General features: G+C 39.0%; 17 protein-coding genes, 7 non-coding genes and 1 pseudogene across 29 annotated transcripts in view; 18 read left to right on the forward strand and 7 right to left on the reverse strand.

Annotated features, from left to right (window-relative positions):
• Positions 1-2,892: 2,892 nt before the first annotated feature.
• Positions 2,893-6,871, forward strand: LOC147867773 (EH domain-containing protein 1-like). The gene is made up of 16 exons (XM_087315584.1): positions 2,893-3,025; positions 3,651-3,730; positions 3,927-3,995; positions 4,143-4,200; positions 4,299-4,351; positions 4,455-4,494; positions 4,578-4,645; positions 4,743-4,856; positions 4,969-5,071; positions 5,156-5,205; positions 5,310-5,438; positions 5,514-5,765; positions 5,847-5,926; positions 6,013-6,139; positions 6,237-6,380; positions 6,521-6,871. Exons 1-16 carry the CDS (start codon positions 2,938-2,940, stop codon positions 6,707-6,709), a joined length of 1,644 nt encoding a protein of 547 aa, XP_087171710.1. The 5' UTR covers positions 2,893-2,937; the 3' UTR covers positions 6,710-6,871.
• A 1,654-nt stretch (positions 6,872-8,525) lies between these two features.
• LOC147867774 (pentatricopeptide repeat-containing protein At2g39620-like) lies at positions 8,526-13,662 on the forward strand. The gene is made up of 2 exons (XM_087315585.1): positions 8,526-8,809; positions 8,877-13,662. The coding sequence occupies exon 2, from the start codon at positions 8,911-8,913 to the stop codon at positions 13,465-13,467; it is 4,557 nt and encodes a 1,518-aa protein (XP_087171711.1). The 5' UTR covers positions 8,526-8,809; positions 8,877-8,910; the 3' UTR covers positions 13,468-13,662.
• Positions 13,663-14,581: 919 nt separating this feature from the next.
• LOC147867775 (pentatricopeptide repeat-containing protein At4g39530-like) lies at positions 14,582-17,574 on the forward strand. Its single transcript, XM_087315586.1, has 2 exons — positions 14,582-14,691; positions 14,777-17,574. The coding sequence occupies exons 1-2, from the start codon at positions 14,636-14,638 to the stop codon at positions 17,460-17,462; spliced, it is 2,742 nt and encodes a 913-aa protein (XP_087171712.1). The 5' UTR covers positions 14,582-14,635; the 3' UTR covers positions 17,463-17,574.
• A 2,459-nt stretch (positions 17,575-20,033) lies between these two features.
• Positions 20,034-24,502, forward strand: LOC147867776 (casein kinase 1-like protein HD16). 3 transcript variants are annotated; one of them, XM_087315588.1, is made up of 16 exons: positions 20,035-20,188; positions 20,929-21,054; positions 21,192-21,265; positions 21,352-21,421; positions 21,499-21,554; positions 21,631-21,702; positions 21,901-21,995; positions 22,060-22,126; positions 22,199-22,328; positions 22,413-22,631; positions 22,750-22,880; positions 22,978-23,152; positions 23,249-23,339; positions 23,409-23,566; positions 23,661-23,849; positions 23,930-24,502. In XM_087315588.1, exons 1-16 carry the CDS (start codon positions 20,108-20,110, stop codon positions 23,987-23,989), a joined length of 1,794 nt encoding a protein of 597 aa, XP_087171714.1. In that variant the 5' UTR covers positions 20,035-20,107; the 3' UTR covers positions 23,990-24,502. The 3 variants fall into 3 exon arrangements, with proteins under 3 accessions (XP_087171713.1, XP_087171714.1, XP_087171715.1); XM_087315587.1 differs by having other exon boundaries at positions 20,034-20,188; positions 23,249-23,566; XM_087315589.1 differs by lacking the exons at positions 20,035-20,188; positions 20,929-21,054 and having other exon boundaries at positions 21,205-21,265; positions 21,490-21,554; positions 23,249-23,566.
• Positions 24,503-26,557: 2,055 nt separating this feature from the next.
• Positions 26,558-30,847, reverse strand: LOC147867777 (uncharacterized). Its single transcript, XM_087315590.1, has 2 exons — positions 30,549-30,847; positions 26,558-26,991 (listed from the first exon to the last, which is right to left on the reverse strand). The coding sequence occupies exon 1, from the start codon at positions 30,757-30,759 to the stop codon at positions 30,586-30,588; it is 174 nt and encodes a 57-aa protein (XP_087171716.1). The 5' UTR covers positions 30,760-30,847; the 3' UTR covers positions 26,558-26,991; positions 30,549-30,585.
• A 5,081-nt stretch (positions 30,848-35,928) lies between these two features.
• LOC147867778 (uncharacterized) lies at positions 35,929-41,800 on the forward strand. Its single transcript, XM_087315592.1, has 4 exons — positions 35,929-36,678; positions 37,389-38,950; positions 39,159-39,230; positions 40,058-41,800. The coding sequence occupies exons 1-4, from the start codon at positions 36,491-36,493 to the stop codon at positions 41,158-41,160; spliced, it is 2,925 nt and encodes a 974-aa protein (XP_087171718.1). The 5' UTR covers positions 35,929-36,490; the 3' UTR covers positions 41,161-41,800.
• A 421-nt stretch (positions 41,801-42,221) lies between these two features.
• Positions 42,222-47,328, reverse strand: LOC147867779 (nudix hydrolase 25-like). Its single transcript, XM_087315604.1, has 6 exons — positions 46,978-47,328; positions 46,788-46,838; positions 44,477-44,569; positions 44,305-44,399; positions 43,072-43,186; positions 42,222-42,974 (listed from the first exon to the last, which is right to left on the reverse strand). The coding sequence occupies exons 1-6, from the start codon at positions 47,281-47,283 to the stop codon at positions 42,909-42,911; spliced, it is 726 nt and encodes a 241-aa protein (XP_087171730.1). The 5' UTR covers positions 47,284-47,328; the 3' UTR covers positions 42,222-42,908.
• A 9,466-nt stretch (positions 47,329-56,794) lies between these two features.
• On the forward strand, positions 56,795-56,878 carry TRNAF-AAA (transfer RNA phenylalanine (anticodon AAA)). Its single transcript has one exon. It is a non-coding gene; the product is annotated as a tRNA-Phe (tRNA).
• A 415-nt stretch (positions 56,879-57,293) lies between these two features.
• TRNAL-CAA (transfer RNA leucine (anticodon CAA)) lies at positions 57,294-57,377 on the forward strand. Its single transcript has one exon. It is a non-coding gene; the product is annotated as a tRNA-Leu (tRNA).
• Positions 57,378-57,654: 277 nt separating this feature from the next.
• On the forward strand, positions 57,655-57,738 carry TRNAL-CAA (transfer RNA leucine (anticodon CAA)). Its single transcript has one exon. It is a non-coding gene; the product is annotated as a tRNA-Leu (tRNA).
• A 1,610-nt stretch (positions 57,739-59,348) lies between these two features.
• On the forward strand, positions 59,349-59,432 carry TRNAL-CAA (transfer RNA leucine (anticodon CAA)). The gene has a single exon. It is a non-coding gene; the product is annotated as a tRNA-Leu (tRNA).
• Positions 59,433-59,498: 66 nt separating this feature from the next.
• TRNAL-CAA (transfer RNA leucine (anticodon CAA)) lies at positions 59,499-59,582 on the forward strand. Its single transcript has one exon. It is a non-coding gene; the product is annotated as a tRNA-Leu (tRNA).
• A 66-nt stretch (positions 59,583-59,648) lies between these two features.
• Positions 59,649-59,903, forward strand: TRNAL-CAA (transfer RNA leucine (anticodon CAA)). Its single transcript has 2 exons — positions 59,649-59,686; positions 59,858-59,903. It is a non-coding gene; the product is annotated as a tRNA-Leu (tRNA).
• A 32-nt stretch (positions 59,904-59,935) lies between these two features.
• TRNAL-CAA (transfer RNA leucine (anticodon CAA)) lies at positions 59,936-60,019 on the forward strand. The gene has a single exon. It is a non-coding gene; the product is annotated as a tRNA-Leu (tRNA).
• A 4,494-nt stretch (positions 60,020-64,513) lies between these two features.
• Positions 64,514-67,745, forward strand: LOC147867787 (ATP-dependent Clp protease adapter protein CLPS2, chloroplastic-like). The gene is made up of 4 exons (XM_087315593.1): positions 64,514-64,881; positions 66,175-66,273; positions 67,244-67,353; positions 67,444-67,745. Exons 1-4 carry the CDS (start codon positions 64,572-64,574, stop codon positions 67,522-67,524), a joined length of 600 nt encoding a protein of 199 aa, XP_087171719.1. The 5' UTR covers positions 64,514-64,571; the 3' UTR covers positions 67,525-67,745.
• Positions 67,746-69,199: 1,454 nt separating this feature from the next.
• Positions 69,200-70,243, forward strand: LOC147867788 (uncharacterized). Its single transcript, XM_087339627.1, has 2 exons — positions 69,200-69,379; positions 69,829-70,243. Exons 1-2 carry the CDS (start codon positions 69,293-69,295, stop codon positions 70,180-70,182), a joined length of 441 nt encoding a protein of 146 aa, XP_087195753.1. The 5' UTR covers positions 69,200-69,292; the 3' UTR covers positions 70,183-70,243.
• Positions 70,244-72,225: 1,982 nt separating this feature from the next.
• LOC147867789 (acyl-CoA) lies at positions 72,226-78,262 on the forward strand. The gene is made up of 12 exons (XM_087315594.1): positions 72,226-72,349; positions 72,439-72,561; positions 72,834-73,016; positions 73,313-73,395; positions 73,818-74,016; positions 74,098-74,219; positions 74,453-74,519; positions 74,615-74,665; positions 75,930-75,982; positions 77,407-77,617; positions 77,706-77,876; positions 77,959-78,262. Exons 1-12 carry the CDS (start codon positions 72,251-72,253, stop codon positions 78,028-78,030), a joined length of 1,434 nt encoding a protein of 477 aa, XP_087171720.1. The 5' UTR covers positions 72,226-72,250; the 3' UTR covers positions 78,031-78,262.
• Positions 78,263-84,703: 6,441 nt separating this feature from the next.
• On the reverse strand, positions 84,704-85,329 carry LOC147867790 (uncharacterized; annotated as a pseudogene).
• Positions 85,330-86,150: 821 nt separating this feature from the next.
• LOC147867791 (uncharacterized) lies at positions 86,151-90,806 on the forward strand. 3 transcript variants are annotated; one of them, XM_087315597.1, is made up of 8 exons: positions 86,151-86,308; positions 86,617-86,657; positions 86,742-86,820; positions 87,302-87,345; positions 87,703-87,753; positions 87,906-88,018; positions 90,432-90,535; positions 90,658-90,806. In XM_087315597.1, exons 1-7 carry the CDS (start codon positions 86,221-86,223, stop codon positions 90,508-90,510), a joined length of 495 nt encoding a protein of 164 aa, XP_087171723.1. In that variant the 5' UTR covers positions 86,151-86,220; the 3' UTR covers positions 90,511-90,535; positions 90,658-90,806. The 3 variants fall into 3 exon arrangements, with proteins under 3 accessions (XP_087171723.1, XP_087171721.1, XP_087171722.1); XM_087315595.1 differs by having other exon boundaries at positions 90,432-90,527; positions 90,560-90,806; XM_087315596.1 differs by having other exon boundaries at positions 90,432-90,525; positions 90,585-90,806.
• A 3,170-nt stretch (positions 90,807-93,976) lies between these two features.
• LOC147867792 (uncharacterized) lies at positions 93,977-96,549 on the forward strand. The gene has a single exon (XM_087315598.1). It carries the CDS (start codon positions 94,054-94,056, stop codon positions 96,451-96,453), a length of 2,400 nt encoding a protein of 799 aa, XP_087171724.1. The 5' UTR covers positions 93,977-94,053; the 3' UTR covers positions 96,454-96,549.
• A 946-nt stretch (positions 96,550-97,495) lies between these two features.
• LOC147867793 (uncharacterized) lies at positions 97,496-101,878 on the reverse strand. The gene is made up of 4 exons (XM_087315600.1): positions 101,535-101,878; positions 98,486-98,608; positions 97,998-98,117; positions 97,496-97,912 (listed from the first exon to the last, which is right to left on the reverse strand). Exons 1-4 carry the CDS (start codon positions 101,569-101,571, stop codon positions 97,842-97,844), a joined length of 351 nt encoding a protein of 116 aa, XP_087171726.1. The 5' UTR covers positions 101,572-101,878; the 3' UTR covers positions 97,496-97,841.
• Positions 101,879-105,862: 3,984 nt separating this feature from the next.
• LOC147867794 (uncharacterized) lies at positions 105,863-109,410 on the forward strand. The gene is made up of 6 exons (XM_087315601.1): positions 105,863-106,558; positions 106,987-107,214; positions 107,448-107,802; positions 108,188-108,318; positions 108,441-108,576; positions 108,978-109,410. Exons 1-6 carry the CDS (start codon positions 106,215-106,217, stop codon positions 109,215-109,217), a joined length of 1,434 nt encoding a protein of 477 aa, XP_087171727.1. The 5' UTR covers positions 105,863-106,214; the 3' UTR covers positions 109,218-109,410.
• Positions 109,411-112,166: 2,756 nt separating this feature from the next.
• Positions 112,167-114,599, reverse strand: LOC147867795 (uncharacterized). Its single transcript, XM_087315603.1, has one exon. The coding sequence runs from the start codon at positions 114,550-114,552 to the stop codon at positions 112,327-112,329; it is 2,226 nt and encodes a 741-aa protein (XP_087171729.1). The 5' UTR covers positions 114,553-114,599; the 3' UTR covers positions 112,167-112,326.
• A 7,869-nt stretch (positions 114,600-122,468) lies between these two features.
• On the reverse strand, positions 122,469-126,014 carry LOC147867796 (putative sugar phosphate/phosphate translocator At3g11320). Its single transcript, XM_087315602.1, has 6 exons — positions 125,884-126,014; positions 125,287-125,442; positions 124,603-125,171; positions 124,124-124,227; positions 123,796-124,024; positions 122,469-123,004 (listed from the first exon to the last, which is right to left on the reverse strand). Exons 1-6 carry the CDS (start codon positions 125,906-125,908, stop codon positions 122,858-122,860), a joined length of 1,230 nt encoding a protein of 409 aa, XP_087171728.1. The 5' UTR covers positions 125,909-126,014; the 3' UTR covers positions 122,469-122,857.
• A 13,358-nt stretch (positions 126,015-139,372) lies between these two features.
• Positions 139,373-139,805, reverse strand: part of LOC147867797 (uncharacterized) — a 4,005-nt gene continuing 3,572 nt past the window's right edge. For both annotated transcript variants that reach the window (XM_087315605.1, XM_087315606.1), the window contains exon 4: positions 139,373-139,805. This exon is cut by the window's right edge. The gene's annotated coding sequence lies outside the window, so the exon portion shown is untranslated.

A 139,805-nucleotide genomic window follows, 5' to 3' on the forward strand; every position in this document is an offset into this window, starting at 1 on the left:
TATCCGGACAAACCCGGTCCGCAAGTAGCGCTGACTCGTTCCACTCGTCGTCTTTAAGGGGGAGATAGTGTCATGAGATGGCAAGACTCGAACCCATGACCTTATGGTATATGGGTCGAGCTCTTAACCATCTCACCATCTATTGTAATTCATAGAATATTATTTTCATTTATGTTTTATTATAAGAAAGTAATGTATATTCCAGATTTCTCTGGAACATTCTAGAAGCTTCAGGATTATTCCTGAGAACACTATAAAAGAAGGCACTAAGCATTATGTTGAACCAAATTGGTTCAACACCAGTCTTAAGCCTCTTAGTCGATTTGTACTTATCTTTCATATAATATAAGAGCTGCTGTCATCATCCTATTTCTCTCTCTCTCTCCTCTTCTCACTTCCTCTCTCTCGGGAATCTTACGCAGTCCCGTCCTCTTAGTACTAATAGTACTACTCTTCTTAGTACTAATTCCATCTCTGTTTTAGTACTATAAGAGCTGCTGTCATCATCCTATTTCTCTCTCTCTCTCCTCTTCTCACTTCCTCTCTCTCGGGAATCTTACGCAGTCCCGTCCTCTTAGTACTAATAGTACTACTCTTCTTAGTACTAATTCCATCTCTGTTTTAGTACTATTCCTGACACAAGCTACCCTCCCTTCATTGATCTTTCAATCTTTTCAGTATTGATTGAGAATATTGATCCACTTACCCTTCCTCTTCCTTGACCATTACACTTGGTTGCTAAAAAACGAGCCTTAAAGCTCAATAATTAGGGTCTTTAATGTAGTTACGAGGCATAATCTAGGTTGTAGGCTCTTAATTTGTCATTATCATAATGGGTAAAGTGAAGTTCATTGCCAACTTTCAAATCGACTCTTGAATTTCTCATATTTCCATTCGGTTAAGTTCACACTTTGAATGCATGGGTGAAGTGCGCACTTGACCGAGCTGCACATTTATGGGTTTTTTGAAAATTTTTGGGGTTTTTTGAATTTTTTTAGGGTTTCTTGGAATTTTTTCCTTTTGTGCTCTACCATATGTTTATTGATTAGAAAAGTGATCGATTAATGTGATATAATTGACCTGAAATGTTTGTGGTTACAACATACTCTTGTTGGATATCACATTTTCCCGATTCCATTTTACCTTGCCTTTTTGCTAGCTAATCAACTTCCTTGGATATGATAAGATTTTTCCTTGCATTCTTTTCCTAGTGGCGGGAGGTTTGAGGAATCGTAGTACAGATGGAGATGGAGGAGACAGGAAAAGAGAGAGGAGGAGCAATGGAGAAAGCATAGGCTAGAACAGAAAGAAAGAAGGAGAAAATTAAGAATGAACGAAGGCAGTGGCGGTGGCAGTGGCTGGAGGAAAGATGGAGAGAAAGAAAGAAAATTAAGAAAGTGAGGGAGGGAGAGAAAGAAAGAAACAGAATTAAGAATAAATGAATACGGAAAAGGAAAAGGATAATTGGGTTAAGTAGGAAAGTTTATTTCTTTAACGAGAATCAAAATTACCGACTCACAGAAACACATACACACATACAACACGTAACACGCACACAGACGCTACGACTGGAGAGACCAATTCTGAAATTTGGTTCTTTTTTTCCTTGCATTTCTCGTTGTGCATTTCCAGGAGACCCCACCCACCATCACATAACAAATTTAAAATTTTTTTTTTTCTTGGTCAGAAATTCCTTTCTTTTATTGTTTTTGAATGTTTGGAACCATAGTTTTTATTTCTTTTGATGTAATTTCATCATGAACAATGTAATTTTTTTGATCTAGATTTTGACCTCTATAAAAAGCGCACTTAACCGAATGGTTACTGTACATATGCGTACAACTCAACAACATTTTAGGTCTCTTTTTCTTATTTGATTAGTATTCTACTAAGCAAAGGAAACATTTTTGTCAACTTGTTCAAGAGAACGAGATAATGGTGTTTTATTTAACTCTTGAAATATATACATTTATGTGTACACGAATGCGAGCAATAAAAGCATGCCTAGTGTAGATGCTAACAACGAGGACTCTAGCAATGCTACAATTTACACTACAATCCAGATAAGTTGTACAAGCACAACTATGTATACTCACCCAAAATGTTGACACAATTTCACGTTTTTCAACAGGACTAGATGTTGTGGTAACTTCATCGCAAGTCAATGTTGGCAGTACAAACCCTTTTTTGGGCAACCTAACCATCGAAGACAAATACTCGTATAATTTTGTCCAGGTTGGCTAGCTTGGTGCCACACATGCACAACATTTTGATGGTGGACCGAGGTGTCACAAGTGGGATGCAAGATGATGGTTTGCAAACTCAGTGTCAAGTGAACATGGATTTCTAGTGATACCTATTGGTGCGTGGGTGGATGCGGGTAAATTCTATACATACATACATCCATCCATCTATCCATATATATTCATACATATATACTATAGTCTATACTGGTATACATATATCGATCCATCCATCCATGCATACAAGACATATGTATAATACACAAGCATCTATACATACACACACTGTACGCATATACATTCATGCATGTACATATACACACATACACACATTAATGCATGCATAAACACATACACACGCCGCATACACACACATACATACGTACATACATACATACATACATACATACATACATACATACAATACATGCATGCACGGATACATATACATACATATACATATATAGATAGGGTTTTCGCACTCATTACATTTGAAAGTCTGATCGTGTTGTGAGTTGTGTTTCCCGCTCATTGCCGTTGCCTTTAAAATCCCCCACCCCCCCTCTCTCTGTGTCTGTCTGTCTGTCTTCAATCATTGTCATCCTCCATTGATCCTTTCTTCTACAGATCGATTTGCAGACTCAACGCATATACTCACATAATCGACGGATCCGACAGACCTAGAGAAGTAAGGATGGACAATATCCTCACTGTTCGTGATCCCAACTTCTCTAAGCAAGACGATCTCTTGTACAAACAGTGGTTCCAATACGCTGACCCCGGTAAGCTTACCCCCCTCCTTCTCTTTCCGTTTTATTTTCATCCGTTCTTTTGCTTGCGGGCGGTTTGCGGTAGATTTAAGACGCATTTTCATTAGGGGCCTACGTATCAGGGGTTTTCTCTCTGTTCACGGCAGTAGACGTACAGTTATCTCTGATCCGTCTTCTCTAATGATATTGATAAACTCGTGAATTGATTCGCTAAAAGATGCCTTTTTTTCTGCAAGAAATATGTACATTTTCATAATCTGTTTGATATTCCAATGTGCACATCGATTGAGGTTTGATCGGATCCGTCCAATCATATGCTTTTGATCAACTCCTGACATTAATGGCTGAACCATGTCTTACATGGTCGTTTTATATGCTAGAAATATGATCCTTAATTTATTTGATCGCATTTTCACCGTTTCAAAATGCGCATAGATTGTTTTCCAGCAGAGCTTTCTTCCACATGTTTCATCCGTGAAAAAATCTTCATTTTCGTTTTCATCTCAGTTTCCCTTCCAAATTCTCTTTTTGTGTTCAAATTTCTAGTTAAATCTTTCTTTTTTCGATGCAATGACATATTTCTTTTAAAATGTAGTAATCTGCTTGATCTCTTTTCTATCTTTCTGAATATGTGCAGATGGTGATGGTAGAGTCAGCGGAGCTGATGCGGTAGATTTCTTTTCTCATTCGAAATTGTCCAAGGACGATCTTAAGCAAGTAAGGATTTAAATCACCCAATTTATGCTCATGGATTGTTCATGCGCGTGTTTGTTTGTATATGTGTAACTCTCTTTATCTTCCTGTAATATTCGTTTTGAAGTAGTTATTAACTGTGGAGAGCTTCCAATTTCGTTGTTAATTGGGAAGACAGATGCCTGTGTTCGCCGCTGATGCGAAGTTTCTTTTTACATAGGTATGGTCAGTTGCAGATTGTAAACGTCAAGGATATCTTGGTTACCATGAATTTGTTACAGCTATGCAGGTTATGATTTAATCTCATCAAATACAAACATACACACTTACATATATGTACACATACATTTTTGATGAATCTTATGAGTTTCCTCTCTTGATTGATTGTTATCATTTTCATTTTGTCTTTCCAACTATTTTCTTCGTTATTTATCAGGTTATTTCTCTCATCCAGACTGGAAATAGTTTATCGGCTGATACATTGTTGAATTCAGGTAAAAAGAGGAAAGCTTGAAAGGAAGGAATGTGGAATTTAAATTATGTAATGCTTCAGTAGCTTTCGTTTTATAATCCTTGTTTTTATCTCTCACAGAAGCTGAGAACATAAGCCCCCCTATGATGGAAGGGTTGGACGAGCTGCTAGCTGTATGGTTATAAACAAATTGAATGTGGTTTCATTAACAAACAAATCATACACAATTGTTTATGCTTACCATTCTAGTTAACGCTGTGTGTTTTGTTATTTCAGGCTAGACAGAATTCGAAGATGTTAGATGTGGATACAAAGCGTATGTAAAATACTTGTTTCTCCCATACCATTTTCAATTTAGGGAACTTTCGTCTAATAAGAGACAATTTTGGAATTATGCAGTAAATGTTCCTCCTCCAGAACTTCCGACACTGTTTTCAAGGCTATTTTCACAAAAGTCAGTGAAAAAGGTGGGGTTTCTTGCGCAATTTTGATACATTGGGAAACACTTATATGCATGTTGACATACATAGACGCATAAGTGCTGTAACTCGTTAATTTGTGCAGATTGAACCATCCCATGTTACATCCATTTTTGACGGACTGAAGAAGTTGTATATGGAGAAACTACGACCTCTTGAAGTTGCTTATCAATTCAATGATTTTGCACTGCCCCTCTTGGTGATAACTATAACCCATTTGAACTTAACTTGTGTATCACAGTTTCTGTTTCTTTTATTCAAGCAGTTGTTTCTTATATATAGGGTTTCTGTGTTGGCTTGATTTTTTGTAGACTGACAGTGATTTTGATGCGAAGCCAATGGTCACACTTCTTGGCCAGTACTCTACTGGGAAAACTACTTTCATCAAGCATTTATTAAGAACGGATTATCCAGGTTTGTTGTTTCCCATATCCAGAAGCCAATACTATTCTCAAATAGAAAAGTAAAAGCTAAAATTTCTGGTTGTCATTGATAAAGGAGCTCATATTGGACCAGAGCCTACTACCGACCGATTTATTGTTGTTATGGTAATAATAAGTTTAAGCTTTAGGTTTGTTTGACCATTATCATGATGTTTTGTTCCGCTTCTTTTATAATTTCATGTGGTTTTTGTTTATTTTTATCAATGAAGGGAGGTCCCGATGGTCGGACAATACCTGGAAATACTATAGCTGTACAAACAAACATGCCCTATACTGGGCTTACGCGATTTGGAGCTGCTTTTCTCTCCAAGTTTGAATGCTCACAGTTGAATAATCCGGTATACTTCATTTATCTTCCTTACTAAATCTAAATGTAAGAGTTGTATGGAGCGCTCATCTACTTCTTGTTGTAGCTATTGGAGCATATATCGTTTGTGGATACCCCTGGAGTCTTATCTGGAGAGAAGCAAAGGACTCACAGGAGTTATGATTTCACCGGTGTCACTGAATGGTTTGCGGCCAAGAGTGATCTTATTTTACTACTGTTTGATCCTCACAAGCTGGATATCAGCGATGAATTCAAACGTGTGATTTCTTCACTCCGGGGACATGAAGACAAAATAAGAGTCGTTCTGAATAAGGCTGATCAAGTAAGCACACAACAGGTAAAAGAACTCACCTATATAATTTTGATCATTATTTAGGCTTTTTGATGTTCATGGTTTGATAATCCACTTCTCTATCAGCTGATGAGAGTGTATGGAGCTCTTATGTGGTCTCTGGGTAAAGTCTTGAACACTCCAGAGGTGGTTCGAGTCTATGTTGGGTATGCCTTCAGTAAAATAACCCATTGCTGCTGTCTTTCATTCAATGTAATTAACCTACCAAATTTCATTGTGATCCAACTACCAGATCCTTTAATGATAAACCAATAAATGAGAGTTCAGGAAGCACCATTGCGAAGGACCTTCTTGAGCCAGAGCAAGCTAGCTTGCTTGCAGATTTGAAGGACATACCGAGAAAATCATGTGATCGGAAGGTAGAGTCTCTCTCTAAATATCGTTAATGTTCCATTACTTAAAAGATTTCTCTATTTACTTCTATTTATGTTCTCATAATCTTCCTGAATATGAAAGATAAATGAGTTTGTGAAACGAGCTCGGGCTGCAAAGATCCATGCCTATCTCATTGGCCATTTGAAAAAGGAGATGCCAGCTATGATGGGCAAGATCAAGGCACAACAACGTTTGATTGAAAGCTTGGAGGAGGAGTTCACCAAGGTTATTTAATCAGCCAATGGCTTCCTTTCTTCTTCTTAAAGTCTCACAACCAATCAATGGGTTTGGGGTTTATTTGCAAAGATATTTTTTGGTGCAATGATAATATTTGAAATTCTAAGGCCTTACTCTTTTGGTAATAGGTACAAAAGGAATACCATCTTCCTGTTGGAGACTTCCCTAATGTGGATCATTTCAGAGAGATATTGTCAACATACAACATAGACAAATTTGAAAAGCTGAAACCCAAGATGATCCAAACTGTAGATGACATGCTCAGTAATGATCTGCCTGAGTTAATCAGGAAGTTCCGTAATCCTTATGAAGAGTAACAACAGATAGTTGGTCGTGCTCTCGCTTGGTCACTAGCTGATGTGACGCATTTGTGAGCCACTGTAAAGGGATAGTGAATGAATGGATTTCCAGTTGTATTTGATGCTTATGGTTTTTCTCTTAAGCAAGTGAAATTAAAGTGTTGGCTTATAATTGTCGTCTGAATGACTGGTTCTTGAGTCTTCTATATGTTTGTGGTAGTGTGTATATGTGGATTCATGGGGTGATAACTGAAAATTTAAAGTCGAATTTTCGTTAGTGTCATGTTTTTCTCCATTTTAACGTTTTCTCTTTTAGTGACATTGTGTCGACCCGGTTTGATTGTGCTATGGAATGTCAAGCTGCCTGCTTTTAGTGTAATACTACGCATGCTTGGTGTTAGAAAGTAAGCTGAGGATTCTGACATATTTTTAAGTACTGAGATTAAGCTTCTAGATGTAGACCTTATACCTGTCACCAATTTCCATATCTTTGCAAGTAAACGATGTGTTATTTTGTTTGGGGTTTCCTTCAAGTATGTGTCTCCATCTGTTCCTCTTCTTGTTGTTGGAACCTTACGTTTCTAGTTATAATCAAGTCCATGTGGTTTTGTCTCCTCGTTCACTTCCAACTTTTTGATAAACTAAAGTTCTAGACTAAGGTTGTTTTGGTCTCTGTTATCATGTAACAAGTTATGCTTTCTTGAAACGAGTTATACTTCCTCATTCATAGGTTAGGTTATATGTCTAGTACTTACGGAGAATCTTGTTAGCAAATTTTAGCTAGGTGGCAAGCATGAATGATATTCAGCCATCCAAGTTAAAAATAGGAGTGCTATTTTATATATAAGATATTGGTGTTAGTTAAAGCATTGTAGTTCAATGCTGGTGTTTGCAATAATTTGTAGTCATTCTTGTCTCTACTAAAATCCATTTCCTTTTTGTTTCTTGATCTAATACCATTTTTCATTTTGGTCCTTTAGAGATGATTCCACAAATCCTTTAGCATGTTCATGACTCCCTTCGTATTTGCTCCTCAAGTTGAAGTGGTACATAATGAAATCTCTTGATCAATTTGCTTTTCCACGGAAGTATTCAAGTATACACTTGGAAAAAAGGGTCAAGAATAGACATGAGTTGGTTATAGAGTGTCATAATAGTAACAAATCCTATTGAATTTAGGAGAGCATATGGTTACTTGAAGTTTCAACCTCTTAATAGTTATATCAAGGAAAATGGGGATTGAACAAGGTAGAACCTATTATGGCTCGTCCCTAAATGCTCTTGATTAGTTCTCGAAAGGCATCAGGTCTCAAAAGGCTTGAGCCCCCCAAAAAGATCCATTCCTCGATTTAAGGTTTGTTGATTGTTCTTAGAGAGGACCAACAAGAACATGCAATTGGTCAAGACTCTACTATGGATGTATGTCAATGAGTATGGTTCAATGTTTGCCATGTTCGTAGAGAGAGATAAGGAGCCTTGACCGAATGCTGAAAAGTCCAAAGAAAATACAAGATGGATGGCAAATATGTTTCTCATTGCTTGTTCATTTTGCTCTCTGCAGAATGTCGAGGTTGAGGCAACTCAAAGTGGGTGTGTGCAAGCAATTCCAAGGCCCCGGAAAGCTAGGGTTTAGGGTTTAAGATTCAAACGGGCAGACACATATGTGACCGAAGCTTACGGAATGAATGGACACCTTAAGGAAGCATTCTTAGAGTCCCTCATTATCTCCGACGCAATTGTGAAGGAACTTACCTGAAGAGTGTGCCATAGGCCCATAGATTCCCTTGGGTCATTCACACTTGGACTTAACATCTTCCACCCTTCCTTCCTTCTTCTTCTTCTTCTTCTTCTTCCTGACAGGCGATCCATGTATATGTCGATTCTCTGGGCTTAATTCCCCGAATGGCTGGATGTGCGTGCTGCTCCAGAGGAGGAGCTCCGTCTTCAGACGCGACCTTCCCATCCCACCCACGTGGCCTGCTACCGCCGTATGCAGGAAAGGAAATGATGAGCTCTCCGTCCCCCACATCACACAAGAGACACAGAAAGAGGAAGAGGAAGAGGAAGAGGGAGAGGGAGAGGGAGAGAGAGAAATAAAATCTGGCCTTGGTAATTCAGGTATGCCAATGTTCATTGTTCCCCATCCTTCCATTGAGGAAATCACAGATATTATTTGCTCCTGCAGAAGAGGGAAGAGAAATAGGCTATATACTACTATTATGAGTCTTCACGCCTACCTGTCCAGAATTGGCTTGTGCACACATAGATCAGTGGGAAATGACTTGGTCTCCTTATTGCTGGAGGTTGGGAATGTGGATGAGGCTCAACGCCTTTTCGACAAGTTGGTCTACGGGAACTCGTCTTCGTGGAATTCTCTTATCACAGTCTACTCCAATTGTGGAGAGTTAAGCCGTGCCTTCAACCTCTTCCAAAAAGTACAATGTGATGGAACTATTGACGTTACTCCTACAACTTTTGTGGCCTTGCTAAAGGCTTGTGCTAAAGCACAAGACTTAATCAAAGGCATGGAAGTACATACCAGTGTTTCGAGCAGTCAATTGCCTGAAACTGATGTTTTTGTTGGCAGTATGATTGTTGACATGTATGCCAAATGTGGTGCACTTCACTTAGCACAAAAAGCATTCAACAACATTCAAGGTAGAGATGTGGTCTCATGGACAGCATTGATAGGAGGGTATGTTAATCATGGGAAGAGTGAGAAAGCATTACAATGCTTTGAAGATATGCAAAGTGAGGGTATTTTCCCAAATGAAGTTACATTCACTTGTGCATTGAAAGCTTGTGTAGATGAACGAGACTTAGGAAAAGGCATAGAAATGCATGGTCAGATAGAGAAACAGGGATTTTCAGAAACACACCTTATCATTGGCAATACCTTGTTGAACATGTATGCGAAACTTGACTTGTTATGTGAGGCTCAGAAAGTGTTTGACAAACTTCCAAATCATGATGTAATCACATGGACAACCCTGCTTTCAGCATATGTTGCACATGGGCATGGTGAGGAGGCATTGAAATGCCTTGAAGAAATGAGACATCAGAACATACTGCCAAATGCTATTACGTACATTTGGATCGTGAAAGCTTGTGCCAGCATAGGAACCATTGAAGAAAGCCAGAAAATTCATGCCAATATTGAAAAACACGGCTTAGGAAATGACAACCTCGTTGGCAACACCTTGATTGATATGTATGCAAAATTTGGCTTTCTTCAAACAGCAGAAACTATGTTTGAAAAACTTGAAAAACGAGGTGTTGTGTCTTGGACCACACTAATTGCAGGATATACTGAACATAGTCAATACGAAAATGCAATGAAATGTTTTCAACAAATGTTAATTGAGGGCATCTTGCCAGATGCTGTTGCGTTAGGTTTCTATTTGAAAGCCTGTGGCAACGTTGGAGCTGCAAACAAATGTGAAGCTCTGCATGCTTGGATTGAAGCCATGAGTTTTTCAAAAGAAAGTCATTTTATTTTCAGCACTTTGATTGAGATATATTGCAACCTGGGCATGATTGTTAAGGCACAAGGTGTTCTGGATAAGCTTGAGATTCGAGATGAAATCAGTTTAACCCCATTAATGACAGGATACCTGGAACATGGATATTGTGAAGAGGCATTCACATATTTTAAGCAGATACAACTTGAGGGAGCCACTCTTGATAGTTCCTTATATGTATGTGGCTTAAAAGCTTGTGGTAGTTTAAAAGCCAGAGACAAAGGTGAAGAAATACATGCCGAAATTGAAAAGAAAGGATGGCTAGAGCTTAAACATGTTGGCAATGCATTGGTTGATATGTATGTCAAATGTGGCTCAGTTGTCATAGCTCGACAAGTCTTTGACAGGCTGAGAATTAAAGACGTAGTTTCATGGAGTACACTAATTTCAGGATATGTTGAGGATGGATGCCATCAAGAAGCATTGAGATATTTTGAACTAATGCAAGAACAAAGTGTATTTCCAAATGCAATCACTTTTGTTTCTGCTGTAAAATCTTGTGGAATTGGACGGAATATGGATCAGGGTTGTGAAATACATTCCCAGATTGAGAAAATGGGCTTGCGAGAAACAGACCTTGTGGTTGGGACTGTGCTTGTTGATATGTATGCTAAATTTGGTTGGCTTTGTGAAGCACATCAAGTATTCGAGGAATTGACAAATGCAGATACCGTTTCATGGACAGCCCTTATTATGGGATATATTGAACATGGAGACAGTGAGAAAGCACTGATGTGTTTGCAGCAGATGCAACAAATAGGCATCCCTTTTAGTTCTGTTACGTTAATTTGTGGCTTGAAAGCTTGTGGAATTTTAAAAATTAAAGGAAAGGGCTTGGAGATACATGCTGAGATTAAAAGGAGAGGCTTGTTGGAAAAGGATGCTCTGATTGGAAACACTATGGTTGATATGTATGCTAAATGTGGCTGTCTTCCCAAAGCATGTCAAGTTTTTGATGAACTCTTGGTTCAAGAAGTTACTACATGGAATTGCCTAATTATGGGATATATTGACCATGATTGTAACCAAGAAGCACTGAAATGTTATGAGCAAATGCAAACCAAATGTGTTATCCCAAATACTGTTACATTTATCTGTTGCTTGAAAGCTTGTGGAAGATTAGGTGCATTAAGCAAAGGCTTACAAGTGCATGCTGTTATAGAAAAATGTGGGTTACTCAAGGCAGATATTATTATTGGTAACACATTGATAGATATGTATGTTAAATGTACTTCACTCATGAAATCAGAAGATGTCTTTCATAGGCTGCCATTTCGAGATGTTGTTACATGGAATGTACTAATGAAAGTCTATATTGAACATGGTCTTTGTGAGGAAGCGTTGAAGTGTCTCAAACTAATGGAACTTGAAGGTGTACACCCAGATTCTGTAACATATGTTTACAGCTTAAAAGCTTGTGGCAGCACTGCAGATGTACATAATGCACAAAAGTTACATGCAGAGATCAATAAAAATATATTGACTGAAAATTATGCTTCTGTTGGAAGTGCTTTGGTGGATATATATGCAAAATTTGGCTCACTCTCAGAACTGCAGCAAGTAGTTCATGAGCTTCCGCTTCAGAACATTGCCATGTGGAACTCGTTGATATTCAGATATGCTGAACATGGGTATTTTGAGCAAGCACTTCAGTGCTCTCAGCAGATGCAGCTGCAAGGTGTTCTACCAAATGCTATTACACTTTCCTACAGCTTGAAAGCTTGTGGCAGCATCAGGGCCATAAATAAAGGCAGGGAAATTCATAGTGAAATTGAAAGGAAGGGTTTATTGCAGACTGATCTTGTTCTTGGAAATGGTTTGGTTGACATGTATGCCAAATGTGGCTCACTTAGTATGGCACATCAAGTGTTTGATTTACTTCCAGTTAGAGATGTAATCTCATGGACTGCATTGATGGCAGGATATGCCGAGCATGGATATATCAACGTGGCATTTGAATGCTTTGAACATATGCAACTGGAAGGTGTGTCCCCTAATTTTATCACTTTTCTTTCAAGTCTCAAAGCCTCTAGTACTGTAGGAGTTGAAGCCAAAAGTTTAGAAATGCACACTGATATGGAGAAGATGGGCCTTTTAGAAGAAAGCCTCGTTGGCAATATTCTTGTTAGTATGTATGTCAAAAGTGGCTACCTTGCTATTGCACAGGAAACGTTTCGAAAGCTTGCAATCAAGGATGTTGTGTCATGGACTGCGCTTATAACAGGATTGGCTGAGCAAGGGAAGGGTGAGGAGGCTCTCCAATGTTTTGAGCAGATGCATGTTAAAGGATTTCTACCAAATACTGGCACATTGCTTGGCATATTGAAAGCTTGTGGCATTGTAGGAGATTCCAACATGTGCCATGAAATACATGCTGAGATTGAAAGAATGGGGTTATTGAAAAAGGATATTGTTGTTGGAACTGCAGTGATTGATATGTATGCCAAACGTGGATTGCTTAACAAAGCACAGCAGGTGTTCAACAAACTTCCAGTCAGAGATGTTATCTCATGGAATGCATTAATTGGAGGATATGCTGAACATGGGTATGGTGAGAAGGCACTAGAATTGTTTGAAGAAATGCAACACAAAGGTGTATCCCCAAGCCCGGTGACATTTGTTTGCTGCTTGAAGGCTTGTGGTAGTATTGGTGCCAAACACAAAGGGCAAGAAATACATGCTGATATTGAAAGGAAAGGTTTGTTGGAAAACGACCTTTTCATTGGCAACATTCTGGTGGACATGTATGGTCGATGTGGCCTGCTTTCTGTAGCACAACAGGTGTCAGACAAGCTCTTGGTTCGAGATGTAATTACATGGAATTCACTTCTTACAGGATATGCTCAACTTGGTGCAATTGAGGACGTCTTTTACACGTTCAACCAAATGGTTAGAGCAGGTATAAGGCCTGATTGTGTTAGTTTTCTTATTGTTCTTAGTGCATGCAGTCGCACTGGTTTTGGTTTCTTTGAGAAATTTGGGAGCATGTACATGGAGAGCATGAGCAGAGATTTTGGCATCACAGCCACTCCACAGCTCCACAATGCCATGGTTAGTCTGCATTGCCGTGCAGGCCAGTTAGATATGGCTGTGTCGATGCTTGCCAAAATGCCCTTCTCTCCTGATGTGGTAGCCTTGCATGCTGTGTTGGATTCTTGCAGAAGTTGTGGAAATGCAGAAGTTGGTAAACAAGCCTTCGAACAAGTGAAACGCTTCCAAGAAGGTTGCCAGAGTACTTGGCTACTTTCAGACTAAGTGGCAAGGCAATAACATTAACATACATTGTGTGTCTTCATTGACTCAGGAAAACAGGATACACATACTTTTGAACATGTGGATCATTTCTGAAAGAGATGATAAGAGCCTGGCTGTTGTCTTTAGCAGTTGTGGTACGAATGCAATAATTTGGCCGACAGATTTTTGTTTGCAGTCATCATGTGAGATTTAACTCTGATGCCACCAGTAACATAAACACTAGGCTCTTAATGTGAGAGTGAAAAGTAGCCTACATTATCCTTTTGTATCTATGATAAAAATCCATTATTTATATCATGACGATCACCTACACGCTCATTATTCTATGTAGGGGTTATCTTGCACATGCCCATTGAGGGGTTATGTTTAACATTATAAGTTATGGTTGGAGTTACAAGTTGCATTTTTCTATTATTTCAAAATGACCTATAACATTGAACGATTGTTGATATATAATTCGAAGGGCTGTAACTTAGCATTTGGAAAGACCAAGGTTAGCAGCATGAGCAATGAAAATTCTCAAAGCATCCTTCAAAGCGTGTGCACACACACACAAACTAGATTCTTTAAAGTATAATTAAGTTTTGGGAATGTGAATTTTGAGTCATTCATGAAATCATGATGTTTTAATATCTTTATAATATGTAATCTTTTCTATCCCACATATGAAAGCTGACTTCCAACTCTTTATCCAGAAATGATGGAAATCATTTGCACCACATGAAGTTATGTATACTCAAATGCGAGCTGGTTACTTAGTTGAATACGAGAAGCAACCTTTCAACTTTTATCTTACTATGGTCCCACTCTTCCTTGGTAAACTCTTTGGCAGGAGAAAACGGAACGTGCGTAGAAAGTGAGTAGGCCCAATGAAACATTACTTGGCATTGGCACTTCAGAAATGAAATCGAAAAAATAGTCTATCTTGCATTCTGTCCACCGGCACCTCCTCAGGAACGTATACATTCATTAGCATTTATTTTTTTGACCACCGTTAAGAGACAGGCATTCCAAGGCGTAGTGCCAAGTGCTACTAATGAGAAGAACCGGCGAATATATGTACATTGTATATAAGTGTTATCGCAACCACGAAGAAAGTCAGCGGAAGAGCAGCAGCAACAGCAGAGAAGAGGTTTTATTTCCTTCAAAGACACGACGTTTTTATGAGATGAACTCTTCAGGTATCCCTCGAAGTACAGGAACCAGCGACTTAATAAACACAGGGTACGCGTGAAGTAGTAACTCTTACGACTCTCTAGTTTTTTTTGGGTCCGGATTGATCGGTCGTTGCTTTCTTTCCTTTGCGCAGAAGCTCCAAATGCACCCATTTCGGCCATAAACAAGCGGGCAAAGCATTATACGTCAACAATATATTTTCTCACATTAAAAAAGAGCAGCTAATTGATGATGATAGTGGTGGTGGTCTCCCTGTAGCGCACTGTCGTGATCGAACGAGGCTTTTGAATCTCATAAAAATATGCGGCAAAGAAAAGGACATCTGGAATGCGCGAAGGATACATGCTGATGCCATTCAGAAAAACTTGATTGTGAAGGATGCTTATATTGCCACTGCCTTTATTTCTACATATGCCAAATGTGGCGCATTAGACGAGGCACGAAAAGTGTTTGAGAAGATTCCTATGCCTAGTGTTGTGCCTTGGAGCGCCCTAATTTCTGGATATGCCCAAAACCAGCTCAGTCATGAAGCTTTGAATTGCTTCCGGCTGATGCAGATTGCGGGAGTCTCTCCAGATGCAATAACCTATGTCAGCATTTTGAAAGCTTGTGGCAATGTGGGATCTCTAGAGATTGGGGAAGGTATATATGCCACGGTCAGACAGAAAGGGCTATTGGATAAAGATGTTGTGCTTGGTACGTCATTGGTCGACATGTATTCCAAATGTGGTGCACTAGATAAAGCACGAGAAGTGTTTGAGGAGCTTCCGGAGAGGAATATTGTGTCTTGGAGTGCTTTAATCTCTGGATATGCCCGAAATGGGCTTGGTCATGAAGCATTGAAATGCTTTGGGCGGATGCAAAAGGAGGGAATCCATCCAGATTCAGTAACTTATGCTTGTGTTTTGAAAGCCTGTAGCATCGTGGGCTCTCTGGAGGTTGGAGAAGTTATAGATGGAGAGGTTAGAAAGCAGGGTTTATTAAAAAAAGATTTTAAACTCGGGACTGCATTGGTGAACATGTATTCCAAGTGTGGAGCACCAGAGAAAGCACAGGAAGTATTTGAACTGCTTTCATTGCGTAATGTTGTTACTTGGAGTACCCTAATTGCCGGATATGCGCAAAATGGGCTTGGTCATAAGGCATTGAAGTGCTTCATGCAAATGAAACATGCAGCAGTCAGTCCAAATGTGGTAACTTATGTGTCCGTCTTGAAAGCTTGTGGCATTGTGGGGTCTCTGGAGCTTGGGAAAGAGATAGATGCAGAGGTCAGAAAGCAAGGTTTATTACAGAAAGATGTGTTGCTTGGGAATGCGTTGGTGGACATGTATTCCAAGTGTGGTGCAGTTGAGAGAGCACAAAAAGTGTTTGAGCAGCTTCCAGAACGGAACGTTGTGACGTGGAATGTCCTAATTTCTGGATATGCCCACAATGGACTTGGCCATGAAGCGTTGAAATACTTCAGACAAATGAAAGATGTAGGAATCTGTCCAGATGAGGTAACTTATGTTTGCATTTTGAAAGCTTGCAGTATTTTGAAGTCTTTAGAAATTGGAGAAGATATAGTAGCTGAAATTAGACAAAAAGGATTTTTGCAAAAAGACCCCATGCTTCACAATGCATTGGTGGACATGTATTCCAAATGTGGTGCTCTTAAGAAGGCACAAGAAATTTTTGAAAAGCTTCAAGAACGGAATGTTGTATCCTGGAGTACCCTGATTGCAGGATATGCGGAAACTGGGCTGGGTCATGAAGCTTTGAAATGTTTCAAACAGATGAAAAATGAGGGTGTCTGTCCGAATGCTGTAACTTATGTTGCCACTCTTAAAGCTTGTGGCATCGTGGGGTCTCTAGATATCGGGAAAGATATAGACACCAAGGTCAGGAAGCAAGGTTTACTGGAGAAAGATGTCATGCTGGGCACTGCGTTGGTGGATATGTACTCCAAATGTGGTGCAGTGGATAAAGCACGTGAAAGTTTTGATCAGCTTCCTGAGCAGAATGTCATGACTTGGAGCACCATGATTTCTGGGTATGTGCAAAATGGACTTGGGGATGAAGCATTGACATGCTTCAAAGAAATGAAAAATGGAGGAGTCTGTCCAAATGTCGTAACCTATCTCTGTGTTTTGCAAGCTTGTGGTATTTTTGGGTCTCTAGATGTTGGGGAAGCTATAGCTGCCGAGATTAAAAATAGAGAACTATTACATAAAGACATCATGCTTGGCAATGCATTGGTGGACATGTATTCCAAGTGTGGGGCATTGGAGAAAGCGCGAGAAGTGTTTGAACAGCTTCCAGAATGGAATGTTGTGTCCTGGACTGCCCTGATAACTGGATATTGTCAGTTGGGTCAAGTTAATGTGGTTTTGGATCTGTATAGCAAAATGGGGGCAGCAGATGTTGTGCCGAATTCAGTTACCTTTACTGTTTTGCTGAATGCATGTTGTCATGCAGGTTTGGTGAAAGAGGGAGAAAAGCTGCTTGATGAAATGCGTGTTTATTGTCTCACTCCAACCCTAGAACACTACACATGTATGATTGATCTGTTTGGCCGTGCCGGGCAGTTTGACAAGGTGAATGCATTGCTTGATAACGTTCCCCATTCTGGCCATCTTCCACTGCTGCGAAGCATTTTGGCTGCATGTAGAAAATGGAGGAATGTGAAGCTTGGGAAATGGGTGTTTGAACAAGTATTACAGTCGGATGAGAAAAATGCTGCTGCATATGTCAGCATGGCCAATATATATGCATCAGCTGGAATACAGATGGAGGTAGGTAGGATCCAGGATTTGAGAGTGGTGAATAAGGCAAGGTGATTGGTGGTGGTGGTGGTGGATTGATGCCAATGGGAATATGCACCCATTTGTTGTGGCCGGTCAGAGCCATCCTTGAACTTACATGTTGGTATGCCTACATTTATATTCAAACCTGGAAGATTTGCATCAGAACTTATGACAGCAAAGCTGCTCACAGGGATATCCGAAGGCATTTGTGATTGCTGGATATTGCATGTGGCCGGATTAACTTACATGTTGGTATGCCTATATAGGCTATAAAGAACAAATGGATTTGTGATGAATGTCTTTTTCTCCTACCTCTCTTTTCTCTATGACAGAAACCTAGGATTCAGATGAAACATGCAACCCATTTTTGAGGATCAAAGATGTATTTGTGACAATTACAATCGATGCAAATTTGTGCGTAGCATGACATAGTCCCATTGCATTTCCAAAGCTTGCTCCATATTAATCTAGCTTGCACAAACATGATGCAAATTTGTGTGTAGCACGACATAGTCCCATTGCCCCTTATTAATCTAGCTAATAAGACCACCTTGAGCAATGATTTACACAAACACTTGGTACATTGTCCATAATATGCCATCATCGTACCAAACAAGATGCAAATGTGTATATTATACCCTCTATTCTATTCAATTGTAATTGTGGCAGACTTCTAATGCTAGACATGAAGGGAATTTATGCATAAATAAAAATAACATTAAAGTGATGGAACTTGCTTGAACAAATGCTTCAGTAATCTCATGTTGTGTAACTATGATATAAGGGATATCTTATGCCATTGATTTACAAATATGTTGTGTTGATTGTTGTAATGTGCTTAGCACCAACATAAAACAATGAGATCAGTATTGCCAAGCTTTGCAAGCTACCCCACCCTACACGACAACTTGTCTTTGTCCAAGTAGGGTTTGTAAGTGGCATGTTTTGGTACCCCCTACTTCTCAGAAGAGTTAGGAACTAGTTTAGGGTGGGAGATACCATTAATCTTGCCTAATCATTTAGTCGCCCAAGCCATCTATGTGACGAAAGTCCTTGTGTTTCATTACCAGAACAAGTGTCATTTCCAATTTTGGTACGTCTTAAGGTTGTTCTTTTTTCTTTGTACATCCTCTTTTGTAATGAGGGATTCAATCTCTTCAAGTTGGTGATAGTCAATTTTTTCCTTGACCTTGATGTCACGGCTCCCCACCAATGATTCTTGTTGGAGTCTATCTAGGTTGTTGAAATAATTTTCCAATAGGTTTCATGCAATCATACACTCAACGACTTAGCACCAAACATGCCTTGGAACACAAGCTTCAATCCTTGGTAGTAAAAGAGAAGCCTTCAACATCTTGGAATAGAGCATGATCCTTTGTAGTTGGAGAAAGGATAATCTATTAAGGTTAAAGCATATGATGGTTTAAGGTTGTAGCCATGGTAATTGTAAGTATAATGAATTGTTTGTTGTGTGACCTTTTTGTCTAGTAGCTAGCGAGAGAGATTTTATGTTGTGAGTGTGGGAGTGTCACGACATGCTATAACATCAACGCCCATCACAATAGTACAAAATACTTCATAATAGAGACAATCTTGTAACCTATAATTATACATTTATAATATAGCATAATAATAGCATTGGGGAAGTATATTGTGATATTGCATCATAATTAGGAAAATTAGGGAATCAGATGTTATCTTTGTATCTCCAATACAACTTTTGTACCTCTTTCTTGTGATTTTATAATACCAAGGTGTATCTTTAATTTTACAAAAAATTAGAAAAATTAGAAGGAACAGGAAACCTATAATAGAACTCTATAACATATATTTCATTTATATGCATGGCTTTAAACTTCTTCAAAGTTAACTTTTCAAGTGATTCTTACCAAGATTCATTATTGTTGAAGTTGTTTTAGAGTTCGAACTATTTCTCGAACGAATGAGTTCCAAGGATCATGTTATCTCCTTATCACATAACAAAGATTTCAAAGATCCAAGCCTTGATGGGTTAAACATTCTGTAAGAAACATTCAACAATCCTTCTATGATTGTCTGAGGCGACTTGTCATTGCACTGCACAACTTTTAAAAGATGTTCCATCCACTCTATCACCACAATTTGAGGTTTCCCGTATGGAATAATACAAGCAAGCCTTCGTTGTCACTGCAGGTTTGGAGGGCCACCCACTCGACATAGCTTCAAGTGTACATGGAGGGGGGGGGGGGGGGGGTTTGTATGAGAGACAATCGGTTCCAGTGAGCAGTCAGAGATGGCTCTCGGTGCACTATTGGTATGATGAGGCAAATGTTGCGGGTGCTTTTGTCAAGGCACGAGGCGTGAGCGAGAAGACATAACAAACCTCTCTGGGAGCCCAAGGATAGTTTTTTTTTGTCCAAAGCATGTACTGTCCTTCTCTCATTTGATTTATGTAAGAAAGAACAGAGTTTCCTTCTCTCATTTGATTTATGTAAGAAAAAACAGAGTTTCCTTCTCTCATTTGATTTATGAAAGAAAAAACAGAGTATATATGAAAACAGAGTGTATCGCCCATCTACATATACATACATATACATACATACATACATACATACATATACATATACATACACTGCTTCCATAGATCGTCGCCTTGCCCGATCCCCTCTGAGCAACCCAGAACGCCCAACACCATAACCATGGAGGTGGACACGACCGCTGCCAAGAATTTGGTCAAGCCCCCTTCAACAGAAGAAGAGCTAGCTCCCATTCCTGATCGAGTAAGTGCGATTCCATTTTCCCTTCTTCATCATCTTCTTGTCCTTTTAGTGTCTCTCATGCATGATCTGTCCATTTAAACCTAACTCTTGCGCAGCGAGATTGTTGGAGAAATGATTGTCGAATCTGCTAATATCACCACATCTGTCTTAAACCTGTTACCTTGAGCTTATGATTAAGACCATTTCAATACTTCGGAGGCATGTTTCTTTTCCAAAAGTTACCATACACCTTATTGCTGAGACCATGGCAAGATGCTCATACATGTTCAGGCTTCAAATTCATATAGCTTCACATAACCCCCTCGCACATGTTCAAAACTTCGAACTTGACATCATATTGCTTCAGTAGTTCCTCAAAGTCGTGTGAAATGTAGCCAATAGGCTAGGGCCTAAACTTATGGATGAGTTCATTGCAATATGGTCGACCTTAAAATTTCTGTGTCATGTCTAAACTTCACATTGATATAACTTTCTTCTTTCCAACTTCACATTCATACAACTTTTTTCTTTCCAAAAGTCTGCTAAATAGGCTGGTTATCATGACCATTGTAAGATTTCTGAATGCCACCAAATCTGCTTCAGTGCTTTCTTAAGGTCATGTAAAAAGTTGGTCTTCGTAATAGCTGTAGGCTTTGTTTCCTCAGACTTATGACAGAGATCATTGTAGTGATGCTACCAATGGTGCTCATAACATGTTCAATGTTCACACGTTAATCATGTAAGAAGGTGATGTTTCTCAGGTTCAAGTTGGAGGCTCCCCTATTTATAAGACTGAGAGGAAGCTTGGCAAGGGGGGTTTTGGGCAAGTTTATTTGGGGCGAAAAATTGGTGGAGGTACAGACAGGACAGGCCCTATGGCAACGGAGGTAAAATGCATATTGTGGTCTATTAAAGTATTATAATGTTCGAATGTCTTTTGTTTGCAGGTAGAAATCTGACCAGGGCCTGGAAATGGAGTTTAGGTCACAGTTCGACTACTTATTGTGAATTGTGTATGTTGCAGGTTGCATTAAAATTTGAGCATAAAAATAGTAAAGGCTGTAACCATGGTCCGCCACATGAGTGGCAGGTCTATATGTAAGTATATAAACAAGATAAGACTTTTGCATTTCAGAGCTTCATGTAAACTGATTCTTATTTGCTATGTTCGTGCTGGACCACAGGAATCTAGGTCCTACCCATGGCGTTCCTAACATGCATTTTAAAGGGAGGCAAGGGGATTACTATGTGATGGTATATATTCATCATTCTACACAGATGTATTTGATTTTATCTAGTTACAAATTTTGAATTTCCATTAGTCTCTATAGGTCATGGATATACTAGGGCCCAGTTTATGGGATGTGTGGAACAACTCTGGACAAGGGTAAATATGTTCACATGTCAGTTAGTTTTATGATAATAGCTTTTGTATACTCTGTGAATCTTGACTTTTCTTACAGGATGTCAACAGAGATGGTCGCTTGCTTCACTGTGGAAGCCATATCGATATTAGAGAAAATACATGCTAAGGGGTATACGTTATGTTAAATTTTGCTTGGTTTCGTGAAACTGTATGCTTAAAATAAAAAATCTGTCTGTTTCATATAGGTTAGTAAATAAATGACAATAATTTATGGTTATATCTGGAAAGTTTACATTGCAAATTTCTGCATATTTAATCACTGTTGGTATATCAACACAGAAGCTCTAATAAAAAATGTGCTCTTTAGATATGTACATGGAGATGTCAAACCTGAAAATTTTCTGCTTGGCCAACCTGGAACAGTTGATGATCATAAACTTTTTTTGATTGATCTTGGTCTAGGTTAGTATTTACTGTTTTTACTCTTCAACCTTCTGTTGCTTATCCTGACAAATCTTTCTCGCAGCAACAAGGTGGAGAGATGGAACCAATGGCCAGCATGTTAAATATGACCAAAAACCTGATGTCTTCAGGTATGGGGATCATTTGTTTATTTGCAAAGTGCATTTGATAATGTTGTTAATGATTTTTTTCCGTGGCCACAGAGGTACTTTACGATATGCTAGTGTGCATGCTCATCTTGGTCGAACAGGGAGTCGGCGAGATGATCTTGAGTCTTTGGCATATACTCTTATCTTTTTGCTCAGAGGTCGCTTGCCTTGGCAAGGATACCAAGTACGAACAGGATGAGGACTTCTACTGTTTATTCTAATTAAAAGTTTCATAATAACAGTACTCATGAGCTATTTCTTGCTGCAGGGTGACAATAAAAGTTTTCTTGTGTGCAAGAAAAAAATGGGAACATCACCCGAAACACTCTGCTGTTTCTTTCCTCCTGCTTTCTGGCTCTTTCTTGAAACTGTAGCAAATCTGAAGTTTGATGAAGAGCCCAATTATGGGAAGCTGATTTCTCTTTTTGATGGCTTATTGGGACCAAATCCAGCACAGAGACCTATAAATACAGATGGCGCGCAAAGGGTATGCAATGTTCAGTCTTAATGTTTATTTGTTTATAGCTGTTCAGAATTTTGTAGTTTATAGATAAATACGTTAAGTGTAAGACTGATGCTATGCTAGAGCTCTTTTTTGGAATTAGGTTGGTCAGAAGAGAACGAGGTTAACTAGTGAAGAGGATGAAGATAATCAGCCCAGGAAGAAAGTACGGCTTGGAATGCCCGCCACGCAATGGATAACTGTTTATAGTGCTCGTCTGCCAATGAAGCAAAGGTACACTGGCTATTAAAAAGTAAATTAGGATGACCTGTCTTATGAATGCAGAAATGGTGGGGTATAGACTTCAGAAAGGTGAACTATGCATATGCAGGTATCACTATAATGTTGCTGATAATAGATTGGCACAACATGTAGAGAAAGGGATTGAAGATGGCTTGTATATTAGTAGTATTGCTTCCTCAAACAACCTGTGGGCATTGATCATGGATGCTGGTACAGGCTTCACTGATCAAGCATATGAACTATCACCCATTTTCCTGCATAAGGTTGTCATCTCCAAAATCCTTCAGTGTAGTATTTTGCCATTCTGTGGGATCTGATAACAGATGAGAGAATATGAAGCAATTTTAATGTATTTACAGGAATGGATCATCGAGCAATGGGAGCGGAATTACTACATAAGTGCTATTGCGGGTGCCAGTAATGGGAGCTCTTTGGTAGTCATGTCAAAAGGTCAGGCATCAGGCAATTGTTTCATCACCGAACATGTCCTTCATCTTACGCCTTTGTTTTCTTCTCCAGGAACACAGTACACTCAGCAGTCTTACAAATTTAGTGATTCGTTCCCTTTTAAATGGATAAGCAAGAAGTGGAAGGAGGGATTTTATGTAACCTCGATGGCCACTGCTGGGAGTCGTTGGGGTGTGGTTATGTCCCGAAATGCTGGATATTCTAACCAAGTAAGCTTCTTGGAATTCCTTCAACCAGTCTTTCCTACGTTAAAGTGCTGTTAAGTTTATTCTTGCCCAGAATTAATGCTTATCAAATACATAGGTAGTAGAGCTGGATTTTTTATATCCAAGTGAAGGCATCCACCGCAGATGGGACTACGGATATCGCATAACAGCCACTGCTGCGACATTGGATCAGGCTGCATTCATTTTTAGTGTGCCAAAAAAGAAACCTGTAGATGAAACCCAAGAAACACTTCGCACATCAGCCTTTCCTAGCGGACATATAAAGGTTGCTTATTTACTCCATCTCCTATTCAGCATTCTCACATCCTGTCAGAAGTAAATTTGCATATCCTTTTATTTTTCCAGGAGAAGTGGTCCAAAAACCTGTACATAGCCGTTGTAAGTTATGGACGCACTGTTTCATAGGAGCATGATGACTGTGTTTGCTAGCAAACTTCTCAATCAGAGGTTAGTGGCTTGAGGCATCCGTTTTTCTATAGGTGATGCTGTACTAGAAGGGGAAGTTCTCCACTGTATTCAATATATTCATTCATATATTGGGAACAACAGTTCATAAAACCATCTCAAGGTGTGATGCTGGTTTATGAAATTACATTGTCCAAACTCCATAGATAAAGCTTTCTTGACTTAGGAGCACAAAGCTGGAGTGGTGGGCCAGAACTTCATCTCCAGGTTGCTGCTCAATGTGAGTTCTTTTGCTGTGAAACGTGAGTTTGCTTGTATTATATATGGGTGGATGTGTCCATGCCTTCAGAAAAGGATGTTGCTGATTTTTTCCACTCTGCAGATATCTGAACTTTATTTGTATCTGCCTCTGGACAAAGGATATTATACCTTTTGCCCATTTTATTGGCAATCTATAGAATGTATGATGTAGCTAATGTAGTCTCTCATATATATCAGGCTAAACCTCTCAAAGGTATATTCATCGGTGTCTTTCCTCTACTCACTCACTTTCTGTGTCATTTTCATTGAGTGTGGACATCTTGTGAAATGGAATGAAATACAATGTTCTCTATTCTAATAGCATCCCCAAGTATAAATGTGCATACATCCTCCATAAGGGTAGATATCTTGTAAACTATTCAGACAACAATAAGTGCTTTATTCCTAGTGAGAAAGAAACATTCTGGAAGCACCAACAAAGAATACCTCATTACCCAGAAAGAATGAACCTTATTTCTATAACCCAAAACCCTAAACTGAGTACCTTCAAGACAAAGTGAATAAGCTTTTATTTGAAACCTTTGACATATAGGAGGATGCAAAGGTTTTCTAGGTGAAGGGTGTGCATAGAGCTTTAAAACCAAATACATTACCTATGAAGGATGTAAACATGTCTAGGTTCACCACATAAAATTCGTGCACCAAATCTGATGAATTTCCTTCCTGATGGGTTTCTAGAAAGAGTCTTGTTTTTCAATTTTTTTGAAACGGCATCTACTTGGAATCCAAATATATTAAATAGACGAACTAGGGCTTTTTCTTGCATTAAATCATCAACGCTAATAATTGATCTCAAACAAGTTTAAAATTCGCCTCTAGCCAAAATATCAATTGATATAAAAGTGTGGTAAGGCTTCTACTTAGGTGGATACAAAATTTCAATATCCTATCCATCCCACTTTCAACTAGCAACTCGGAAACTTAATTTGCAAGTATTCCTTGTTTCCATTAACTTTGGCACTATTTTAGAAGTAGAACCTTTGCGTTGAACTCAATGATATGCACACATAGATTCCACATGATTTTTACAACATAATTCTCATAGCATCGGGCCCCATATATGGTCTTACAATCAATTTTCTTGTACCAAGTGAATCACTTGTTTTCAAGCTAGAGACACATAAGGGAGTATATGTTGGGGTAATCTCGTCATTAGAGATCCAAATTCCACAAAAAGGTTAGAATAAGTGGGTTCTTGCATGGAAGAACCACCTTTTGATTTATCTGTCATCAAGGATTGAGCCACTAGAAACCAATCAATATAGGATGAAGGAAGAAAGAAAGAGAAATAAGAGAACGGAATCACCTCTCTCTTCGAGAGGACGGAATTACCGAGTGAATTGCACAAACTCACATATAGATTAGTATAAAGACCCTATCTCTTCTTTCCATTGCAGTTGATTATTGAATCAAGGATCAAGCTTTTCTCATATTTCAGCCTTTGGTATATACAAAGATTAAACATCAGATCCCATCCCCCAACACTATGGTTCATAGCCATGTGCTCTAATCCATTGAGCTACAAGCTCCACCTTTGTTTCATGGAGTCAACGTTAACAAATTTATGATCCATTGTTGCATGTGTAAACCTGCCTGTATTACACTAAGATCATTGGTGAAGCCTAAGAACCTGCACAACGGTTGTGCAAGGTTTTGGCAAATGTTATTTGGTGGTACTAGGAAAACAAAATAGCTAGACCTCACTTGTGCAACTAACTTGTCATGGATTCATGCCCTAAGATTCTCGCCATATACAAAATAAGGTGACAGGTTCCTTACATATATGAAAGGAGATTCAAAAATCTACATTCAGCATTGATAATGGCACATCACCATTGAGCTTTTGCAACAAAGAGGGAGAGGGAGCAAGGCTCAAAGAAGAACTATTGTAATCATAACAAGTTCTGGCGATGCCAGAAATATTCCCAACCATTCAAAGGCTAACTTAGTAATTGAGGTATCACATCATGGAACTTCATTGGATAGTACATATTTAATTTCAAGATAAGAATATAATTGATATCCCATTTTATAGTATCAAAAAACAAGAAAATCCACATTTCTAAAAGAGTGAACGATGAACTGCACATGATCTGAAATCTGATTTTTATGTTAGTGAAACATCAAACTTTCATGTAAGATTTCTAAACCAGACTAGAAATCACTACTACATATAAGGCTGCAATAAATGTGTAGCTAAAAATCTAAATCCAGATTGTAAAATTATTATAAGTCTCCATTCTCATATCAATGAAACAAGATACACATCTGTTTCTGCCCAGAAATATCTAAAGAACCATACATTAGTTAGGGTTCTCACAGGCTACTTGCCTCTTTAGAGACATTAATATAACCTTTTTCTGCCTTTAATCCTCTTATCAGGGCCTATCGATGAACTCGACTTTGTTCTCCAGATTATATTCTCGCAGAACAATTATACATAAACCATCACCTAAGTACAAAACATTCAAACTGATAGTATGAAGTCAGATGGACAGAAACATAACATACGACACTGTCATCAATATAACTCTTCATTGTCAATAAATTATCCAAAGAGTTGTGTTGTTAGCATCCTAAATATAATGTCCAAAATATTGATGAAATGTAACTCCTCCCTGATCGGAGGACAAGGTAATCATGGGCTTTGCAGTTGAATGATCCATAATGAAATTCTAGACCTGCAAACAAACCACAATATCATTGACACTTGAAATTAGACAACTAAAAAGTACTCTCCATTCTCGAATATATTCTATTTGTAGCTAAATACTGAAATCAAAGTTACTAGTACACCATAATCGCTGCCTCAAAGCAGTCAGTCAAAGAGACAGATAGCATGATATCATGATTTTCACATTTGATGGGTCATATAAGCTATTTGCCACTCACGTTGTCCCAGACTTATAGCTCTCAAGAACTACACCTACATGGCTCTCCGTTAAGAGCAAGAACTAATCCTTGACCTCTTCCAAGGTATATCGCCTGTTCTTTACACAACTCTCCCCTTCACTTGATTTAGTGAAGGAACCAGAGTACCTACATATATTCTCCCTTTAGATCGGCATCGTCTTTGATTGATCAAAGAAAAGCAATCACAAGAATATGGACAAAACTCCAGCATCAGAGGAACAAACAGCCATTCTTGATAAGGTAAGTTTGATTCCATTACTTATTATTTTTGTTCATTCAGTGCCTTACATGTACAAGGTGGCTATCACCAGATATGGATTACACCCGAACATGTACATAACATTATGTTTCGAACTGCTTTGGTCTCTAGGAATTTCATGTAATGTCCTTTGGACTTTTAAATGCCTTTGTCAGACATAGAAATGTTCTTGTTGCTTTCAATAAGATGATGGATAGGATTTTTGGTTCATATGGGGCCATTGTTGACATGTTCTTTGATGATGTGGTAGAGCACAAGAACCATTTGACACTGATTTTCTCTAAGAATTAGAAAATGAGCTCATACAAAATACATTTTCTTGGACGCAATGTTTCAAAACAATGGTGCAAATGGATTGTTCCAGGGTAAAAGCAATCAATTCATGGACAGGTCTAAAAACGTTTCATGTTGTTCACATTTTTTTATGTCTATGACCTTATTACACGAGGTTTAAATGCCATTTTGCAGAGATTGCTTCACACCTATATGCTGCAAGAAAAAGGAGGTACCTTTAGGTGGACTAATATAAAAATTAAAGATTTCAAATATTCTAATGTAGCATGGTCAAGTAGTGGCATATGAGAGTAGAGAAGCAGCTACTGGCTGTGATCCATGCTCTCTCCAGAAGGAAACATAATCTTCTACATGACGGATTATCAACACGTGTGTTATGTTCTCACAAGCAAAGTTGTCCAAAGAGTATCCTGGGTGAGCGAATTTCTCGTCAACATTTCAATTTCCAAGTGTGCCTGTTGAAGGCAAAACAAATGTACTAATTTCATCCATTCTCACAAAAACAAGTGTCAACAAGATCTTTTGTCTACCGTCATGAGTCTGATGAATTGCTATATGCTGGGGATGATGATTTCACAAGGGTAATAGATCAGCTAGCTGCTGATGAATGAATGAATGAAAGCATGAGCTTCAGAACCTCAGAGGTAGGCCTCTTGTTGTGCAAGAAAAATAATTTATTGCAAAGAAGTTATGGCCTAAAGTTTCAGCTGAAATCATGATCCACCAATTGGGGGCATCACGTTATTGATTCCAGTCAAACCAGTTGAGACTTCCATTTATTGTCCAGCTTTGCAATGAGACATTGGAAACATTAGTTAATGGTACCAATGTTAAATTTGAAAGGCAAAAGGCACCAAGATGCAGCCCTTCCCAAACACAGGTAAACTGTGGGAAGGTATGGTTCTACACTTCATGTATTATCTCCCCATATCACAAACTACAAACAATGGATATGGACTATCATATGTAGATTCAGTAAGCAGTGGGTCATCATTGTCATGAATTTATAGCACCACTCGGTGATTAACCATTCTTGAACTTTGACGGCAAGGGCATGGAACATTTGTTATGCACCTTCTAAAATTTCAATCAAAATTATTGATGCACCTTCTAGCATGTATTATTATGCACCTTCTAAAATTTCAATGAAATTTATTGATGCAGTTTGTATTGTTATGGACCTTTAAGTCTAGCTAAAGGTTGGAAGATACATAAAGCATTCCATGTGCGCCTTCTGGAGAATTTTATAGATGGTGTACCTGACAATGTGACACTTTAGAAATAACTTCGATATAATTCAAATCAAACTGGAGTTGCATCAGCGTTGACAGTGCTCAAAAACAAGTTATGTGATGGCACAAATAGTGTGTTACCAATTAGCATGTATTGTTAGACCTGCAATGGAGACTGCTTGCATTGCTCCAAAAGGACAGCATGTCACAAGGAGGTTATTTTCATTCTTCTTTTACAACATTATCTAAGGGTTGTTTTCTGTTTCTTTTTTCTTCCTTTTCCTTCTTTTTACTTCTTTTATTTAATTACTTATCGAATTCTTCCCCCTGAAATCTTGAACACCTGAAATAGCCAAAGACAATGGTTCCAAATTTGACTTTGAGGCAAATGGAAAGAGTATATCGGAAGCTCCACATGTATGTTTTCGTTTCTAAAATATGCTTAAACTGATGGCTGTGTTTCTAGGTTTTGGGTTCTACCTTATTATATCCTATTCTATCAATTATCAATAAACAAATATTGAAAGGGGCATTAGTTTTTGTAGCCAATAGGGTGTCAATTTTATTATTCACCATAAGCTTTAATACCATGTGATATTAGTTGGACAAATTAAATGAAATGCCCATTTCCCAAACAATCAATGGAAAGTTTCATTACAAAACCTATAGACGGTAAGCTTAAGCACGATTAAACTTTTAGATACCCCAAGTTTAGAGACAAGGGGTTTGGAGGACACTTGCCCTTTGTGTAAAGATAGAGTTCAAACACAATCTCAATTGTAGCAAGATGTTATAAACAACAGTTATCGTGCTTTTATGGGGCTCCTCTTTGTTTAGACCAGAAACTCACTTACAAGGCCAATTCTTAAGAGTACATTTGCATTTTGTGTGTTCTTGATTCTTTAGTTCTGCTTGTGGAAATTGGAGCAGGCAATTTAGTTTCACTCATGTTAGACATCATGTTCATCACAATATATTCACTGTCTTGGTATCTTTCATAAAACTGGCTGTTTGATTTTAGCAAATGAGTATATAATTACAATTATTTGGTTACCATGGTATTTGTGGGCAATAACAAATAATGAGATAACGTACTTTATTGCTTATGCATATAATATATGGATTATCTCTAATATCTATTCACTCTTGCCTATAGGAATGGAGTTCCACTGGTATCTCTTGAATAGAAAGCTCATCGCTTTCCTTAATGGACAGGTATTCCTTTCATTAGAAGAAAATAAAAGCAAACAATACCCACAATGACATGTCTAAAATACGTGCATAGAGAGTGTGCATGACCTGCACATAACTATATCGTGGACTAGTACATGCTATGGTTCATTATTCATACCATACGAAGTAGCGGCAGGTAAAAGATTGCACATTACTAAATAATCCTAAACTCATAAGCCAATGCAGAATGTATTTCTACAGAAACATAACCAGAGTATACCATGAAGAAGTTGCAATCTCGTATTTTTCATCTTATCTATAATCGGAACATCTGTCTTCTCAAGCACAAGTTTTGGCAAGCACTGACCTGGTGTGCTTGGGGGTGGGTTGTGATCTGGCATGACCTATTTCATCTTCTGCTCGGTGAAGAGGACGTGCTTCTTGACAAAGGGGTCATACTTCCGGAACTCGAGCTTGTAGGCGATCCTTCGAGGGTTCTTGGGCTTTACATAGAAGTAGCCAGTACCTGCAGTCGAAACCAGGCGTATCAAAACTGACGCACTCTTGGCTTTCCCCATACGAGAACCCTAAAGAGATGATCCCGCTCTCTTCTCTGGGGTCTTCTCTTTCTCCGGACCGGCTCTGTACTCGGCTCGGCTCGGCTCGGCTCTGCTCTGTTCCAAATTCCAATTACTCACTAATTACCTCCTCTGTCTGGATGGCCCAAGGAGCCCTAAAATGTGAATGTTTTCTTATCTTTATATATATGTACATATATGTACATAATATCTCTATTGGATTATAATGTTTTTATGCTGCCATGACAATGAGAGGCACCTACCTTTTGACTCTCTTTCTCATCACATGAGTGAAAACACTCACCCCTCGGATCGGGTCCATCGGCAAAGAGAAGCACTTATGTGTCAGAACCATAGCGTCGTGTAGCTTAAATACAAAATGTTAGCTATAGTCTCATTGTTGTCGTCTTACAAAGAGAGAGAGAGAGAGAAAGAGAAAAAAGTCTCGATTCGATTACGATTACCGTTGGCCATTATTGCGTTTTCACGATCAGACGGACCTATCTTGCCCGTAACAAACTTTTTGTACATACAAAAATGTTCACCTCTCTCTCTCTCTCTCTCTCTCTCTCTCTCTTTAACATCATTCAGCTACTTTTTGCCCCACCTCTATGTCATTCCCCTTTTGAAACTTGCCCACCGAGCCACAAATCGAGGCTATAATTGAGCACGTTTAGGTATATGGACTCTGTTGCTGCAAAAAAATTATTGAACTGAAGAGACACTTCTGAATAATCCAATATTCATATCTTTAGCACATGGAACGTGAGTTGTTACACCTCTTGGGGTGGAGCTGATAAAGACAAGCCATGGGTTCAAATGTATTGGACCCACAACAAGGACCCGTATGTTGTTGTCCTCCTACACATGAATTTGCGAGTTAAAGTGGAGCAAAGAGGAAAAACAAAACATATCCTAGCCTTGGAAAAATCATAAGCACTATAACACCATGTAAGCCAAGTTAGACCACAAGAAAACAAGGTAGTGCCTACTTGGAGGCCAATATTAGGTGACATGAATTGGAAAAACATGCCCTTAAGAAAGAGGTTCAAGCCAAGCCCAAAATATTGGAGAGACTTCACACAAAACGGGATAATATGAAGTATTTGTATACATGCTTCAATAAATACATTAAAGTAAAAATGGCATTATTAAGCAACCTTGCACAACAAAGGGGTGAATTAAGCGAGATAGATACAATTTTTTAAGGATGAGATTGAGGGCATTGATAGCCAAATAGCAAGGGATAAGTTGGGAAATTAACCATTGGTGGCCTCCCATGAGTTCTTATTAAAGAACAATGGCATCCAATCATCACTCAATCGACACAAATGAGTAGGCAAACTATCACGAAAGTGTAGTTTGGCATCTTTAATAATATCACATAAAAACCTATGCCCTCAACAATGATCTCATCAAAGATGGCAATGGCATCCATAAATACTACAATGAGAGAAGTAGGATTTGTGGAATTATTCTGGAAGGAACCCCTCCCCTTAGCCATAAGTATGCCCCAAAAGTTGGTAGACTCTTCTCAAAATGGCTAGTAAATTCAGAACATGGGAGGCAGGTTGCTACATCTTGTGTAAATGGAAGGCATGTATGTTGGTACAGCAAGCATGCTCTTAAGTGGTGATGGTAGTGGAAATTTATAAAAGCCAGCAAAGTCTTTGACTCAATGTAACATCATTGTTGCTTGAGAACCATTGGATGTGCCTAGAATTGCAGGTACATATTTAAGGAATCAACATTGGCATGTGAGCCAAGGACAATGAAGGGAATGCATGTTTTGGGGATGCCAACAACATTGAAGACCCCACGATACATGGAGGTCTACATTGATCTCCGAAACTTGATCTCAAATTTATCTATGTTACTTAAATACAAGTATATATACTGACACAATGTATAACCATTCATAAGAATAGCATTCTTGCACATACACATATATGTGTATCTTATGATCAAATTTTGATTCCGGCTAGAATTGCATGTATATTGCAAATAGACATTACTGTTAGCTATATTGTTCATATACTCTGATGTTCCAATTACCGTTACACTGCACTACACAATTTATGTATTCTCTAGTATTTACATCATTATCCAGTTAGTGGATAATACACTAATCTACTAGGCTAAAACCTTGGCCACACCCAATGGTACAAACATCCAAACAAATGTTTCAAAATTTTGCCTTACTCTTTCAAGTTGAGTTTTCTATTATTGAGAAGTGTCACAAAAGTCATCAAAGTAGATTTTGATATGATCCACTTGTCAACTCTGTCTCTGGCCCTTGTAGAATTTTCTTCAAGCGGTCTATAATTTGAGTCAATCCAATTTGGATTGTAATCCAGTGTTGCCTCTGGATTGTGTCTTCTAATGAATTCCAATAGCATAAATTCTACCCCGAAAAACATGGTTCTCTAATGCTTGCGTTGTCATTTTCTCCATTTCTTATACTGTGTTCCTCAACTTATGCAGGTTCTTCTTCAGATGCATCACAGTTCCACATCATGTGACCATTTTCTTCATCAAAATATATCATCAGTTTCCGCAAGCTTCAAGCAGATGTGAACTAAAATACTTCAATCATTACGTATATAAATTAGACGTTTGATTGGATTATTCAGCCACGCCGTGAGCAATTGGTAGTACAGTCAGAAATTCCTACACATATGTTGACCTACTATCGCTTTGGTCCCATGGAATTATGGCTTCCTCAAAGCTCAGCTTGTTTGGCCATATATCGAAATAACTGATGTTGGTCCTCAGTGGCTTTAATCCCCATTATGTACATGATGTATTGTGTATTGCCAAGTGACAATAATTCCTACATTGTTCTTCAACCTCCATGGTGGAAACGCTATCTTTATTTTTTTGATGAAAGTCTTATTCTTTTTGGTTGTTGGGAGCTGCGTGGGTGACATGAAACCCTCGTCAAATGTATAAAACTTCCATAATCACTTATTTTTCAGCTCTGATGCTTAGTTCCTGCATATAATTTTCTGTTGTTGTTGCTTTGGACTGGACAAATAATAGCATTTGATCAATTTGTTTCCACCTCTACTCCCTGGGCACTGAAAGTTGTTATTCTGTCCCCATTCTGCCTTATCTTGCATGATAGTGTCCTTGTTTGTCTTCATTGCTGGATCTGCAATGCACCTTACCAAATCGTTAAACATCCTAAATGTTATAACTCCGTTCTACTCCATCGTTGATAATGGTAAGGATAACAGATCATCCTCTACCCTCTAATTAGCACACAACCAATGTATACAAACAAATGGAGGACTCACACAACAAACCAACCAACCATCTAATCCTTCCTATTTCCATCTCCTTTCGGTCTTTGACCCCTTCCACTTTCTTTTAAAGCGGTAACATAGATCAGGATCTCTCGAGACCTTCCTCGACAACCTGTCTGTGGGGGTCATGTCACTCCCATTCTGACTGGCCCCTTTTTCACTACCGCTTCAATGGAAACTGCTGCTTCTCTTGCGTTGGCCGGGAGGGATCCGCTATCAGAGCTGCTTGTCCGTCTATGTTTCGTTCACCTTGTGGGAGATGGAACCTGCAGCCATTTCTGAGAGGAGTTTGGAGATGTGTTTCCTGCATGTGGTAGAAAAGACCATCCTATAATATATATATACATACATGTATGTATGTATGTATGTATGTATGTATGTATGTATGTATGTATGTATGTATGTATGTATGTATGTATATATTACTATATACATATGTATGTACATATGTATTTCTATACATACATATATGATATGGGTGGCCCAAAGCCACCCCCATCTAGTTCTACTTGAGTTCTCTATGTCCTCTAGAGGCACACTTAGTTATTGGGGTATGGGCGGGGTAGGGTTGTTCTTGATTATTGTCTTCTTGGGGCGGTGGTTCTAAGTGTGCCATTCCCTCTTATCACTTTGATTATCGATCACGAGTCCGGTTTCACACTATGGCCATCGCATTTGTCCGGCCGGAAACTCGTAGGCAAGTCAAAACCCCTACCCTTACACGTTTAAGATTTGAATCGTGCGACGCGCCATTCCCGATCTGCTCCTCGCTTCCTTTTTCTTTTTGGCTATTTAATGCCCTTTACATACAGTCTCGGGCTACGTCACTCCTCGTTTTGGTTGGCCACTTATACATGTCCAAATTTATCTAGCATGCCAAGTTTCACATAACAATGGCTAATTGGCATACTCATGTGTCTTTATTTTACATATATCCTAACAATGGGAAGCATGTTCTTGTGTTCCCCATGTCCATTCACTCTTCGGCGGATTTCTCCCTTGAGCGAATGAAAAATTGCTTAGCATAAATTCATACGCAATGTGGATAGTTTGGATAGTACGAGTGTAGTGGCATAAATGTGTGTGGAGGGGGGGGGGAGGGGAGGGAATCATCACATCACACACATGGACATGTGCTCATAGGAAGTGTTTACGAGTAATGTGAAGCATGTGGCAATATACATGCTCTGTTGGCGCAAATAGAGCCTTTGGATTCTCTCACCAATGCCAACCTTGTTGCTCGAATCAACATTCTCACAGTCGGCTTTGCTAGTGATGGTGGTGCTTGCTTTCTACACGGGTAAAAGGGGCGAGACGGTCATAGAGCCTTTGGATTCTCTCACCAATGCCAAGCTTGTTGCTCGAGTCAGCATTCTCACTTTCGGCATTGCTACTTGATGGTGGTGCTTGCTTTCTACACATGTAAAAGGGACGAGACGATCACCTTACATTGGGAGAGATGCATTTCAACATCCCACGAAGTTCGACAGAATGTATGACAGGGGGGGTCAGGGCACCAAGGAGCTGCTCGAATCCTCCAAATTGGTGGTACATACTAGTACTGCTACTACCATAATAAGCAAGGAGCACCAGCCACTACACCCCAGGCCCCCATAGAGAGAGAGAGAGAGAGAGAGAGAGAGAGAGAGCATGTTGATGTGTATAGAGAGTAAAATATTATACATACATATATGTATAGTTTTTAGTGTCTTTTGTGGGCTGAAAGTCGCCCTCCTGCTCTGAGTAAATATATTTTTAATCTGCTTCTTCTCTGTCTCTCTGTCTCTCTATTGCTCGATGCCACATCCTCTCTCTTCACCACATCCTCTCTCTTCCGCGCCCCTCTGCTACAGGACGAAGATCTAGAAGCCCTTCTTCCCTCCCACTCCCTCTCTCCTCCCTGGGCTCGTCCTGCTCCCATCGATTCCCACTGTAAACCCTAATTTTGCAATCTCTGTGACATTTTAACCTAACACACCCTCCCCCCTCTTCTGCTCTGAGGCTTCCTATGATCAGTTGCGCACAGAGTACCTCTCCCTCTCCCTCGCCATCGCCATCGCCCTCGCCCACACCCACATCCACGCCCACGCCCACGCCCACACCCAGACAGTCCTGCCAGGTACCCGTACGAGTTGTCTCTTCTCTCAGGAAAGAAGATACTCTGTACCGTTATGGGCATGGAAACCCTAGAATGACAGAACATTGGATGCAACAGAGCAGGCACAAGGTTAGGGTTTCGCATCATCGGAAACGGAAGAAGTGCAAAGGTTGTAGGTCAGTGTTGCGGCGCTATTGTACAGGGTAAAAAGCAAACAGAAAACAGAGATGGGTAAGATGCTTGCATAGTCCTTCAAGTGTGTGTGAAGAAGTAGTATATGTAGTGTAGTATTAGCTCGTATTGCGAAAAGAGAGAAGTGTAGAGGATGGAGGGATCAAGTGAAATGAATCCATATATTGATAGCTCGGTTGGGGGACTAGTTTGGGTGAGAAGACGGAATGGGTCATGGTGGCCTGGTCGCATTCTCGGAGCAGAAGAGCTACCTGGTTCTCATCTCTTATCCCCAAGAACAGGTACCCCGGTGAAGCTACTGGGCAGAGAAGATGGCAGTGTGTAAGTTCACTATGCTCTTCTTTGCTTTCAGATACTTTTCTGAAAATTCTAGACTGCTAGTCTATGCCTTCATTGTCAGCGTTTCAAGTTTCTGATTTGCCTACGTGATGGTTGATACGATGTTTTTCGAAACCTGCAGTGCTTGTGGTCACCTCAAATTTTCTTTGTGCGTATATTTTCTGTTTTTGATTGGTTGATTGATGTGTGTGTTGATTTGTTTTTTAAGTGTAGTTGATGTTTTATATATGATCACGTTCTAGGAATTTCATGTTTCTGGTATGTTTTCTTGATGTTTGGATACCATTGTGCTTATGTACGTGTGAAATGGCTTCTTTACTCAGAATACTGCTATTAAGGTGATTGTTGCTTTACTATGTACATGTTTTTTTATCTTATTGTGCAGGAGAGCCATAAGAAGTCTAAAGTATGTTTGTGTAGTATCTGCACTGTAACATTCGTTCAATTACTGCTATATTAATGTGAAATCTGAACGCTCGTTTGGTTTAGGGATAGATAGTTTTGAACACATATAGTTACAGCATTGTAACATTCGTTCAATGACTATTATAGTGATGTGCACGTGGATGTTTTTACTAAGTAAATGCTTGTTTCTTATGACTTGAGGAGTGGATGACCTTGATAAGCATCAAATGTGTGTTTTATGGAATGGTAATATGCATACATCTACTGTTTCATTGATGTGTTTCCAGAGACTGGTATAACATTGAGAAATCAAGGAGGGTGAAAGCTTTCCGCTGTGGAGATTTTGACCAATGTATAGAACGAGCCAAATCTCTTGCAAGTGTGCTTACCAAGAAGAGAGAAAAATATGCCCGGAGGGAAGATGCGATCCTTCATGCATTGGAGCTTGAAAGGAAATATAGTGAGCAGAATCACCTACTAGGAAGAAGTCTTTCAAGTTTGGATCGGAATTATAAAGAGCTGGATTTTGCAGATGATGATATGGTGTTAGATGTTGGGATTGAGGGAATTTCTCATCATTCTAACTTCCGGAATGATTTTATGGATCCAGAGTCTTCTACTGATGTAGGCCAAGCAAGCTTGGATAGTTTGTTCAACTTGCAAGGGGATAGGAAATTTCTGGAATGGGAAGATGAGATTGCCGAGACGATTCCTCGAATGAGGGGTCTGCAAGATTTCGGCTTGAGGATCATCTCATCCAAAGATAGGAAATCAAGTTGGTCTGCATCCTATGAACCTTCTCAGAACACATCTTTTATAGAAGACGAAAATAAGATGGTCGGTTTCATCACCAAGAATACAGCAGCTGTATGTCCACCTGCTGGTCTCAAGGCTTCATCTCTAGTCTCAAAAAAGAAAAGATCTTTACAAGTTGGAGCTGGTGAAGATGAAAGTGCATATAAGAAGAGAGACAGAAGAAAGCCTTTCACTCGAGTATTGGAAACCAGTGTTAAACTCGATGATGATGCTATAGATCCGAGTTCAAACATATCTTCCATAATTCCAGCTCCAGGAAGAAATGGTTATGTTATTCCGCTTCCCAAACAAGAAAATCTGATTCATGCATCTGAACAGAAATCTATGGCAGGTGACAATACCTCAAGCGGTTGGCAAACTTCTGAGGTAGAAGCTAGGTCCAGCCATGAGATGATTGATTCTTCTGCGATCATGGGTAGACCTTGCTCAACGTTCTCAGATCAAATGAAGTCAAACTGTTCTGCTGGGAGACGTTATCAATATGGTGGGTCCGAAGTTGAGGTTTCTCCTTTAACAGGATCAGCATTTGTCGATTCTATCCTCCAAGGAGGGTCTGGGTTGAGATGCACATATTTCCAAGGATCGGCTTTTACAGGTTCTGTTACTGGAATGAGTGATACATCTTTGGACCAGACGAGCTCATTGTCAATGGCTGAAAATTTACCTAGTTCTCTACCGAATTTCCCAGTTTGGTCAAACTTCACTCATAAAGAAGAGAATGAATTTGGATTGAGAGGGCAGATTGCAAGTCAAGCAATGTGTGTACCAGATTATCCATTTGAGAATGCTGAACCAAACAATGTTTTGCCGATTTACCCTCTCTATAACAATCGGATTGAAGAAAACTCAGTCTTTGCCAAGCAGAGCGCATATGACGGGGAAGGCTCTTCAGTTTTTTGCAGAAGTAACACAGATCTAGACACCATGAAAGCTGCTGTGAAGTCATCAAGGCAGTGCATCTTGGATGTAGCAGAAACTGATGGAGGAATGCGCACAAGGGAAGATGAAGCTGACTCCCTTCAGCCAATTCCAGGTTGGATTCCAAACATTTAGAGAGTAAGGTCACCGGTCATATTTCTGCTGGGTTTATGAATTAATCAGTATGTGTATTTGCTGGTTACCACGTATGCCAAAATGTGCACACATCACATTTAGACATTGTGTGTGTGCATGCATGCATGCATATGGGGTGTTCATAGTGTTAATGTAGACAGATAATTTAAAAGCTATTTTGATCACAGGACCATCCAGCTGTTCTGCTAGAGCTGTTGTACTTAGGGAAGGAACTTGTGCAAAACAAAAGTCTAATGCGGGTAAGAGCAAAGTTCTCTTCTGAATTCACTATTGGCATTTGCAAGTTCTTTCTATGTTTTATTGAAATACTTATGATATATCACTCATCAGAAAGTGGCTAGTCGTTGCCCTTTGTCTTTTATTCGACTCTATAAAACCAAGTGTGGCTATAGTAATTCCATTTAGAAAAATCATAATCCTTATTACTATATTAAAATTAAAGCAATTATTCATATGCATACTTGTACTTGGCAGTTGTTACTGCTGGATTCACATTCTCAGGTTTACTTGACATAGCTCATATTTTTGGGCTGGGCTAATGGTGTATTTTGCTATTTCTATTTTCAAGTACTGTTTCTATTGGTACTGCAGCTATTGACTATGATGGCATACTGTGCTTGGTTCTATTCTTTGAAGGTCTTCTAGTTAACTTGTTTTTTCTGTAGTGATTCATATGTTCGATTCCATCTATTGTCTTATGATTGGGAGTTGATCTAGTTTGTTTTAGACAGTGAGAAACACTCACATCTGAAAATCATCATAATCTTCTTGAAAGTGATCTTTATTAGCTTGATGTCAAGTGCATGGAATGAGCTTACTTGTTTACTGGGTGAGTTAGATTTAAATCAACCAGTTCATCTATAAAACATGAGGCTTTCTATCTAAGTTCACAACGCGTATGTTTTCTCTCGTAGAAAGTTTGCCATCACATTGGAATATCTTAATGTAATCATGCAACTATACCAATTGTGTTTTAAGAGTCATCCAAAACAAATGTGATTTGAAATATGACTTGCAAGTTATGAGATTTACGCAAATTAAGTTCTATATTGAGTGTTTTTTGCAGTTTCCCCAAACTTTGATGATTCCTGCGGAACAAATGATCTCAGGATCGAAGTTGTAACACAGAGCTTCCAAACAGGAGAGGAAGGGTCTGATGATGATGATGATGATGGTGCCTATGCTGTTCAAAATAGAATTGGAGTACCTGATAAATACTCTGAAAAGGCTCCCTGTGGGATGAATGTTTCGAAGTGGCAAACCAAAGGAAAACGCCGGGTATCTATTCGTAGTGGGAATATGTGGGAGTCAACATCAGTGAGGGCCCTTATCGATGGTGTGGCTCATGAGAGTGATGAGACTACAGAAGCACATGGTTTAACAAATGGTGCGAAAGTAAATGGATCTCGCCGGGGACTTAGACACAAAGTTGAGGCTGCGTCAATATCTGAAGATGAAGGAGAATTATTAGAGATAGATTTGGAACCCCAAGAGGTTGCACATAATGAGGATATAGAGAATAGCTTTTGGGCAGTTGATAAACATACATCAAATAGAGAATCCCCTTGGTTTGATGTCCCAGTTGAAACACAGCCTATATCAGCTCTTCCAGAGGAACATGCTCCCTTTGTATCTTTAACCAGCAAGCTTAATGGCAAGGTTATTTTGGGTCAACCAATGGTGGTTGAAATAATGCAGAAGAGGCTCAGAGATATTCAAAATGGTGCAAACATAGCTAAGAAGCCTCCATTGCAGCCAGTATGGAGAACTGCACGGAGAACAGCAATGCAGCGCATCCCTCGATCTTGCAGTGTTGTCCTTTCCCGACCACATGCACAAGAAGTTCTAGATAAGCAGCATCAACGAGGTCTTGCTAGTCAAAAGAACCGGGTAACAAGAAAGAGTAGTCCTTTGGCATCTAGTGCATCTGCTAATAAAAGGAGACCTCTGAAAAAGGGTGGATCTCTTCCTCGGAAAACAAGGATGTTATCATCCATAGCCGTACAACATAGCGAGATAAATGCACCACCTGTTGCTGTTTCCAATAAACCCACTGGACCTGCTTTGGTGACTTGCATCCCTGTCAATTTGATCTTCAATAGGATCAGAGAAGTATTGTACAGGGGTTCAAATCGGGCGCTGTCTGACTCTGACAACAACAATATTTGAAACACAGAAATCATGGTGTCAAGCCAACCCCCTCACCCCCCTGTTTTGGTGTCTTGTATACCTTTCAATATGAAATTCAAGTAAAGATCAGAGAGGTTTCTATACAGGGCAGCAAATTCAGCACCTGTTGATTCTGCCAAGTTACAGCAAGACGTGAAATTCTAGACAAATGGCATGATCGGAAATGATCTTTCTGCTAGCACCAGATTTCTCTCTATACCGATTCTTGGAAGCTTTGTTTGTCATTATTCTTGGCATTGATGAGACTGGTGTTATCAACCTATCTGACGTGTTTTGTAAGCCCATCTGTCTTCTGTATTGTTTCCAATTGGATGCTTCACAAAAATTTACAGCTACCCATGACCTTATTGCGAGTGCTGTATTTCCAGTATTGATCGATTCCCCGCTGGGGTTCTGATCTGCATGTGGTGTGCAAGAAGTCACCATTGTACATATATTGGACTAACTGTGGAAGGTCAAACATGAGAATAACTAAGGCTTGCATTTTCCTGTTTAAATGGAATTTGTATGCCGTTGTATTACTATACTCTTGAGTTGGCCGGGCACCCTATTGAGTGCTCTTGGAAGCAAATAACATGTTAATCTGTGCATGCGGTCTATACAATGTTTTTTATGGAAATATTGGGTATTAATTATAGTATGTTGGATTAAGTCTCTAAATGTTTGAAAGAAAACCTTACTGGAGTGGTATGAGGTCGTGGTAAAGGAAGTTATTCTTGATGAATTTAACTAGGATCATGCCTATGTATTGCAAAATGAAGATTTTGAGAGAAAGATGTACATATTAACGTCTTCTAAGACCAAAACTGGCCTGAGACAATTGATATGTACCCAATCATCAAAAACAAAAAAACTGGAAATACAGAGGAAGATATACGTGTTCAGTATTTATGGATGATACCTGAAACTGGAAATACAGAGGAAGACATATGTGTGGTTCAGTATTTATGGATGATAATACATGAAAAAACTGTTTGCCATTGCCCATTTAAGTGAAGGATATACTGAATGTTTTTATTATGTTTCTGACTGACCGTATAGATACACAAGAAACTGATGTTTTTATATAACTATCACACTATTACAAGTTAAATCTTTGTGGGGTGTTTTATACAATGTGACTTTTTAGTCAAGCTATATATCAAACTACCATTGTCTGTTATAATTAATACAATTCCCTTGCACATCCAAGAATGGTTTGCACTAAAATCTTAAGCCATCATTGCCCAATCATGTTTTGAGATTCTAATTATACTGAAGGATAAAGTTTTAAAAGAAACGAACATATAGCCACAGACTCTAAGAGAAATAGACACAGGCAACCCAATATGTAGCTGAACCAAAGGCTTGAATTTTATGTTCTGAACTCCCCAGTGGGTCTTCATAATTTAGAAACTTATATTTTGCCATCCTCAATTGTCCAAGACCAGTGTACTTGATAAATATATGACAGGCGGCTTGAAGCTGAATATTACCATAATGGATTGATGTCTTTTAGTGCACAAATGCACAGGCAAAGATTCCATCTTGTACAAGAACATCTTGTTGCTTTCTGACTAATAATAATGGCCTTGTAGATACGAAAGACAGACTGCTTGAAATCTTTGCCATAATGATTGTGTACATACACATACTAAGGAGAATGCTGATTCCTGACCAAAATAATAATACTAGGTATCCAGGTGATCAAGCATCAGTTGATTGTACAGAAAACCATTTGAAAGGGTTTAAGTCAGATTTGCACCAAATGCTTTGAAAACCTTCTCATAAACAGGTCTTTTAAAATCAACAGCCTGATTTTAAAAGAAATAACCGGAATTGTCAGCACTTTCCAGCATATACCATTTTGCTTGCAAGAAAAAAGCCCCTACTTATTTAATTGGTGACTACCTGTTTTAATACTTCCTCTGTTGAGGCCCACTTCCACTCTGAAAATTCTGCTCTTTCCTTCTCATCCCCGTCAAGAATTATTTCACTTTCATCACCAACAAACCTGAATAGAAACCTAAGAGCAAACAGTTGTATAAGTTAGAATAACTCGGAAATCCATGAAATTAGATATGGATAACTTATGCATAGACTTTACTGTTGAAGCTGGGATGACCTGAGTCTAAACACATTCTTCATTGAGCAATTTGTAAGTTAATATGCTAATTACAGTCCTAACTCGAAAAGAAGGCCGGCACTAATTGGGAGAACTAGATCCTAATTTACTAACTTTGCACCTTGACCTAGCTATATAAAGTGGGGTTGCATAAGTTAGAAAACTAGAAAAGGCTTTGACCACTTATTACTCTCAATTAGAAGGGATTAAATTATATGATTCATCAATCAACAATGTTAGGCATATTAGGCTGCAATATTATCATTAATTTTGATTATTAATATCTACTCTTAAGTATATTTTATGCCCTTTATTTAATGATGCATCATATCATTAGGAGCTTCAACTTTGATGAAACATATTTCAGTCATTTCAACTTATAAGCATATTTTGGTAATTTCCCTTTTCATATATCAGCCTTCATGATTGAGGGGCATACATTACAATATGTTGAAGCATCCAAGAATAATAGAAATAGATGAATTAAACAATATATTTTCCAGAAAGACACATTGTCGTGTAAACATCTTTAGTAAGACATCTAGTCCAATGAAACTTGCTTCCAATAATTTCAAATGATGCAACTATAGTCCACAATGACTCTAGTGTATTGAGGCTGAACAAACCATTTTTTATACTCAAAAATTTCAAGCAGTACCTACACTTATTTCACCATCTATGTGGAACCTTCAATCATTTCAATCATTTATCGATTATGAAGTGTTCCATTGAAACTGGCCATGAAAAATGTTTCTCGCTACTACAGTTGAATGCTTGCTTTTCTTACTTGCAGTTCCAGACTTTGACCTTGTCTGCTAGAGAACTCACCCCACAAGGAACAGTGCTTCCCCTCCAAAACTAGGGAGAAAAGGAAGACCACAGAAAAATCTCAAACTAAGCAAATGGGATATCTTGAATGTCGTAGAGCTTGTCTTGACAAGACAAAAATGAAGGAGACAGGAAATTGCTATCCAATGAAACAATAATAACATTTATAACTAGAACAATGAAAGGCTCACCACTTCTGAGCCTGGCCTTTCCATTCTTTGCCCCAAAGGTGAGTTATTTTTTCCTTAACATCTGGTGGAAAATCATATGTCAACCAGTCGGGTGCCTATGATGCCATTTTCAAAAGCTTTTAAACATTTGATTCCTGGTAAAAATGAGAATGTAAGGCATCATATTTGATACCTCGCCAATGAGTTGCACTGATGTGACACCTGTTTCTTCTTTGAGTTCTCTTAAGGCTGCCACTCTAGGTTCTTCATTTGCATCAACTCCCCCCTAAATAAAAGATTGAATGGGATATAAAACACAATTTGAGCATGGCTTCTATCTATTTATTATTTTGAGAAATATAGGATGCAATATTGTTATGAGACAACAAATGGTCAGTGTCTGAAAGGAAGGACATGAACCAAATTAAATATGTGTATGCCTGTGTCAAAAAAGTCACTTGATTATAACGATGGTGCCTATGTCTCCCCTGATTGTGAGTAATAACTCTTGTCAAAGCTGCCACCAAAAACTTCGCATTGTGACTTGGATATCAGAACGATAGAAATAATAGAGACCTTCAGCTTTTTGGCTGTATGCCAGCCTTAGATCATAAACATTAGAAGACCCAGGTGTTTGTAATTACAAACAAAGAAGAAAAAATACAAGAGACCAAAAATGGTCCTAATATTTATCCAACCAATGTCTTTAAAAATGAAGCACATGCAGTTAAAAGTGCAAAATAAAGCTTTAGAATAAATGGATCTGAAGTTGAGTTCCAAAACTCATACCAGATATCATTTCTAAAATCCATGCCATAAAGCTGAAATGCATTGACTAAAATGCTCTGAAACAGTGAGGATTTCAAGATGAAATGAGACGACCGACTAAATCCATCAACCAAATTACCTCATGTTGCAACTGAGCAAATAGCAATTCCCCCCATTATTTCTGAAACCAAAACAGGTGATGGCAATAGATATAAAAGAGTATCACTAGATGTGTTCCAGTAGATCATTTCAGGCAACATATATTTGAGCTTATGAATAGTTTGGTTGAAACCATGTCTGTCATGCATGACAGAATATTTACCATCATGGTTTGGACCATGAATTTCTTTACACTTTCAAGAATATGCGATTATGTTTATATAGATATCTATGGACAATCCTATGCAATTGCTAAAAGTATGAAACATGAATTTTAGAACATTTAAGAAGCACAGTTTTTTCAAGGCTGGAATAACATGCTCTTTTCCACATAAAGCCCCAGAATTCTTCCCCGAATCAACAGAAGAATTATCTAGCAAATGATGTTTCTTCTCTATGCCCGGCAGGATGATGAACGATCTATTGTGCTATTATTAGTGCTTCAATATTTCAAGATGACTGCGATATCATTTCTACTTGCTGGATGCATCATGTCTCACACTCCTAACGACATTGGTATTGGCATTTGCAACAAGGATGCAAATCTATATGCAGGGAAAATTACATAAAAGAGAAAAAACTGGAATCTAAGATCTTGTGGGAATGTAAAAGGGCCGACCAATGTAAAAACTCTCCTTTCAATTTCAAAAAGATTAGTGTGAAGTGTTTTACTCTAAGCTTTCCGTAATCTTCTTGCACGTGATTGTGGATCCTAACTAACCGAAAAGTGTTTTGTTCATATGTGTGTGCTTTTGCATATTATTAACTAGATAGGTAGACTGATAAAGACATATCGCGACATTGTCTAATTTCTATGTTAAGATAACTATTTAAGTGAGGAGAGGAAGAGTTCTGAAGTCCTAATACATAACTGTTAGTAGCTCAAGAATGCTTGATGACCACTCTTCACCATTTCTCCAACAAATAGGTAAATGATGGTCTAATCATGCAACACGGGCTCAGTAATGAGATAGAACTCCAAACAAGAGAAAGACATGAGCTCAGTGCAGCACACATAGAACCAACACAAACTGACAATCGTCAATCATAAACTTTCTATAATGGCCAATATTACTTTCAGAGAAAATAATGGTTTGTACTTTGATGGAAGATAGAAACATCTTTAGCGCCTTACAACTTGTATTGTAACATATGAGAACAAGTTCAGATTTAAGCCCATTCAAAATATCCATCAGCAACTTAAAAGTAGGACATAAAAGTATTATAATGTGTTTTAGTTTGTTTTTATGACATACTATTTTGTCTGTTTCCTAGTTAGAAATAAAAAGCTCCATCATAATGACTGAATTCACTCCATCACCGTGCACAAGAAAAATAATAATAAGAAGAAAAGCTTAAACCCTGAGTCCTAATAAATAAGAGAGAGAACGCTTTAATTCTAAGGTCTAAAAAACAACATCCATCAGCATTGACGAGAAGAAAATGACACAAAAAACTTAAATCCTCAGTTCTAAAAACCTATCCCTCATGATTCATGGCAATATAACAAGTAATTAAATCCTAACCATATGACGAAATTGGCAAGAAAAAAAATGAAGGATATTGAATCGTCATACCTGTGGCATTTGCCACGCCTCAGGCAAATCTATGCGTCGTGCAATGAACACCTGTAAGACGAGAAAGAAAAGCACATAAATGATCGTTAACACATAGAGAAGATTGCTAAACTACATCCATGAGTCAAAATCCCCAACGTGTATATAAACAAAACAAAAAAAAACATTTTTAATGATGAAATAACAAAACCTGGCTATGAGAGTTGATAAGACAGAGGCCAACATTAGGTCGATATGAAGCAGGAGGGGGAGGTTGGAAAGACATGAAACAGAGCAGCTGTGGTGTTGTGATGGAAGAGGAGAATGATGAAGGGTAAGTTGTGACTTTCGCAGCAGGAAATCCGAGAGCTAGGGTTTGTCTGAGAGGGGGTTGGGATCGGAATGGAGATAAGTGAGAGATAGAAGAAGAGCGAAGGCGAGGGAGGAGGAATCGTGATGGAGGAGATGGCGATGGCGATGGCGATGGCGATGGGACGCGTACAAGAGAGAGGAGCATGGCTCTGGTCTTCTTACAGACAGAGACAGAGACAGAGACAGAGACAGACAGAGAATCATGCCATTGGTTGTAAGCTTGTCGAGGAAATGAAGATGAAAACTAAACCAAAGCCACGGAGAAGGAAGGAGACCAGAATCGAACCCAAGACCTATCGAAAGCCCGACAAAACCCTAAAAGAGTGTCTCTTCATCGAATGATCCGACCAACCGGCCCAAAACCGATGGATCGGCCGCCAAGTCCCATCGAAATCCCGACAAATCTATAAGAGACCGTAGTATCTAATCGGTCTTGATCTACCGTACGCCCCAATCCGCACAAGCCGATCGATCAAGCGCAACACAAACACCCATTGAAATCCCTAGAAAACCCTATAAGAGATTGTGTTATCCATCTCGATTGACCGCAAGACCCATCGAAATCCCGACAAGCCGATCGACCTGGAGACCCGTCCCCACAAGCCGATCGATCGATTGTCGCACAAACACCCATCGATGATCCCTAGAAACCTATAAGAGATTGTGTTATCGATCGCGATCGATCGGAAGACCCCTCCCAAAACCCGCCCATATCCCTTCAAGACACCTATGGAGCTCTTTTTCAATCTTAATGCTTCTTTTGCACTTATGAGTATTTGCTTGCCATGGGATTTTCTGAAAAACTCAATTAAGGCACCCAAACCACTTATGGGTTTGTCCTATTCTTCAACTTATCCTACCCTTAAAACACTTAAAACTAGCTTTGGAATTAATGCTTAAGCTTATGGCTATAACATTGACCATAATCACAAGGTTAGAATACTTGATCAATTTGTGCGAATACCATATTAAATACACTCCAATTCCGCTACAAGGATGACATGGTATATCAAAGAAACAAATAAGTAAATTTGATCAAACTCAAAAGTTACACGTAAATCAAATGGGTCAAAAATAGGAAAGTTTGACGATAGTTATCGCGAGAGCAAGAAGCAACTTATTGTCACCCTATCGGTGCCATCAAAAGTGGCATCTACAATTGTCTCCTACATTGTAGTTGCCAATTTTGATGTTGTTGGATTAAGACAGTTGAATTAAACATAGGAGAACTTGATTTGAGCTTATTTTGGCTCCACACTCCATGTAATAAATTGTCAGGGTGGTCAAGTGGTCTAAGACACTAGACTAAAGTTTTGCTTCTAAAAAAGGAATACGGGCTAGAAATCCTAATTCTGACAAGTTTTCGAATCGATACTCCTCGGTCAAGGTGGCCAAGTGGTCTAAGTTGCTAGACTCAAGTTTTTGTTCTCAAATTTGATATTGACTTTTAATTTGTCTCCACGTTTTTAGCCAATAGTTATGTGGTTGAGTGGTCTAAGATATCATACTTAAGGGAGTGTGGTTTCAAATATCGTATGTTTGTAGTTAGGGTAGTTGAGTGGTTTAAGTGCCAGACACAAGTTTTGGTTCTCGAAAGGGAGCATGGGTGTCAAATCCTACTTTTGACAAAATTCAGTTGTCATACTTAGTTTTGGTTCTCGAAAGGGAGTGTGTGTATGAATTCCACTTTTAACAACTATTCAAATTGATATTGGTTATACAAAACTCAAGATTGCGTTTGACTCCACAATGCGCCTTATACAAATCTCTGAGATTGAGTATGGTTGCACAATCCACTCATGGTTCTACAAACGACAAATTCAATAGCTAGGGATGATGAAATGTTTTTGTCAGGGTGGTTGAGTGGTCTAAGGCACCACACTCAAGTTCTAGTTCTCGAAAGAAAGTGTGGGTTTGCTCGTGATTGATCGTGGCCCCACAACACCATATGGCCGAAAACCGTCTCCAGCTAAGGTAGAGGCAATTTCGGCAATGAAGTATGTAGGTCAACCACAGAGGTCCGGAGATTCCTCAGAGCATGTGCATTCTACCAATTTGGATTCCGCACTACGCACATATTGCCGAGCCACTCTATGGCTTGTTGATGAAGGGGCGGGGGTTCGAATGGGTAGAAGAGCACGAAGAGGCAGTATGAAGATTGAAGGGGATGTTGACGATGGCACCGGTAGTTCGGAAAGCGGTTTACGGGAAGGGAGCTCCAGTATACATGACGGTCGACAAGAGTCCGACCGAGTAATAGTTCCCAGTAAAGGCCTGTGCGATTCAATTCTACACTTTGTTTATTTGGATTTGGTTATGTCATAGATTCAAAACTCATGTAAAAACTATCTCTAAATGAATCCCTTCCCCCTATAGAAGATGGTATTTCTATCTCACAGAATCTTAATCTTGTTCGATCCAACAAATAATGCTAAAGTTAAAGTTAGTACGGATGTCAAATCAATCTCTATGTCTGGGGTTTCGCCCATGGTTGTTTAATACGAATCTGAAAACGAAGAGGGATGAGTTGTGGTTAGGGGTGAAATGCCACTCGAACCCAGAGCTAGCTAGTTCTCCTGAAATGTGTTGAGGCGTAGTAGTTGACTGGACCATCTAGGGGTAAAACATTGTTCCGGTGTGGGTTGCGAGAGCGGTCCCAATATTAGTATAACATCAGTTGTTGTATCCGATTTTTGAATTAGTAAAAAACCACAAATGAATGTTTGGTCACATTAAAAAAACCAAAACGTTACTGGGTTTTTGTGACGCATCTTTCAAAAGAAGAATCGATCGATAATCAACTTGCTTGATGGTACGATCCAACCCGCACAACCAACAATTACTAGTATCAGCCACAACCCTCAAACACACAGATATACTAAATCCTCGACTTGTCTCTTCCCTAGTGAGGAGGGGGGTCATACTAGGTTCAGTTCAGACATGACCCTTGTTCCGAAGATTAGATTTAAATAGGGGTACAAGTTTTCGTTCTATAAAGGGAGCGTGGGTTCAAATCCCACTTCTGACAAGTTGTTGAATCAATAGTCCTTATTTTGAACTCGTGATTGATCATGGTCCACAACACTCACCAAACGGTCAGGATGGACGAGTGGTCTAAGGCGCCAGACTCAAGTTCTCGTTCTGGAAACGAAGTTGGGTTGGAATCCCACTTCTGACAAGTCTTTGAATAGATACTACTTATGTAGAACTTATGATTGATAGTGGCCCCACAACACTAACCCAATAGTTAGGGTGGCCGAACGGTCCAAGATGCCAAACTTGTTAGGAAACAGATCCCTCCGGATGGGATAGGAGTACCCGGCAATGGAAGACCCGGTGAGAACTGGATGACGAGTGCCCGGCAAGAGCCGGATAGTGAAGGCCCGGTGAGAAGTGCTCACCGGATGAAGGAACATATTCGTAAATAGCCGAAAAGTCATATTAGTATAAATATATTTGTAAATAGTCGAAAAGTCATATTAGTATAAATATGACTTAGGGCAAACTTAGCGTGCAACAATTGTCATTCTTGTTGGTGCAAGATTTGAGTGCAACCGTGTACACAGAGAGAGAGAGAGAGAGAGAGAGAGAGTGAGTGAGTGAGAGACAAAGAGGACGTTGTCTCTGTTGTAACCGCCGCCTACGGCGAAGATAGTGAACAAGAGGTCGTTGCCTCTGTGTTCATCTATTGTATATTGTAACATAGTGATAGTTTGCAGTCTGTGGACTGCCGTGGTTTTTCCCGTGTTTGGGTTTTCCATGTAAACATCTTGTGTACTCTTCTCTTTACTGTGTCGTGCGTACATTACTTGTTTTTTTGTGTTTGATCCTAGACTCGGTTGTGCCGAGTGTTGTTTTCAGAGCGTGTAGTCCTATCAAAGTGGTATTAGAGCGAAATGACACAGAAAATAGATGAATCGTTGGGAGGCATGTTCAAGCTCACCGGCTCCAATTACTCAGTATGGAAGTCGAAGATGAGGGACATGCTCGTGGTTAAAGACCTTTGGTTGCCGGTTCAGTTCGGGGACAAGAGACCAGACAAAATCGATGCCACGATATGGGAGGTGATGCACATGAAGACAACGGCGTACATACGATACTTCATTGACCTGAGTCTATACAATAACTTCAATGAAGAGAGCAAGGCTCATGAGCTCTGGGAGAAGATCAACATTATGTTTCAGAACAAAAATGTTGTTAATCAGGTTTCGGTATTTCGGAAGCTAGTAAGACTCCGGTACCAAGATGGCTCCAGCATGGCGGAGCACATGAATGCCTTCCAGGGGTTGATTCACCAGGCAACATCATTGGAAGTACCTCTCGCCGATGAGGTACTAGCACTACTCCTGCTCGGTTCTCTCCCAGATAGCTGGGAGACGTTGGTTGTCACTTTGGGTAACGCCGGGCCGGAAGGGAAACGGTTATTCCTAGCAAGAGTGAAATCGAGCTTGCTAGATGAGGAGGTGTGTCGGAAAGATAAGGATATGAGCTCCAACTCCAAAGCGCTCCTTACCGAATCGGAACGCGGAAGACAAAGGAACCGTAGTCCCTAGAACTAGGAGAAGTCGGGGACACGGCCAAAGTCAAGGGGGAGGCCTACTTGCTTCTATTGCGGCAAGCCGGGACACTTCTAGAAGAACTATCGGCATTTCTGAAAAGACAAGGAAACCGATGGTACCGATTCGAAGCGGACTCCGGACCGGAACGATAAAGACCGGAAGGGAACGACGGCAATCACGGCAAGTGAAGAAGAGTTGATGCTCATCACCGAGGAGAGTGAGCTAAACCTTGCCAGCAACGAGATGACCTGGGTGGTCGACTCCGGAGCGTCGTTCCACCTTACCCCGGACCGTAAATACTTCTCATCCTACACAGTCGGTGATCACGGTTGTGTCCGGATGGGGAATGAAGGTACATGCCGAATTGTCGGCATAGGAGACGTGTGGTTCACAACACCAACCGGATACAAGTTGTTGCTGAAGGATGTACGACACGTTCCGGAGGTTCGACTGAACCTAATATCAGCCCGTCGGCTAGATGATGAAGGCTACACGGGTAGCATTCAGAATGGAGTCATGAAGTTCAGCAAAGGGAGCCTGATTGTGGCTCGGGCCCAGAAGGTCAACACGTTGTACCTGATGAATGCCTGGTTATTCCCGGAAGAAGTGAATGTGGCTTCCAACACTGTCGGTGAGTTGTGGCACAAGAGGCTGTGTCACATGAGTGAGAAGGGGATGAAGAGGCTTGCAAATGACAACCTCATTCCAGTGAAGAACGTGCACTTGGAGAAGTGCACTGATTGTCTGGCCGATAAGCAAAACCGGACCTCCTTCCGACCAAGGCCACCGATGAGACGTAATGCACCACTGGAGTTGGTGCATACTCATGTGTGTCAAGTGGACATGAAGTCACATGCCGGATCGTAGTACTTCGTGACGTTCATAGATGACCACAGCCGGAAGTTGTGGGCCACACCGTTGAAGACGAAGGATTAGGTGTTATCCGTCTTCAAAGAGCTCCACGCGAGAGTGGAAAGAGAAACCGGCTGGAAGCTGAAGGCGGTTCGAGCAGATAACGGAGGAGAATACCGGGGGCAGTTCGAGGAGTACGGCCGCTCGAAGGGAATCCGGCTCGAATTTACCGTGCCGAAAACGCCGGAACTAAACGTGCTGGCCGAGAGGATGAACTGAACCATAATGGAGAGGGTCCGGAGTATGCTGGTGCATGCAAAATTACCCAAGAAGTTTTGGGCTGAGGGATTGTCAACGGCGACATACGTGATAAACAGATCACCCTCAGTACCCTTGGACGGGGACACGCCGCAGAGAGTTTGGACCGGTAAGGAAGTGTCCTACTGACATCTGAAGGTATTCGGGTGTCTTGCATACGTGCATGTAGCTAAGGACCGGAGAGGAAAGTTAGATCCAAAGACCCGGTCATGCATATTCCTCAGTTACGGCAATGATGAGTTCGGCTACCGAGTGTGGGACCCGGTCAACCAGAAAGTATTCTGGAGTCGGGATATTATCTTAATGGAGGATAAGACGCTCGCCCACTGGGAGTCGGAGAAGAAGATAATGAACTCCAAGTCAACCGGTAAGGATCGATTCTACGATGAGCAGACCCAACCGGCAAGAGACCGGTTAGCACTCGATGAACCGGCCAGTGACGGTAAAGAGACAAGACAGGCCGAAGAAGAAGGAATAGGTGAAATCGGAACCGGCCAAGACCCCGAATCAGATTCGGATGAAGAACAAATAGAGGAGCCGGTTGCCGAAAGCCAAAGACGGAGATATCCTCTCAGAGAGAGAAGGGCCCCCCGGAGATTTTCGGATGCAGAGCATGTGCTGCTGACCGATGAGGGGGAGCCAGAAAGTTTCGAGGAAGCTAAAAGTGACGCCCATAGCCGCAAATGGTTAAGTGCCATGCAGGATGAGATGGATTCCCTGCATGAGAACCATACGTACGAATTGGTGGAGTTGCCGAAAGGAAAGCGGGCACTCCGAAATAAGTGGGTGTACAAGTTGAAACCGGGAGATGTCGGCAACCCCCCGAGATACAAAGCCAGGATCGTGGTGAAGGGGTTCCAGCAAAAGAAGGGCGTGGACTTCAACGAGATATTTTCCCCGGTAGTAAAGATGACCTCCATCCGGACGGTGCTGAGTATAGCGGCAAGCATGGACCTCGAGGAGAGCAGCTGGACGTGAAGACGACATTCCTTCACGTTGACCTCAAAGAGGAGATCTACATGCAGCAACCGGAAGGATTCGTGGAGAAAGGGAAGGAGCACCTGGTTTGCGGGTTGAAGAAGAGCCTGTACGGACTGAAGTAGGCTCCTCGACAATGGTACCGGAAGTTCGTCTCCTTCATGATCGATCAAGGGTACCACAAGACGCAAGCCGATCACTGCGTTTTTGTGAAGAAGTTCGAAGGAGGCGACTTCCTAATACTCCTTCTATACGTGAACGACATGTTGATCATCGGACGAGACCAAGCCAAAATACGGATGCTGAAGAAGGCTGTCAACCGAACTTTCGCAATGAAAGACTTGGGTCCGGCAAGACGGATGCTGGGGATGTACATCATCCGGGACCGGCCAAAGAAGCAATTGTGGTTGTCACAGGAGAAATACATGACAAAGGTGCTTCAACGGTTCAACATGTTAGAAGCGAAACCAGTCGGATCGACACTCCCGGAAAACTGCAGATTATCCGGTAAGCAAAGCCCGAAGACGAAAGCAGAGAAGGCAGATATGATGAAGGTTCCGTATGCCTCTGCCGTCGGGAGCTTAATGTACGCAATGGTGTGTTCTCGACCGGATATCGGATACGCAGTCGGAGTGGTGAGCCGGTTTATGAGCAATCTCGGCAAGGAGCACTGGAACGCGGTCAAATGGATACTCTGGTACTTGAAGGGCACTTCGAATATGTGTCTCTGATTCGGCTCCGGTAAACCTCAACTTGATGGTTTTACCGATTCGAACATGTCGGCTGATGTGGATACCGGCCTGTCTACATCCAGGTATGTAATGACATATGCAGGGGGAGCTGTTTTGTGGCAGTCGAGGCTGCAGAAGACGGTTGCGTTGTCAACCACGGAGGCGGAGTACATGGCGGCTGTTGAAGCCGGTAAGGAAATATTATGGATGAAGGACTTCATCGGAGAGCTCGATATCCAGCAAGATGAATATCGGCTCTATTGCGACAGTCAAAGTGCCATCCACCTTACTAAGAACGCAACGTACCATTCGAAGACAAAGCATATCCAGCGTAGGTATCACTAGATCCGGGAGCGAGTAGAAGATCGAGAGTTCGTGTTGACGAAGATCCACATGGCCGAGAACGGGTCAGATATGCTACCCAAAGTACTGATACCCGACAAGTTGGATGCATGTCGGCAGTGGATCAGACTAGTAAGATATCCCATGCCGGAGTGAAGGGGGAGTTTGTTCGGAAACAGATCCCTCCGGATGGGATAGGAGTACCCGGCAACGGAAGACCCGGTGAGAACCGGAAGATGAGTGCCTGGCAAGAGCCGGATGGTGAAGGCTCGGTGAGTAGTGCTCACCGGATGAAGGAACATATTCGTAAATATGTTTCTGAGAGTTCATTGGGGCTATATTTGTAAATAGCCGAAAAGTCATATTAGTATAAATATGACTTAGGGCAAACTTAGCGTGCAACAATTGTCATTCTTGTTGGTGCAAGATTTGAGTGCAAACGTGTACAGAGAGAGAGAGAGAGAGAGTGAGAGAGAGTGAGTGAGAGACGAAGAGGACGTTGTCTCTATTGTAACCGCCGCCTGTGGCGAAGACAGTGAACAAGAGGTCGTTGCCTCTGTGTTCATCTATTGTATATTGTAACATAGTGATAGTTTGCAATCTGTGGATTGTCGTGGTTTTTCCTGTGTTTGGGTTTTCCACGTAAACATCTTGTGTACTCTTCTCTTTATTGTGTCATGCGTACATTACCTATTTTTTTGTGTTTGATCCTAGACTCGGTTTTGGCCGAGTGTTGTTTTCGGAGCGTGTCGTCTTGTCAAAACTCAACTTCTAGTTCTCGAAACACAGTGTGGGTTTAAATCCACTTCTGACAAGTTTTGGAATCGATACTCCTTATGTAGAACTCGTGATTGACTGTGGCCCCAAAAAGTCAAGGTGGCCAAGTGGTCTAAGGCGTAAAACTGAAGTTTCGGTTCTCGAAAGGGAGCGTGGGTTCGAATCTTGTTTGGCCCCACAACTCTCACCCAACAGTTAGGATGGTTGAGTGGTCCAAGGTACCAGACTCAAGTTCTAGTTCTCGAAAGGCAGCGTGTGTTGGAATCCTAGTTCTAACAACTCTTCGAATTAACTCCACAACTCGTTTGCGCCACATATTTGTTGAAGTTAAAACCATTCAAGTTGAATCCCATGGTGTTGATACCTAATGCAATGAACTAGATGCCTACTACGGGCCAAGTAACTAAGAAAAAGTGTAGAGTATAGAGTTGTTGAAGTTAGCGTATTGGTGTTGATTTCTTTCTCTTGATCGAACTTGTAAATTGCATTGGCAAACTCCTTCCAAATGCGTAGTTTCTCTGATCAAACTAGAAATTACGAAAGAACACAAAACACAGTGTACTAAATATGTTAATAATAGCCAACATGTGCAGTTAGTTTTCGAATCAATATTCCTTATGTAGAATTCCTGATGAACTAACCATGGACATGCAACACTCAACCAATAGTTAGGGTGGCCTAGTGGTCTAAGAAGCCAGACTCAAAATCTGGTTCTCGAAAGGGAGCATGGGTTTGAATCCCACTTCTGACAAGTTTTCGAATCGATACTCCTTACGTAAAACCCGTGAAAAACCTAGCCGAAAATGCTCACCCAATAGTCAAGATGGTTGAGTGGTCTAGGGCGCCAGACTCAAGTTCTAGTTCTCTAAAGGGAGCATGGGTTTTAATCCCACTTCTGTCAAGTTTTCGAATCAATACTCCTTACGTAGAACTCATGATAAACATGACCGAAAATGCTCACCCAATAGTCAGGGTGGGTGAGTGAAGTTCTGGATCTCGAAAGGGAGTGTGGGTTCGAATCCCACTTCTGACAATTTTTTGAATCGATACTCCTTATCTAGAACTCATGATCGACCTGGCTGAAAATGCTCACTCAATAGTCAGGGTGGTCGAGTGGTCTAAGGCGCCAGACTAAAGTTCTGGTTCTCGAAACGGAGCATGGGTTCGAATCCCACTTTCGACAAGTTTTCGAATCGACACTCCTTATATAAAACTCGAGATCCACTTGGGTTCGAATCCAATTCCTAACAAGTTTTCGAATTGATATTCCTTTCGTAGAACTCATGATAAACCTGGCCGAAAATACTCACCCAATAGTGAGGGTGGCCGAGTGGTCTAAGGCGCCATACTCAAGTTCTGGTTCTCGAAAGGGAGCGTGGGTTCAAATCCTACTTCTAACAAGTTTTTGAATCGGTACTCCTTACGTAGAACTCGTGATAAACCTGGCCGAAAATGCTCATCCAACAGTCAGGGTGGTTGAGTGAAGTTCTGGTTCTCGAAAGGGAGCATGGGTTTGAATCCCACTTCTGACACGTTTTCGAATCGATACTCCTTATGTAGAACTCATCATCGACCTAGCCGAAAATGCTCACCCAATAGTAAGGGTGGCCGAGTGGTCTAAGGCGCCAGACTCAAGTTCTGGTTGTTGAAAGGGAGTGTGGGTTCGAATCCCACTTCTGACAAGTTTTTGAATAGATACTCCTTACCTAGAGCTCGTGATCGACTTGGCCGATAACCCAATAATCAGGGTGGTCGAGTAAAGTTATGGTTCTCGAAAGGGAGCATGGGTTCGAATCCCACTTCTCAAGAGTTTTCAAATCCATACTTCTTATATAGAACTCCTAATGGACCTAACACAAAATGCTCACTCAATAGTTCGAATTCCACTTCTGACAAGTTTTAGAATCGATACTCCTTATCTAGAACTCATGATCGACCTGGCCAAATGCTCACCCAATAGTCAGCGTGGCTGAGTGGTCTAAGGCGCTAGACTCAAGTTCTAGTTCTCGAAAGGGAGCCTGGGTTCAAATCCCATTTCTGACAAGTTTTCAAATCGATACTCCTTACATAGAACTCGTGATAAACGTGGCCAAAAATGCTCACCCAATAGTCAGGGTGGCCGAGTGGTCTACGGCTCGAGACTCAAGTTCTGGTTCTTGAAAGGGAGCGTGGGTTCGAATCCCACTTTTGACAAGTTTTCAAATCGATACGACTTAGGTAGAACTCATTTGAATAGCTTTCGAATCAATACTCCTTATGTCGAAATCGTGATCGACCTAGCCGAAAATGCTCACCCAATAGTTAGGGTGCCCAAGTGGTCTGAGGCGCCAGACTCAAGTTCTGGTTCTCGAAAGGGAGCGTTGTCGCGTTGTTACGCGCGTGCGTGGAGAACAAGGCGGGACCACTGGGGTCTTGGACCGAGGAATAGGTGGGGAAAAGAGAGAGAGGGAGAGAGAGACACGCTCACACACGGATAGACAAAGAAGCGCGCGGGAACGCAACCCAATCAACACAAGAGACACAAGTTGGGCAGGAGATAGAGTATAAGAACGCGTATATAAATATATGTATGCAGATGACTCGAACGGTTACAACCGATCAGGTCGGCGAGACGGGTGTCGACGCCTAATCACCCACACACACAGGGGAGCAAGATGGAGATTCTGCCAGAAGCACACGGGCGTTCCACGGAGCAGAATCAGCCTCTCGAGAACCTACGCAAAGAAAGCTTATGGAGAACGACAGAGGAGAGGTGCTCGGTCCCAGTCCGACAGCACTTCGTCCCCTCTAGCGCCCGATATCTTCTCTTCCCGTCTCCCTCTCTTTTATAGCTCAAGGAGGGAGGCCGCCTTGCCCGTTTACATCACATTAATTCTCTGTCCTTTCGGACAGAGATACTCCTAGATTCTCCCTATAGAATATTGCTACCTAGGATCTGACCTTTGTGCCTAGCTATATACTGTACCACAAGGGGCGTGCCCACGTGTAAGGGCCGGTTTACACACGCTATACACGGTTTGCGCCTGGGGACGGTTTTCTTCACGACAGCGTGCGTTCGAATCCCACTTCTGACAAGGTTTCGAATCGATACTCCTTACCTAGAGCTCGTGATCGACCTGGCCGAAAATGCTCACACAATAGTCAAGGTGGTTGAGTGGTCTAAGGCGCTAGAGTAAAATTTTGGTTCTCGAAAGGGAGCGTGTGTTCGAAACCCACTTTTGACAAGTTTTCGAATCGATACTCCTTACCTAGAGCTCGTGATCGACCTAGCCGATCACCCTATAGTTAGGGTGGCCAAGTAAAGTTCTGGTTCTCGAAAGGGAGCATGGGTTCGAATCCCACTTTTGACAATTTTTCGAATCTATACTTCTTATATAGAACTCCTGATGGACCTAGCCCAAAATGTTCACTCAATAGTTCGAATTCCACTTATGACAAGTTTTAGAATTGATACTCCTTATCTAGAACTTGTGATCGACTTGGCCGAAAATGCTCACCCAATAGTCAGGGTGGCTGAGTCGTCTAAGGCGCTAGAGTCAAGTTCTGGTTCTCGAAAGGGAGCGTGGGTTCGAATTCCACTTCTAACAAGTTTTCGAATCGATGCTCCTTACATAGAACTCGTGATAAACGTGGGAAAAAATGCTCACCTAACAGTCAGGGTGGCCGAGTGGTCTAAGGCGCCAGACTCAAGTTCTGGTTCTCGAAAGGGAGCGTGGGTTCGAATCCCACTTCTGACAAGTTTTCAAATCGATACTCCTTATGTAGAACTCGTGATAAACGTGGCCGAAAATGCTCACCTAATAGTCAGGGTGGCCGAGTGGTCTAAGGCGCCAGACTCAAGATCTGGTTCTCGAAAGGGAGCCTGGGTTCAAATCCCACTTTTGATAAGTTTTTGAATCAATACTCCTTACGTAGAACTCGTGATAAACTTGGCCGAAAATGTTCACCCAATAGTCAGGATGGCCGAGTGGTCTAAGGCGCCAGACTCAAGTTTTCGAATCGATACTCCTTACCTAGAACTCGTGATAGACCTGCCCAAAAATGCTCACCCAATAGTCAAGGTGGGTGAGTGGTGTAAGGCGCGAGATTGAAGTTCTTGTTCTTGAAAGGCAATGTGGGTTCAAAGGCCACTTCTCGAGTGGTCTAAGGCGCTAGACTCAAGTTCTGGTTCTCGAAACGGAGCGTGGGTTCGAATCCCACTTCTGACATTTTTGAATTGATATCTAATGCTCACTCAATAGTCAGGGTGGCCGAGTGGTCTAAGGTGCTAGACTCAAGTTATGGTTCTCAAAAGGGAGCGTGGGTTCGAATCCCACTTCTGACAAGTTTTTGAATCGATACTCCGTATCTAGAACTCGTGATAATTGACCGTGGCCCCAAAACGTTGAACGCATGTGTTGTATCCATATCTTCTTTGTGCCACAGATTTGTTGAATTAAAAACCGTTCACATTGAATGTCATGGTGTTGATACCCAAACTAGTGAACTAGACGCCTACTATAGGGCAAGTAGCTAAGAAGAAGTGTAGAGAACAAGAGTTGTTGAAACTAGCGTATTGGAAGATCAAACAACCGAAATAATCGTGAGTAGCTACGATGTTGTAGGTTTCTTCCTCTTGACTGAATTTGTAACCTTCGGTGGGAGACTCATTCTCCATACTTTCTCTTATCAAAGTAGACGTTACCAAAGAACACTGAATAGAAAGTATTAGATGTTACTTCAGCAATCCAACATGTGCAGTGAGGGTGGCTAAGTTGTCTAAGGTGCCAGTCTCAAGTTCTGGTTCTCGAAAGGTAGCGTGGGTTCGAATCCCATTGTTGACAAGTTTTCGAATCGATACTCCTCATTGTTTCTCAATGCCTTCGTGAAATCGGTGCAATCTTTCCGGATGTGGTCGTTGATGTCGATCACATGGAGGAACCCTACCATCCCTTCTGGCCTGGGCAATCTGGAGATCACGCACCATCTTGATGAGCTCTTCCAACGCCAGCCCGTCATCATACTCTTCTTTAGCCCCCACATCTTGTACATTCCAAGAGCCTTCCTACATGCCGCAACTGCCTCGTCCATGTTAATTCATGTTGTTTGTAGTAAGAATGGTGCCGGTGGCGGGAACAACCACCGAGGTGGTACATAATTCCACCTAACCTCAACGCCTGCATCTAACATTATAGGAATAGCTTACCAAACTCGACGAATTCTCTGTCTTTTCCTAGTAGTTGTGTTTCAAGAACCCTTATAACTGTCATAATCACCTTTAACTGTATGTACTAATAAGTTCCAAAAAGACTTTACTTGATCCACAACGTGAGTGTTTTCATCATTGTAATACTTGGAATACCTACTTTCCAAAGAACCCATGAAGCCAACGAGGAGACAATCTGCCAAACATAACTCCGCAAGAAGAACTTGATTCCCTGCAAGGAACTTGAAGTAGAATATACCTGAAAAGTTCTTATATGTAAAGACAAGGAAGAATGATGATAATGATAAAAAGTTCTTTGTTGATCCAACATTCCCCAAAAGACTGCAACCCATGTGATTTTTTTTCAAAATGTTTTAATTATATAAATGAGCACCATAAATGTACAACATAAACGTGCACCATAAATTATATACCAAATTCCTAGGTCCATTATGCATGATCCATTGCCACATCACATTGGCCATCACTTTGTGACTATTCAGGCTTAGATTACTACCACCGTTTGCTCCATTTGAGTTCACTCCTCCATTGCCGCCATTCTACACTCATTTGTTGCCATTGTTCGGTCATGGATTGTTGCCACAGTTTGATCCGACGGAGTTCACTCCTCCATTGCCACCATTATTCGGTCCTGGATTGCTGCCATTGTTCGATCCGACGGAATTCACTCCTCCATTGTTGCTATTCTACACTCAGTTGATGTCATATCCTCAACCTACTCCGGTTTTCTCTTGAATCAGCTCACCTCTACACCACGCTTCCGAAAAGGAAATCGTAAAGGGGAGGATAATGTCACAGACGACAGCCATGTCAAGATTTGAACCCTTCACCTCTTGTATATAATCAAGTGGTATGTTCTAACCAATACATCCAAATACATGACCATGTTATGTATATCTTAGTATATTATTACTAGATTATCTATTTCAAGTTGTAGGAGTTTGTAGAATGTTCTAGAGAGTTCTAGAATATTCTCCAGAATATTCTAACGTACTTCAACTCATAGTATAAATACTTGTAAGCTCCTTAGTCCCTTTCAAGGGATTCAACAACCAGTCATTGACACATCAATCTAGTATTCTTCTTTAGCCCCATCTTCTCTCCTTAATTTACATCTATGTCTTTATGCTCTTGTATTCTTCCTAGCGTCTTAAGTTCCTCAACTTGTCGCTCCCAACTTCCTGAGTTTCTAGCCTCATCACGTCTAGTTCCCTGTTCGTAACCTCATCAATCATAGCCTCGTCATTTGTGCTTTGTCATAGTCTAGGGTTGGTGTGTCGTGACAGTTTGAATCCCTTCCAACTAGAAGCATCACCCGTTTTCATCATTGCCCTTGCTTCTAGAGTTACCATCGTCGTCATCCTTGCTTCCAAAGTTACCATCATCAACATGCCTTTGTCTCCTATCTTCCTCGCCATCTCTATCTCCTAGTTTCTTCTCATCGTTGTCCTTGTCTTTTAGTTTCTCCTCATCATCGTCTCTGTTTTTTAGTTTCTTCTCATCCTCCACATATCTATCTCCGTGTTTCTTATCATTATCATCCCTATCTTTGCGCTTCTTATCATCTTCCACATCCCTACTTCTGCGTTTTTTGTCATTGCCATCTTTCTCCATGTGTTTCCTGCCGGTTTCATCTCTATCTATGTGTTTCTTATCATCATCATCCCTATCTATGTGTTTCTTATCACCTTCGTCCATGTCAATGTGTTTTCTATCATCATGCATATCTCTGTCTTTGTGTTTCTTTGTTTCCATCATTGCCATAGTCACAATCATTGCGTCCAGAGACGCTTTCTCAACATCATTGTCTTCATTGCTTTGTCTTCGACATCATTATCTTCAGCACCCCATGGTGTCGTCATCAACGTTACTTTGCGTCGCCTTCATTGACATCAAGTGTCCCAGTTCCCAGTGAGGACTGCACATGGTCGCTCACGCCCGTTGGTGTCCCAGTTCCTAGTGAGGACCGCACATGGTCGCTCACGCCCGTTGGTGTCTTAGTTCCCAGTGAGGACCACACATTGTCACTTACGCTCGTTGGTGTTCGTGTCTCCGATGAGGACCGCACATGGTCGCTCATGTCCGTTGGTGTTCATGTCTCTGGTGAGGATCGTACATGGTCGCTCCCGCCTATTGGTGTTCCTGTCACCGGTGAAGATCGTACATGGTCTCTCAAGCCCGTTGGTGCTTCAATTCCGGATGAGAATTGCACATGGTCGCTCACGTTCACTCGTGCTCCATTTTCCGGTGAGGACCGCACATGGTCAGCCACTCCTCAACCTACTCCGGTTTTCTCTTTCAGCTCACCCCTACACCATGCTTTCAAAGAGTTCTAGAATATTCTCCCAAATATTCTAATGCATGTACTTCAACTTGCAGTATAAATACTTGTAAGCTCCTTAGTCCCTTTGAAGGGATTCAACACCAGTCATTGACACATCAATCTAGTATTCTTGTTCAATTCCATCTTTTCTCGTTCTTCATGCTCTAATGTCATTCCTAGCTTCTTAAGTTCCTCGTAGCCTTGTCATCCGTGCTTCGTTTGAATCCGCGATTGGTGTGTCCGTGACAGTTGCCACCATTGTTCGGTTCGGGATTGTTGCCACTGTTCGATCTGATGAAGTTCACTTCTCCATGTCACCATTGTACCCTCATTTGCCGACACTGTTCAGTCCTGGATTGCTACCACTGTTCGATCCGACGTAGTTCACTCCTCCATTGTCACCATTGTACTCTCAGTTGCCACCATTGTTCGGTCCTGGATTGCAATAATTGTTCGCTCCAATTGGTAACCATTGCATCTACATCTTCGTCTGTTGATTATCTTGTGTATTGTTGTGTATAATCTTCGTCTATCAATAACTGGTTTGCATGTGGTTTAGTAACTAGCTACGTGTCTATTTTTTGTTTCAATTTACTAATGCATATGTCAGGCCAAATGGAATGTTTGCAAACGTATGAAAAAGAATGTTTGCAAATGCATTCAAATATATTAGGTACTATGATAATAACTGAACTACGACAACTACTCTTTAGTCTAATTACAAAAATGTCCTAAACCTAGTTTGTCCCAAAAATAAACAACCACTCTCGTTGTTCGTGGCCAAATGTCCAAACCACATAACATAAACAACCACTCTCGTTGTTGGTAGCCAAATGTCCAAACCACATAACATAGGAGACTTGTTTTCCATTTGGCAGTTCGTGTGGTCGGTAAATATTAGGGGCGAATTTACGAGTGAAGCGAGGTAGACTCCAAGGGAGGCTCTGGGGGAATGTCGGGTTGTACGAAGGAGCAACGTTGGGATCAAGTATTGTTTGTCAGGGCCATACGAAGGATCAATCAATATTGTTTGTGGGCCAAGCGAAGAGAAAGCGGGCCAAGAAAGTGAGTGGAGTTGGAGCGCACCTCGTGGACACAAGAAAAATAATGTGTGCAAGGAAGGAGTATGTGGTTCACACCCCATTTGCCCACAACCATTCAATTTTAAAACACACCCCACTCCTCTCACTTATTCTTTCACTCATGTGGACTAAAATATCTGAGAAATAGAAAGACCAAAAGAAACAGGGCTTCCCAAAACATCTCCCATTCTCCATCAAAAAACAGGGGAGAGGAACAGGGCAGGAAAAAACAAGTGAGATTGATAGGAGGTAGGAGGGTGAGCTGATGGATACTCTCAGAATAAGCAGCATGCCATCGCCATCGCCATCGCCATGCCCATCTCCATCTAAAGTCTTGATTCTTCCATGTGATCGAACCGTGTTTCCCCAAGTTCTCATGAAAGGCCTCAAACAGAAGGATTGTAATACAAAGAATCCTTGTGTGGTAGGAAGCCAACGAGAGGATTTATGCCTCCGTATAGTTGAATCTCGACTTCCGGAGGCTCGGTTGGGTAGATCCAACGGTGGAGCTGGAGTCCTCGAACGGCCTGGATTCGATCAGTCCCAGGTCTATCAGGAGCCCGGAGTTGAAGAAGGTAACCCTAAACCCCTCTATGCGTGTGCTGAACATTACAGTTTTTAAAATGTGATCCTTTCCTTGTTTATATCATTAAAAGAGAATGCTCAGTAGCTGTTTTTTTAAAAGAGAAATGGTCACGTTTGGTTCAGAAATTGAACATCATAGCTTCTAGAATGTGGTCATATTTGCTGCATATTGTGAAGATTATAAAACGGAACAAATGGTCTCCTTTGGGTCACACCATGAAGATTATAGCTTCTCAGCATGGTCATAGTTGGGTTTAGCTCATGAAGATTATAATTTCGTATTGCTCATGTTTGATATATGCCATGTTGATTTAGAGGCTTATAAAAAGTTTCTCATATTTGGTTTATACCATGAAGATCGTCACTGTTAAACGGTGATCATAATTGTTCTACGTTCTAGATAAAATCCAGAAGGGCTGCAGAGGAAAAACCCAAGTAGTTTTATTGCCATATTTTAAAATATTATAATCTCTCATGCTCAGAGCATCAGTACGGACATAAGTTCATCCTCTGTAATTTCATGTCCATTGTTAGAATATGATATATTTTATCTCATGCTCAGAGCATCATTATTGGATAACATGATTGGTTCCTCTGAAACTTGCTTCTTTTTGGCTTCTACGTGGAGGAGGCCAGCTCTGCTAGTGGTTGATATCATCCAGGCAGATGATTCTCTTCATCATCAGTGAAGTATTATAGGATCTGCCACCGGAAACTCTGGAGGAACCCCCTTCTGGCTTGTGGGATTTTGAAAATATTACATTCAACAAACGTATCACAGGCTAACTTCTTCATACTCTTTTCCCAAACCCAGAAATGATCCTCAGAAAATTATCTTCGAAGACCAAGCTTGCATAGAGTTCGCCACTCAGAGGAAATGAAAACCTAAATCCAGACATACCTTACTTTAAAAGTAGAAGTCTCTCCTTTGCTGATTTTAATCTAGACTATATCTCTTAATACTATGGATAGTGACAATAACATTGTGACCTGTGTATACCATTCTGGTCATTCTGAGATTCTTAAGTTCCTCTTATGAAGGAGGCATGTGCTTGGAAGCACCTTGTCTGCCATCCACTATGTGGGTGGAAGGCCAGAAGACAAGCATAATCAAAAATCTACTCTTAAGGAGGTAGCAGAAATGCTCCCCGGACCCTTAAGACATAGGACAGTCCCTGGAAAAATGTAAAACATGTTTTCTCATCCTTCTCATTGACATTCACTTTTGTTTGACATTTACATGAAGATGATGATATTCATGTCAATGAGTTTGAAATCGACAGGAGGAGAAATGGGAAAGCTGATGCAAAAACGCAAATCGGGAGGAGGCAATCGATATCGGGTTTTACTTTTGGATCATGAGAAACACACTGAATCTCGAGGTGAGTTACTCACATATTTTGAGGTTTTCATGGCAACTTTATTATTATTATGCCTCAATGATAATCACGTCTTTATAGAAAATGAATTCAAGACCTCATTATTAGAAGGTAGAAAGTTCAATATATATCGTGTAGAATTGGCAAATTCTTGATTTGTGAGCTCTTGGAGTTTATGAAGATGAAACTGGAAAATAGATGTTCTTTTGCAAATACGAAGAACCTTTTCTAGAGCACTGATTTGTAGCTCAGTCCTTGGCTCTGTGTGCACAATTCTCATGATCAACCCATAGACTACCACGCATATCAAGGAGAGCCGTAAATTTAAGAGTGTAGGAATAACATAGAGAGATGTGCACAAGGGTTACTTACCCTTTACATGCCTATAAATTCTTTGAACCCATGATACAAAAATATTGTATTCTGATTTAGCAAACCAATACCCGAAAATGCTTAAGCATACTGCCTGTTGAGATGGGGAACTCATCAAGCCTCATCCTCTTGGGCCAGCGTGCAGCCATTCTTTCTTTAACATCTTTATTTCTCAAATCTACAAGTGTATCCCCCTTGTCACCTGCATCTTAAGTTTGTCTTGGTTTGAAACAGAGGTCTATGTCCACACTCTAGGGCACGCCCAGATTAGCTGATAGTGAAGAAAATGTAGGTATAGTGCCATGAAATGTGCACAAGTGTATCTAGTGAGCCCTTTATATCCTGATAAACTCTATGATGTACAGACTAGCCCTTTTCATATAATCGAAGAAACTGTAGGAATAATGAACAGAGATGTATACACAATTGTTGTAATCCTGTTAAGTGCAAGGTTTATCTATGCCAGATGATATCATCAAAGGTCGTCTAACCTAATACTCAGAAATATTTCTAGCCAGATATTGATAAATGTAGTTATGCATATTGCTCGTAACAATTTATTTGCATCATCGTTCTTTCTTGATCCATTCGAATTGTGCAGTTACATCTGCACTTCCAAAGGCGGTGCCCACCATAACAGTTGATGAAGCAAGAAAATGTTTCTTTGTCTCTCGAGAGAAGGGAGTTGGAATTGTGACAGTCACAGTGAAGGTATGTTGTTATGTGTGTGCATGCAGTCTATAGCATAATGCTATATAATTTTGAGATACCAATGGTTAGTTACACAATTTCATGGTGCAGGAACATGCAGAATTCTATGCCCAAATGATGGCCCGTAGTGGTCTACGATCTGGAATTGAACCTGATGCTGATACAATGTAAAATTTATGGTTTTGATTGGTTGATCAAGGCTGTGTATACATTCATTGAGATATTTATAGTTGGGTCTGAGAAATCTGAGTGCAATGCCAGATATATGTAATAGGGCCTATGATGGCCTATAAGATATAGTACACCCAGAAGTTTTGACATCTTTATATACTTTGTGATTTTTGAGAAGAGGCTTGGCAAAGCACATCAATCTTGATTATGTTAAACCTTGACTACGGGACTCGGGAGAACCAAACAAGCACACTTGAGTTGCATATAATATACATGCATGTGAATCAAAATCAGTCATCTGGAGAAATCTGCACCCTCACATTGCATACCCTGGAAATTCAATAGTAACGGCTTATGAGATATAATAATGTGCTCAGAAGTTTTTATGGTGTCATATACTTTCTTTTACAATATTTTGAGAAGAGTCTTGGCGAAGCACATCAATCTTGATTATCTTAAGCTTTAGCTATTAGAGATACATTTGCATGTGTAGGAGCAACATCCAAACAAACACACTCACATTGCATATCATATATGTACATTCTTAAGAAATAACATCAGACATATGGGGAAATCTCTACCCACACATTCCATAAAATTAATAAGAGACTAGTCAAAGCACATTAATAATGATCTCTTGAACCACAAGTAAAGTTGTTTTTACACATTTGGGTTGCAATATAATGCAAGCATGAAATATAAGAAATGATTCCAAGATTAGGATCAATGCATGTTGATTATGCAAGCATGCATGGAAGCATAAACATATTTATTGTGCATTACATTAATACTTTTGCTTCACCATTGGAAATTAGACAATGCATAGCTATCTGATTGTTGGATGCATGTGAAAAAGGCTGGCTACCCGCAACAACGCTGAGTTTAATTGCACTTAATAGAGAGGACTAAATCACAATTTTCTACTCCATTTTTAAGGAGATAATAATGGGAACCTAAGGTTGGTGACCCTTTTAGAATATTGGGAAGTATTTAGCCAAGGTTAGTCTAATTCAAGCACAAGTCTTTATAGATTGTTGCTCTTCCTATGCAAAGGAAACACCCACATAGAATAATGAATGGCATGCTTGCCCATGGAATGAAATATCAAATCCCTCAATCAACTCCTTAGAAGTTGAATGGCAACACAATTTCAAGTTCAAAAGATAGATACTATGGAAATCTCATGTTGTTGGAAAGGTGATTAAGGTCCCATTGATAGAAAAATGAGTTTAGGTGTAAGAGAAGACTATTGACTCAATAAAAGGAGTTAAAGACCACAAACGTGGACAAGAATACACCATCCATGGCATGAATGACAACAAAAAATGCATCGAGATCGTTATTGAAATGACACTTAAGATAATGCACAAAAAGACAATATTTGGGTTGTTATTGAAGAACAGTTGTCATGATGCGTTCAATTCCCCAATTTATAACCCTTCCTAATTTCGCAGACAAGTGCATATATGGTGTGTGAGGCATGAGGGCTTCATGAGATGGGAAAAGCATAAAGCATATGAGTAGAGACCTTGAGAAGACCTCTCAAACTTACTAAGGAGGTTCCTGCCAGGTGTTAAATGCAGATGCTGATTTGTGATAGGAAATGCATGTGAGACATGTGTAAGTTTTGCTTTTGATGTAATCCTGAAGAGATAATGGCACAACTATTTTACACATTAACATACATATATAAGGACTAAGTAAGGGTAGAGAAGAGACATACAGAAGCAGCAGCAGAAAAGAAACAAGAGGAAACAGGGGAGGAATCATGCAGAGTGTGAAAGAGAAGATGAGCAATGTGGGAGCCAAGGTGCAGGAGAAGGTAGAGGAAGGCAAAGCTTCAGCACAAGAGAAGGTAAAGATTAGATTCATTTCCTTTATACATTTCCTTGAAGGAAGGACTGTGATCGTGATGGTTAATCCTTGATGGTGATTAGCAATCCTAAATCACAATTAGCATTGCTTAATTGTGAAAGTAGGAGGTTTTGGCATTTGTGAAGTACTCTTTTAACATTACTCCAGACTCCTTGATCATGATTAGCAATCCTCGTGGTCATGGTTAGCAATCCTTAAATACAATGGTATATTAGCAATCCTTAATAGGTATGTATGTTTTGTGGTTGTTAGCAATCCTTAAATACAATGGTATATATGTTTTGTGGTTGTTAGCAATCCTTAAATACAATGGTATATATGTTTTGTGGTTGTTTTGTGGTTGTTAGCTGTTTTGTGGTTGTTTTTTTAAGTATGAGAAGATGATTAGCAATCCTTAATAGGTATGTATGTTTTGTGGTTGTTTTCAAGTATGAGAAGATGACGGCCCACGACAAAGCTGAGAAGAAGATGGCTCACGAGAAGAAGGAAGCTCGGCAGGACGAAGCGAAGCTCATGGAGCATGAGAAGAGGGCGGAGAATGCGGCCCAAACGGCGGCCCATTCACATGGACACCACCACCTCGGGCACCACGAGGGGCCACCGGGAACGGGAACGGGTGCGCAAACATTTGCGCACTCGGAGCAAGGGGCCATTTCGCACCCCGTCACACCTGGCACCACCAACTTGCATAGCTCCAACCCTCCGACTTCTCACACTAACTATGTGAACACACCCCATCCCATGAGCACCGCCACCACTCCCAATTATCCACCCAAGTCTTAAAAAAAAAGAGTTTCCCGATTTGATTTTCTAATATTTTGCTAATGGATGCACACCCTTGTTGATATGTTTAAAAAAAATCTCTCATTTAGCTAGTGTTGTTTGATGCACTCTTGTATATATTGTCTTTTTTTCCCCCATGACTTATATTTGGTGGGATACTTATCAAATTAATGGTATTATCATGTTTCTTATTTTTTTGTCCAAATATACTATCTATGAAAGAAGGTTGTGCAATCTAGTGGATCTCAATTACAAGATCGAAGTTTGGTTGAGAGTTTTCTTTACTTACACAATGTCTTGATTACAGTTTTCAAGTAGTTGTGGGCTTCTTATTATCAAATTAATGTTATTATCAGAGTTTTGTCCAAAGATATTATCTATGAAAGAAGGTTGTGTAATCTAGTGTATCTAAATCCAGTGTGAATCTAAGATGCAATGTATACAATTCCTTCCATCAAACTTGTGCCATGCATGGATTATTGCTCGAACCATTTACTCAAAGGATCATGGACTTGTTGAAAGAGTATGGGTTCTTGGAGTTGTTTCAAGAGGTGTAAATGCCCAATGATAAAAAGTGACATGCACAAGATTTGCATAAGATTTGCACCGTGTGAGTTTTGGTCATGCAAATATATTTTCTAAGAGGGTTTCTCGTTTATAAATCTAGAGATAGGAAGATCCAATTGGGATTATGCCTTAAAGTTGCTTTTTCCAACCAAATTAGTGCGATTGAAACTACCACAATGAATGGAAGCTATGACCATGATAGTCAATGTACAAACTAATATGTAATGAATGTAAAGGTTATTTGCTTAAGTGCTATGGATTTTGATGTGTGGGTTAGTGTAAGGTGGTGGAGCATCACACATTTTTCTTATATTAGTTGCAAACTTGCAAGCAATGTTGTAATTGAAGTACGTGAATCAAGTCCACAACAATATGTAGAATGCTTCGATATGAGTATTTCAATGCTTGTAATACAACAAACACGACATGACAAGAAGGCATGGGAAAAGTACCAGGATACCCCTAGAAGTTCGTCTATTTACCATTTACCAGAATGCCCTGTAAGTTTCAAATTTACCAAACTACCCCTATGTCTAAAAAATTACACTTTATAAAGTAATTATACACTTAAATCTATAAGCCCTATTTACGAAAGATGGAAGAAATGGACTCGAACTAACTAAGTCCTATTTATCAAATATTTGAGTGTATAATTATTTTATAAAGTGTAATTTTTTGGACATAGGGGTAGTTTGATAAATTTGGAACTTCCAGGGGCATTTTGGTAAATAGACGAACTTCCAAGGGTATCCTGGTACTTTTCCCTATAAAAAATGGGTTGCTTGTACCATCCAATCCTTATTCGACAAGATTCTCGGTCATCAGTGTTGGTTTGCCCCTATTGCTTCCTAAAGCCTAGATGCTTCACTGATTAATCGATTCGTGCCAATTTACCACCTTTCAATTCAATTTGATTCAAAACGTCATGTCTTCAACAAGAAGAAACTCCAACCCATACATACTTCAAGCTAAAACATGGTATAGTCTTGAAGGGGTTCCCAAATGCATGCCAATTGCCAAAGGCAAGTCTTTTTTTTGGGTCCTTTCAAGGATAGGAACCATCTCCAATGCCTTTGAATTAACTATCCATACAACCAAATGGTGACATATGTGCGAGTCCATGACTGATTGACTGATTTGGCTAGCATATGTGCAAGTCCATTACTGGCTAGCTGAGCACTCTGAAAAGCGCTCCACTCTATATCAATCACATTTCCAAGAGAATCAGTACAAATGCTTTGTCTTTCTTTGCACATGCGATCGAAGGCGCACTTCTATCCCATACATCTCAGATTCATTCTTGGCTTATTAAGTACAAACGATGCGAATAATACCCATCGAGGAGTATACACACAAACACACACACACACCTCAGGAGGTCTCGAGGTCAAATCCGGGGATCTCCATTTGTTGCGACAAGAGGATTAAGTGTGTGAAGGGATTTTGATTATTATTAATAATAAGGCTTTCTTCACTCATAGCTGAAGCCGAGGGGCACAGAATGAACGTCTCAGCAGCTATGGCGACCATCGCGCAATTCTACTCTGTTCCTTCCTCCTCTTCCTTTTCTTCTTCTCCTTCAAATCACCCCGTGAATCAAGTGAGTTCAGGATTATACTACATAAGCATTTGTTCTCTAGACTAATTTTTCCTGTCTCAATTCGCTATTCACAAAAGAACCATTTCCAGGGTTTCTTGATGGTGAAATCTAGAAAGAGCACGCTCAAAGGAGCTCCTTTAACATCACTATACGGTCTTTCGTTCTCTGTTGTCGCTCATTCGTCACAGCAAGACATAAGGTCAACTACTAAGGTATGCAGAGCATGCTATATTGTGAGGATAGATAATGTTGCAATTTCATTCATCCTGGATATAGACAATGCTATTGACTTATCTGTCCATGAAATTGATAGTTTTACTACGTTATCCATATTGGAAACAGAAAGTGATTCTGCAATCTAATCCATCTTGTAAATAGACAATTCTACAATCTTATCTACTTCCAAAAGAGATCGGATTGTAGTTTTGTCCGTCTTTGAAATATATTAATTTACAAGTCTATACATATTTGAATGCTGTTACAGGAAGGGGAGAATATGGATATGCCTACAATTTCAGTTTCAGTGTCAGTTGTATCATCCATTTCATCAATCCCTTCTGAAGATTGGGACCTTTGTGCAGTTGAATCTGTTGGGGAAGATTCACTTAATCCTTTTCTTATGCACGCATTTTTATCAAGTTTGGAGGATAGTTCATCGGTGACAACCGTAAGATGTTTCCCATTGTCTTCTGTATCCTTAAAGAAAACACAAGGAAGATTATTCTCTTTGAGATCATTAAATCAGAAGTTAACTACCACTTGCCTTGTATTTTCTTTGTTAAAACCATTCATATTTCGACATTGAGATCGTTGAACTGAAACTTATTGACCACTTTGCACATTCTTTTGTGTGAAAGACATTCATATTTTGACTTTATAATAATTAAACCAACAGTTAACTATCATTTTTTCTTATAAAATAGCTTTACCATCATTAATTTTATATCCTAAATTATTGTGCAGAAAAAAGGATGGGCCCCTCAACATTTGGTGGCAAGAGATGATGCTGGTACCATTCTGGGAGTTGTGCCTCTCTATCTTAAAAAGTTAGTATGTTCTCAAATAATAGTGTCTTATTTGTGCGTGGATTGCTTTATGGATGATTATTGTTACACATGATAAGAAGATTTTTTTCAACTTCTCTTGTCTAGTGAACGAACCTCCATGAGGTTTATTCTGCATTTCTTCCTTATTTGTACATGAAATGGCATTTTGGCAAATAATATTACACCTCGACATGAGAGGATTTCTTCAGCATTATTCTGATTAATGAGTGAACTTATGGGGAGAGTTCTGCATTTATCTTTCGTTCTATTTATGGCATCTGCATTTTTTCTCCATGAGCAAGTTGCATAGATGTCTTCAATAGTGTTTGGTTAAATAGAAGAATTCAGAAAATTTAAATGAAAGTGTATATAGACATTTACTAGTATTTTATGAGAGTATTCTTCAACTGATGTTTATGCAGTCATTCTTATGGAGAGTATGTGTTTGATCACGCTTGGGCCAATGCTTTTCATCACTTTGGTGGATCCTATTACCCAAAATTGCAGAGTTGTGTGCCATTCACCCCTGTGACAGGTCCCCGGATACTTCTTCGTAATCATCCATTAAGGGATACTGTGGCTGATGGAATATTGCAATCAATGCAAGAGCTTGCACACCAAGTAAGTTTTGTTTACTCATGTTGGGTTACCCTTTTGATGTTTCAAATTGGGATTATAATGCGCAATTGTATATGTTATCAGTTCAAGGTATCATCCTTGCATGTTACTTTTCCAACAGAAGAGCAATGGAAAAAGATGGGTGATGCTGGATTTCTTCAAAGAGTTGGGATGCAGTATCATTGGCTTAACCATGATTACAAAAGGTGTGGTTAAAATTTTGGATTTAAACTTTGTATTTGTTGATCAGAAAGTTCATGCTTTAGAGGCAACAACAGGTATGCCCTCATAATGATACTCACTAGTAAAGTTGAGTGCCTACAGTGAGTATGTGTGTGCCACAATATTACAAGTTTGGATTTGACAAATTGATCTTATTGCAACTGCATTTCCACAAACTTTGTGCTACTAACTTTGAGTTGATGGTGTGACTTTCCAGTTTTGATGATTTTCTTATGGACTTGAAACAAAGTAAAAGAAAAACAATTCGACAAGAACGCAAAAAGGTGATAATCTTGTATGTTTGGGGTTTTAATTGCGACTTCTGAATATTTATTGACATCGGACGTTTTAGAATTCTAATCCTGGAAATATTTTCAAGGTGCAAGCCCAAGGTATAAGTTTCAAGCGATTGCGTGGAGCTGAAATAATGGTATGTTTTAGGATCAACATTGCTCTCATGTAGTTTGTTATTGTTTCAAAGTATGACTGTGAAGTTTGCTTGTGTTTTCTTTAAAGCAAAATCAGGAATTTCGCTGAAGTAAGCCTCTTCGCATATGAAATAGAAAACGAAACTGACTTCCCCAAATTACATATCTATGCCAAATGTGCTGTAATCTCATACATAGTCACAATTGAGGCTGAACACAAGCTCAAAGTTAACTAAATTTTATTCCTACAATTGTTGAAGCAAGAGATGCGGATTTAGAAGAGACACATACCATGTCTTTAAATTTGTTAGAAAAACCGTGTTCTACAACTTGTTCAGGGTTTAGAAGTAGATATTATGAGAACCAAACGTTTATATCTATAAATTTGGTGGATCTCCGTCCACAAGTAGTGTGAGGGCTTAGAGGAGACGTTGCAAGGACCGAAGTATTAGAAATTGGATCCAGATGGATTTGATGTATTTGGATAAAACTAATCTTTTTTCAGCCTTAGTATAGTTTTGAACTTATGATTGTTTACATCTGGTATATCATCTCTGAAGTCATCAATAATTCATTGGAAGAGCTCCTTCCCGCGTGTTCCATTGAGAAATTTCACGAAGGTGGCAGAAAGGTGCAGACAATAATGTGTTGAGAATAGTTTGTGTTGAATTAGAGAAGTTTGTGTTTTTTTAGAAACTTTAGGCGTTAATCATGATGATGTTAGGCTGGTGGGATCCACATATGCTACTAATAAAGGTTGGGAACTGGGCCATACATCGTAACTTTTAACTGATTGTATGAGATTCTACCAAGATTGCTATATCTATTTCAAAAATGTGAAGTATTTAAATACTTGAGAAGCGGTTTTTGGTTGTCTACACATGTGTTGTGTATGTCCCATTTCATTAGCTTATGCATGGTAATTAAAAGATAACTAACAGCTTTGAGACGTTATTTTTGTAGCTGTGGAAACCCATGTTTCAGGAACCGCGTGGTGGCTCTAGATAATAAATAGCATCTGGATTGTGTAGTGATGTTGCAGTCTCAGTTTTTTATGCAATTTTAAACATTTCCTGATTATCTGGATTTGTCACATGATTTAGTCCGTTTTCAATTTTATTGGGAGCTCTATGAAGTTGGCTTTAGCGATTTGGTGTAAAATTGTAAAGATGCATGTCATAGATAATGTTGATCATGGACCACTTGTCTATGGCCTAGAGGAGGCAGGATCTGTTGTATTTCTTTCTGAATGAAAATTGATTACAGGCACATCATTGGGATTCATTTTACAACTTCTATCGGAATACAACTGATAACAAGTATGTCATTTGCCTCCTTGAAAATGTTTTGAGGTCAAAATAACCACAATGATTTATGTTCATAGTTGCATGAAATGGTTGTTTCCTGCTTGGGAAGTGATCTGGTTGTTTCATGCAGCCAATTATTTTTTAAAATCTGCCTTAAAACTAAAATTTTCGTGGGATGAAAGTTTCTTTTTACTTGTTTTATCATGCTGTTTCAGGGAATATATATATTTATATATGTATGTATGTATGTATGTGTGTGTGTGTGTATGTGTGTGTGTATGTATGTATGCATCTGTATCTGTATATATGTGTGTGTGTGGTATGTATGTATGTATGTATGTATGTATATATGTATAAACACACATTTATTTATCTATTTGACAGTGTCCAAATGGAATTAAAGTGCATGTGGTTCATGCATGTATATTGCATAGATAGCTCATGGTTATATATTTTTCAATACTAGATAAAATAATAATAATTTGGTGCTTCCATTTTGTTGGCAGTTTTGGAAACATACAGAGGCGTTTCTGCCATGCATATAAATCTTAGAATAAAAGTCTGTTGTTTTTTGTTTTGTCTCCGCTTCGGGAAACTTACAACCACAATTCTTCCACAGTTTGAGTTTGTATTTAGTATCACTAAACATGTCACCAGTAACTTTACTCTCATGTGGATATTTCAACCAAAATCTTATATTACTCTTGAATTCCACAGCATTAGAGGTTGAGCATAACTTAATTTAGAGTAACTATCTAGTGTTTAACTAGGTTAAACCAAACCTAGTTAAGGCAGGTACTGGGGTTAGAGCATTTGCGGTTATATAAGAAACTCATTGGGTCAGTAATGATTCCTTGTGTTCTCATGCTTCATTGTCCAGCTGTACGGTTTGGCTGATCAAGCCTAATGTTCTTATCAGCCTCTTTACCTTCAACGGAAGCTAAAACATTCCTCATTTTATGTTTTTACAAACTCGTAATTTTTTCTTTGGCTGTTGAGATTCACATTCAGAGTTTAATATGTCCTTTTTGTCTTTTATGAGGCACCTCTCCTCATTGCTATGCCATTTCATGAACGATGCATTTCTTCTTTTGTGTTGGGGCTGTACCCTACCGGCAAGCCATGTTTTTTTATTTATCCCTGCATCAGGGTTCAATGTCATCTGGTCCACCAATATACTATATGAAATTGTGGAACGTGGCCTTCTCCATCTTACGACCTTGCCAACTTAGCTATATTTCTCTGTCACGAGTGACAGTTTTTTTCTGTTTGGTTCAAAATGTAGTTTTTCTTTGTCTGAATAGGAGCTTGGTTGTTGCCAGTTGGAAGTGGTAACTCCCAATCGATGGCTTACAGTTCAATGTTTTGAACCACAAGGTCATTAACCTCTCTTTGAGATCTGTAGTTTGATCAATGTTATTCTATGTTCTTTACAGATGGGGTCAGGCATACTTGACGAGAGAGTTCTTCCACATGCTAGGTTCTCGAATGGGCGACCGTGTCTTACTCATCATGGCTGAGGAGCAAGATCAAGACATTGCTGGAGCATTAAACTTAATAGGAGGGGATACACTTTTTGGTCGGTTATGGGGATGCCATCCAGATACATATTATCCAAATCTTCATTTTGAAACTTGCTATTATCAGGTCAATAGTGTAATAATTCAGTGCTCCCTAATTCATCGCCTCCAATTTGTAGCCATCCTTTAAAGTTACACTTTTGATCTAATGGTAGGCTATTGATGCTGCCATTGAATGGAAATTGAAGAAAGTAGAAGCTGGTGCCCAAGGAGAACATAAAATTCAGCGAGGCTATATGCCTACTGCAACGTATAGCTCACATTACTTCACCAATAGCACGTTCAAAGAAGCTGTTAGAAATTTCCTGAAAGAAGAATCATCACAGGTAACAACAATCCACATTCAAAAGGAGATACAGCCAAATTTCTTTTCAGCATGTTTTAAAGGACCACTTTATGGAATTGCAGGTGAATTTTGCTATGGATATTCTCGCAGATTCTGGTCCCTTTAAGGAGCAGCAAGCCTCTCAACAAAGCTGACATTGTTTGAAGAAAATGTACATAAATTTAATTCTCTAAAAGGGGAAACCGATTCATAGTACAGATTAGATATTGAAGGACAAAGACTGTGATGTTTAAAATCCAGTGTACAATTTGGCAAGTTCTTCACATTGATATGTTCAAGATTGAGCAAATTTGATGCCTTGTAAATATACACATTTCACAATCTTGTTTAATTAAGCATTATATAATATCAAATTTTCATAAAGTTCATAGGATGGTTTATCACTGGACTAATCGCACCAAATGATCCTTGTTCACCTATTTTCTTCTTTATGTGGACGAGGATCTAATTGATCTAACATTTCTTACATCAATTAAACCTGTCATCCAAGATTGAAATGTAAAGCATCACATAGGCTCGAATGATCTAAAATTGGTTGCTTTCATCCATATAGATCTGTCTTGATAGAATCCTAGTAGTTCACAACAACACGAATCCTCAGAAGGAAAGGTACAATGTATTCCAATCATTGAGCTCTATCATGTACCGTAACATTATCCCAATCAGATATTGGCTTGCATCCAAACCTTTTCAAGGATTCATGGTATGGGATAATTGGTGTTTTGTAGAAATCAATATTTTGCACATTAATATTCTAAAACTAGATACATATAAGTCTCTTACATGGCATTCTCGTGTCAACTTGTAAGTCTATCCCTATATATAGCTATGCTTTATCACGTGTGTGGCCAAGATCAATATATAATCATTTGGAAATTTACCAAAATATCCCTATATGATTATTTGAATTCCTAGAATGTGCCCTAGATAAAAGATCAAGATTATTTATTATATTGCCCTTTTCTCTCTCTTATTTCTCACTATGTTTTCTTCCTTCTCCCTAATCTCTAGAAGTGAAAGGGGAAATAGATGCACTAGCCAAAGATCTAAATTTACGTATTTTGGAAAATGAGGAAGAACAGGAATTTCATAAGACAAATGAATAGACAATTGTGATCAATTGCCTCGGAAGGTTAAGTATGACTTGTGGGGCCAACAATGAGACATTTTCTCATAGCGTGTGTGAAATTGAGTAGTAACAACACTCCCATGTTCAACAATGCTACAAATAGAACGTTGCAATTGAGAAGTGAACATTGTGAAGGTGTGCAAGGATTGAACGGGATTGATGATGTGTGGAAAGCCGACATTACGAAGGGGTTGGGTGGAGCGGGGTGTGTGTGTGTGTGTGTGTGTGTGTGTATGGAGGCGAGACACTCAATCAATTAAACACACGGACTTAAATGAGGTAGATATCGGCATAACCAAACATGAGTCTCGTCTTGCATGTGCCCAAAACAGAGCCAAACTTCGTGGTATTCAATCGCCCAACTCACTAGAGTCCGCCGACTTTCAGCTGCCCGACTTTGGAGAGGTCTGACCGACTAATCTGTAGAAAACTCTAAACTCGGGCGCCCGACCAAATCTAGTCGCCCACTGATACTACTTTTCAAATAAAACCATAAAACCTGTCATTTTTCATAATTTTGAAACGAGATTGTTAGGGTTTTCGGAGGCAAATAAATAAATAAATCAGCCAACCGTCGACGTGCACTTGGAACAACAACCACCTGTTGCTTACTTCCGAGGTATGTATTTGATTTCTTTCTACTTTTTCTGCAAATTTTTAATATTGGAAATGATATATTTCGTGAGAATGGTGAAGAAACTATAAATATGGTTTTATGTGTGAAAATGGTATTGCAAAATCATACACGTGAAACCCTAGTGATATTTGGCATATTTTTGAAGATATTTTAGCTCAAGTTTGAAAAGTAAATTGTAAGTAATCTTCTTCTTTATGTTGATGACATAATCTTCTTCTTTCAATCACACTCATGCTAGTGTACAACATCATTATATGTATGTCCTTGATGGTTTTTTGTTTGAAAAAGGAGGTATAATAAAGTGAACCTAGGAAAGATTATGCTATGATCTTTCAATAAACTTGTGTCATCTCGTTAACAAACTTGTAATTCACAGCCAGTGAAATTGAGTGAGTGTTCGATTTCATGTGGATATAATACAGATATCCACCTCAGGTGCTAGATAATATAGTGTTCCACAAAATGTCTTTCTCTTATTGAATGTGTGAATAGACCATCCTAAATCAGCACTGAAAGATATGTAGTGTACATAGAATATTGAAACTGAGGTAGATATCAAAGATATCACAAAAACATGTGCAATTATCTCCGACATCTATGTCTATACATATACATATACATATACATATGCATCTGTTATATTGAAAATATTATCATGAGACTTTGAAGTATCAAAATCAAACAGATGCAGCCACATGCAATGGAAATACATTATCTTCTTGATGTAAAATGAAAAACATAGGCTTGTGCATCAGATTCAACAAACTATTTTGAATATATTTTGAACACGTGTGTGGCTGCCGGATTTTTGATTATAGGTTTTGCTTGATTGTATAGATGGCTGCCAGGTCGAAATACTTCGAGTGGTTTGGTTGTGAGTGGGGTGACATACATCCTAATGAAGAGAGGTATGCCATGAATACTTTTTGACTGCGAGTGGGGTGAAATAGTGATGCATGTATGCTAACCGATGCATTAGTTACAGGGCTTTTGCAAGAAAACACACTAGAACTTGTACATCTGGTAAGTTTGAGGGTGAACACAACATGGGCCAGCTAATGATGGATTCTGAGCTTCAGTTGGACGCCATATTGGAACATGCAACATCCGAGGAAGATGCTCCTCCAAAAGGTATGTTGACGTAGTTCATTGTAAAGCAACGATAGTTATGTAAATACTGCACGTATATTCTAATGCATATCCACAACAATAGATTTTCAGCTCCTAAACTCACTCTATAGGGGTGGCCAAGATTCACAAGGAAACAAATGTTGGTCATGTAATGTGCTTGAGTCTTGCCGGCAAGAGCAACTATGTTATTGAAAGAAAGTAGACATGGAAGCACACTTACAAAAGATGCATGACATTGATGTTGTACTTCCAAGTAGCAATGGGCACGGTTCGGTTCGGTTTCAAGGAAAAGAAATTGAACCGAACTGAAACCGAACCGTTTATTTAAAACAAAAACCAAACCAAACCGTTTATGAATTCTCAGTATTTAAACCAAACTATTTAAGAAAAAGTTGAAACCAAACCATTTAAAACCAAACCGTTCAGGGAAAAGTTGAAGCCAAATTGAACCATTTAATTAAAATTTTAAACCTAATCATTTAAGTCAAACTAATTAAACATCTAAATAAACAAAAATACATTAAATTAAATAAGCATTTAAGTTAAATTTATTAAATCAATAAAAGAAACTTTAATTGAACCATTAAATTAAATAAACATTTAAGTGAAATTAATTAAATCAATAAAAAACCATTAATTAAACCATGAAATCAATAAACTATTAAGGTAAACAAAAAGTTAACCAAAAACCTTTAAACCTATAAACCTGAGTTTTAGAACCGAACCGAACCGAAACCAAACAGTTTATCGAAAATCCAAACCATACAATTTTTTTGGAACCAATAAACCGTTAAACCATGGCTACAGTTCAGTTTGGTTTGAGCTGAAACGGTGCCCATTGCTACTTCCGAGAGGGCTAGGATAGAGGAGCAGGGTACTCTAGGGACATTCTTCAATAACTATGAGCGCCAAAGGTCGCTAAAGCGTTTCATGGACCCCAAGATAAAGTACCATCGAAATCGGAAATTACACATCCGGAAGTTGAAGATAAGGGTGATGTCAAAGTTCCAGTCCACTCTTGTTGAACTACAAGGCGGTGCCGAATCAGATTTCGTGGCGAGATTTATTGCTAACGAGATGGCAATCTACGACTCAAGAAAGGAAGAGCGGATGGAGATGTTGAAGAATAAGATTGCAGCTGACTTCGATTCTTATGTAAGTATGAAACTTTTATATGCTTGTTTATATGTGACATAAAATGTTTGGCGGTAGTACATAAGATGTGTTTAATTCAAATCTTTGTAGTATAAGAAGGCTGGGATATCAACTGAAGATGGTGGTGTCTCAACCGATGGTGGCACATCCCATTACCCATCCGATGAGACACCACCACCTAGATGGAGAAGGGCCAAAATACAAGTTAGATGGAAAGAGGTGGAACTGGTGACGTGTGAGGAGATAACTTCAGATTCTGAAGACTTAGCACCGGATGTGGCAACTGTGAACATTGGGTCAGGCAAAGCAATCAGATCATGGATCAAGACACCATACAAACAGTTTGCCAAGTATTTGCAGTGTGTTTTAAGTTTTGCAACTTCAACGGATGTGTGGCTCGATCCAACTTGCTTTTTTTATTAGAAACAGGTAACAGTTGGCATGCCAAAGGCTCGATCTCGCCATTTTCGTGGATGAGTCGGATCTTCGAACGATGTGCCAAGTGGGAGAAATGGTATCCACATGGACCATGAGCTTATTCACCATGTGGATGGAGTGCACGCTGCCCCAAGATAGTCAATCCACATTGGGTGCAACTGCAGAAACAAACTTCCAAGGTGGAGAACATCCTTGGATGTGTGTCCGAGTGCGATTTCGTCTTCATACCGACATTGGTATCAGGCCATTGGGTGTTGTGGACAAAGATGCACCACAGTCCAACCGGTTTAGATGCTACTAAGATGACCAACACAGTAGTCTTCTGTGATCCACTCAATAACGAGGTGACTGGCACCTTAAAGAGTCTTGCGGATATTGCGATGGAGGGTTGATATCACGTATTGCACATCCCAACACAGCCAAATGGTTGGGATTGTGGTTATTATGTGCTGAACTATATACAGATGTTGGTAGAGGAGTTCATTCAGGGACTCACTTCGAGTGATTTTGTAAGTATCATTTAATTTGGATTTCAGCTTGGATTTTGGGAGTATCTTGGCCCTTATATGTATTGGATTGCAGGGCACAGAGAATTGGTTCGAACTCGAAGATGTGCAACTCCTTTGGATTAGTATGGCGAAGTGGGCACGAAGGGTTTTAGGTTTTCCATATTTGTGATCTGTCCCATTTTGTATGTTTTATATCTTCAATGTATTACCTTAGAAAGAATCATTTTGTATATTGGTTGCGAGCCATACATCGTATTCAAGTGTCCATTTTGTATGTTGGTTGCTAGTTGTACCTTGTATTCAGAATCGTTTTGTATATTGGTTGCCCCCCATACATTGTATATCAATTATACATATTAATGGAAACCTTTTTTATGATCGTTTCATATTCAATGTGTTTTATGATTGTATCAAATTTCTTTCAATGGCAAGATTGACCGATTCATTTATGATTGACACATCTTTGGTATATGATCGACACATATTCGAACAATCTTGGGCATATAGAATATTTGGTTTTCATCGTAACCAAAACCCTAGTAACATATTATTATTCCAATCTTCAGTATATTGCACATTTTGTTTATGACCGACACTATGATCGACACATCTTCGGACAATCTTTGGGTGATGATCGTAACCCATTCATCGTAACCCATTCTTTCAATCTTGAGATTTTTGCACATTGTCTTTATGATCGTAAAATCTTTGGACATCCTCAGTTGCCCGACTCAATTAATTATTTGCCAAATTGTCAACCGCCAATCGCGTTGTCGTGAAGAAAACCGTCCCTTAGCGTAATCGGTGCATAGCGCGCGTGAACCGGCTCTTCACACGTGCGCGCCCTTTAATGTATATAATAGAGAATTAGGTACAAAGGTATATCCTAGGTAGTTAGATTTGGTAGGTAGGAAGTTAATGAGGGAAACGGCTCCCTTCTTGAAGCTATAAAAGAGAGGGAGACGCGGGGCATTTTTATTTGGGAGGAGGACGAAGTGCTGTCGGACCGAAACCAAACGCTTCTCCTCTGTTCGTTCTCCATCGCTCTTCTCTGTAGGCTTTCGGGAGGCTCGCGCTGCTTCGAGGAACGCCCGTGTGCTTCCGGCAGCACCTCCATCCTATCCCCTTTCGTGCGCAGACGAGCAGGCATCGACATCTTTTCGCCGGCCTGTTCGTTTGTAACCGCTCGCGTGCTCTGTTGTTTATTTGTCATTCATTAATATACAAACATTCGTGTCTCTCTGTCTCTGTGTCCATTCGTGTCTTCTGCGTTGACAAGGCCGTGTCCCTGTGTTTCTTTGCTCATACGTAACCGAGCGTCTCTCTCTTTCTCTTTCCCCTTCTATCACCTGCTCTTTGGTGCAAGACCCCGGTGGTCCCGCCTCGTTTCTCCACGCACGCGCGTAGTAACGCGACAACGTGTAATGATCGTTTTCCAACAAACAAATCAACGGTTCAATTAACGAGCATAATAATCACTTTAATCAAAGATGAATCATTGCTTATCATTGACATCCTTTTTTATCTCTTAGTAATCACATTTTCAATACAGTATATTGACATTTTCAACACAGGCGCAATACATACATACATACATACATACGATGTAGTAGAAATCACATAGATACATACATATGTCATACATGCATACATACATACATACATACAATACATACATATTGTGGTGTCCCTTGGGCATTGCGATTAGGAAGGTTTCGGCAAGTCTGCATCTGCATGTTTTGGACGTCAATGTCCATGGGGGTCGCTCCTTAGTACTGTGCACGCAAGTCGGTCGATGGTGGAGGGGGTCATTGTGGTTGGGAGTCAGATAGCGTACAAGCTTCGATGCGTTGGGCAATGAAGATCGCATCGTTGAAGGTCTTGGGACCTTGGGCCCGGGCACGACGAGTGATGTCAAGGCGCAGACGGGGCGACGGGGCCATAAGAAGAAAAGCTTGACATGCTCGGGCATGGTTGGATCGGCACGAACGAGGAGCTGATTTAGGCGAACACCAAATTGGCCTACTAGTTCGTGTGCTTGTTGTTGCAACGTCTCGAGTTGTTGCAATATCGTTTGGGCCGAATTTTGATGGGCGAAGTTTTGCACGAGGAGATCCTGGAGGATCACCCAGTGCTCTATCACTTCGCTGGCTTGTTGTACGTACCAAGTGGCGGCGACATTTTCGAGCAAGGTGCGAACTTCCAAAGCCTTGCGCTCGTCAGACCATTTGTGGTAACTTGAGATCATCTCAAAGTGATCCAACCATGTTAAGACGTCCTTAGAGGGCAAGCCGGAGAAGGACTTTGGGCGAACCTTGGAATCTGCCCGATCTGGAGACCGATTGTTGGTAGCAGAGAGGAAGGAGAGCATAGCTTGGTTCGTGTGGCTGATTTGAAGCATGACATTGGAGAGGACTTGTAGGAGTTGCTCCATTTGGAAGGGGGTGGCCGCTCAGGAGGTTGCGGGAACTTAGATTGCATAGGGGTATCGACTTCGACGGCGACAGGAGGGAATTGGGACGCCATGAACGAGATTATAGTGGCTAAAATTTTACTCCGCTTCTCCACCAATTATGTGAAATGCACATAAATGGAATCCAAACCAGCTTGCTTAGCTTCTTACTTCCTATTCAATTTATAGTCGTACAAAGGTACCCATTTGGGTTGGCTTTACTTAGCTACAAGGGTATGCTAAAAGGGTGGCTCAACGGAACACATGTACACCATAGCATGAAGGCATGCATGCTAAACAAGGGTATGCTAAAAGGGGCACAAAGGAACACATGCACACCCAACATGAAGGCATGCACTTGCATCCAAGGGACACCACAATATGTATGTATGTATTGTAATTTGTATGCATGTATTATGTATGTATGTATTGGGAATTTAGTGAAGATTTCTACTACCACTTTACTAAACTTGTATGTATTGTAATTCGTATGCATGTATGCATGCATGTATGTATTGGGAATTTAGTGAAGATTTCTACTACCACTTTACTAAACTTGTATGTATTGTAATTTGTATGCATGTATGTATGTATGTATTGGGAATTTAGTGAAGATTTGTACTACCACTTTACTAAACTTGTATGTATTGTAATTTGTATGCATGTATGTATTGGGAATTTAGTGAAGATTTGTACTACCACTTTACTAAACTTCACTTGCAAGCTACATCATGATTCATAGGTTATGTATGTATGCATATCCAAAGACTGAATGAAGAGTAAAGAGAGGGCTGCTGCATTTCCCTGCTGAGAGTTGCAGAAGCACATTCAGAAGTAGAAAACAGACGAAGAAGGAGCCGAAGTAGAAGATTCATGGACATCTTCCCGCTTCTGATCTCTGTCGCCATCCCTGTGAGCCTGGGATTTATTGGATCTTTATTCAGCAGTGGGGGAGAGAGCGGTAAAATGCCTTCGATACTCTTTCTCATTCATTGTTTCCTTCCTTCCTTTCTTTCTTTCCATCCCTCTCTTTCTTTCCTTAGCGAGAGGAGGTACCTCTTACATGGTTCTCATGGATGGATCGCTGTTTTGTCCTCTTACGTGTTTCTCAAGTTATTGTATGGGTATCATAGATCGATCAGAATTTCTAAGTATGGCCCTCATGGATCGATCAAAATGCTGTATTGCTCTCATATACGTATAAAATTGTGGCTGCTGAATTCTCTTCATTTCTTTGCTGAGTTTTGATGAGAAAGAAATAGTTTGCAGACTGGTACAAGAAGCTCAGAAAGCCTTCATGGACACCACCGGTAAGCTTATGTGTGAATGTGCATAACGTGATACAAGAGTGTTTAACGAGGCTATATATGTATAAATCTCTTTTCTTCTGATAGAACTGGGCCTTTCCTGTCGTTTGGACCATCCTATTCATTTTGATGGGAGTTTCTTCTTGGTTAGTTTGGCTTCGTGGAGGTTAGTTTTCGTCATACATTTTTTATTTGCTCTCAAAATGTATATAAAAAAATCACGAAATGGTTGTTGGGAACAAATTCTGTAGGGCTAATAATTAGTGTATGTGAATAATTAGTTTTTTTCTATACTACATGCAGACTGTCATAAATGAGACATCAAGATTGAATATTGAATTTACTTGAAAACATTAACCTTTCTATGATTTCAAAAAAATACCCTGAAGGTATACTGAAAAATACCCTGAACATCAAATATCCTTAATATTGCATAACACTGCTTCATTTATGTATAAGCAAATGCATTAACTGTTTATACTGCATGAATGCTAGTATTCTTTTGTCTGGAGCGTGTGCTTTAATCAGGAATTGGTCTTTTTATCATATCCATCCATTATGGCTATAACGTGATTATATCAAAATGATTCTGCAATCCCATTGAAATATCATCAAAATCTAATTAATATCTTACTTCTTCAACACAGGGTTTAAGGAGCAAACCTTACCCCTTACAGTATATGCCATACAGGTATTAATTTATTTTTCAAATTTACTTAGCAGTCTTCGAGTAACGTTTGTTCGAGCGTTGTATGTAGCATAGCATTGCCTCAGAGAATGTGAATTTTGAATGTTTTTTTTGTAAAGCCTAGAGAATATATGATGTCTATAATTGCTAAGGTCACATGTTAACTATGGTGGTTGCTCTAATCTACATGAAGTTCGTTGTATCATGCATTAACTTAATCTCTTGTACTATGCTACTTTCACAGTAGTTGTTTCATGTTGCAGGTAACTTGCAAACAAAAGACTAGAAAGTAATGCATGGCAGTATAAGTTGAATGTAATATCTTGCTATTTACTTGTTTTTTTTACTGTCTTGATGCAGCTGATTTTAAATTTCTTTTGGACTCCAATATTTTTTGGTCTTCATCTGCTTGTAAGTATGAAGTGTGTAATGATACGTTTGGGAGTAAACTGTTATATATTTTAATGATGAATGTTGCAATCCAGAGCACATTGTGGATGAGATATCAAAATGTTTTGAGAGAAAAAATGTGAAGAAGTATTATGTCTTGTGGTCAAATGCAGGGAACAGCACTCGTGGAGATCATAATGCTTTGGTCAGCTGTTGCGGCAACAATGTATCTCTTTTGGCCTGTCAATACACTTGCAACTTACCTGCTTGTACCATACTTGGGCTGGTGTGTATTTCTCTTTCTGAATTCCAGTTTTAACTCAGATTTCGTATGTGAACAGTAAACACCAGGTAGTAGACATGTTTCTATATCACAGATGTGCATTCAAATGGATATTTCTTTCTTTGCAATTGGCATATGGGTGCGTTGACTATGAGAAGTCTCTCTCTTTCCTTTCCAAAGTATCCAATGATACTCAAAGTGATAAAGCCACCCATGACTCTGGTTGTAAACAAAGCCCTGAGAGAGGGCGCCCAGGTGGCTGTAGCTCAGTCAGGTAGCAAACAAGACAGTGGTTTATTCATAGAGACAATGGTTATAGTTAGTTGAGTAATAAACAAGACTACGAGCGAGGATGTAGGTCAATTGAATTTTTTGAGAAACAAGGCTGTGTTAACATCTTTAATGAGCCAAAATGATCTGTAAGACAAAACATGAGGTTACATCTTACTATGTTTGAGAACGATAAACTAAATTATATACAACTAAGCATATGGTACTAAAGAACCTATATATCTTATAACTTACGATTCTAAACTTCGATACACTAAAACTTGCCTTCGAAAAATCTCCAACATGGGCCACTCTAATATGGAGAGATCACCAAAGCGAGAGAAAGATATATTGTTGTCTGTTAGTAGCTGAAATCAGCCTATCTGACAAATCATGATTACAAATAAGGGTAGCTTGTGTTTATCCATACTGAAAAAATAGAAGCTCTAGGTTTCCAAAAGATTGATGATAAGGATTTTAATGCATGATGTAGCCTGTAGCTTTACTATGAGTAGTCAAAATCATTGAGATAAATCATGATTACAAATATGGGTGAATAAAAGCTCGAGGTTTCCTGAAGATCCATGATAAAAGCTCTAGGTTTCCTCAACGCATGAGTGGTTTGCATGAAAAAATGATGACGTACTGGTGAGCAAGGATCTCCATATCTAGTGTTGGTGTGACCCATTGGTATCCATTGTTGGCTGCATCACTTTGCTCGCACATTGGTGACTCCTTGGCATATTGTCAGTGTAGTTGCAGGCTAATAGAAGAAGTCAGTTTGTCGATTTAGTTGCAGTGATGTGTGATTGTCTGTGTGTGGTGCGCTAATATAAGGGCTGATTCCGTCCCTAAGCTTCAAATGCTCAAGCAATCCTTGGCCAAGTGATGGAGGTCACCTTTCTTCATCATGTGTCAAAGGTTGGTGTCAAAGGTTGGTGTCAAAGAGTATGGCATACTTCTCTCTGATGTGCTTGGAAGCTGCACATGAAATGTTCCTCACTCTCCATCTCCTATTCACATAATATACAAACTCTATCCTCCCTAGCTATGCAAAGTGCTTGTGCTGCTTCGATCTATTGTTCTGAGTTGGCCTATTGCTTTGCGATGCACTATGGGGCATGTATCTACATGCACTATCCATCTGGAATAATGCTTCTACCATCCTAGGGCTGCGGCCAATTCAGGTTGGATGATTTAATGTGGGCTTGAGGGTCTGCTTTGTATCATCTGTGACATCATCATTAGTGGATGTTCAATTTGTGTGCACATGTTAATGGGCAGACTTGGAGCCCATATGGTGTAACCATGGTGTCAAATGACTATATTTTGGTATGAGGTTCCTAGAAGTGTCTCTGGTGGCATTATTGTTCTAGCATGCCCATGGAGAAACCTCCATATCTCTACTTCAGATTGATGGTGCTTCTGATGGCCTTTGATAGTCCCATTGGACACCTAACTTGTCCCAATGCTTATTCCTTTAACAAATCACCCACATCATGAAGGAGGGAATGCATGGAGTTCTATAAGAGACATTCCCTTGGTACAATATCAGAGGACTTTGTGAAAATCCACAAAGCGGCATACAAACTAAATCCTGTGTTTGATCCTGTGTTTGATCCATAAGCGATGTTACAGGATGTGGTTGGTGGTAAGGGTGCCTAAATCCTTCCTAACTGGTGGCTGATATCTCTTTGTCCTCAACACAAGTGTTGGTTCGGCTTCAAGCACTGCGTCACAAAGTTTGAAAACTATGGCCAATCCTAATGGTATGCTAGTTCCTTGGTTGGAGTGGTTCCCTTTCTGATGGATAGGCACAATTGTGTGCATGGCTCACGTGTGAGGAAGGCCCTATTGAATAAGCCTGTGACGATAGGGGCAAGTATGATTGCTGCATATATGACATGTTCACCGTGTAGTCTTGTGGTAAGGGGGTTCGTGAGGGACATGATACAAGTTTTCTGCATAAGAATGCCATAGCTGATGCTTTCAACCCCTACATTCCACAGTGGGGCATTTAGTGAAGTAGGTAGGTAGTGAGATTTGAATCCCAGTGCATGAACGTACCTGCAACAGGTCTTATGCAGAAAAGCGAACACTTTTATATAATATCGAAATTCACATTTTTGACATTTTCTTATAACAGGCTGACAGTGGCTACATCCCTCAACTTTTACATCTGGGCCAACAATGGCACTTCTACTGCTACGAAGAAAAGCTCTTGAAATCCAGCTGAACCAACCTCGATGTGTAAGAAAAGCTCTTGAGATCAACCTCGATATGTAAGAACGAGCAAATCAAATCTAATATTCTATGTCATGTAATTATTGAGGTTTCTATTTAGATATTGTAAGCTAAACTCCCTTGTACAGATGCTTATCAAGGTTGAACTAGATGGAACTATTGATTGATGCAGAATAATGGGTGTAGTGGAAGTCTAAAGAATAATAAAACTTCTAGTTTTGTACTTAAAGATACATTATTTATGGTCATTGGGGAAGATCTTATTTGGTTTTGTGAGCATCTGGTGACATGATCTGGAATATCATTTTGATAATTATTCATCAAAGTGCAAACTAGATGTTTCTTCGTACCATTTTAAATTGCAGCTGTGAGTGAATTCATTTAACATCATGCATATCCACAAATTTGGAAAACACTCAATTAGGCTAGGGATTCAAAATTCTTCTGCATGATCAGTTTATCGAACAGAATGAGTGTGTATTGTAAACCATACTAGTTACAAGATTAACCCCATAAAACAAATGGATTAGCAGAGTATCTTACCATATCTAAGTGAATGTTGAAGGGGAGTTTAATGCTTCATCTCTAATTATCGACACACTTTCTAGTTTCAATATATAATGTATATGTATGAGAAAGATTATGTATTAGTGATGTACATTATATATATTGGTGATTTATCAATGCCCATGGAGAACTAACATGAGCCATGGGATGATGGATGCAAAGTAGTTTACCCTAGCCAAGGGGAGACATAGATTCTTATGCTTTTGCCTTTTGCTTTTGCCAAGGGTAGTACAATGACAAAAAAACTCATTAGAGCAAAGCTAGGATTGACATTATAATTTGAATATTAGCATGAATTGTCATATATTCAATATTGCTCAAGCATCAAATATTGTTCTCATAAGCTTTAAACAAACTTTTTATTTACTACTTCCAACCTAAACTTTTAAAAACCTAGCACAATAATCTCCTTTTAATATGGCTAAATGCAGTTGAAAAAGATAAATTAGAAAAGTTGTTAACTACCATTGGTATGTTACAATTAGATCACTTTGCATCCACATGTTCATATGTCATCATTTTCAATATCATGTTATGCCTTTTCTGCCACCAAAATTAATAACCTAGGGTTATTTGATGAAATAAGGAAATATGAGTGCTTTTTACATGGCCTACTGAAATAGGTGAGCTTTTGCATTACATACATTTTTAACATCTTGTTAGCTCAAGCTATGTAAAACGTTTTGCATAAAGTGCTATGTCTTTGTTTGTAATTTATTGTAAAACATATTATGTAATTTTTTGGGGGGTCTATAGATTTCCAAGTATATTAGCAATATTAGTCATAACAAAGTTTTATTTCATATGGCGATTTTATGAATGAAATGGCAACAATTGAGATTGCACTCTTAATTAACATTAGGGTTATATTTAGTTCCACAAATCAAGTCTACAAAGAGTAAGAGTTCACTATTAGAAATTTGTGGAATTATCCTCTAGAAAGAAGAGAGCCAAGAGTTACGTATAATATGCTAAAATGAAGAGAATTTATAGTTTATGATATTGGTGACAAATGTTGGGAGATGTTTAAGTTTACAATGTGTGAGTCAAACATGAAGCTTTCAAATCTTCCTAAATATATCCAAGAGATGTGGCCAAATGATTTGAAGTTTACAATATGCAAAAATATTATCATAGCTCATGCACCAAGGAGCATATCACAACTACCAAGTACAACACACAATCACGACGTTCAAATGAAAGAAACAAGGAGTGTCTTCTCAAGATTTTACATATAAGATTTCTATGAATTAAATTTTGACCATATTCAATTAAGACATTTGAGGGGCCACCAATACAACCAATATAATAATAATGCTTGCATCCACTAGCAAAGTACCGTGGCAACATATGCAAGTTGCTATCAATGTCTTTAAACATTTTAACCCTTGAGTTGTCGAAAATGTATCAGGGTCAAACCAATGAAATTGTATCCAATAGAGCCAAAACTTGGCATGCATGATTGCAACCTAGAATGATAAAGAGTCTTTCAAGAGGAGTGCAACCTTGAAACCTTTCATGGGAGACTGGAAACCCACAACGCTAAACATTGCATGCCAATAAGGCGAGCTCATGAATCCATGAGCAATGAGATGCCAACTCTTCCGGACACAGCAAGTAAGTTGTTGTTAATTTCATAGAACAACGGTGGTACATGCAAAAGAGGTTGGATTGTCTTTCAAGAAAGAGAGATAGAGAGAGTAAGAAAGTGTCTGAACCTATGTATATGATGCATAATAAATGGGAAGCAAGCCTTTGTCTAACTAAGGGTCTATGGAACCCTTTCATATGCATAGTGCCTCTCTATGAGCTATAGACATCAACCCTATAGTTATTTTCATACTTTAGAACCCTATAGCTATTTTCATAATTTAAAACCCTATATACACAAACCCTATTTTCATATATACATAAAATGTTAAAACCTCTTTCCACATTAGGTAACTCTTTGTCTATGGGAGCCTTCCATATGCATGTCTTGTCTGTACATATATGCTAAATATATATATATACATATGTATGTATGTATGTATGTATGTACACAAAGTGTGTACCTTTTTTCTACATTAGGTAACCTTTGAACATCACTAAAAGGTTCACATTTTTGAGGTTTTGAATTTACTTCTTTTTGTCTTTTTTTGTTAGTTAGATTTCAGGCTATGGAAACTTCATGAAGACGGTAGAGTCAGAGCCCATGTGAGCAATCTTTTCTTTTTTTCTTTTTTCTTTTCTTTTTCTGTTATGAGATAAGTCTCGCTGGATCCATCCTTATCTGAGATTTTATTAATTGAGTATGAAGCGTTCAGCGAAGAAAGAACTCACAAGTAGTTTTCATTTTGCCTTCTTCTTTATACTTTCCTATTTGAGAATTAATTGGATTTGTTTTCATGTCAAGAAATAAGGAAACCCATTGGGAGTTTTAGTTTTTCTCCTGCAGATTTCATCCTTCAATGAAAGAAAATTGAACGCTTTTTTCAATTGAACTCAAGTCTAATTCTTCTCTTTGCTTTCAAAGGACCCATAATTTTAGAGAAATTGATTTGGTTTTTCTATGAAACCATTGATGCTTCCCTTTACTTTCAAATGACCCATCTCTTAGATTTCATCCTAATTGTAGAGAAATTGAGTGTTTTTCAATGAAATCATCGATGCGTCTCCTTGCTTTCAAAGGACCCACCCATGTCATAGATTTCAGTCTTGTCTGAGAGAAATTGATGGTTTTTCCAATACACATCCCGTCAATGTTTTTTTGCTTTCAAAAAACCTCTCTCTTAGATTATGTCCGTCTATGAGAGTGATCGAATGTTTTTCCAATGCTTTTCTTTGCCTTCTAAGGATCCATCTCTTTTAAATTCCATCCTTTCCCTGAGAGAAGTCGAAAGTCTTTTCAATGAACTCCTGGATGCTTTTCTTGGCTTTGAAAGTACCCATGTCATAGAATCGAAGGATTAGATTATATGATGTTGAAGGGGAGTCAAGCAGGAGAAGGAGAAGAAGATGAGGAAGAAGAAGAAGAAGAAGAAGAAGAAGACAGATATTCTTCCATAGAAGGAAGCTTAAACAAAGAAGCCATAAATGCATTACATTCTTCTAAAGAAAGATTGGCTAGGCAAGCTTTAGCTGCAACTGGAGGTAAGTCTAACCTCAAAGCTACTAAATGGCTCCTCGAAAGAAGAAATGATCGTGGTGATCATATTGGATTACATATGAAAGAAGAAGGGGCTGTTTCTGTGCTACAGAGAGGGAGTTCGCTACCTTGGTCAAAAGGCGGCGGCAGTCTCTTGGAGAGTCTTAATGCGCCTCATTGGAGAGGAGATATGGAAGAATCTCCTCATCTTCAACTACAGCTAGAAGAGCAAGAGTGTGTTAAGACATCTGTAACAGCCTCATGTTCGCCCGAGGATGAAGAAGAAATCGATAAAATCATGGCTTCTGCATCAAAACACCACAAGTCGGCATTGAGGGGCCTAACTGAGATCTATTCCTTGCAAGATGGAAGAGGAAACCTTAGCAGGGAATGGCAGGATGAGGTGGCTGGCTTTGGGCTTCCAGACATATCCTCATGCTTGCAAGGTAAAAGAGACATCTTGCAAGATGGAAGAAACATAAAGAGGAAGTGGCAGGATGAAGTGATTGAAATTGGGCAGGTGGACATATCCTCTTCAACCTTGCATGGTAGAGGGAAAAACCCGATAAGGAATTGGCAGAATAAGGCCGTTGACACTGAGCGGGTGTCCACTGGCATTGGATTAAACCTGATGTCACAACTTTCAATGAAGAGTATCGCACCTCTCGCTGAAAGGATGAGGCCGAATTCAATTTCGGAAATTCTTGGCCAAGATCACTTGCTTGGACCTCATTGCATTCTAAGGTCTCTTCTAGAATCTGGTGAAAGCTTGCCTTGCATCATATTCAGAGGCCCTTCGGGAACAGGAAAAAGCTCTCTTGCTAGGCTCATTGCTCGCAATGCTTCATTTAGATTTATAGTGCTTCATGAAAAGCCTCCTAGTTTGGAGGTACAAGAGATTCTAGATGAGGCTAAGCAAGCAATGAAATCCGGTCGAAGGACTGTCTTGTTTGTGGAGAGGTTGAGTGCATTCAGTAAATTCCTTCAAGAACAATTACTTCCTGCTATCAAAGAAGGATATCTTGTCTTTATTGGGGCTACTACAACAAAAAGTCCGTCCACAGAGCTCATCTCGAGCTTATTACATAAGTGCAAGATTTTCACACTCAAGAAACTACAATATGACGATCTTTGTAGCATAATGCAAAGAGCAATATCAGATGTTGAGAGGGGCGTACGTGTGTCAGTGGGTGATGTTCCAGGCCTAGAAGTTTTGGCTATCAAGGATGAAGCCATTCATTTTCTTGCAACAGCAGCCACTGGTGATGCGCGTGTAGCTCTGAATGCATTAGAAGATTCTATACGTATAGCTCTACAGAATTGGAAGGAAATGCAAGGGCTCAAGTTCAATGGAAAACAAACTGAATCGAAAATAGAGGTTAGTCATGGAGATAGGGTGGGAAACTTGAGTACTGTCAAGCATGATGCTCTTCATAATGTACTAGAGCATCTAAAAGGATATTTTCAGTTTAGCCAAGAGGAGTATGCCAAGCCATTTAAGAAAATCACAGGAGGGAAGGTCACATATGGTGCATACAGGGACAAAAATCTACTTAAATTGAATCTCGATGCCAACAAGAAAGGTGCATTTGTTGGAAGCACAACCACAGTTTCAGATTTTCGAGAGCGAGTTTTTGGTTATCGTGGTGATTCTCATTCAGCAAATAGTTCTCACTTAGACATTCAGAGCACTATGGTGGTCACCATAGAAGATGCAAAGGAAGCTTTTCAATGGCAACAGCATGAGGGTAAGGAAAAGAGTTGGGAAGAAGAGAATGATGAGGATCTCATTTCAGCTATGTTGCAGGCCATGAAGGGGGGGCACAGTAATGCCGCTGTCTATTGGTTTTCAAGAGCATTCGAGACCGTAGAGAACCCCCTTAGAAGAATAATGATAGCCCTAACCAAATTTGCTAGTGAGGAAGTAGGTATGGCTGATCCTCAAGCACTCGTACAAGCAATTTCATGCCATCAAGCTTGTGAATTGATGCGTGGTGAGGATTGCTCTTCATATTTGATTCAATGTGTGGTTTATTTATCAATGGCTCCAAAATCAAATGCATTGCCTCATGCTTTTCGATTGGCTCAAAGGGTGATTCGAGGTTTAAATGAGCCTGTCAACAGACCTATGCATCTTAGATCTTCTTCCTCTAGTGGGCACATGATGACAAGAGAGTCACACTACCTTCAGGATTCACTGAAGGACTTCACTTTTGTTAGGTTACGATGAGGTAAATAGCTTGTGTATGTAATACAGTTCATGGACATGCAAAAATGAATTTAAAGAAAAAAAAGAAATGGGATGATATGTGCCTGTTCCAAGTAACATTCCAGAGAATTGACTCTCTTCTTTCCATCATTTCTAGAAAAGGCTGTTCAAATGGAAATTGAGTATCATATGAAACCTTCAAAAGATGAATTCTGCTGGCCAAAGTATTCTATCATTTCTTCAAAGGCGCTACTTTGTATCTGCCATAGTTAACAAATTTCATCTTTGTGGGGGAAACAAAACCATGGAATATCATGACGTGATGTTGCAAAGAGCATTTTTTCATGTTCTTTAGCTTTTTTTCTTTTTGTTCTTATATAATACATTTTTGGTGTTTAATAATCTTACATTAGGATTTATCAGAACTTTTGTAACAGTAAGGTAACAATAAGGCCATTATTGTTTACAGAATTTGTGGTATGGCTTCTCATAGTCTTGTGTATTGCTTATTGGATTACCCAAGAGAAATATGTAATGCCAATTCCCACATATTCTTGGAAAAATCATGTGGCAAAGGATGGGAAAATACCACGATGTCATAGTTGTTTATATATAGTTAAAAAACAATGTGTACCTGTAAAGTATTGGAATTTACAATTATAATTCAGCAATTATTCTGTCATGATTATTATTCAATTCCTGAAAACAATGTGTAGGTAAGACAAAAAGATTGATACTTCAAATAGTGCTTGACATATAGATATATATACAAGGAAGCCAAGTGGCCTTGCCCTACATCATTCATTGGAAAAAAGTACAAAGCATATACCCACAACTAGATGGAATTCAGCATACGTAAACTTTTTGCTTACTTATTCTCAAGACAGAGCGATGGCCAGATAACCAAATTGTTCACTGTTTACGTTCATTGTTTCTAGACACATACTTTTGTTTGCTCACATCATTTCCTAAAGTGAAGTACTACTTAGAGCCTATGGCATGAATCAACACCACATATTGCCAATGTTTATGAAACCTTGTTTTACTTATTTGAAGCACAATCTACACTAAAGATGGCATCAAGTTTTAGCAAAATCATTTGTCAAATGAAATCGACATGTTTAAATCTCAAAGAGACATAATTTATATATTATTTATTTGTTGCACTAATATGTGGGTTTGTGGTATTGAAGTGTGCATGTTTGCAATATATATGTTTTGAAAAACTCAGGACACGATTGAATACATGCACAATCATCGATTTGCTTTTATACGCAAGTGTTTGTCCATCAGCTGAACAATAATCCATGGTTGTCCATTAGATTTGACATCATTAAGGGATATACTTGCACAAACTTAAGGTTCTGGTTCTCTTCATAAACATCATAAGGGCATGTACTTGTGGCAGATTATGTTTGGTCATCTTTGATAACATTGTTAGGGTCACTTAAGACATGCTTTGGTAGCTCATATTTTACACCTACAGAAAGCAAGAAAGCTGTTTATGCAAAGCTCGGCTTGCTCAACAAAAAGACTTAAAGAGTAGAGAAATAACGGCTAAGGACCTGTTTCATCATAGCATATGGACATATCATCCGAGGAGACAATGATGCCTGCACTATCTATAATAGCCTGTGCTAGTATTAGGTCGGCCTCTATAGCTGCCCGAAGAGCATCCCATATTTCTGCATTACAAGTTTTTTATCAACCATGTGCCATTAGAAATTGCAACATAAGGAAAGAAAGTATGAATGAAGCAAGTTATTCAGAATGCAGAAGATTAAAATGTTTCGCATTTGATGTATTCATGGATTCAACAATTGGATTGAAACAAAGTTTTTATGTGCAGAGAGCCTTATACAGATACACACACAGGATTGAACCTTTGATTTGTAGCACACTGCATCTACTACTAGAACTTAAAGTTTAGCACATCAAATAGAACAAATTTTCTGTGGAGGGTGGTCTATAAAATACTTCTTTTAAATATAAATCTGAAATCACAAATTTTGTATCGAAGCAATAGCAGGAGCATGAGATCAAATTTTTACACCTTTCTGGCCCCCATAGTAAGGAGCAGTATCCCAAAACTCATCACGCATCTGCTTCAATTCTGATGCTGCAATTGGTTCAGGATGTTTCCATCGTTTTGGTTTTGACCACCTCTTTTTGTCACCTATCACAAAACATTAACCATTAATGACCTACTAATGAACTCAAGTGCTTAGTCGAAAGATATACCTCAGGTTATTAAACATAGATGTGTGCGACATAGTCAAAATACAAGAGTATATGTTGAGGTTTAAATTTGCACTACTGTACATGCATCCAATTAACGTGCCTTTACTTTCTCATTTACATATATATTCACTCATTTCCATATAATACTAATGCTTGTATTTTCCACGGACCATATCAAGTCAACAGTTAATACAATTCTGATCAAATATGTATAAAAGCTTTAAGCCTAGAAACTGCCTATAACAGAATCTGCTTGAGGGTAGACACATCAGCTAGTGTTTTACCCTGATTGAACCCATCTAAAAGCACATCGTTACTTTTCCGACATCACATTAACAATTCACTATTTTTCAGACTCGGATAGGTAACAAAAACATATGAGTGGATCTTGATTTTCCCTAGCACGTTCTTTACATCCTCAACTAACTCAGTTGAGTTACGATTGTAGCACTTGGTCCTTACAAAATCCATCTGCCATTACCTCAGGTTACCTCTTGCATTACTGAAATGCATTCAGTCTGTGATCATCCTTTCCTTGATTGACTATCTCCAAGGTCAATTCTATTTTCTCAAACCTCCTCTCCATGTTCTGAGAAATACAACTGAAGACAAATAGCAGAAACTTTGAAATCTCCACCACCACCACAAATGAGTTTTGATTTGTTTGTCATGACGGCAGCATCATGGATGAAAAAAAATGGTGTCATCATCGTGTGATAATAAAGAAAGTTTAATAATTGTTTCGCCTTGAACTTGGTGGTAAGCAACATTATCTGGATTCAGAAATGGAATATTTTGAGCTCGACAAATGCACCATCACAACTATACACTGATTTTGCGATAAAAATAAGCAAGATGCCTAAATGTAATACATGTTTGACTTGTGTACATTCTGTGTTGCTTCTTAAGCAGCCAAAGATATGTAGTGCTTGCTCCTAATGCTTTCGACCATTTCAAAATGCAGATAATTCTTCTTTCATCTTGTGGGTATACGCAACTACATCATTCTACAAGCACTCCTTGCTCACCAATATTACTTTTTAAGTTTTAAACCATGATGTATACACATCTACCTCGTGTGCAAGAACCCCTTGCTCATCAATATTACTTTTTAAGTTTTATGGAAGGGGTAATGGTTACCATTCAAAATAGTTCAATTTTAATATTGACATTGTTCCCTTGACTTTCCGTCCAAAACACATAATGAACAAAAACGACCACAGTCAATGAACAGTGCAGTGTATCCCATTGATCAACACAGGCCACTTGATTGTATTGAACATTGTGTTTTCCATCTTCTTTCCCTTGCAATTTTTAAATTCGTACATGAGTCCTATAGCCCCTCTCTATTAGCCAAACATTGGCCATCATACTGCGATAATAAGTCTACGTTCAAACCGAAAATTGTTTTCTTATGAATTAAACTTCTTTCACCTTTATGGCTGTCATGTCTGCCTCCCATTCAAAACTCACTGTTTATATACAGAATTCAAGAGTTCAGAAATGCTTTTAAAACTAAATGTGATATCTATAATTCTTCCACAAATTCTTATGAGTTATTCAAATGTAGAAGGTGGAGATATTGAAGAAGAGGCGGATGGTGAGAATGGGCTCCCCATTATCGAGTTTTTGTTCACAAGAAACATAACTCTTACATGAAACATCCAGTTCTTTGTCGCTCAACTGATGAGCATTGCCTGAGGTGATGAAGGTGGAACAAGATTAGAGAACAATGAAATGGCAGTTACTACATTCAGATAATGAAAGACGAAAAGCTTTATTAATTTCAGGGGATCCAGATCTCATGAAGGCATTCATTAAACTAGGTGGACAAATCTGCACCATTCCTTGGGTAACCTGTAGCCTGCCACATTAGCCAATTGTTGCAAATGGCCACACTTTTTCACCAAACCAACTAATATTGCCCTAATTAATTTTTGAGATGTTTCCTCAAGACAGTGATCATTAGCTATTGGCCTTACCTCTTCTTTTCCCATGTCTATTGCCACACCCTTCCCTGTGTTGAGTACCAAAAAATATGAACAACTTAAAGTTGCAAGTTCTGCTTGATGCACTATGAAACAGTGAAAGCCAGGCTTCGAAACAACTAGAATACATCATATCACATCATTCTTCACTGTAGCAAATGAGGTCCGACCTAAAGGCACAAGAGAGACAACAATTTCGCCTGAAAAGAGCCTGAATTACTCATATTGAGCAGGAAGAGGGTTTATATACAATATTCTGAACTCATAGAATCCATTCTATTCCATATCCATTTCTCAACCTAATTATTAATAATGGAAGGAAAGAAATATGCCACCATGCCACAAAACGTTCTGACTTTATTGGATCCATTTTTTTCAATTGCCAATTTCTTCTCCTCTCAACCACGTATCCATATAAATCGAAAAGAGGTGTAACAAGTAAGCTCCATGCTATAGAATATTCAAAGATTTAAGAATCCTTTTTTCCCCATGCCATAGAACATTCTAAACTTCTAGAATCAACAGCCAATTTCTCCTCCTCTCAGCTACATATTCATATGAATGAGAAGTTTGGTACATATTACACCATTCCAGAATCCATAAGACAATCAAAGATTAAAAAATCTTTTTTCGTTTTTCCCAAATCCATATATTATCTTCTTTACTACATATTTGTATTCAAATGGGAAGAGCTTTCATAAATAAGCCATCACGACATGGACCATTCTAAGCTTAAAGGAACCCAAATATTTTTTCCACAGAAATTTTCCCTTCTCTCGACACAAAATCTAATTTTCATCAAAAATATCTAATCAGGAACATTATAACAAGAATCTGAATGGATGAAAGGAAATATGAATAAATTGACCACACCTTCCTTATCCTTTCTTGTTGATACACAGCATCCCATAAATTCCAGAAAAACGAGGCAGAAAGGCTCAACCTCCAGGGCAGAGGCAGAAAAGCATTTGCGATCAAATGTGATATGATGAAGGAAACGAGTCGATCACGAAGAAGGAGAAGGTGATGATGATGATGATGATGATGATGATGATAATGGGTCTATGAATTTAGACCCTCTCTCTATGTCTGTCTGTCTGTTGCAGGTGCCATGGCGTGGACATGTCCCCGAATAATAGAAGAGATATACGTTTTCACGCGAAACCATCTCTCTGTCTCTCTCTTTCTCCTTCCCTCCTTCAGCTACACCAAGGATATATGTATGTACATATATATATCCATCTCTATATTTGGAGGTGGATATATATATACATATATGTATGTATGTATATATTGTATGTATGTATGTATGTATGTAGGTCCATCTCTATATTTGGAGGTAAGAGGGATTGGGAGTCGGGACTCCACCACACACATGTGGGCGCACGGCAAGCTAAGTCTCGAGGGCCAAACCACCTCTCGCCTTGCCCTCAGACATACGTCTCTAACAAACCAATTGTTGAGGCTCGCTCATGTCCTGTTCTCGCACCCGGCCTGTGCACACACACCTGTACAGGCAAGTGACTGAATCAACCCATCCATTTGCTAAGCCATCCGCCCCTCTGTTTCACTCATGTTTCATTTGCTACTCATGTTGAGGCTTAATGTATCGAGCAAGCGAGTGTTTACACCACCATGATGTGAACGTAGTATTTGGTCAAGATGGTGTTTTGTTCTTCTCTTTCCAAGGTACGTGTATGCAAGTTGTGTAGCTTGTAATGATGTGAAGTCATGGGGGGGGGGGGTGTAGACAATGAGGTTAATGTATATGACAATGAGAGTGAACCATTTGTCTTAGAAACCTATTTGGGGGGTTGCATATAAATAAGATATGTTAAGTATAACATTGGGTCCCAACATATGGAAGGGTATTTTTTGGGGGTTTCACATGTTTTATTCATAGAGAACTTTATATTTAAGGAAGGTTTTAAATAAATAGGCCATGAAAGCACTTGATATTAAGACTACATGTTGGACAACCTTACGATAATGGATATAACCTCGTATTTAAAGAGTACAAAAACACAAGGAGGATATATCAATCATTCATGTTGTTATAGTGTCTTGGAGACCAAACACAAGGAAGGCCTTATGTGGGACTATTTATGCCATACTTAAGCTTATGCACAAGCTTTCATAAGTTCGTAATGGAATATTTGGTTTTTGAAGAAGTTTATTGTATGGACAATGTCATAAGATGTACGAACAATGTTCTCATGATAGGACAATGATATTGCCGAGTGTTGTATACACTCTAATCGATTATCTTTTCTAGGAATTGTAAGAATATGTTCAAGCTCTAAAATATTACAATCTTGAACATACTAATGATCAATGAAGACAACTCCATGCATATCACATGTATGAGTATTGGAAGAGTAGTGCCATAAGTGAAAAATATGAGACTTATACAAAGATTTACGAGTAATAGTTATTGTGGCCAAAGAATATATTAAAGTGTGCGGGCATAACGTTGATGGGTATATCCAAATTATGACATGGAGTAGGTGTGGACATATACATGTGACAAATAGGTGAAAATATACATATAACTATGTTTACCATTTTTATTCCCAAACTCCTTTAACATGGACTATGCATCTTGTATGATGAGGATGATGGTTGGAATCATATTAAAATGAATGTGATATTCATAAAAATATGACATGTTGTTAACTTCATGGTTACTATTCCAAGCTTCAAATTTCTTCGGAGTTGTTTAACTTACAAACCTTAGTATGAACTTACATATATTCACATTCATTTGAAATAACCAATTGAAAAGAGACTCGCAACATTGGTAATTGAAGCGTGTTTTATATGTTGATGAATTTGTTTTGCTTAGAACATGGATATATGCAAATTTGCAATTGATTCAAAGCGTAGATAAATGTGATTATTTAGATTATGGATTATCTACCAGAAAACATCTTACTAGACACAGGCTTATCGATTATGACCTTTTGAAAGCTTCACGAATCAATATGCTTAATGCATCTAGTTACACATGCATATTTTATATGTGGAGGCGAATGTTCATATTCAAAACTACTTTGGTAAACATATATTCTGAAGTAGTTGGCTTAACCACATATTTCAAAAGGGGTTTCTTCTCGTCACAATCATAAATCCACAGTTGTTGAAAATTGCATTATATAATAATAACATAAGAATAATCCTATGACTTTCAGATAAATGCTCCAATCCATCACTATAATAACATGTACATATGCATAAGATATATAACAGGAAATAAAACTAGAAATTACATGGACACACTACTTCGATAAGAAACTTAACTCATCAAACTTCTCAAGCATCTCCATCTCAAGTGCAATATTGATTTCAAACTATTCTCTTAATCTCGTAGATGAAGAAGCCTTCACAAAGTCCATTGGGAGACAAGTTGTTTTTGTGTTTGTGATTAATTCCATCTCTCCCTCATACAAACCCAAAAAAAAACTCATGTGGACCTTAGAACTTGTTCTCCCTACAAGCCAACACAAAGTTATAGTTAAACATGAGTTCTTAGCATCTACCTATGACATTTTTAATAAACACCATGTTTTTTCCTATTATATCTATTATTATGAGCTTGATACAAGACAAATAACTTCAATTACATGAATGACCACAATAGTACTAATTGCAACGTTATTGTAGCACTGCTAATTATTTCTTGAGTAACTTCCTAATCAACGAGTAAAGATATATGTACATGCATCATTTATTACCAGTGAACAATTGAGTTTGTGGAAGCTTGATGATCTCCAAATATGAATTTCAAAGGTCGCAAGGGATGGTATATTGGCATTTAAAAAAAAAAATTGAGATAGCATACATATTACATACAATGATATTTGTTTAAAATATTGAAGATCGTGTAAAGATTCTATATTTCATGATAAAAAGCTTGAAGATGATCCTCTTGCTTTTCACATAAACAGTTATGCACATGTAACTATGCACGTCAACAAGAACCAATTCGAAGCTTGTGAGTAAATTTAATGGCATAGAATATCCATGATCATAATATTGAGATATTACATTGAGCGTGTTAACCTTGATAGCAATGTGTCAATTATTTGTTTATCACCATGACCATGATTTGTTATGTAATTGAGGGTGATAAAATTTTAATGGTATGCAATAGTCAGATAATTTCAAAGTCATATATATTAAGATTCGTGGAGAAAAGGGTTTGAAGGTAGGAAGGACTCATCTCGATGAAAAAAGTACCAAGGATCGAAAAACAACCCTTAACAATCATAATGACTTGGCTCAAGTGGCTAGTTGACAAAAAACATGTCTTCGAAAAACGGTTTTTTTACACGTATATATTTAGAGAGATATTCCTTTCAATTGTGTTATGGATTAACATAAGTAAAGTGGCATGTCATCTCTAATGATCTGGTCGTCTATCACACATCGATTTGTAGCTGAAAACCATCAGCCCTTTTGTCATTGCATACATCCAACGAAATCACGCTCCCTTCAAAAAGGAGTGCTAATGGTAAAAAAAAAAAAACAAAAACAAATAAAAAAACCCCACCAAACCCTTCCAGTATAGAACGCCGAGGGTTTGGCACGAGCATGAAGCTTCCGAGAGATGGGCATCCTAATACAAACAAAACAACGTCTTAGAAAAAAGGAAGCGGGGGGGCAATCGGGGCAGATAGAAACAGAAGAATTATTAGAGAAGAAGCGGGAGATTTAGCAAATCGGTGAAGAACTGTGATATTGTGTTTTGATGGACACCCCCCCCCAACCAAGAAAGCTAAGTGTAAGTTTGTAGACAATAGCAGTCAAGTCAAGTCTGGAAGCCAATGAGGAGGAGAAAGGAAAGGATAAAGAGGGCAATTGTTTTGCTATTTTGGGAAAGTCGCCCAACAAAGGGCAGTTTTGTAATTTTCATAAACCATACCATTTTTAATTAGCCTTTATTTATTTATTTATTTATTCATTTATTTGTTTTGCGTTTCTATTGCTCCCTTTTCCCGTTTTTATTTATGAAACGCAAACGGAAAAAGCAGACACGAAAAAGCAGATAAATCTCTAGCGATAAAAAGGCGACTGACGACGACGACATGCTTCAGTAGGCCTTCTCTGCATGTCTGTGTCAGGATTAGGGTTTGGCATATACAGTGTACGCGGAGAAGAAGACCCGCAGGTTAGGGTTAGGTTTCTCTTGAGTACCTGGTGATCCGGGGCTTTGTTTATTCAAAACCTGCGATTTACGGTTAGGGTTTGTTGCAGACCGGCGAGATAGACCTAGATTAAGTTAAGGTTAAGGATCAGGAGTAGGGTTAGGGTTGGTATTTGTGCTGAAAGAGTTTTTGGGATCCATCAAAAGTAGATCCATAAATAGGTTACGGTTTTAGGGACAGATCTAGATTTGGGTTAGGATTTGCACAGAAGACCTGTGCTTTGATCCATCATCAAAATATCCGAATTAAGGTTTGGTTCAGGGTCTATTTCGCAGGGAGTTTCAGAATCTGGGTTCAGAGTTGGCTTCGCAGGCCTAGATTTATATTAAAGAAACAGAGTAAAATCATGGGAGGAGGTTTTCGTGTCCTTCATCTCGTCCGTCCATTCCTATCTGTTCTTCCTGAGGTTCAGACAGCAGATCGAAGAATTCCCTTCCGCGAGAAGGTGTTATATACAGTTGTCTCACTCTTTGTGTTCCTTGTATGTAGCCAACTTCCTCTCTATGGGATACATTCGGCCACAGGATCAGACCCTTTTTATTGGATGCGTGTGATTCTTGCATCTAATCGAGGTACCCTTATGGAGCTCGGCATCACTCCAATTGTTACCTCAGGCCTCGTTATGCAACTCCTTGCAGGGTCGAAGATCATTGAGGTCGATAACAATGTCAGGGAGGACCGCGCCCTTTTGTAAGCCTTTCAAACTATGCCATGCTTATGTCATTGGATGGAAATTTGTGTATAGTTTCATCTCCTTATTCTTTGTTGCAGAGATGGGTAATAAATTGTTTTGTGTACATGGAAATTGTCAATGAATTTGTGGGAAAAAACTTTGTTTGTATGGTAGTTGTCAATGAATTCACTGGAAAAGTTTCTGTTTGTGTACATGTGGGAAAATATTGTTCTCCCACACAATAATTGTGAATGGATTTGTCTTTTTTCATATTTGTGAGGATGGATAAAGACGATTTTTGCATATATGGTAATTATGACTAGGTGTGTAAAACCATTTGTTGTACATGGCGATTGTGAATTTATTGTTATTGGGAATGCATGTATCATTCTTCTAGTGTATAAATTTTGTACTCATGGTTCAATGCTATATTTATTTCTCACAGAAATGGTGCTCAAAAGCTTTTAGGTGTTATGATCACCATTGGTGAGGCTGTTGCCTATGTGCTTTCTGGAATGTATGGAGATGTGAGAGATCTGGGTGCTGGCAATGCAATACTAATAATAATTCAGTTATTTTTTGCTGGCATAATTGTCATTTGTCTGGATGAGCTTTTGCAAAAGGGCTATGGATTGGGTTCAGGCATCTCCTTGTTTATTGCAACAAATATTTGGTAAGCTTAATCGCACATAGTACATTTAAACAATGGAAACTGTGATTAAAGCACTCAACAAATTTCAAATTTTATTTATTTATTTTTGTTTCTGCTTCTGAATTTTCTTCTCATTCAATCTGCCTAAAGAAAAATTCAATATACTTTAAAGTGAAAACAAATACAATTTTTATGATTTAGCATTTTGAGTGGTTTTAACCCAATCTGATGGTTTTTCTGCACACTTTTGACAGTGAAAACATCATTTGGAAGGCGTTTAGTCCAACAACAATCAACAGTGGTAGGGGTGCTGAGTTTGAAGGAGCAGTCATAGCCTTATTTCACCTGTTGATAACACGAACAAACAAAGTTGGAGCTCTTAGAGAAGCATTTTACCGACAAAACCTTCCAAATGTCACAAATCTGCTAGCTACTGTGCTTGTTTTCCTTATTGTTATTTACTTTCAAGGCTTCCGAGTCGTTCTTCCTGTTCGATCAAAAAATGCCCGTGGTCAACAAGGTTCCTATCCTATTAAGCTTTTTTATACTTCCAACATGCCAATCATCTTGCAATCAGCTTTGGTCTCAAACCTTTACTTTATCTCACAGGTAAAATCATTTAGGGGAATTCTACCTAAATACCCTTATAATTTTTTGAAATACTGAAAATACATTCTCTCTATAATCTCTACAGTTTTTCTTTCTCCCTCTACAATTTCTCTAAGGGGAGATAAGAAAGAGAGAGCAATTGTAGGGATGGAAATGAGAGAGAAATTGTAGGAATGGAGATGTGAGAGAGAGATTGTAGATACAGAAATTGTAAAGAGAGAACTTTGAAAATAATACTAGGCGTGTTTTTGAGAATATTGACAAAAATGAGGGGTGTTTTGATAAGTTTCAATGAACTTCAGTTAATCAATGCTGTATTCTTTCCACTTTGTTTGTGCAAATTATGTTCTCGATTTTATTGTAACATTGTTGTTTTATACTACAGCTTCTCTTCAAGAAATATAGCAACAACATTCTTGTGAATCTACTTGGAAAGTGGAAAGAATCCGAGTACTCTTCAAGTGGTCAGCTTATCCCTGTTGGGGGTCTAGTATATTACATCACGCCTCCGTCAAGGTACTACATTTAGTTGCCATGTTTTTCAGTAATTGTATCCATTTGGTGAAATATTTAGGTTGATTAACCTGTGATTGGTACATAATGCCAGACTACTTATCAAATGTGATATGTTTTTGCAGTTTGGCTGATATGGCGGCCAATCCATTTCATGCTCTGTTTTATCTAATCTTCATGCTTTCAGCATGTGCATTATTTTCAAAGACATGGATCGAAGTCTCTGGTTCGTCGGCTCGAGATGTTGCAAAACAACTGAAGGTAGTTATATGAGATACATACACAATAAGTATGATGCATTTTAGAAATTCTAATTTAAATAGGAAACTCTTGATGGCAGGGCAGAATGACAAATTTCTTTTGTTAAAAGTGATACCATAATAGTCATGTTATCATTAATGCATGCATGCTTTGTGAAACCTGCGTATGTTTAGTAAATTTCTCATCATTTCTAGAGAAAAGGGAAAATCATCTATTTTTGGGTAAATTTTCACAAACGTCATAAAGTTTGACTATGTTTTATTGGTGTAAAGTTGAGCTTTCTTTCTGGTATATTATTGAAAGCTTATGTAGATGTGCAATATGGGAGCAAATATATGATTTATTTTGAAGTATGAGTGGATTGCCTTTGTGTTGACTGTTATTTTTTGTTGTTTTTGTAGGAACAACAAATGGTGATGCCGGGACATAGAGAATCAAACCTGCAGAAAGAACTTAATCGATATATTCCTACGGCTGCAGCATTTGGTGGCATGTGTATTGGTGCTCTAACTGTTGTAGCAGATTTCATGGGTGCCATTGGATCAGGCACTGGGATACTACTGGCAGTTACCATTATCTATCAGTATTTTGAGACATTTGAGAAAGAAAGAGCTAGTGAACTTGGTTTCTTTGGTTTCTAGCCTTGTTTTCCCTTTTTGGTGTAAACACACCTTTTCCATATCTCCTTATTCTGTTGTATTGCTTAGGAAACAACATGCCCAAGGTTGGAAAATTTGAAGCAAAAAAGCGTGAACAGTTTTGTAGGAAATTTGAAGCTAGAAAAATCTGTGATTCTGTGTTTTTAATACAGTGAAAAATTGAGTTTTGTATTAATCAATTTGAGTTAATACGAAATATTTGTTCAGATGCAATCTTGATGATGACTTAACTAAAATCAATTCATTGTTGATGCTAAATGTGGTCACATGGGCTTTGTGGCCTCTGCCTCGTTCAATTAATTCTTATGACTGTAAGCGGAATTCTTTTTTTAATTCAAGTTTATGTACCTTTTCTAACCTGATCAAAGTAAAAGTAAGCTGTAATTAATGCTTCTGTGTATGTATGGTTGGTAATCTTGGGGCTGTATTTCAATGTCTAAAGAAGTCTTTCTTTGTTAATTGATGATGTGATTTCAATGCTTTTGATTTTTTTTAATCAAAATAAATGTCTTGCCATCAGTTGATGGTGTGTTTTCAACGCATTTGATTGCTCCAATCAAAATGTCTTACCATTGGGTTCGTTTATTTTTTCTTTGATGTTTTGGTTATTTGATCAATGTAGCGGATATATGTGCGCGTGGTTGATTGTTGAATCAGAGTTGATTGGTTGTCTGATCAGTATATTCACTATATATGCTTTAGGTGATTGATTGCTGATTGGTCGATGACTTGATGATTTCTGTTTCTACAGATTTCTGAACATGCGAAAGTGATGTTTTATCATCATGTTTAATTGTTAAATTGCCCACTCATTGTTTTCCACACTTCTGATTGTGTTTTACACCACAAAGTCTTGCCACGAAGGTGTGCCATGGAAGGCATTTCGAATGTTTTGATCAAAAGTCACTTCGTTTTGATGATTCTCAAACTTTTGTGGATGCTGGATTCATGTGTGATTCCTGAAGTTTGCAATGATTTTACATGCATGATTGTTTTGCGAGTTCATTAACTGTATCTCATAGAGATTTCCATATTGTAACAAACCTAGATTTGTAACAAGAAGCCCTTCTTTCTATTAGGAAGCCATTTTTTGCATATGCTATAGTTGTAGGCTATGCCATTGGGTTGTTGTGGGGTGTTCTTTTGCTTATTGAAAACTAGGAGAAGTTTCGGTCATTCTTTTATCTTTTCGATATCCAACTAATTCAGATCTTGAAATATTATTTTTCTTGGATATGGCTTTCAAGCATTCATTGACAAAGCCCCTACCTACAAAGAAAAATACCCTCGTTATTTCTTTATTTTCCTTGAAGTGTTCTAATGTTATAAAATGTAAAATGTTTATGCTTTGCTTTGATTCATTATGCTTCGGAAAGAAGCTTGGGTTAACGCTGATATAAGACAATCTATTAAGCTTGATGAATCAATATTTGAAATGGGCACGAATCTGACATGGAATTGTATACAATACGAGTCTTAGTAGTACAAATAGAACAATGATTAATGAGGAGCATGTGTTGTTGTACATCTTTCTAAATGTACACTATCTTGATAATAACTGGAGTTGTAAATGGATTTCCATTGGTAAAATATGTGATCTCAAAAGGAATAATGAGCAGATAGATAAATAAATAATTGAGTTCCACTATAGTTTCACGCAAGTGATATTGATGTTGTCAAAGGCAAGTGTTGGGAAAGTGTCACGGGTCTAGACTCCAGTAGTGCACATGCTTTCTGAACTTGAACTTGAACCATGGGTGTGATAGATAGAAAATTGTAATGGACCTTTATAAAAATGGTAATGGGGTTAATGGCCCACAGGATTGGTAAAGTGGTGACACCTCTAAAAGGTTGATGTTGAATGGGGCAATTTGCAAGCAAGGGAACAACAATTTTTTTGCATGGAATTCTAATTTCTTGCATGTTGGACGATTTTAGGTGCATTTTTGAGGGGCGCTTAACATTTTCTTTGGGTGCGCAGAATATTACTCCATGCATCATGCGTATGATGTAGGGAAGATAGAGAAAAGGCACAAAAATAAATGGATTAAATGAGCTTTATCATGAAACAAGGAACTCCCCACTAGAACCCACAATCAATCCTTTGCAGAAACTAGCAAAGTGAAAGCGATGGTGCGACCATGTTGGAATGGAAATTGGTTGAAGATATGTCGATATTTTCTTGAAATGCTTGAGTTATATGTTAGAGAACGGGCCAACTTGTGGGTAAATGTGGGCAATGGTAACAAATGGTGATTCAAGAATTTTGTTCAAACGAGGTGAATACATTTTGGGTAGAAATTCATATGTAAAAATGCTGACAATTGTTGATCTTGTTGTAATGGTTTGTACCACTTAGTATTCTCACACAAACGTTAATTTTTTTTGACTTGAATGACCATGAACTTCATAGACTTGAACCTTCAACTAGAACTCCGCGCCACAATATTGCTAGGATCTACCGATGAAAACACAAGCCGACGATAATCTTACAAAAGTTCTAACATGTTTTAACGACAACACCAATGATTCTTCAAATGCTCTAAGGGTTTAGTTCCATCTTTGTGAGCACCCTTCTTTCACACAAATCAGGGAAGATATGGTTACTTGCTCGTGATTATCCATCGTGTGTTTATTTGTTCCCGATGTGTTGTTGCGAGAACATGTAGTAATGGTATCTGAGCCATTTCTCATCTTGGGGCTATTGGCATATTCAATTGGGGGGGCCTTAGTATACATATAATAACAAGTGTTTATGGAATGATTGATACGTATGAACTGAAGGGGGGTTGGTTACAAACAAAACACATAATCATTGGCAAGGAGGAGTGTCTTCTTCTTACCAATCCTAAAAGCAAAAAGCAAAAGGCATAAAAATTCAGCAACGCATTCCAAAAGAATTAGTCCCTCTAAATTAAGAGATCAAAACCAAGAAGCTAAGCTCACTAAACAAAGGGGAGGTTGTGTGTGTATGTATATATATATCTATGTGTGTAGGTAGAGCCTAACTATAATTAGTTAGTATACAAGATTAGGCTAAATTTACATGATTAGCGTGGGGGATTGGTGATGTTTAAGTTACAGTGAATATTCATAAACCCGGGAATTGGATCCACCAAATCTTGATCTCACGGTTGGAGCTACCACTAAAGAGGTACAATCCGGTGGCCGCCCGCGATACTGCGACCATTGTCTTTTGATCATCTTCAATAATCGGATCTCTCGACACTTGGGCTGGTGGGTGGCCCGCGGAAGGAGCATGTGGATATAGTGGCTGGGGGCGGGGCCGGGGCCGGGGCTGAGAATGAGGTGGGGCGGCGGCCGATGGAGGGATAGGGGTGGGCGAACCGGGAGTGTTGGATAGCCAAGTGGCCAAGCATTTCACGGGGCCGGTGTGGCCGTGGAGGACGGCGATGCAAGTGTGTGCCAAGCGATCCTTGGTGGTGGCGGTGGGGCCGGGATTGTGACGGGCGGGATCGTCCCGGCACCAGATACGGATGGTGCGGTCGGCCGAGCCGCTACAAAGGAGCGGGTGGCGGCCGGGACCGGGGGGGACAACGGAGAGGCAGAGCACGGCGTGCCGGTGGCCGCGTAGCGCCCCGGCGACCGACATGTGGCGGTCACTCTCCTCTCTCTCCCACACGAGAATATTGGCACCGGAGACGGAGCCGGATACGGAGCTGGAGACGGAGCCATTGTCGGAAGATGCGGAGTACAAGAGCACGGAGGAGGAGGAGGAGGAGGAGGAGGCGGGGTGATGGGTATGGAGGAGGGCCAGGGCATTGACGCCGGAGCTATGGCCGCCGCCGAGGGTGGCCACTAGGGAGTGGCGGACCTTTCCGGAGGCGAGCGCGGGGCACGCGGCCCACACCTTGATCTGGGCGTCGGCGGAGCCGGAGTATAGCAATCCGTCGGCCTCCTCGGAGACCACCATGGTGTTCACGGCGTCTTCGTGGGCACGGTGCAGGGATTCGATGCACATGAAATCCGAGAGCCTCCACACCTTGATGGTCCTGTCCCACGACGCCGAGTACAGGAACCTGCTGCCTTTCCCCACCGCCAGCGCCGAGATGGCATCGGCGTGCTGGATCCACAGCTTCTTGCTCTCGTTCCGCCGCAGCCGTATGAACCTGGGCGCCCACAGGAAGGCCCGCAGGTAGTTCTCCGCCGTTGGCATGGTGGCCATGAGCTTGAAGAAGTCGTGGAAATCGGCGTGCGGCTGCTTGCGCTGCAGGGACCGGCGCCAGATGCGGATTCGGTGGTCGTGGTGCGCGCTGATGATCTTGTCTCCCACCACCACCATGGATTTCACGGAGCCGTCTGCGGTGCCGAGCCGCCCGAGCCGGTATGCGCAGCAGCCACCGGAGGGCATGCTGGCGATGCTCCACACAGTGATGGTGTTGTTGGAGCTGGATCCTGCATACAGGAAGCCCTCCGCCGCCACCAGTGAGGAAGCACCACGCCCGCCATCGCCACCGCCACTCCCGCCGCCACTTCCGCCGCCGCCGCCGCCGAGCTGCTCATTGTTGACCGTCCCTATGCACTTGATCTTGTAATCTCGGCCATCCATCATGGTGGACACGACACTTCCATGGCCATGGACGCTGGCCACTGGCGCTTCTTTCCTGTTGTTCAGCGCAGGGATGGAGGTCCTGAAGGCGGAGCTGAAGCTTGCGCTATTTAAGACGCTGTTGTTGCTGCTGCTGCTTCCGCTGCCGTAGCTGCTCCTGCCATTGTTATAACTGCCGCCACGGTAATGGCCATAACTGCCGCTACCACCGGAGCCGCCAATTCTCTGATTGCGACTTAGGATCGGAGGCGTGGCAGCGTTAGTATGGCACGGGTCATCATCGGCATGGGCACCGCCATCTGGATCTCCATCATCGCCATCGCCATCGCCATGAGCACGGGTGCTGCCACTGCCGTCACCGTCACCGTCGCCGTCACTGTCACCGTCACCGCCACTGTGACCATCGCCATTGCTATTGCGATTGACAGTGCTGTCGCCATGAGGAGGGCTGCAGATCCGATGAATGGGGGCCTTCACCTGTGTAGCGATTCCATCGCTATTGTTATTACTAAGTGGGGCAGATTCTGGAGCAGGAGCAGGATTATGATGATGACGATGGTGGTGGTGGTGGTGATGGAGTGGGGGAGGGTGAAGGGAATGATGAGATCTGTTGTGGATATGAGCTACTGCTACTGCTACTGCTACTGCTTCTGGTGATGGAGATGGAGATGGAGATGGAGATGGAGATGGAGATGGTGATTGTGATGGTGATGGGAGGGTGTGATGATGATGATGATGAGCAGGCATAATTTCCTGATTCAATGGGAGCTGGAATTAATAAATGGAAGCAGAAGCAGAAGCAGGAAGGAAGGCTTTCTCTCTATATATTTGATCTATATATTCTATAAATTTATAAGTTTATTTAATAAATTTAAACAAAATAAATAATGAAATGGAATTAGATACATAAATATAAAATAAATATAAATAAAATAAGATAGATAATTAAATAATTTATATAGATTATTTTTTATTTTTTATTTCCCTCCCCCCCCCCCCCCCCCCCCCCAAAAAAAATAAACACTACTTCAGATTAGTTAGCAAAAAATATAGATAAATGTTTATTTTTTATTTTTCCAATAAAACAAAACACTACTTCACATTAGTTAGCAAAAATATAGAGAAATTAATAGATAAACAAAATAGGTAAAGACAGAAATATATTAGTCTCAATATTTATGATTGATTATACATATATTATATATATATAATAATTATATAGATAAATAGGTATTTTTATTATGAGCTGGAAGAAACCGAAAGAATTGGGTGGTAGCAGGATTTGAACCCATTTCCTCTTCTTCCTCTTTTTCTTCTTCTTCTTTCCCTTTCCCCCACTTACACCACAAAAATATCTCGCTCTAGTTTATATTATTATATTTTACTATTTTATTGCCTATTTACTTTTATATATATATATTTAATTATTTATGCCTAGTGTGTCTCTATTATCACATAGTGAGTCCCTTCTTCTTCTTTCCAACATTATTCCCATTGGGCGGGGGCCACTACCCCTTTTGCTTTGCTTCACATTCCCACCTTTCCGCGTCCAAACTCTCGTCTCATCTCAGGCCGGCCAAATTTCTTCTTCGAAGACGTCCGAAGACAACAGTAGAATCTATCCATGTCTCCTCTCTCATGGCCATTATCATACAAGTTCGGGAAATCTTCCGCTATTGCCCCGCCCTAGTTCCGTCCCCTTTCACTTGTTTCCGAAAATATCATATTACTATCCATGCCAGCATTCCCAAAAGCAATAAGTTGAAAATCCAAACCATGGGCTCTTTCCTTCTTCTTCTTCGTCTCAAACTCACGTGTCATCATCCCTTAGTCCGTTACGCAACTTAGCATACCTCACATCCACATTTGTCCAAAGAAAGGTCAATCTGGGTTATGATTTCCTTGCTGTATCTTTTGATAGTAGATCAAGGTAGCAATATTGACTTATATACTCTTTGGTTGATCATTTAACGGGTGGCTACATTGGTTGTTTGTTGGTATCACGTACATGTGTGTCTTATTCTCTCTTCCCCGTGGGCCATCACTTAGGGTGGGGCTCTCATTGTCGTTTTTGCCACATTAGAGTGTAGGTGGGAGTTTATTTATGATGTAGCTACAGTCTCCTCGAGTGTCTATCTATACTATTTCCGGACTCACTCTCCTCATGCTTCTATATTATGTTTTCAAAGCAAGCTAATCTTTCCAAAGGGAAATTGCGCATTTTGCTAGAAATATCAAGGAGAAACTTTGCTTTTGCTTGGAAGACCAATTAAGTAGGCGACTCTCATGCCAACATTCTTTATATTTCCTAGTCACAAATAGTTTTGACATCCTTCTCTTTCGCTACTAGTAGCAAATCAATAATACACTTTCCAGAAATAATGTATTGAATAATTTATCATCTAGGTTCCATAGATACAATGCATTACTTTGCTGCATCTATGTAGAGACATGACACCCCTTACTAAAAGAAACAAGCGTCAAGATAGTGCAATGTGACGTTATGCATATTTTGACTTACGGATTAGATATTTTTGGTGACGTTGATAAACATCATACCAAGCCACCTACCCAACACACTCATGTAGGAATTCTTACATTAAAACGTTGGATATATTGCAATCACAATATGCAATTTGATTAGGTGGAGTGTTCATGCCTGCACACACACTTCCCACTCTTTATTCGTCGGTCTCGTCAAGGTACTGTACACTAAATTCATCTTCAAATATAGTTTAGTAAAGGAACTAAAAAAATGAAGGATTCTCAAAATGCCATAAAAATAAAAGATTGGAGTGGCAAGGCATTTGTAGATTTAAAATTGTGTCTCTTTCGACCCTTGGTTTATAATGACTTCTATCATCCGAGCAAATTTGTCTCCATTGCATTAAATGTCATCAATCATAAAAGGTTCAATGTCAAACACTTAAACAAATAACAAATCAAGTGCAAATGTCATCGACGAGAGTGATATAGCTATTTACATGCTTAGGTAGAGTAGTCTTGTGCAAACATGGGGTCATTGCTCTTTCTGCATTACGACCTATTATGTTAGGCTTCTAACGGACTACAAGTTGGAAGATTAATATAAGCAAAGTTGTTAAGGTTTAAAAGATAATATAAGATAAAAAGAGAGAAACTCGACATAGTTTAAAACCTAAAGCACATAGAGCATCCCAATATTCGAAAAATGGTTGAGGAATGCCGTGTTGGTTGTAATAACTTAAATTTACATCGATGGTCTACTTTTGCACGTCGACTCTTGCTTTTGGAGGTTAAAAGGCTCTTAAAAGCTTTAGCTTTCTTATGGGAGAGGCAACATCTCCAAAATGTCTTTCCTTTTATGGGTTGTAAAGCTTTTACTAATACATTATCTATAATTATATTAAGAGACATTTACCAAAAAACCCCTATTTTCCTATATGCTTCTCAAGTACCCTACAATTTTACGTACATATTTTTTAGCATCGCTTTTTGGTTAGATACACACTAGTCGATGTTGGATCATTCGAACCTTCAATTAGACGCTGCAATAAAATCATCAACAATTTCATCATTTTAATTAGATTAGAAGATTTGGGGTTTGCAGTTAAATGGTTGCCTAACCGTAAAATGATAGAGGGGAATGAGCCATGAACTTCTTTTTGCAATTCCAAGCTTGGTGAAAAAGTAAAACTATGTGAGGCACAAGTGATGAGAGTGGTCAACTATGCACACTTTGCCCTAAACAAGTTCGATTGTCTAAGTATCACACTTTGATACAATGCTCTTCATTTGATCATATTCGACCATGCTTCCACCAAGGCAAATCCTTGCACGAATTTCTCTCACAACCACAATGTGCACTCTCAATTTCAACATTCATCGGTAAAGTTTTTGTACACCAAGAATCACTGCTCACTTTCTCATGTATGTTGTGAAATGTAATATTTTTGGTCTCATAGGTCATATTTGACCTTTGAAGGTGATAATAGTATCTGTCTATCCCTCTCAATGGATGGAGTTGAACATACGAATGTTAGGCCTCTATTTATAGAACGTAATGAGTCATTTGAAACAGGAGAAAACTTCATATACCTTGGATTTGAGGTTTCTCCAAATAAAGGTGTAATGAGCATGTCACGTGAAATGGAAAGTGGGTTTATTATGCAATTAAAAGCATATGCAATGTAGGAGAAATCAAATACTAGACTATCAAGAAATAATTCTTTACCACTAGTGTTTCTCGATGTGGTTAAAGTGTGGCATGGCCACATATCCACGTTGGCTTAGAAAATGTTTGAATATGTCCAAAATGATTTTCTCATTAAATTTCTTCAAGTCAAGGTACAAATAGAACACATTCTCCTAGTTCTGACCAGCCTACCGTCGATCGACATCCTAAGTATGTAAAGGGTTGTGGGGTATATGCTTAAGGTTTAAAAAATCCCAAATACATACATTTCCTAGCATTACATGGGAAGCCACCAACAAAGGCTAAAAGACACAAGTCACATATTTGGACGTGTTAAATAGTTTGAAGGATGGGATGCATTAGAGTTCTTTCATGGTGCCCCCCCTATAGATTCCTTGCCCAACACCAATGTATGATGACTTCATAGAGATGTCGAGGCTCAAGTTTCATACATTATCTTCCATACGTTGCAACCAATCAACCATATTCCATACAATATCATTTATACATGTTAGAAACCCTCCCTTTGCTTGTCATTCACACAATTCCTTCCATTTGAATAATTAATTCATACTCGCTTCAATGTGAGATAGGGTGTTTGGGCGCAAGAGGAAGCTTGTTGAGTACACATATTTCTTCCAAACAAGTTGAGTCTAAGCATCACATGTAATTATAATGCTCCACATTCAATCACATTTGAGTTGGTTTTCATCGTATTGTCAAACAAGACCTATCTGTATGTATATATCGCTCACAATCACAATGTGCCCTCTCAATTGCAATATTCATTAGGAAATTTTTATAACATTAAGATTTATCACATCCTGGAAAAATGTTCTCTCTCTCTCTCTCTCTCTCTCTCTCTCTCTCTCTCTCTCTCTCTCATCAATTTTCAAGACAATTGGAGTTGAACTTGGACTCCTTAAAAGCACCAAGTTTGCATTTGTGGGACAACTTACATAATGTAAAAGAACCAAGGTAAATGGGTGTATTGAAGTGGTCGATCCACCTTCACATGGCATAAAAGACACTCATTGTTTATGCTTGTTCCTATTACACTTGGTTCTATGTACATGACCTACATGTCACATAATTTATTCGAGTTTGTCTATCTGTCTTCCAAACATTTCCACCAATGTCTTGTCTCTTCTTTAATGAGTAAAATACATATGGGTGATTCATGTATCATTCTTTTGGAATTCAACAACAATGTCTAGCTCCTATACATCCATTATTAAAACTTAAAAGTTACTTTTTCGGAAAAGATATCGAAGATACAACATGCTAGTTGTTGGGCCATTATGCTTTCTGTGTAGATCATGTTTATAACGTAAGGTGGATAGGGTAAAGGAACACCGAGAACATAAAAACCATATACACATTCACAATTGGTAATGATACTTGTAGACTAATATCATAAACAATTATACTATGGGTAAGTTTAGCAATGGAATATTTTGAAAAACCCTAAATCATACATTAGATAGTTTACATTTTGTATTGGGTAAGGACTCAAATAAATCAATAAGTTCACCAACCTATAAACAATCATAGTGGGTTCACCTTCTTTTGCCCTAAGGATGAGACAAGAATGGGTTATTGTCGATCAATGCTTATGTTGGCTAGTGGGCTAAGATTTACAAGTTACAATTACCCATCTTGAGACATGCACAATATGCAACATTATTTGTCAACTACATACACAAAATACAACATTGCTCAGTTTCCAAGTCGACACATTCCGACTAAATGTCCCTCTTGCTTCCTTCACGTTGCATTCATGTTCTCAACTTACACAACCAAGATAACCAAAGTGTTCTCTTGGCCGGTTGGAAATGGCAAGAGTGGGCACCACTCAAAGGTGATAGTTAGTCATTGCCTATGTTGCCTACTAGCCTAACCTTGTTTGCATGCCAACCTAACAGCTATGCACCATCCCTCCCTACCTTTCTCCCTAGTGGGAGCTCTTGAGAATGGAATGCCCCCATGTTTTGGTTATTTGTCCCATATGGATATTAATGTGAATGATATAGTTAGAGAAATCCTACGAGAATTGGATTCCAACTAACTTGGCAAATTCAATGTACACTCGAAGTAAAGGTAAATTTGGGATCAATACCTAAATAAGAGACACATTAATGGGTTGAATCCGGAATATAAGAGGGGACATTCGGTGCCACCTTCCTACGTTATTGACCATAGGTATAAAATGTTTTTGTCACAACGTAGGTAGAGAGGGATCTTTTGAGAGTCCAAAATGCTATATGAATGCCGATATATTCCCCTTGCAATAAACATCTAACCTAAATGCATTATTATCATTTTACTATCCAACCTTGTAATTCACTTATAATTTTCTCACAAATCTAAGTATTAAGCTCTCATTGTCATATCCAATTAATTAAGATTTATATTATTCATTACCTCTAGATGGAGATTATATATGGTATTAATTGTCAGTATCTTCTCTTCATCTCTTGTATAATTAGTTTTGTAATTCAGTATGTGATTAGCCATCTTTCAATATTAACGAGTATTAAATAATAGAATAGAATGTTTTGATGAGACCAATTTTGACCAATGATGAGTACAAGATTAGATTAGATTCAATATTTTTTAGCTTCCATAGAGACGTCAATATTGACCCATGGGACTTTAGTACAAAAGTTTTCTTGATGTGTCTCCTTCCTAAGAAGTCTTGATGTGTGAATAAGGCATACATGTATGAGCTCAACCTTCTAGGTTTCTCTTTAATGTAATAATCTAAATTTGTCCCTTTAGCATCTTTCCACTTCTTCCTTAGTGCTTCTTCCATATCTCATCTTTTGAACCATTTTTTGATGTCAACTACCCAACCAGGTGAGAGAATTTGGATCTTGAGATTCTTTTCTAGTTTGCATCTAACATTCCAACCAAGATGTTGTAATGTATGATTTGGCATATTCATTTTGTAATGTATCTATATACTCTTTGTAACGCCAATATGTTTCCAAGAACATAACCTAATAGGAGGTGGTGGATTTAACTCCCAATTGTCTCCTTAAATACATCTTTTGAATTTTCTCAATCTCATTCCATGCATTAAGAGAGATGGTGTCTCCCCATATGTCTACTCCGTTAAGCAAAACTTGGGTTACCATGACATTAAATAACATTAGTTTCACTCTAGTTGTATTGATTTTCCAACATATAATAACTTTTCCAACCAGCTTGAAGTCTAGATTCAAAAGCATACAATCCATTTATTTGTGGCAAGTATATTGACACCAAAGATACTTAAATATTTCTACAAATTGTACTAGTATAGGATATTGGTGAGGTTGGATGGTTTGCACTACCATCATTTTTATTTTATCCACATTTACAATTAGTCCGCTACTTTCGCAAAATACTAGTCCGAGTAAATGTTGCATATCATCAACCATATATGAAAAGAAAACCACATCATTCACTTATAAAAGCAATAAGTTAACTACTTGCGTAAGTTTTGGAGCATCAAATCCTTCTTCTCTTGCAACCCTATTTCAAAACTTCTTTCAATTTATAAGCACATAAACCAAAGAGTGTAGGTGATAAGGGCATTCTAGCCTAATCACATTTTAGTTGGCATCTAACGTGCTCATTAATCATGCAATAGGAATTTGATAACCTAATGCTATGCCAATTTCCACCATCCCATTCCAAAGCTCACCATCCCCTCTTTGGTTGAAATCTCAAAGTCCTTACCATGGGTTTGCAAAAGAGAGATTATTAATGCGAACAAGAGACTGAACAATCTAAAGGATAGGGCCAAGCCCATGGTGAGGATCAAATAACATTCTCAATTTTCAGATAGACCAGATCCAACCCATGACGAGGGCTTTGAGACCCCAGAGAGTGACTTTTATTCTAAAGAGAGCCATCCTCTCATTTGAATTCAAGTCTAATATATATTCTGTTATAAAGTTCATGAGCTCTATGTTGTATTTCTATAGCAAGGTTCACAACATGGTGCAATGCAAATTCTGATACAATTGAACAGCTACTCGATGCTGATAAAAGCTTCACCACAAAACCAACCAAATAATACATAGGAGTGCTGGTGAAAAGCAAATACCTACAGATGACTATATACTTGGCAGCAGTGAAAATTTCTCCATACTTAGTAGCCGAACCTAGATGCAATCAAAAGCTTCACCACAAAACCAACCAAATAATACATAGCAATGCTAGTGCACAAGAAAATACGTACAAGATGATGATTTACATGTAGCAATGAAAATTTCTCCATGCTGATTTGATTATGAGGCCAACCCGGTCTTCAACAAATTGCATGAGATTATGAAACTTCAAAGAAAATACTAAGCGTAGTAGATTCGAAAATAGTAAAGCGCTTGTTGTATTAGGAAATGCTTACACAGCTTATAGACTATTGGCAAATGTGAACAGTATCAAAAAACACTATTCTCAAATGCAGGACTGATAGACAGTTAAGCTCGATGTACCCATAGCTTTCAACAGCCAAGTAGAGACTCTATTTTTCTTAATTAAAAATGGTCACGAATACACATGTTCTTAGCGAGTTATCTCAAAATATCATCACAATAAATTGTAGTGGTACTCCATTCATAGTAGAATTGATATTAATAGAATCTACATGAATAGAAGAGGCTATTTCTTTTAGAGATGAGGTACATTCCCCATTTGCAAGTTATTGCAAAAGATGATTTACTGCAGTGATACCCTTGCATATATATTGTCAATGTAAACTTGCGCAAGACATGTCATTTCTTTCCCCAATTGGGTACACTTAGCTAATTAGATATTAGCCTCATAAAGCTCATTTAACACATTAGTCTTTATATATATACAAGTAAAGAACATCAAAATCCTCATTTATCATTTGGATAGTTGTTTTGCTTTACCATATAGTATCACTCCACACACCGAGAGCATGTACCCAAGCATACCAGTTACAGAGACAGGATTGTGGAAAACAAGGATTGAGACAATAACCGCCACCACTCCTTTTGCATTTCCAAGTACCTAAACATAATGGAAAAGATCAACATACTAAAGGGCTTCCAACAAAAACGGCTATTGCTACAACTTTTTATCCTGGAAAACTCATAGCTTATGTGATTTAGGTGGAGACTCTTGAATCTTGTCTTTCTTACCTATCTATGTATGTAACTTTTCACTTCAAATACATACAAAACCAATCATGAGGAAAATTACGGACTGAGAAACGTGATTTGAGGATCGCATCCAAAATCAGGAACTTTTGTGATGCCTTGTTTACCTCGGTAGCTTGAAACAAAGATGAGTGACATCCAAGATCTACGATCTAATAACATATAGTGAAAATTACTTGTGTATGCTTGGTTTAGGTTAGATTCAGAATCAAAAGAAATAATTTTGTGTGGTTATGAAAATCAATTCACAATAAATAAGAAAAGGACTCCTAACTACATATAATAGTTTTGGTTTGCTACATCTCTTAAGTAGAAGTTTACTTTGCTGAAATTGCTTCTAGTTAGCAGTTTGATTTAATGCTAAATTGATCAAGATTAGTAGGAAGATTGAGGAATTATTTTATTTTATGGGTTCGCAGAGTGCATGCTTAACATTAGTTTTCATGCAATTAGAAGCCTCAAATTTGACCAGGTAATGTATATAAGTTATTTTGAAAATAACCAGGTCTACCTTTTAAAGTTTCTATAGGCATAAGCATATTTTGGTAATTTTCCACATAGTACACCGCGGAGTGCATTGACAATCTTATGTTTTTTTATTGAGAACTAAATTCAAAGTATAGAAAATTCCACTAAGTTTACCTGGAGTGTCAAGGGACTTGTGTGTTTAGTGACCAAAAAATTGGTCAAGTTCACAAAATAAGCCATTGCTGAATTGACTGCGATATAGAGAACTATGAAAGGATCCTTCCTAGCTAGAGCTACTGTGGTTCCGAGTACATTCGGTTCCACTAATAGACTGATCGGTAGAAGAACAAGCATCGCAATAGGTGCCATGTATAGAAGCAAATTCATGGAATTCAGCTTCTCTCTGGCATCACATAATGAAGAGAAAAGTTTGTTATTTTTTACAAGGTTATCAGGGAAAAATGACATGCTAACTTTAGAGTATAAGAAGAAAACAACATACCCTTCAGATGACAATAGAATGCCTTGCAAAACCGATTTGAAAGCTCGACCTGCGGTAGCACAAGCACATATAATGAACCCATAATGATGAAAGCTAGGTTCCCCCTGCATGGACAAAAACCAATATATACCATTTATATGCAATTAAGATGACTTGATGCACCAATGATACAATATTTATACACATTTGAGAAAAAGTAGCACATAATCATCAAATTTACACCATCTCAAAATACTCATCTCTCAATCCAAATTGCCTCTCAAGCAAGAAAGATTTTGCTTTTGAGAATCGAGGTATTTTGATTATTTCAAGGAAAAAGGGTTGTCTTTTATAAGTACCCAAGTTTTTTGTTTTCTTATTCCACATTCCTCTAAATAATCATTTAATCAATGTTTGATGATGCCAAATCGTTTCATTGACTTTTGATACTACAGTGTAAGCCCAATGCCAGCAAAGAGAAAGAGAGAGAAAGTATATACCCCACTCGCAATCACGAGGCCAGCAACAACAGGTACAAGGGATGCATATGCTAGAAATGACTCCCGTCTCGATGTCGCAATGTAAGCAAACGCTGCAGTAAACAAAGGTGCGGTTGCACCCACTGCCTGGTTGAAAGATATTGGGAGAAAACGTAAGGATATGTTGCCACCAACGACTGAACTGCAAAACACGACACTGAGAGCACAAATCTTCAAGAATTGGCCCTGTGAAGTAATGAATTGCAATGGGACGATCTTCAAGGAGACTACGGCTACATAGCTTAGCAAAGCACAGGATGCCATGTGACACATTGTGAGGAAGATAGGGAACTTGAATCCATAGTTTGATAGCAAATACTTGTTGAGAAGAAGAACACTGATATTAGAGAAATACCATGCTGCGACAATGCTAGCTGTGAATAAGAGTTTTCTCCCAGAAAAAGCTTGGCTTTTCTGTAATTGTTGTTCTTCTTCGTTGCCTAATAATATTGATCCATGGCTATGGCTATGGCTGTGGCTATGGTTTAATCCTTCCTTCTCTTCTTTTGAAATGGAAAGAGAGCTTGAATCTGGATATAAATAAAGAAGGAAAGGAAGAAAACAAAAAATGAAAAAGTTTTAGGTCGATCAACATACCTTCTCTGGAAACAAAACAGGCGAAAGAAAAAGACGCTTTAAACATACTATTGATCTCTGAGGAATAGATCGAAGAAGCTGAGAAAATCTCCTTCTTTCGAGGCGCAGAAACCTTAATTCTCCGCAAGGGTGGCATAGCCTGCCATGAAGAAAAGGAAGAAGAGGAGTAGTACCCATGGCGATGGGAATGGCGATGAAGGAGATCTGCAGAGAAAGACCAAATTTCTTTCTCTGTGTGTTGTTTATAGAGAGGGATATGTTTACAATAAGGACAAAATTTGGGATTATAAACTGCACAAATTTTATAAGGCTATATTTAAGATTAGGGTTAGGGTTAGGGTTAGGGTTAAAGTAAGGGTTATCATTTTCATAATGTTTCTCAGGGAGTATGTGTTATCTAATTAAGGTTAGGGCGACGACGGGTCCTGGTAATGTTTTCTAAGGAACGTGTCTTACACAATTAGGGTTAGGGTTATGATTTTATTAATTAAAATTATTATTTTTTTTTTTGGGGGGGGGAAAGGAGGCTATGTTTTATGATTAGGGTTAGGATTAGTGTTAGGATTAGGGAGGGGTATGTATGTTTTATCATTTGATTTTAGGGTAGTGCTTATGATTAACAATTAGGTTTTGTTGGACAAGTACCTATTCTAAACAAAAGGCTCGACATCGTGTTCACTATAACAATCTCTCTCACACACTCTCTCTCTCCCTCAATCTCTGAGTCATGACTTGTGAGTCTCTAAGTGACTATTTGTCATTGGAAGTGTCTTTCCTTTCCTCGGAGCATATCGTTGGGATTTATTCTCGTGGAACATGTGCATTGAATTTAGACAGCTTACTTGAAAACAATCGAAAGGTATCGGAGACTACGATCCTAAGCATAAACCCTCCTCCAGACCCCACCCAGAAAGAAGAGAGAGAGAGAGAGAGAGAGAGAGAGACGTGATTGAAACATGATTGATAATTTACACATCCTTCAAGATGAACTTGCGAGTTCGTATTAAAAAATGGTCCTTTGTCGAGTAAAGTGGGACACATTGAAATATTAAATATCCACATCTTATGTAGGAAGGTAAAAAGCATGTCTATGGTGTACCCAAAAAGTTTCGGTTCTAGTAAAAGGGCGTAGGGTCATCTTACATACTTTCAATTTTAAGAAAAAATGGCATGGACCTTATTAACGAATTCTGAGAATTGAGGCTACATTTTTTTCCATGAAAATGATGCTCACCTTAACAAAAAATGCTTAGGCTATCAACACAAGATCATACATCAAAACCTTATTTTCGCACAATTTTGTAACACCATATCTCACTTCTTGTAAACTTTACGGCGCATCCGTGTATTAAACTAGCAACCTCAAGGTTTACAAACACTCCACACGATTATCTCAATTTTCGGTTGACAATATCTCTTGTAAAATCGCTCCTTCTTTGATCATAGTTATGGATGAACAATCATTGAGCAAAGGTTAACATAGTACATGCCTTTCTATTTTCAATGCGCCTTTTCGAAGGTTCCTTTTGTACTGCAAGAGTGTGTAACAAGTGCTCAAATACCTCTATGGACTCACGACACCAAGCATTTGACCTCTCAACTCTAGACAACTAAAGAATATACAATTAGAGAAAATATTCATGTGACGAAAGTTGTCAATCGATGAATTGTCTACAATATTCTAATAAATGTTAGGTTGTCAATAGTGTTCGTGTTGAGAGGTCTTTTATGACATCCTCGTTAGTTTTGACTATGAATCTTGACCCACCTCAATGTAAAATCTCCTACTTTTATAACTTAAAAAATAGCCACTATCAGACACGACCTATGAAGATACTTGAAGTTAACTAGAGTTTATGTTATCCAAACACCTTCCTACTCTCTATATCTCGTGAGAGGATGGAAAGGGCATGACTGATGTGCTACCTCGAACGCTGGAACTTGGACCTCTTACTTGCGGTTTCACTATGCACGCACTACACAAACCAAGGCACGATCATTAATGAAAAGTTAAGTGAATGATAATAGCTTAGCTTGACAATATAATCTAGATTGTTATGCACCAATTATGCTACAAACATGAAGACACCAATCTAGAGGATGGAAAGGGCATGAGTGATGTGCTACCTCGAATGCTTGAACTTGGACCTCTTACTTGCAACTTCACTATGCACGCACTACACAAACCAAGGCACGATCATTAACGAAAAACTAAGTGAATGATAATAGCTTAGCTTGTCAATATAATCTAGATTGTTATGCACCAATTATGCTACAAACATGAAGACATATAGATTCAATTAGAGAAGGAATTATATTGCATCAATTAATTGCAATACATTATGTCTTTACATTTACACAATACACAGAGTTGAGTCTTCGATGGTTGTGGTTACCAAATCCTCCAACATTGTGAGTTATTAGTATTTGCGTAGGTGACCATTTCTTAGAGTTAACTTCCTAGTCATGGATTTTGGCTTTATGACCATTCCTTAGGGTTAATCCAAGTCACATGTTGGCAATGAATTCTAGCACAGGATGGAAGGACAGATGAAGATAACTACATCTATGATTGGATGTAGTCACTAGACATGGTAAAATGATGTATTCTATTTGCACATAGTGTTGCGGTGAAGACGATTTGCCTATGGATTGTTTCATTGTTGATGTCATGAACTATGCTTAGACATCCTACCAAAAGGAAGTAGGATGAGGAAGATAACTCCATCTATGGTTAGATGTATAGAATGAACCAAACGCATCATACATGCATTCGCATTCGAGAATGATTCAATCAAACGTGTATGGTAAATCATCTCAAAGTTGGATTGGATTGACTAGGGTCTATATTATATATTGATTCACTCTCAATTCCAATAAGTGGACTCTAATCCATTGTGAACCACCAACATAAGTATGGTTGCATATGTTTGCATTGTATCACATGCATACTTTTGGGATGCGAATCAAGACATCTCTATCATCCTCACTTTAGAACTTTACAAAAAAATGAGTATGAACTGTAGAGATTGAATCAAAATATGTCATTATAAATTATAATCAAACATTAAAAAACTCATAAAACGTATATTCGAGAATATGAAGAAAACATGATATAGGCAGTAATAGCATAACAACTTACCACTAGGGTGACCTAATTTCTAATAACAAAGAAAGAAAAAAAGAAAAAATCAAAAACTCATAAAACGTATATTCGAGAATATGAAGAAAACAGGAAAGCATAACAACTTACCACTAGGGTGACCTAAAGAAAGAAAGAAAAAGGAACATGACACTAACATAAAATTTTGCCATGACACTAACAAGAGGATATGAGAAAGTTGGGAATTGAACCCAAGACACAAGTAATAATAGCACAACAACTTACCACTAGGTTATGCTTAGTTGTAATAATTAAAAAAATAAAGGAAAAAAAACTATTATAACACTGACATAAAATGACACAAGTAATAGTAGCACAACAACTTACCACTAGGTTATTCTTAGTTCTAATAATTAAAAAAATAAAGGAAAAAAAACTATTATAACACTAATATAAAATTTTGCTATGACATGTTACTAATGAGAGAGAGAGAGAGAGAGAGAGAGAGAGAAAGAGATGAGAAAATTGGGAATCAAACCCAAGACATAAACAACAATAGCATGACTCCTTACCACTGGGGTAAGGTAAATTGCAAGGAGAACAAATAAAAATGAAGAAGAAAAAAAAAGGAGCACATATTTTTCCCATTTCAAACATGTTTGTTTCCAAACGTTTGAATGCTTGCACGAACACGAATATTACGTTCTATGGTTGGATGCAATCACTAGCAATTGTAGACACAATATCCTATAGGTAAGTAATGTTGTAACAAACACGATTAATTGACTATGGGTTGCTTCATTGTTGATGTCAACAACTATGCTCAAACATCCTACCAAAAGGAAATATGTAATGAAAAAGTAGTGTCTAAACCAAATGGCTTGGATACATGAATACCTAACTAGGTTTTAGACCTACTATATATTATTAATGTTTCGTTTTATATGTAATAAAAGCAATGAAAGACGCCAAGAAATGGAAAAAAGAAGTGGAAAGGATGAATAACATGAGATAAGCAAGATAGATGCCCCAAAGCACTTTAATATACAAGTATGCTTCAAGGCATGTAGTATTATGTATACCAAAACATGTTAGAATAAGTCTTGAGACTGCTTATGATGGTCAAATTCAACGAAAGAAAATCAATACATAATCAATCTCCTCTTTGAATACAAAGACATATTCAAATAGTGCTATGTGCATAATGAAAGGTTTATCACCAAAATTGATCATCCATACTATACTAATGAACACAATATGTCTTCTCATATTGACAAAAATCGAGGTCAATTCAATCCCAAATAATAACAAGTTAGGGACTAAGTAGACAATATGTGTGAAGTTGATGTAATAAACCCCATTGAGTGCACACCATGGGTATGCTATATACTGGTAATGCCAAAGAAAAATTGAAGGACACAAATTTGTGTGACCATCCGTAAAGTTAACAAGGCCATTATACATGATACTACCCCAAAACGTACATAGAGCATTATAAATAAGTAGTTTGAAAAGAAGTGTATAGGTTTATGGATGAGTTTTTAGGGTGCAATACAATCATTATAGCCCTCGAAGAACCAACAAGATAGTTTTTGCCACTAAGTTTAGCTATAAGCAAATGTCTTTCATATTACTTAGTGATTAAGTAGCTATCAACGTGTGGAAGACAATATATTCACAACTAACCTCAAGAATGCAATAGAATCACATGTTCATGAATTTTGATGCAATTTATCCTAGGGAGAGAATCTAGGAGTGCTTACAAACTTTCATTCAACACACTTAAGTGCCATTTATGGGTCAAACATGGGTTAATACTAGGAAGTGTAGTTTAAAGGATTGAATCTCCACATATGAATCGGCTAAGATCAAGAAGATTAAGGTGTTGTTGCTCTCTAACAATGAGGAAACACTTAAAACTTCATGGGATATGCTACAAATGATTGACCATTAATTATGATGTTTGCAAGCAAGCCAAACCTCTTTGTTAGCCTCTTGAAAGAATTTAAGCAAGCCTAACTTCTTTGTTAGCCTCTAGAAAGAATTCAAACAAACAAGTGCACGAAATCATTTGAACTCATAAAAGAATTCCACATGCAAGCACCCATCTTGAGAGCCATAAATTGTAATATAGAGTTCTACGTCCATACATGTTACGGGCATGACCATATAATATCCCGTGGTGAGAATTTACCGTAGTATTCTATACACGTGGATAAGTGTGAGGGTTAAATGAGAGTGTAAAGAAGGGGAGGATTACTTTTAATCCTCGGGATTGAGACAACCCATTAGGCCAAGTGTGAACTTGCTTGGGGGCCTTGGGTATCGCTATAAATATGAGGCCTAGCTACCCTCATTTAATCATCTGTTGACTACATCGAGACTCTGTTTTGTGGTGGGTCAACTCTTGTAGCGAGCGTGCCAACACCAGGTACAACTCGACGACATGACGATGGTATGGGACGTCGATCGAGGCTCAAGTCCGTGTTCATCCCTTTGCTCAGGGGTGGTCAGGTGGATCGGCACCCTTCTTTCTCTCTCACCTTTCTTATTTCTTATATCTTATATCCTTATCATATGCTTACGTTAGATCATAACTCTAACAATATAGATGCTTTGGGTTTTGCCACTAGTGTTGCCTTCGCCAACCTACTCAAGGAAAGATGTATTTTTCTATTATTTTCACCATCATAAGCTAAGTACAACAAAGAGGAGCTATTACACCACAAAAAGAGAAGCTCTCACAATTGTATATGGCATGGATAAATTCTGACATTACTTGTTACCTTACCAAGTTACCATTTTGTTTTCTATGTTGGCAACTAAGCCTTCTTATACCTATAGAGCAAGATGTGCCCCACGGGGAGGAAATGTAGATAGATCATAACCATTATAGAAAATGATTTAAAGGAAGTTTTACGTAAGCGGAAATATCACATTCTAATGGACCATCTTACGTCACGGTTGACTAATGGAGAATAGGTCATAGGAGTAGATGATGAGGTGCCCAATGTTACCTTGATTATGGTGGAGGTAGTACTAGATTGGGCATATGACATTGTTTGCAATTGTATCAAGGGGCTATTATTCTTAAAGACCCTGTATAACAAGAAGGCTAAAACCTTGGTCAAGCAGTGTGAAGTTGTCAACATGATATACAAAAATCTATAGAATATGGGTAAAGATGACAACCCAGAATAATGTGTTGTAGACCATGATATATCGTATCATGGATCTAACACATTGTGGGGGGTGGTGACGGTCATTTTAGCCCTTCAATCTAGACTTTGATGGTTCACCCTGGTCAAAGATTCCTACAAATATGTAAAAGGTTGTGATAATGTTAGAGACGTAAAAACCCTATGACAGGACATCGCAAACCCCTTTAGCAATTCTAGCATGGTAATCCTTTGAAAAATGGGTGCTCAAATTCATTATAACTATCAACCAAATATGAAATGGTAAGCACTCATGCTTACCACTACCAATTATTGCACTAATTCAATGGAAGCTAGATAGTGCCTCTATGGAAAGTAACCTCAAACAAGAAACGTTATGGGCAACATGAACTTCCTACAAGCATAGAATGACCGCGATGTATAGAATTTATTGTTTGAAACCTTCATATAGATGCTTCAAGAGAAGAAGAGGTGTGCCACCTCCTCCCCTTAGATCCTTTTTTCACAATGTCTTCTTGTTGGTCATGACTCATATCTACTTTGGGCACAAGGGCACTCTTGCATGGTGGCCCCTTCTCTTCTCATAGCAATAGCATATCCATACAACCTCTTCCCAATCCTTGGTAAGAGCATTAGTATGATCGTCTAATATTGTTTTACCAATGGAAAAACTTCAATAATAGGAGAACTTCATTTACCCCCATTATTACATGATCTCATCTCAAAAGTTGAACAAATGGATGCTTGAGCTTAGGAGTAACTTTGTAGTGTTCATTTCTCCTTTTCTTGATGTTACTGATAGAATTTGTGCCAAATGTTTTCAATGGTCTTCTCAACTTGGAACACTTCATGGAATGCTCATTCATCCTTGGCACCATTATGATGCATCTCTTTCTTAAATATTTTCAAGAACTAAGAGCTTTTTTCTCTATAGAACCAAACAACGATCTCCACAACTTTTTGTACCTCACTTTTATGGCCTCCATAGGTCTCTTTCTAGAACATTTGTTCCATTATCGTGGCCATCATTACTGTGGAGTTTGCATTTGGTGTCACTGGCATCTCCCTTTTGCTAATCTTGTTCACTGGGTTCACCAAAATATGTCGAGAAAGTATGTACGTAAAAAATATCACGTGTAATTGTGTGTATATGCATGTGTAATTATAAATGCGTGAAGGTGTAAATATGTATTAAGTTCTTGTTATTTACTCATGAGCACATTTGAATGTGTGGTGGGGAAGGGAGGGGGTAAATGTGAATAGGAGTTATGGGAAGGAAGGAAACAAAGGAAGTTCACAAACGTTAGGCTCTCTATCAAGCCTAATGTCTGGATGGGTTTGGGAAAGATGGGAAGTCCACATCTAAAATGAGCTTTTCTAGCTCTTTCATCGTTTTCAATTGGACCAAATTCAAGAATCTATGGACACCTTGAAATCTGGATGTCCAACAACCATGTCCATTTTTAGCAACCCACAACTTATCCTCATATTGTCTTCGAGTATTCATTATGCTTGTATCTAAATGCTTGATATATTCATGATATCGTAGAGCGTCTTTATACTCTTTCATCAAAATTCATTTGGTTGATTGAGATGACCTCCATACCCCCTGTATCAATTTTGTGTACTTGTATATTTTTTCGAGGTTTACCACTTGTAATATAATGTATTTACAAAAACGCGCGCGCGTGTGTGTGTGTGCACGTCTCACTTTCTCCCTCCTCTCTCTCGCTCTCTAGAGTATGCATGTATGCTTACCTATCCCTTTCATGCACGTGTGGGTTTGTGTGGGAGTCGGGACCATATTAATCTTGCATGTGCCTCAATGTGTTCATGTGCTCAAGCAAGCGCCTATCCTCCTCTCAAATACATCTATAGCCACAAGGAGATAATCTATACATTGAACGATGGAAACTATTAGTAAGAATATATTCAAACTTATGTGACTTGGATAAATATGGAACAAGTTAAAACTATAGGTTTTCACTATGTTGCCTCTTAGTTGGTGCCATTGCTTTGCATTCAAATTACTATACGAGAATAAGTTGAAGTGAGAGCCATCTCCCACCCGGACTAAGTAGTGCTACGAATAAAAAGTTTGATTTTTAGCTGTCATATTTCCTATGTTTGGATTACAATCCAAGCTTTAATTGGACTATCATATTTTCCTATGTTTGGATTATATTCCGAGCTTTAATATGACGTGTCTATTTTTACATTTCGCAAAGGAAGTGCCATATGACATTATGTTTCACCACTATCAAGTAGCAAGAAAATGCAAAGCATCTTCTACCAAGTACAACATTGTTCCTTTCAAGTTCAAAGCGTGGATCGTTCTTTTAAAAGTGCAAGGAAAAGTGTGTTGCCGTGTTGTTTATACATATCTAGGAGAAGATCTTGCTTTTTATAAAGTTATTACAAAACCGTTAGGTTTGGATGGGCAAAACATTATGTGCAGGTTAACCTACGCTCAATGGGTGCTACAAAAGTTTGAAATTTAGCAAGTCAATAAACTTGTCACTATTTTTACTTGTGTTATATGGATAGGGTGATTTTAGTTTTAGTTTTTTTATCCCATTGTGATATATGTTCGACTCAAGTTTGTGCATAAATTTGATGATTCTATGAGTAAGAAATTATATCTAGTACGTTAACGTAAAACCCATCAAGCTCATTGTACTCACCGTTGTTACAATGTAAGGTACATAAACGCAACATTTTGAAGATCCACAAGACACTTTATTCTTCTATAAAAATCTACTAATGCTATTGTGGGACATGTATCTTATATCCTTTCTTGCATCCTTCTCGAAGTAAATTTGAACATAAGCGGACTTATTAGCAAGGCATTGTTCTAAATGTTTAGGCATAACTACCGTCTACATTGCATTAACAATAGAAGACAATCATAAACCTTTTCAAGGCATCATCACTTCAGAACCAATAATATAAAATCCACAATTGTATACTACATAGAATTCATAGAGCCTGAACTAGGAGATCTAATAGATTACCGATTTTCACTAATGTGTTTTACATATAATACAACGCCAACCGTCACCATTCAAGTGAGCCTTCATGAAGCACATGGACATGTTTCACAAACTTACTTAATAAGCAACAAGGTGAATCATTGTGAACCACATGTCCACATATATTCCTTATGACCATGCATTGTCAATCTAGTTTCGATTCAATTCCTTCGATTGATGACATGTTTTACCACCCTTCATACCTACAAGCTCCAACCCATTGCTAAATATTTTGAATGTTTCGATCCCACCTCTTTCACATCCTTGGTTTCGAAACGTTTTCTCAGATCATAACATTTCTTTGTTTAACAAATTATATACAAAAACCAGTTTCTTGGAAAAGGAAACCAATGCCTCTAGTGGACTTGACTTCGAAACATTCTGCCAATTGTAGGGAAATCAATGCATTCTTCTTAGTAATCGATGCGTTCTGCCAATTGTAGGGAAATCAATGCATTCTTCTTAATAATCGAGTAGGGCATGGCAAGCATGTGAACCAAAAGCTACAACTAATGGATTAAATGTAGATAGATAGCCTACAAACAAGTCTTGAGAGTTTGATCCTTGGCCTAGGATATATGGCCCCACCTTGTAGATCATTTATCCACCTTAAAAAGGCCATTAATGGAGTAGCACATGGACAGTAAATCATCATCTATCTACCTAATACCTATGTCTGGCTCTCTTCTTCTTCAGACATGTAAGCTAAATCAAAACAACCTTTACATAGGGCAAATTTCCTTTTTATCCATCAAATGGGTGGGGGTATGTCCATCCATATGTAGAGGAAGGAAGCTATCCATCCATATCTAGCAGAGCATTTAAAAGGAAAGAGTCCCTTATTAAAACCCCAATTTTACAGTAGTGATACCACAACAAGACAATGTGTTTTTAAACACACAAATTTATATTTCTGCATAAACATCTCTCTCTCTCTCTCTGAGAATTAAACACCAAAATCCAACTCAAACTTGTCCATTTGCTTTTCTGTGATTTGCTTTTCTGCTTGCTTTTTTTTCTGGGCCTCATCCTGTCTTTTCATGGGAAAAAAACCCCATTCATGACAAGAAATATACTTTCAACATTACATTCCGATATCACAAATTTTCAATATCGAAAGCAAAAACAAAAAACAAAAAACTTAAACTGCAAATTTTTCTTGTTTGGTTGGAACGATCGCATAATCAATCAATTAATTCAGTGATTAATCGGGCTAAACATAGCAATAAGCGATTGTTTTGAATTTCTTTTCTTTTTTTGTTTTGCAGAGACTATCTAACTACAAGAAGAAAGTGAAATAAATCAATCAAAAATAAAAATGCATCGGACCAGCTTCCGTCCATTCCCTGATTAGGAAAGAAAATAATCGGATGGTGAGGATCTGACGGGCAAGGGAAGATCAGAGATGTCAGAGACGTCCATCTGAAATCCTGGGGCTCCTTTCAGATACATTTGCAGGCATGATCGGAGCCGTTCCAGACTGGCGCTCTAATCTCCCCCCAAACCCACTTTTCACCGGTCAATCCAACTGTGGAGATGGAGTCACTTCATATAAGCTAGGGTATTGCAGAGATCCAAGGACCTCCAAGCTATGGCGAGCGAAGCGAGAAGATTGTACAGTAGACACTTCATCGCTTGAGGCCGGCCAGCTTCATGAGTTACCTGCTAGCTCTTTTTTTCCTCTCTCTCTCTCTCTCTCTCTCTCTCTCTCTCTCTCTCTCTGGCTATCTGCCGTCTTCTTTCTTGTAAGCGAAACTCTTCATGGTTTTCTCTAGAGAGAGTGTATGTGTATGTGATCCACACCACTGAAAGAGACAGAGAGGGGGGGGGAGAGAGAGAGGAGGGGAGGGGTGGGTGGGGTGGGGGGTCAATGGGGATGATGATGATGAAGCAGAAGGGCAGAAGTGAAGAGGAGGTCTGAAAGGATTTGGGTCTGATGCATCCTTCCGAAGCGGCCGTGGGTGTGGTTAGGGTTAGGGTTAGGGTTAGGGTTAGGGTTAGGGTTTAGGAGCTGGAGGGCAGCAGAAGAAGAAGAAGAGGTCATGGCCGAGAGAGAAAGGGAGGGGGTGGGGGGATGAATCTATGAAGAAATCATGAGTGCTAGAGAGAGAGAGAGAGAGAGAGAGAGAGAGCTCTTTGGTTCTTCTTCTTCTTCTTCTTCTTCTTCTTCTGCTGCTTCTTCTTCTGGTTTTACCTGCTTTTTTTTCATTTATTTACTTTGAGGTTATGAGAGATGGCGTGGTGGTTGTTGAGAGAGAGAGAGAGAGAGAGAGAAGCAGGGGAGAGACGAGAATCGAGAAGGAAGAGAGAGTGGTGGTGATGATTGATAGCGATGGCGATGGCGATGGCGATGGTATTGTCCGCCTCGTGTGAAACCTGCATCTTCCCGCACGTGCCTCCTTTGCCTTTTTGTTTGCTTACTCTTAAGGGGGTGGTGTGTGTGTGTGTGTGTGTGTATGTGTGTGGATAGCGTGCACACGAAGATTTTCAAACCACCAAACATACAAAGAATAAGTAAAGATTTTCCATTACACATAATTTAGTCTTATAGAACACATATAGATTTATTAGGTTTAGGGTTTAGGATTGTGTGTGTGTGTGTGTGTGTGTGTGAGAGAGAGAGAGAGAGAGAGAAAGAAAGAAAGAAAGAAAGATATATTAACGTCTTCTAAGGCCAAATTTGGCCCATGAGATAATTGGTTTACAACAAAATGAGTATTTATCCAGTCAATCATAACTAAAATAAAATAAAGTAAACATAGAGAGAGAGAGAGAGAGAGATGTGAGGACATAGATACCTCATTGGAGGTGTGTACATATATGATAGAGAGAGAGAGAGAGAGAGAGATCTAGGGACATATAGATACTTCAATGTGTGTGAGTGTGTGTGTGCGTGCACGCGCACACACATGAGAGAGATCTAGTGACATAGATACCATGATGGGGACTCTCTGTATGAGATCGAGAGAGCGAGAGAGATGTGGGGACATAGATACCGCAATAGGTGTGTGTGTGTGTGTGATAAAGAGAGAGAGAGAGATCTCAATGACATAGATACCGCAATAACTTTCTCTCTTCTCCATCTTCCTCATCCGACCTCCAATGTTGCTCTATACTCGATCCCTCTTAGTGGCGCTCTGATGCAATAGAACATGCTAATCATGGCTGCAGAGTCGGGGTTCATGGTTGAGATGCACAATTACGGCCATGGCGGAAGTTGATAAAGGGAAGGCATCTATCAAATGAAGTGTCCACCTTTAACAACCTACACAAGCCAGACAAGCAAAAACCTCAAGATCTATGGTGCAAACTTCATTACTAGTTTCTATAGAGATTATGCATAAACGTACATTGTACAAAATTGTTATATGTCGATGCAACTTTTATAAAGATTGGTCTATTTTAGATAGCACGCTCTAAATATTGATATATGTGCAACCCACACAAGCGTCATACTCGATGAGATTTTATGGGATTGAAATTCCTAAAGTAGACAAGCTCAAACCTTAAAGCATTGGGAAGCTCAAAAATTATTTTGATGTCCTAATTTCATGGATGAGGGATTCCTTTTATGTTAATAATGCTTTCAAGAATAGATATCAAGAGTAAACTATTACACCAAGGTAGCGAGGTCGACTTTAAAATTTATAAATGTCCCATTTCTTAGCTTCTTAAATTTGTTTCATTAAAATTTGTATAACCCGTAAGGAGTTCTTGAAGTATTGTCATGTGTGGACTATTGATACGAGTGGGACACTAGGACTCAAGGAGTGCATCGCCGCACTCCAAATTTGTGCAAGATGTATTGTATGATGTTGCTTATTTACAAGGCAAAGTATTGCTCACTCTACAAAATTGCCTTGGTCCTAACAAAAATGTGACATTGTGTCTCTTATTTTTGTTCATGGATTGATCCCCAAGTTTCATGTATGTGCCAAGGAGTATAAAGTACTACTGAAACAACACAAGGTTCCCCTTTGAAGTACCTTGCATATTATCAAATTAATTAATGAGATATTACCCAATAAAACTAAGGTATATCATCCAATAAACCTGAGGTAATGTGAGTTGGCATGAAGTCCTCTTGCTTAATTGAGGTATGATTATGCTCGTAATAACATAATCTATGCATTTAAGACTCCAAATTGGCAGCTGAAATCATTCAACACATTGTTGGTATCACTCTACCAACTAGCACCATCCATAATGTCATCATTCTTTTAATTTCTACTTAAGTTTGAACATCATAAATTGCTTGTGATTGTAATTATCCAATATAGCAGTTGTTCGTCTGTCATATGATCATTTAAATCTTCAAGAGTGACTTGAGCTCTTGGGGTTTCAACCATATCAAACCAATAGGGTATAGTTCCCTTGATTCAACATTTAGAGCAAAAGGCATCACCCAGCAAAGACAAGTAACCAATCCAACGAACACCAAAACTTTACTATAATGGGAAATTCTCATAATAATTGTTTTAATGGCTGGAGACTTACATTGTTTAACAAGCCACTAAATCTAAATCTATATGGAAAGATAGTGAATTCAACAAGCCAAAAAATGTGTATGGGACTTACTACTGCGTGTAGCAAACCAATGAATATATGTGTATATATATAATCAGTATGTAAAACAATATTGTCAAATGCCTTCAAAAGATATGAATACGTTGAAACAAGATGAAAGTTGCAAACCTAGCTTGATAAGGTAGCTGCTTCAAAAACTATTTGAACGTTTTGATAACGATACACAAAATATGCGCAATAAGTTTGCATGAGATTGCACTTTAAATCCATATAATGGCTTGATAACCCGTGACAGTTGTAGCAATAGAACTTTACCTTGGCCAAGATTATATATAGAAGCAATTCTTAGCTCACATCTCAATGTGACATACCACTCAGCATTTGCTACGAGATTACAACTCTTCTGTACATTATCTTTCAATCCAGCAAAGAATTACCTCTTGGTGCATAACAAACATTGACCACAAGAAACAACTTAGACTTCTCATTTGTTTTACCTCTTGCTTATGCTTTTAATTTCCATTCACACTAGAAACCAACTAATCCCCTAGCTCATATTTAAAGCATGGTGAATATCATAACTGAAGTTTTTTTTATGTCACATGGTTGCATCTCATTTTGCATCAATTATTTCAGGTCAATTTCATTAGACAAGCCACTAATCTATGATTGGTTACTAAGTATTTCAACTGAAATAGCACCACATAACTGATGCTTTGCATCAGA

This window comes from Azolla caroliniana, unplaced genomic scaffold (genome assembly GCF_043228905.1).
Source record: "Azolla caroliniana isolate FFs.n. ecotype wild unplaced genomic scaffold, voAzoCaro1.0.p SCAF_2, whole genome shotgun sequence".
Classification (NCBI taxonomy): domain Eukaryota; kingdom Viridiplantae; phylum Streptophyta; class Polypodiopsida; order Salviniales; family Salviniaceae; genus Azolla; species Azolla caroliniana.

What these genes read in the sequence shown, in the direction of transcription:
- LOC147867773 (XM_087315584.1), top strand. Translation starts at nt 2,938, where the DNA reads ATGGACAATATCCTCACTGTTCGTGATCCCAACTTCTCTAAGCAAGAC. An exon ending in ACCGATTTATTGTTGTTATG is followed by an intron (nt 5,206 to 5,309) that starts GTAATAATAAGT and finishes TTATCAATGAAG; the next exon opens with GGAGGTCCCGATGGTCGGAC. An exon ending in GCTCACAGTTGAATAATCCG is followed by an intron (nt 5,439 to 5,513) that starts GTATACTTCATT and finishes TTCTTGTTGTAG; the next exon opens with CTATTGGAGCATATATCGTT.
- LOC147867774 (XM_087315585.1), top strand. Translation starts at nt 8,911, where the DNA reads ATGAGTCTTCACGCCTACCTGTCCAGAATTGGCTTGTGCACACATAGA.
- LOC147867775 (XM_087315586.1), top strand. Translation starts at nt 14,636, where the DNA reads ATGAACTCTTCAGGTATCCCTCGAAGTACAGGAACCAGCGACTTAATA. An exon ending in AGCGACTTAATAAACACAGG is followed by an intron (nt 14,692 to 14,776) that starts GTACGCGTGAAG and finishes TCCTTTGCGCAG; the next exon opens with AAGCTCCAAATGCACCCATT.
- LOC147867776 (XM_087315587.1), top strand. Translation starts at nt 20,108, where the DNA reads ATGGAGGTGGACACGACCGCTGCCAAGAATTTGGTCAAGCCCCCTTCA. An exon ending in TAGCTCCCATTCCTGATCGA is followed by an intron (nt 20,189 to 20,928) that starts GTAAGTGCGATT and finishes GATGTTTCTCAG; the next exon opens with GTTCAAGTTGGAGGCTCCCC. An exon ending in ATACAGATGGCGCGCAAAGG is followed by an intron (nt 22,632 to 22,749) that starts GTATGCAATGTT and finishes TTTTGGAATTAG; the next exon opens with GTTGGTCAGAAGAGAACGAG.
- LOC147867777 (XM_087315590.1), bottom strand. Translation starts at nt 30,759, where the DNA reads ATGGGGAAAGCCAAGAGTGCGTCAGTTTTGATACGCCTGGTTTCGACT.
- LOC147867778 (XM_087315592.1), top strand. Translation starts at nt 36,491, where the DNA reads ATGGAGGGATCAAGTGAAATGAATCCATATATTGATAGCTCGGTTGGG. An exon ending in GGCAGAGAAGATGGCAGTGT is followed by an intron (nt 36,679 to 37,388) that starts GTAAGTTCACTA and finishes ATGTGTTTCCAG; the next exon opens with AGACTGGTATAACATTGAGA. An exon ending in AAAACAAAAGTCTAATGCGG is followed by an intron (nt 39,231 to 40,057) that starts GTAAGAGCAAAG and finishes TGTTTTTTGCAG; the next exon opens with TTTCCCCAAACTTTGATGAT.
- LOC147867779 (XM_087315604.1), bottom strand. Translation starts at nt 47,283, where the DNA reads ATGCTCCTCTCTCTTGTACGCGTCCCATCGCCATCGCCATCGCCATCG. An exon ending in AGGCGTGGCAAATGCCACAG is followed by an intron (nt 44,570 to 46,787) that starts GTATGACGATTC and finishes TCTTTTATTTAG; the next exon opens with GGGGGAGTTGATGCAAATGA. An exon ending in CAGTGCAACTCATTGGCGAG is followed by an intron (nt 44,400 to 44,476) that starts GTATCAAATATG and finishes ATGGCATCATAG; the next exon opens with GCACCCGACTGGTTGACATA.
- LOC147867787 (XM_087315593.1), top strand. Translation starts at nt 64,572, where the DNA reads ATGGATACTCTCAGAATAAGCAGCATGCCATCGCCATCGCCATCGCCA. An exon ending in GGAGCCCGGAGTTGAAGAAG is followed by an intron (nt 64,882 to 66,174) that starts GTAACCCTAAAC and finishes TGAAATCGACAG; the next exon opens with GAGGAGAAATGGGAAAGCTG. An exon ending in TTGTGACAGTCACAGTGAAG is followed by an intron (nt 67,354 to 67,443) that starts GTATGTTGTTAT and finishes TTCATGGTGCAG; the next exon opens with GAACATGCAGAATTCTATGC.
- LOC147867788 (XM_087339627.1), top strand. Translation starts at nt 69,293, where the DNA reads ATGCAGAGTGTGAAAGAGAAGATGAGCAATGTGGGAGCCAAGGTGCAG. An exon ending in AAGCTTCAGCACAAGAGAAG is followed by an intron (nt 69,380 to 69,828) that starts GTAAAGATTAGA and finishes GTTGTTTTCAAG; the next exon opens with TATGAGAAGATGACGGCCCA.
- LOC147867789 (XM_087315594.1), top strand. Translation starts at nt 72,251, where the DNA reads ATGAACGTCTCAGCAGCTATGGCGACCATCGCGCAATTCTACTCTGTT. An exon ending in TTCGACAAGAACGCAAAAAG is followed by an intron (nt 74,520 to 74,614) that starts GTGATAATCTTG and finishes AATATTTTCAAG; the next exon opens with GTGCAAGCCCAAGGTATAAG. An exon ending in TGAAAGAAGAATCATCACAG is followed by an intron (nt 77,877 to 77,958) that starts GTAACAACAATC and finishes ATGGAATTGCAG; the next exon opens with GTGAATTTTGCTATGGATAT.
- LOC147867791 (XM_087315597.1), top strand. Translation starts at nt 86,221, where the DNA reads ATGGACATCTTCCCGCTTCTGATCTCTGTCGCCATCCCTGTGAGCCTG. An exon ending in TTACAGTATATGCCATACAG is followed by an intron (nt 87,346 to 87,702) that starts GTATTAATTTAT and finishes GTCTTGATGCAG; the next exon opens with CTGATTTTAAATTTCTTTTG. An exon ending in TTTTTGGTCTTCATCTGCTT is followed by an intron (nt 87,754 to 87,905) that starts GTAAGTATGAAG and finishes GGTCAAATGCAG; the next exon opens with GGAACAGCACTCGTGGAGAT.
- LOC147867792 (XM_087315598.1), top strand. Translation starts at nt 94,054, where the DNA reads ATGATGTTGAAGGGGAGTCAAGCAGGAGAAGGAGAAGAAGATGAGGAA.
- LOC147867793 (XM_087315600.1), bottom strand. Translation starts at nt 101,571, where the DNA reads ATGGGATGCTGTGTATCAACAAGAAAGGATAAGGAAG. An exon ending in AACAAGAAAGGATAAGGAAG is followed by an intron (nt 98,609 to 101,534) that starts GTGTGGTCAATT and finishes GTTTTGTGATAG; the next exon opens with GTGACAAAAAGAGGTGGTCA. An exon ending in TTACTATGGGGGCCAGAAAG is followed by an intron (nt 98,118 to 98,485) that starts GTGTAAAAATTT and finishes CTTGTAATGCAG; the next exon opens with AAATATGGGATGCTCTTCGG.
- LOC147867794 (XM_087315601.1), top strand. Translation starts at nt 106,215, where the DNA reads ATGGGAGGAGGTTTTCGTGTCCTTCATCTCGTCCGTCCATTCCTATCT. An exon ending in AGGGAGGACCGCGCCCTTTT is followed by an intron (nt 106,559 to 106,986) that starts GTAAGCCTTTCA and finishes TATTTCTCACAG; the next exon opens with AAATGGTGCTCAAAAGCTTT. An exon ending in TACATCACGCCTCCGTCAAG is followed by an intron (nt 108,319 to 108,440) that starts GTACTACATTTA and finishes ATGTTTTTGCAG; the next exon opens with TTTGGCTGATATGGCGGCCA.
- LOC147867795 (XM_087315603.1), bottom strand. Translation starts at nt 114,552, where the DNA reads ATGCCTGCTCATCATCATCATCATCACACCCTCCCATCACCATCACAA.
- LOC147867796 (XM_087315602.1), bottom strand. Translation starts at nt 125,908, where the DNA reads ATGTCGAGCCTTTTGTTTAGAATAG. An exon ending in GAGCCTTTTGTTTAGAATAG is followed by an intron (nt 125,443 to 125,883) that starts GTACTTGTCCAA and finishes CTTTCTCTGCAG; the next exon opens with ATCTCCTTCATCGCCATTCC. An exon ending in ATTCTATTGTCATCTGAAGG is followed by an intron (nt 124,025 to 124,123) that starts GTATGTTGTTTT and finishes ATGTGATGCCAG; the next exon opens with AGAGAAGCTGAATTCCATGA.